Below are 105387 nucleotides of genomic sequence, written 5' to 3'. Positions count from 1 at the left end.
GCAACGAGCATTTAAGTGGCATTTGTTGAAGTGATGGTGTGCAGAGTCCTGTAATTGTAGTGAGTGTGTAGTGGTGTGTATGGAATATCAGCAGTTCAAAGGTCTGATGGCTTGTGAGTAAAAACTGTCTCTGTGTCTGGTAGTGCGGGTCTGGATGCTCCTGAGCCGCCTGCCGGACGGCAGGAGTGTGAAAAGTCTGTGGCTGGGATCCGCTGCATCTTCCTTATGCAGCATGGCTGGCAGTTCACCTCTCACCAGCCTCTGCAGAGCTTTGCGGTCCAGAGCATTACAGCTGCTGTACCAAGTGCTGATGAAACCAGTCAGAATACTTTAAATGGTGCATCGATAGAAGTTTGTAAGCATCCTGGGGTTCATTCTGAATCTTCTGAAGAAGAGCCGCTGTCTTGCTGCTTTTATGATCACGCCAACATGGTGTGACCAGCTCAGATCCTCGCCGATGTTGATGCCCAGGAATCTGAAGCAGCTGACTCTCTCCACCTCTGCTCCTTCGACGTGGATGAGGGTGTGGCCTCCTCTCTGCAGTCCCCTGTAATCCACGATGAGCTCCTTGGTTTTGCTGACGTTAAGCAGCAGGTTGTTGTCGCCGCACCATGATGTCAGGACATCTGCCAGCTGGTGGGCACATGCTTTGAAAACTCGACCTGGAATGTTGTCTGGTCCAGGAGCTTTCAGAGTGTTTACTTTCCTGAAGTATTTACACGCGACTGCCTGAGATATCTGAAGAGGGCAGCACAAAGGTCACAATACACCAACACAGTGTAACCATGTGCTTACATCAGGCTCTGCATCTCTGCACCAGTTGTAGACTAACATGGTCTTCTTGCAGCCAAGCAGGCGTAGACAGCTAACAACACTAGGTTTGCACAAGTCATTCACAAGCATCACTCCAACAGGATTAAAACTTTATTTTTTAAAAACAATATTTTACTGTAAAGTTGATGTTCAGTCATTTAAGAAGACAACATGATCAGATTTCTTGTTATGCTATTCTATCCAAGTTTATCAGGGACATTTTACCTTTTTAATGCTGCAATGTCTGAAATGTTGTGTCATTGCGTTTTTAGCTTGTGATGCCTTGTAGGACCTGGTGTCCTGAGTGTGATCACGTATTTATGAGCAAAAGGCACACGGGAACAACAGCTGTTGTTGCTTTCTACACATGCTATTGTTTTTGTAACCTTGAGATGTTTCAGCGTGTCGCAACATTAAGAGACATTTTTTTGTTTTGCAAAGCTACCATCTGTGACCATTACACCGTGGTGCATGCAAATAATATTTTAATGATGTCTTGTGAAACTTGTACCTTCATATTTCATGTTTTTTACATGTTAGCGGTGCATGCCGTGGCTGTAGACCCAATTTAATTGTTTATACATTAGTTAAAAAAATAGAAAAATAACACCTCTCATGTCATTCTTGGCTGGTGTAGTCAAAGAAACGGGGCAGTGAGAGAGTCACACATGGCCGTTTTATATTTAATTTTGACTGCAGGTGGGAAGCAAGGTCACGTCATGTATGAGCATATTTACAGTAGTTTCCTCGCTGCCTGCCTCACTAGTTTTCGTAGATATCTGCAGTTTCTGAGTAAATGCCGCTGTGGAGCCAAATTCCCAAAAAAATGTTGAGACTCTGTTTAACAGTACAGATGTAAATGGGAACCTCGGGAATCTTTTCTTCGGAGGAACTCTGCCTCTTTGAAAATCCAGCTGAAAACAGCTGGTGGAATAAATGCGCTGCATCCAGTAACACTTGCTTTTCTAGTCTTTTGTTCCTATTTATTTATTTTTTGCTTTTTTGGGATGCGTTGCTGCCAACAAATTCAAACTGAGTTCATATTTTTCTTTTCATGAAATAGTAAAGCGTCTCAGTTCACTCATCTGATGTTTTCTTTGTGCTATTGTGAATAAAACATGTTTGAGATTTCCGCTTTTCTGCCCATCAGTCTTATTCCTTTGTCCTCTCAAAAACTGAAAGCACAAACACGCACGTCGGTGATAGCAAACAGGTTAAATGTTTGACACCCACATAAAAGTATTTACTTATATGTCCATTAACTTCATGCTACGTGTGGTTGGTTTATGTTGACCAATGAAATACGTTGCTGAGAGAGAGGAGGGTGAGGAGAGCAATTGAGGATGTGCAAATGAGGAAGGTTAAAAGACTTCTTCAATAATCTGAGGGGTAGGGTCAAGATTTGGAACAAATACCATGAAAGCGTGGATCCATCTTGGTTTGTATGGGTATTTCAGGGTTCTGGTGGTGGTGTTATGGTTTGGGGATCATTTTGGGGACTTTGGGCTTTTTTTTTAAAGCCAAATGTTGATTAAGCTGCCACAGCCTCCTTGAGAATTGTTGCAGGCCATGTCCATCCCTTCAAGACCACAGTATTCCCATCTTCTTCCAGCAGGATAACACGCCATGTCACAAAGCCCAACTGGTCTAAAACATCGTAAACTTAAACTTGAACATAACGATGAGTCAAATGACCATCACGGTCAGCAGATCACTGTCTAATAGAGCATCTTTGGGATGTGGCTAAACAGGAAAGTCACATCATGGATGTGCGGCCAACAAATTTGCTGCAGATTTGATGTTGTTGTGTCAATATGGACCAGAATCTCTGATGAATGTTTCCAGCATCTTGTATCTATGCAATGAAGAACTGATGCAGTTCTGATGGCAAAAAGAGGTTCAACCCACTATTAGCTATGTGTAAGTAATGAAGTAACTGATGTCCGACCCTGTTCTCCAGGCAGAGAAAGAGCATGGACAGCCACTCATACCTTCAAGCAAAGACTTATAAAAATGGACTGTCGTCTGTGGCACAATACATGGTTTAGTGGGGTAAAAAAGTTCTTTGTCATTGTCACCTCAGTGTTTTGAAATCAGCTGAGCAGGGCTGGATCTGACAGATAAACAGACACTGTGTGCTCATACAGTATTCACATGCCCAGCCTAAAACCTTTATACACTTGTTTTTGCAGCAACTCCCCCTGCTGGCCAGTAGAACAAAGTGCAGGTTTACAACTCCATTGCAATGGCCTCACTTTTTAAAGATTTCACGCAAATGCGTCAGTTTATTTAAAGCCTATTTTTGTTTGCTATGACTTCACAGCAGCCAAAAAGGGAAAAATAGGTTGATCATTAAAAAAATGATAAAAAAAACCCAAACTCAGTGTCTGAAGCCTCATATAAGCTTTAGAAAGAGCGTTATTGTTCTGCCCTTCTTCACTTACATCATGAGATCCTGTTTCAGTGCTCATACAGGAACCTGACTATTGTTTTAAGAATGAGCTGAAAAACTGAGCTTCTGTACTTATCCTCGGGGAGTATCTCCCCCTGCAACCTCCAGTTTAATCTACAATGGGTAGGTTTTTTTTGTTTCCGTCTTTCAGGAACAAAAACATGTTAATGATTCAGGTTAATACCTGCTCACTGAAAATACACACATCCAGATGCTGAGACAAGCTGCTCATTTCTGTTTGAGCAACTATTACAAGAAAGGCTGAGCGGGTTCCACATTATCACATCCAAAACACAGATCAACACACATGTTTCCCTCCCCCAAACAAATCCATGTTTTTAATCTCTCTCAAAAAGTCTCTAAAGCTCAAAAGTTGTGTTGGAAGCCCCCATTTCCCCTGGAGCTACTTTGGACTTCACCTTCCTTCCTTCCTTTTCAAGGAAGAGCATTTCCCTCTCAAGGTGATATTTCCATTTGGTTGTGTTAAATGCCAAGTCAAAATAGCGCTGCACGGAGTTGACAGTGTGACGTCGAAGTTTGTAATTATTTTATTATATGTTCAGATGTTTACAGTTCTTGGAGTACTTACATCACTTCTCTCTTTACAAAGTTTGAAAGTTTTGTACAAAGACAGAAAACTCTTAATGCCACACATCAAAGATCTTTTATACAGCTTAACTTTAGTAAGAAAATGCCATCCAAAACATGTCTGCCAGCAGAGTTCATGCAAGTGAATATTTAGACGGACAAGGTGAAAGTTCTTTTCACATGCACCAACAATGGTAAAACAGAGAAGTATACGTAGGCTGTCGCAGTCACCCAGCACTAAAGCCCAGCAGTGTGCTCTCATCCCGACGTGTTTTCCACAGTTTGGGGCTTTTTTTGCTACCAAAACCTTGCATCCTAGTTAATTCCTGCACAGGTGACTCCGGATGGCAGTCAAATTTTCATTTGTACAAATAAGGTTCATGTTGTGACAAGATTACACTTGTTTTTCTTTCCATTTTATGAGTTACAGCAGATATCCAGGGAAAAGTCAGCTCTTGTTACCACTAGAACATCTTCCAGATTAATCAGCCTCCTCTGGTCTTCTCTTTCCAACGGGAATGCAAAGCCTCCCCTTATCTTCCTCTGCCTCAGCATGAGGATATCAATCCCACTCACATTTCTGGGTCCACGGTCGGGCAGCTTTTCTGAAGCAAATTCCGAAGATTTACTGCATTTCTTTATCCTGTCCACAGCACGCTCAATCAGCGTGGATCTGCACTGTCCCACAGAGTTACTTATTAGCAGGTGAAATTCCTTTTTATGCAAACACGGACACAGGTGTTCACCAGTGCAGCAGAGGTGCCCCACAGCACACGTCAAACCTGCAACAGGTATGAAACTTTCAACCGAAAAAAGGCAAGTGAAACTAAATGTTTTCAACCTGCTGTTAAGTTACTATGTATATGTTCCTTCAAGTCCATCTGCACTGCGAGCATTCCTCTGAACATGTGTGATTAGGAGATTTCCTGAGGAATTGTGTTTTCAGATACAAGGATGATGTGTTCAGTGGATTCTGGCTCCGCTTTGTACAGATCTCCAGGGATGGACTGAAAAACACAGCAGTGTAAAAATGAGTATTTATGAGGACAGAAAGAGCATTTGACTAGACTTTTTTTTTCAAGTATATACCTTAGAATCTCTGTTTCCAGTCATCATCATTTCCTTGAATATTGTTGAAGGATCAGGTATCCTGGGACAAAAGATTTCCCTGTTCCTGCAACACACACACACAAAACCCCAACACATCATGTTTAGGCATGACTCTGACACTGGAAATACCTTGGAAGTACCTTGTGGTGTGAAATCATGTTACACAACGTCATATGGAAAATTTAAACCATCATTCAAATACTTTTCAGGGAAGTAGTACAGATACCTGCAAGTTCTTTCATTGATTTCAAGAACCAAAAGTGAGAACTAGGTTTCTTTGGTTTTTATTCCAGTATTTTAGCCAGGTAAGATAACACCAACTGAGATTCAAAGCAGAGTCGTTTTTATGTCTTGAAGTGAACCAATTCACCTTCTCCAAGAAAACAGCAGCAGAAAAGGAAGATGGTGGAGTTCGTGTAAAAAACAGGGACTCTTTGAAGGTCTAGTGTTATTTCTGTGTGTCTGCATGTTTGCTGTTTTATCAACATTTATTATAAATCTGGATTTCTTACAGGACAGTGTCTATAGGAGTATATAGTCTTTATTTTTGTCATTAATTCTTATCAAGAAAAATATTATATTTTTATTTAAGTTTTTAACTAATTATTAAAGATCTTAAATCTTATCTGAAAACATGTTGCACCTTTTACATGATTCACTGGCATTCAGTCAGGACAAACAACACACCCAGAGCATGTCAGGTGAACTGTAAAAAGCAGACCTCTCCTCAAACGTGCATGTTTGGACCCATCCTTTACACCACTGCCATCTTGAGGCCACCAGTGGATATGGTCTCTGGAAGCACAATTAACACTGAAGCCACTGAAATCTGGACTGGTAGGTGTTCAGCAGCTTGCAGTTGGTTAGTTTTTTGTACATGTGCATTGTGGGTAAATCTTTGGTGTTTGTTGGAAGACTGACAAAACATTAGCGTGCTAGCTAAGCTGTTGCTGGCTCTGCTTTCACTGCTCTGAGATCAGTTACCAGAAATAAGAGTTGTAGAAATAAGAGTTAGCGCTCTCATTTATCATTGTAAGAGAAGAGGTTTTTTTCTTAGTGACCACTTTGGCCGACATGCGTGATGTAAGAAACGTTTAAATTTAATAAAGTTAAGCAAGCTGACCAGGTGATGGTTCTACCGTGCCGGTAGAACCATCACCTGGTCAGCTTGCTTAACTTTATTACTTTTAACTTTTTATACCAGGGGGTTTCTCAGAGATATTGAAAGTGCCTTTCAGTATCTCTGAGAAACCCCCTGGTTGACCTAACGTACAATTAACCCAGCTATTTTACTAATACACAACCTTCATTTTTCATTAATTATTTAATCCCACATATTTTCTTAAATCAAGTTAGACCATGCTCAGGTCTTTCATTTCAGCTCTGATTCTTTTTGAATAGATGAATATTAAAATACATGCTAAAATCATGATGAAAACCTATGATTTGATAGGATATGAGGCATTAGTGTAGATTAAACAGAACATGTATATGAAAGAAAGTGTTTAGAATAAGTCCAACCTTAAACATCTGCAGCAATAATATTAATTCATTTAGCACTGATGGGAAACATATTTCTGCAAAGTAAATCCTTTGATTTTTGATACTTTATGTGCAATTTTACAGTAATACAGTTTCATGTGAAGTATTCTTTTGCTACTTTTGCTAAAGCAGCAGTTTTAAACAGTCCTTCACTCCTCATTACAAGCTAGTGCTAAATAGTTAGAAACTATAGTAGTAATAAAATATTCAAATTCTATAGCCAGGATGAGGGCAGAAAGAGGCTGTCACAGCAGTATGTTTTGTAACTTCAGACGTTCACACAGATACGATATGAAGCTCCAGTATTAGATAAATATTATTTCCAACTATGGATCATGCACAGCTAGTCGAGTAGGTCCATGAATACAAATCCACAGCTGGAAAATGGCAGAGTAGGTCATATTTTTACCTATTTTATCGATGCAGCTCTACCTGACACACCAGTCTGTTGTGCTGGGAGAATCACTTTAGGTCTCAGTATAACCAGCTGATATTAGCTACTTGCCTATCTATTAGCATTGGCATTAATAGCGGCCAGTAAATGACACATGGGAAAAACACCCCACAACCATGCCATGATGTTACAGAGTTTCTTCACCAGAGGGCACTCTGAATCTTCCCTCTTGGCAACACATCACAAACACAACAACCAGCTTATCCAGAGTCATGTAGAGCACAAAAGAGTAAATAAGTGACTACATAAATGTAAAAGAAATCTATTTATGTTTTGACAACAAACAGAATATCTGATTTTTAAAATACCAAACATGAATATCAGTTTTAAAGATCCTGCATAGGCCAGGCTCTAGTCTGAACCTTTATTATTTTACCCTGCACATAGATCACGCCACAGACTCAATAAAGTTATGATATAAAAATGTGTGAAAGCTTTTCTTAGAGTAAATAAACTAAGCTGCTAAGTCATATGAGTTCATAGCACTATGGGAGGTTATAGTGCTTTCACTTCTGCTGTGTCTGTGTGTATAAAGGCACAGTCTGGCAGGAGAGGGTGAGAGGTTTTTAATCATTTGGGCCTATGACTAAGCCTTCTGCTATTTGCTACGTGTTTGCTGCAGGCCACACCTACCTGCCTGTGGCTACAGGTGGGGCAGTTTTGTCAACCTTTCCACTCAGAGGCATCGTCATTCTGTTTACTGATTAAACACTAGTCCTCAAGAGTCCTCAAGAGTAGCCACTCGCCATGGTCTATCAATTCTATTATCTTCTTTTCTTATAAAATCAAATTACACCAAAGTCACATCAGGAGATATTTTCACTACATGAAAAGCAAAGAGAAACTCAGCCCTCTCCCCGGGGCAAACATTTACTGACAGTGAGGAGGGGAAAAAAACTTTTACAAGAAGAAACCTCCTCAGGTAGCTTCCATGCTAGTGTTTATTTGGTTAACTATTGCTTGACAGACGCAGTAGGAGAAGCTTCTTTTGACATTAGTCTTTTAATGTCTCTCTGAGTGCAATGAGGCTACTGCACAAATCATTCTTGACACTGACTAAATCAACTCAACAATACTGTATGCTGTGCAAAACCATTGTTTAAAACATGGATTTTGCAAAATCTGCACTTGCACACAAACATTCACTTTTGAAATCATTCTGGCACATACCTCTGGAAGCAGTAGCAGGACAGAATGACGGAGACAGAAAGAATAATTGGGACGACGATGGCGATCACAGTCAGCATCTCATCTGGAGACCTATTCTCCCCTGGAGTGAACAAGAGAGACTTCCTGGTAAAGCTTTTAGGAGATTTTCAACATTTTTGCACATTGTGTTGCACATAATATTGTGTATCACAGTGGTTTGCTAGTGTCTAATTTCTAATTGATGATCCAAATTCAGTGCTCCAAAGTTTACAAACAATACTTTTTGTAAATTCATTTTAAAATGTGCCATTAGACATGATGGAGAACAGCTAAAAAGCAAGGCTGTATAGAGCTTTCATTAACTAACAGATAGCTCAATCACCCATCACATGAATGCTGGGATTTTCTGCTTCTAGCCGTGTTCCTGTTGTACAACATAGCTCGAATTAGTGAGCCAGCACCTGCAAAACTATTTTTTTTTGTAGCACGGTACACTGCAACATCAGACACAGGCATTTTAGTTATTTATTTGTTTTATGGAGTGTGTAAGATTAATGTGTGATCCTTAAAATATACTGTTTAGTATACGACAGTGTTGCTTTGATTCCTTGTGTCCAAGTGACTGTGAGTTATTTTCTTGTAAACGAAGTTCCTGATGATGATGAGTCATTATTAAAATGACCCGACTTCACCCACCCACAGAACTTTATACACTAATTGGTGCATTTCCGATTGCAGCCTCACGCTGATTTGGCCTACATTACAATATCTGCACCAACATGTAGTTTGACACAAAATTTAAAGATGAAGTGAAACTTGAATCATTGAATCAATATGCTGTCAGTGATGTGATTAGTACATGATAAAAACACGAACATACAACTCTGTGTGCACATCATGGGATCTCATGATAATGTAGATATAATTATTTAAATATACTCATATTAATAATTAGTAATACTGGTTAGACAGTTACCGTGAGTTATGACTTCACTGAGGTCACTGGACAAAGGGATGCAGTATTGATCAGTCTGCACACTGTATTGGAATTTGTATTGGCAGTTTTTGTTATAGAGGATTTTCAGAGGTGGCTCTTTAGTGTGGAGAGTCTGAAAAATAAGAAGCACACAAAACCAATGTTGCACTTTGTCAGTATGGAACAACTGTAGCATTGACATAATATCTGGATTTAAGACAGACAAATGTGAAAATAATTTTTTTTCTGATATTTGATAGAAATGTTCAGCTATGAGATTATTCCAGCGTCTCATAAAACACTTAAGCAGAACGTCACAATGTGAGAACTTACTCTGACTTTATTGCACTCGGTGATGCAGACACTATAGTTTAATCCACATTTTCCAACAGCCGGACCTCGATCTTCCCATGTCAGGTCGAGATAGCCTTTATCTTCTGCGATGTTCATCTTTGGTAAAGGTATCACTGAGGAAATAACAAAACACTTGTTAAAAAAAAAAAAAAAAACGTTAACATTTCATATTCATTTTCACAGCTTGGAATGACATTAACAATAAAAAAATTAAAAATAACACCAACCAAATTTAGGTTTGAGGGTGTTGCGTCCAGTTTCAGTCTCCACGAGCACATAGATGCCAAAGTTAAGATTATTCACGTTTAGATAACAAACATACTTTTCATGGCTGGTGGACCCATCACATGCTCTGATTTTATCATGTTCCTCTGAAGTCCTGTAATAACAGAATGAGGAGTTAACAAGAGAAGTGAAAAACATAAAAAGCTTTTTCACTTCAGCCAGTGACTCATGTGATTCCTTCAAAGTTCCCAGATTAATATTCAGATGAAATGTTAAATAATTCAAATCGGCACAAGATTCTGACGAAGCCACAAGCAGGTTTTAACAAAATACTGCTGTCCAATATTTGTCACTCTGTAGCATCCATACACAGAGTACTGCTACAGAAATGTATTGCAGTAGTTCATTTTCACAGAACCCCTGACTAATGATGTGCTGATTCACGGCACTAATCCTATATTTTTTCTTTAGATAAAATTTCGCTCCACACAGAGACTGCGTTACATTTCTTTTGTTGTTTGCAGCTTTTATGCTCACCTGTAGCTGATGTTCAGCTTGACTGACTCATTGACTGGTTTCCAGAAACACTTTGTTCTGTGAGACTCAAGTGAACATCTGAAGTCCGTCACCAATTCAGCTGTAAGTACAACAAAAGAATTAAGTCACACACATAGATATATATTTTAAAAAAAATTATTCTAGAAGGACTTAAGTTATTATATATCAGCATTTCAGCTTTCTGGTACTTACTGCGGCGCTTTGAAGATTTAATGGTTTTGATCACAGGTCTGCTTTCCTTCCAGTGACTACACACAGGATCTAGAACAGCTTGAATGCTGATATTCCAGTGATCAGAGTGCTCATCTTCTGTGAAGTACTTCACTGTGAAATGATTAACTAGGCTTCGGGGCAATGGCTGGAAAAAAAAAAAATATATATTTAGTGAAATTTAAATAATTCTTAGTTCTCCAGCACTCTGTCTGATATCCACTTTAAGGGCACTTTATTTTCATAAATAGAAAACATTTTTTTAGATAAATGACGCTTTTTGTGTTTTTTTTAACTTAACTTTAGGGTTATTTACAGCGCTGTATTGTTCAATATAAATGATGTTTTATTTATTTATTTATTTTAACTTATCAGGTCAATAAATTCACCATTGTGAAAAACTAGAATTTGATTAATATTTTGTTTGTTTTCATATTATCATTAAACATGTTTGGACTAATTTGCCATACGTTTGATGATAGTAGGTCTATGGTACATGAAAAAAATGCCAGATAGGTCAAGTGGATATTCTTTATAGATTTGAAAACTGTCATTACACATGGAAAAAACAGTTATTAATAAGAACTAATACCAAATACAGGTTAAAACTTTGTTTCACAAATCTAATGTCAGCCTGTCTCACTGCTGGCTTTCAGTTCAATATTACCTCAACTGACTGCGGTAGTTCATATCTGGATACTGCATATTTGACTGTACAGTTTTTCGGGAGATTGTCTGGCTTCTTCCAGGACCAGGACACGGTCACTTGAAATTGGTCATCCCACCTATATGTCACATCTGTTGGTTCGGGAAGTTGATAATCTGCAGGTATAAGAAGAGCCGTTACTCCCAGCTTTGCATAAATGATCAATGCTGCTCAGAAACGATCGTGGTGGGCTACCACCGAAGCCAGAAATGACATTTCCCACGAACTCTTTCACAACACTCGCTGCAGTCTGCAATTAGTTCCTTGTGACACTCATTGTGACACTGATGTGTTTTGTAATACCTCGGACTGAAGCTGAAGATTGTAAAGCTGTAACTGTTGTCATCATTATACATCATTATATATATCATTTTTTGTGCTTCTGTTATGCAATAATGGTAGTTGATTGGCAGTAATTTGGCAAAGTCATCTCCAAAAACAGATGATCAGATTTATTACCAGCAAACTCACAGAAAATGTCATTGCACCTAGGAATACCTAGGAAAAATGAAATCATTTAATTGCGCCAAATCAGGGAAATATCCAGCATGAAAATCACCTGACTGTACATGAACTGGAGGACATTCCTCACATTCCCCCTCCACCTCTGTTTTTACTATTAGATTGGTTGGAAATGCTCTTGAATCATATGCAAAATGTCCTCGGCACCACCCACACATGGAGTGTTAGGGTGTAGTAAAATGCGCTGATATCCACACTGGGCATGGAAAAGGACAGCAGTGATTCCTAGTAGTTTTTAAACACATGATTATAAATATGAATGTGTCATTTTAAATTCATTTGTCATAAAAATGAATGCGTCTTTAGATTTATCTTACAATCACACAATAAAGTGCAGCTGCTCGGCGTTGAAAATGTGACGCTGACGTTTTCTTCGGATTACAGTATATGTGCACAGGCTTTTTATGCAAAGTGACACAACATAATGGGGGATATCATATCTTAGACAGATGTCCTGGAATCAAAAATAATGGGGGAGATGATTTAATTTAAATGCTATGAGACATCCTTTTAAATTTTGCCTCAGCTCTGTCATTGTTACACTTTCACTTGCGCAGGTTACCCCGCAACTGGTTGCGCTGCGCACCTGTAAAGTGAAAGACAGCCTCTTTAAGCGCAAACTAACCGTTAAGGTGCACTTGGTAAAATCGAGGGAGACTGAGTGAAGTCATAAGAATAAGAAATATACTCTGAATTTATACTCAAACAGAAAGACATCAGCGAATGTGTTCCAAAGAGCTCTCTGAATTAGCCAGATCCTTGGAGATAACTACCCTAACACATTAACACATTTTGTTACTGGGGATTAGAATTAACAACGCAAAACCACCGAGGTCAAGTTTAATGTGCTTTCCAATTCGTTTATTCATAGCAATAATTCATTACATGCCAATAATAACAACAATAATAATAATAGTAATAATACCACTTAGTGTAATAGGGTCAAGACCCTTAAAGTAACACTTCACCAAGTGTTATTAGTGCAGCGGAAAGGAAATGCTCCTTGAAGAGGAAGAAACCTCAGGGTGGGATTCCCGGATAAGGTGAGAGGAAAGCGGAGACAGAAATAACTATAAATAAATAAAAATAAAAATACGCACTTACATTTAAAATTTAAATATTATCTGACTTATGCGTTAATTTATTATTTTTTACAAGGGCAAAAACACACAAACTACAACCACAAAAGTGCTTTAATTTAATTGGCAAATAAATAGCAAGTTGTTAGAGAGCTCGAGACGCTCGGTTAACGAATAACGCGCGTGCGTCTAAAACATGCTAATTAAAGTCTGGTTTGACGGGCTGGGTACGCTCACCGACAGGTTCCCTTTAACCGAACAATTTTTAGATGTAGACTATTATTAAAACTGGGATAACAACTAATGAGTGTTTTACCTGCTTTACAGTTGAAAGTCATGGTGGTCGCGCAGAGAAAGATGAAAAACTGCTGAGCGACAGTCATGTTGCCTCCAAGCGTCCGGACTTTATTCCTGGAAGCGTTTCAGGAGCTCGTTTGATTCCCTCTAGGAATCAAAGTAGAAAATAAATGTATATATATCTATGTAAAAGGAAAAAATACCGGCGACAGACCGTCTAGGTTAAAAGAAAAAAGGTTGTTTTTTTTCTAAAAAGTGAATGGAAACCGGGAAACGAGAAAACGAAGCCAAAACTCCAGCTACACCTTAACTGTCTCCGTGCCCACTGAACCTTACCGGGAAGGTCGGGGCGGAGTTGTTTCGAGTGGGAGGAAACTGTAATGACAACGAAGCTACGACATGTCACGGAGTGAAAATGCGTCAGCCTCGGTTGCCAAACGCTGTCGGAAACGGGAATCCAGCGTCCATACAACAAATCGTTTTGGGGAATAAAGGAAGCTGCTCCCGTCGCTCTCTTAATGGGGGCAACATTACGCATGCGTGTGATCTTAAGTGCGATATATCAAACCGCAAGTGTCCATCCATTCCTCCAGGAAGTCGTCAGGCCCTAAATGAGTCTGTGAATCATTAAGCTTATTATGTGGTAATGGCTTTATGCTGCAACAAACAATATAGAGTGGGCCAAACTGATAACACGGGTGCAGGAAAGGCCAAGAAAAACATAGATAGTTGTGTTAGACTTCAGATTTATTCGGTTATGGGTCAAGCTCAAAGCCTCCGTGGATGATATTAGACTAAATTAATGCTACAGTAATTGCGGTTGTAAAGAAAACTGCTGAAAACTTTGTGGTGGATTTCGCCTGTTTCAACATGCAGAAAGCAGCCGGTGGTTGAAAGAGGAACAAGCAAACCCCAGCGAGGGTTTCCAAAGAGCGCATGAAGCCTGAAAAACCAAAACCTGTGAGCGAGCTGCTGCTGCGACACTTCATGTGTGGTGTGAGACGTGATAGTATAATCCAGTCATAAACCCTGTTTCTCACTAGGACAAGCAGAATCGAGTGTGCAGACAAAAGCCATAAATTTTTTTGTTTGCACGCTGTACTTGCAGTGATTTGTGAATAATTTTATCATCTACGTCTTCATGCATTTGGAAAGTTTTATCATGATCGTCTCATGTAGGATTTGTTCCAGGCCTCATTTCATGATGGCTCAAGTGTTTTGAACAATGAGGCTTGCTGACAGGCAGTGTCACACCTAACAACTTTTGTTTTTTAACTTATGAAGCGAGGCTGGTATATATATGAGGAATGTGCTTTGGTACTGTCTTGGTGAAATATGTTTTCTCTTAAAAAAAATGTTGCTGACATTAAATGAGCAACAATCAAATTTCTCATTTCATCGTTTGATTCAGTTACTGACAATTCTTTTTTTAAAAGCCTTTTAAATAATATCCAGATAACTGGGTTTTGCTTGTACTTACACTGGACACAGCCTGTATACGCTCCTCCTGTGCTTTCCCAGCTGTGATGGAAATGAAAATGTTTTGGGAGACTGTTTATGTTGGCTTTAAAAGGCCAGTGCGGTGTCCTCAGCCACATCTGCGGAGAAAGAATGTATGAGCGATACTAAAAAAGCCCCACAGAGATCTTTTCAACTACTGTCTTTAAGTTCAAACATCATTTTAGGCAAACGCAATGAGTATTTCCCCCCCACAGGTTTTATTGAAAAAGGGATTTTACAAAGGAAGTTTGACAAGCAGCTTCACCTCAGTAAACAATGCAATAAAAATGACAAACAGAAATCTCTGCTAGGACGGATTCTGGACCAACAAGAGTCCAAAAAAGTGGCTAAATAATACACCATACATACAATACATATAAACATACATGGATACAGAGTTTATTTTACAGCATGTTGACAAATTATGTACATCTGCTTAAATATTATTTATCTGTCTGCTAATTTCAGTGTAGCACTTGTGAAATACTGTGAATAACCAGCATGTGAGGCTTCTTATTACTCAAGATAAAGGAGTCTTTTCAGAAGACAGAGCACAAAGGCACTGGATCCAAAATCAGGTCTTTAATAACTCAATGCACTGAAGTAAATCTCATCACAACGCTGTCATCGCTTTGTCAATTTCTCATTTCAAATGTCCAAAAATAATAATATTTCAATGATTGTTTTCAAGCTGTAATAGAATTAGCAATCTATATTATGCATTCACGCGCGCACAGTCCAGAACACTGTTACTCCAAAGGGATTTTGTTTTGTCTTAACAATGCACTTGACAACTTTTAAACTACACAAGCCACTCCTGTCAGATTTATTCCAACCCTGAGCTCTGTCTTGTCTTCACTGTGACTTTGGAGCAATCACAAGAGGCCTGCCATTGAATAAACAAGGTAGTAACTTTGCCCTGATGCTCTATAAGCTGTTGCTCTTTAGTTGTGACTTATCTGTTTATCACCTTCTCCTCAGTCGTCAGGAATGCGCTGCTAGCACATAAACATCGACCCTTTGCCAGACAGAGTCTCGAAATGCTTTCGGTTAGTGCCTTTTATAAAAGAGTTGAACTAGTTGAGCCGGTATGGTAGCACGAAACCTCTCGCCACAAACACTGAGACGCAATCTAAAGGTGCTACTGTCTTTAAAAAGGTGACTCAAGTTGTAAAAGTTGGGACGGAGCGCAGTGTCCTGCATAGATCTAAAGGGCGGCATTGCAAATAGAAAATAGAAAAACTGTTTAACCAGCAGTCAGTCTGGCAGTTTGCTGTAAAGGTGGGGGGGGGAAAAAGTGCAATGCAGCTGAGCGTAACACCTAAACCTGACATGCAGACACGTAAATGGTGATGCTGTAATACATTCTCAGAATTACTGCTGCTGTGGTTTGAGGACTAAATCTGAGTGCTGTGCCGCAAGCTGTTACCCCCACCGTCCACTGCACATCCAGCAAAGATGCCGTTGATAGCCAAATGGCATCTTCACCAGGGGGAATGTTTTGGCATGCATAGCTGGGCAGATTTGCACTGACAAATTCCCTGTTATAAACCAATCCAGGTCCTCAAGGGAGAAGTGCAAGGATATACAGAAGTGTGGGTGGCCGCAAGAGACGGAGGGTGGTGTGCAGGAGGTCAACCGAGGTCAGTGGACGTCCCGCTGATGGCACGGAACACATGGAGGGAGTTCTGTAGTAGCGATCGCATCATATCCTCCGGGTATATCTGGGGTCAAAGCAAAACAAAAGCACAATCAGTGTCAGACACACACTTTGAGTACTGTGAGTTGGTGTTCTTCACATGCAAGCTGAGTGCACACTAAAGCTGGACTTTATAGTACTGCACAGTGGCCTACACCACAGTGGGTGATGGTGCACCTGCATCGCCCTGCCCTCACCAGAGACTAAGATCAGAATTTTGGCCATAATCTTCAACAGTGGGGTACTTTTTGTCAAATGCAGAATATTTCAGAATGTACTGAGTCAAAGCGCAGACTGTGGGAGATGTGAAAATGGCATAAGTCTGCACTGGCAGAATAATGGCTTAATGGCACTGTGAGCAAGCTAGATACATTTACAGGATAAAACATTGTGTTTAACGGATGCATTATTCTATGGTTGATCAATAAACTGTGTTTATGAAGCATATTAATTCCAAGCAGCAAAAACACAGTTTTTGTGTACTGTGTTGCCACAAAGTGCAGATAGTTTTCTGAGAAGGTCATGCAAGGCAAGGCAAGGCATTTCATTTATATGGAACCAAACACTACAGTCATTCAAGGTGCTTTACAAGAAAAATGAAAAACAAAAATAACAGGATTTTTAAAAAAAGAAGACAGAAATAATATAAATAAAAACGACAATGGTAACAATGATGGAACAGCTACTCGGTTAGTTGAAAGCAATAGTGAATAAAGCTGGTTTAGCTTCTTTTAATTTCAATGGATACAGTTGGAGAAGTCCTGACCTCAGTGGGCAGCTGGTTCCAGCTTTGGGCATCACACTGGCTAAATCACCCCATTTAGTTTAAGCTCTGTGACCACTAGGTGACCAGATCTTGGAGAAGCCTACCACATCTGTATCTTAGACATCTTAGGCATACATTTAACAACCAGTAAAAAATTATTTTTATTTTTTATTTAAAATAAAAAACTTTAAATTGAATTTTGTATTTTAATGGAAGCAATGCAGGGAGCTGAGAATTGGAGTGATATCCACTCTCTTCCTGGATTTTGTTAAAATTCTAGCAGCACAATTCTAGGCTAACTGTAAATGTCTTGTAGTCTTTTTAGCCAGGCCAATAAAGTCAACTCTATAAGAAATAAAGGCATGAATGAGCTTCTGTAGATCTTGCTGAGGACATAATCTCTCAGTTTAGCTACTTTTGTGAGATGCCAAAAAGCTGATTTAGTTACAGCCCCAATACGCTCAGTGAATCTAAGGTTCTCTTCCATGATTTTTTCCCACACGTTGCAATCGTGTATCCTTGTGTCCAAATAGGATAATCTCTGTTTTGTTTTCACTTTTTCAAGGCACAAACATAGATAGCCAAATAAATCTGAGTATCATCTGCATAGCAATGATAGGCTGACTTGTATTCCTGAATGATGTCACACAAAGGAAGCATATACAGATTAAACAAAAGTGGCTCAAGAACGGACCCTTGTGGGACTCCACGCAGTATTTTATGCAACTGAGAAGTATTAATAAAGACAAAATAATCTATATAAATAAATAATAATTATACCTTCAAGGTATGAACTAAATCATTTAAGGATTGTTCCTGTGGGACCAACTGAATGTTATAATCTAATAGTATGTTATGATGCACAGTGTCAAATGCTGCACTAAGCTCTAACAGTACCAGGGTAGTTAGTCTGCCTGAATCCATATAAAAGCAGTTTCTGTGAAACTGATGAAAGCCTGATTGAAAGACATCAGGACAACAATTAATAATCATCAAGAAATTACTAATTTGATTTAAAAATACTTTCTGAATATTTTTAGCATAATAATAATCTCTTTTTTCAGCTGGGGTTTTACACCAGCAGTCTTTAATGACACAAGGAAAATAACAGGGTGGATGGAACCATTCAGAGTGTTCAAGAGCTTAGGGTCTATGCTGCTGTGGTACTGTAAATCAAGCTTGACTTAAAACCGCAGCAAAGACATTGTTTTCTTTTAAAATGAAGCATGTAAAATATATATATAATTAATTATAAACAAATAGCATGAAACGACCTGCGGTTGTGCTCACAGAAGCCCCACCCACCTGCTGTTGAAACTTTATGTTTGAGAGTCTTGCAATAAGAAGAAAGTAGGTTTAAAGTGAGAGTGCTTCACCAAGGCGCATGAGAAAAATAAGGATTTTTTTTGGCCTGTCCCGTTTGCTACTTTTACAATCAGAATTATTATGTGAAGGCCAAGAAAGATGCCCAATGGTGTTTTTCTCAAGTGGATCATTATGGCTTAAGGGTTCTTTTGTCTTGTGTCTTAATCCTGTCCAAAAACAGCAGATGGCTGCCCCTCCCTGAGCCTGGTTCTGCTGGAGGTTTGTTCCTGTTAAAAGGAGGTTTTTCCTTCCCACTGTCGCCAAGTGCTTGCCCAAACTTGAATTGTGATTTCAGGTAAAGCTGCTTTAATAGAATCCAAGAATGTAAATGAGCACAATAGGTTCCCTTTGAAAAATTTGACATACGGTGACATATATATTTATAATCTAAAAAATATTCATATAAAAATAATAGAATAATATTAACTAAGAGGCCCTGTAATAAGTCAAAAACATCATCCGTCATTCCAATGAAAACTAAACACTGGAAAGGGTGATGTCACTAAAATCTGCACTCTTAGTGAAAAAGGTTATGAAGAATAATGTCTTATCGACTTAAAATGCATGTCACTTTATTTATTTTATTAAAGATAAAATGCAACAACATAAAAATTACTTTAGCTAGCAGATATTCATCCAGGCAGTGTCAGAGCTTTCATAAATCAGAGGAAGGTCGTCGACAGCTTGGCATTACTATGATCTATTTGAGCCTCCCCATATGGAAAAGAAATAGAAAAAACTTATGAAATACTTGCATAAGATGTGGCCTACTTCATATAGTGAATCATATAAGGCTTATATGATTTACTCATGAAAGTGGCCACTTTCATATATTGTTTTAGTAAGTATCCAAAACATACAAGTTTCATTTATATAATTTTTCAAGGGATCTTACATCTGTTTTCACTCTTGTATGCTTTTCATACAAGTTTCGCACAAGACAGATACAAACTTTATAAGATATAGCTATCTATCTTTTCCATATGGGTCAACAAGCTATGTCGAGGAATATTTACAAAAAAGGTGCAACAGTAAAGCAAACAAAAGCAAATATTTCTTTATTCCACAGATGATTCAGCAGTCAGTGAGGCTGCACAGCATCCTCCGGGTGTTCCCCAGCTGTCGATGACCCCGCAACAACAGCACCTCGCCTCAAATCAACAGGATCAAAACTTTGACCATTCAGTGCAAAACTATATTTGTTTTATTCTAACAAGGAGAGAAGCCTTCCTACTAAAAACACACCCATGTGACATAAGACACAAGGTGACAGATGGCAGCCAAGTGGATGGTATGTTTGCCTGTAGTCTAGTTTGCTTGGGAATAATTCAGATGGCAGAAGATCCCTTTTTTTAAATTGGGATTCTGTTTTTACATATGCGGACACGCAAATAGTCAAACCTTAACCAGGACACCAGTGTGACTGTAAACAGGATTTGATTAAAGATGTCTCTCATTTGCATGGTTTTCAGCGCCATCAGTAGTGCTACTGATGACAGTGTGTCCCAGTGTGATCTGACAAGTTTGTCAAAGGAGGAAGTAACTGTGTGCAAAATGTGTCTCGTCTGCCAAACCACTTTTAACCTCTGAATGCATTATAAAGATCTTTCCAGCTGAATGCATTTTATTTGACATTAAACAAGCATTTGTCGGATCCATTCCTTTTAATCCCGTTTTATTTCTAATTAGGACCTGACTATTAACCACCCAGGTATCGATTGCTGCTGGAATGTTTTTGGGGATCCAGATAAATGTATTTAGATTACTTTTAGATTTAACCATAAGGTGTCTGGAAGAAATTAACCGCAAAAGTGCACAGTCATCATTAATGTTAATCAAACACATACTTAAAAAAAAAACAAAATCACACACAGTCGCACATTACCTTGGGTTTTTTCCTTAAAGCTTAAGGCCAGCATAATGGAGAGAAAAAGTCAGACCAGTTAGTTTGGTTGCATCAAAAATCGGCAGGCACAAAAACAAATGAAAATGTGGCCTAACAATACCAACGGGATGTGTGGCAGCTGTGCAGCAATACATCATGACTTATCATTTACGGGAAGAGACGTCAAACTAATGCACAAATGCGATGAGCAACACCGACCAGTTTTTTCATGCATAAAAACTCATTTATCGCTGTTACAGTTGCAACACAGACGTGTTTCACAAGAGCCGACTCATTTGGTTTTTTTAAGCCGAACATTTTTTGGTTTAGCCTAAATTCTACTGTCAAGGATTTTGAAGACCGTGCAACTAGAAGGCAAAGGACACAAGCAGTGTTCTGTAACGCTGGGAATAATTTTTTCTAGGAACTGTTTCTTCCCACTGTCACTCATCACATCTCACTTCCAGTTTGGTTGTGCCCAGTGGTGAAAATGAGGAATCAAAAGTCTGCTTCTGAAAACCGCTCTGTGAGTTATGTAACCGAAAGGGTCAAATAATCTCAACATACGCTTTCACAAAATCAGGCCTGTGTTCATGAAACTTAACTTGGCTCACGTTGAATGATAAGCGCACCAGCATTCCCGTTTATATCGAGCATGAAGCACAGTTTTTCATTGTTGACCCTGACTAGGGTAACTCTGAATATCAGCCTAAAAACAGGCAGCTCGTTTGCCGGTGTGGACATTTGCCCAGCTTTTCAGATATCCACTCTCCACACCGGTGCAAAATCCAGCACACAGGCATTGCAACAGGAAGTGACTTTTACACATGAATCTTTCAGTGTGTGTCCAGCATATAAAGGTTTAGACTCTAAGACAGACTCTTTCTGAAGTGAATTGGGATCGGTCCCTGGAAGTCCTGTTCTGACCTTTTACAGCTGCGTGGTTTCATCCTGCACCTGACAGCTGTCCAGCAACGACCCAGAAACAACCCACTGCACAAAGTCACTTTTGGACATACAATTTTGCTCTACTGAAGGGGTTGTTTTATAACGGCAGGCGTCTATTATACTTCTAGTGTTGATGTCCATACAACCTCCGTGTTCGGGGTATTTATAGTCCAAACATGGTCGTTGTGAACGCCTTTTAAATGTCAAACTTAGACTCATTTTCGATATCGTTTTCGTAATGCTTCCACATGTATAGACTCTGTATTCCCATGTTTCCAGATGGGCTGTTAAACTAAACAACAGTGAGCAGCTGCTCCGGGGAGCAGAAATGTCCTGAGCTTCTCACAGACAGTTTGCAAAACGTGCACATCGACAAAGACTGTGGAGCAGATAGTCCAGTTCATACAAACACACTCGCACGAACTTCTCGGACTTTCCATCACAACTCCTCCCAGTGCTACTTCCGATCACACACTCACTTCCTCTGACAAGACTCTTTACAATAAGACAGGATACCAACCTCACTAAAATAAAAACAAACTATATATAATGCAAATGCACTTTTGAACTTGTTAAACACATTGTACTCCTATTGAAATGAATTCCAACATTGTTCTAAATACTTTAACCATTATTATTTTATATTTTAACATATATTTCAAAGTTTTTAATATTAAAAAAAATAATGAATCCCAGTTTTAAACTGGTTACAAACAAGTAAGTTGATGAATTAAAATAAATAAACCAGTTAAAGCAGGAAAATTAAAAACCACAATAACAAAAAAACCAACCCACATGTACTGAATAAATCAGTAGGCTAACGCATAATAAATTGTGTTTGTTTATAAATAATCCATGTTGTAAATGTAAATAAAAAGATTTTACATTTAACAATCATGTAAATTCCCTAACCCTGTCATAGACGTCCACATGATGTCCCAAAAAATTTCCGAGTCCAACGTTCAAATGTTGAACGTCATATTGACGTCCAAGTTGGGTCACGGCAGGATGTCCAATTTTCTGACCTTGGACGTCGTGTAGATGTCCAGAATTGGTCATGGACCGACTGACCTGATACAGACATGATCTGTACGTCTTTCCGACCTCCATTATTTAATGGGAAGGTTCAAAAGGCTCATGAGTGCCTTTGCTGCCTATGTCATCATGGGACTGTTTACCATGATTTTGAAAATGAACATCAAATGGTGGTGCGGCGCCCTGATGCATCGCAGGGAAAACATTTAGTACAAAGGCCTGACATTTTCATAAATGCCATTGTGCACACATTGTTGTATCTGGATATGATACAACAATCTCACTTACCAAATGGGAATTTGTTCTGCTTCCCAAAAGTGATATTCAAGTTTCAAGATAGTGGTTTTAAGTCGGTTTAAAAACGGTAGACCAGAGCGTGTCAACAAAGTGCTTCTGTAGGCAGTCAGAACAGGACTATCAGGGCAGGATCCAAATGTGGCAATAGAGCTGGAAGCGGTGCATTTCTGAACCATTTAATGACCTTAAAAGGTTGCAGCCAAATTTAAATTTGGTACTTTTGTCTTCAAACCTTATTATGAGTGTGGTCATTTTGATTGCACCTGTGTGCACCGCAAGCGGAAAAATAAATTTTTAGTGAACTACATTTTGATTTGCCTTGCAGGAACCTCTCTGCCACACACCTCTTCAAAGCGGAACAAAATATAAAGGTTAAATTAATGCACTGTGGGATTTTCCCACTCCTAACACAGACAAATGACGTATGAGTTGCGCTCGGGGAAATAAAATTACCTGCTCGTGGATGATGTCCGACAGCTCTTTTACCATTTCTTTGAAATTGGTTTTCAGGCCCTCGTGATACTCAAACTGGTCCTCTTTGATCAGACGCTCGTTTATGTCCAGCGCCATGCTGCAAGCCTCGACAAAACGTCTGGAATCAGAAGAAAGACATTATGTCAACAAGTTAAAGTGAGGGTAAGCCAATAAGCCCCTTACGATTTTTTCTACTCATAAAGCAGACATATACCTGAAAACATCCTTGAGCTCTTTTACTTTCTTGTTGCCGGATTGGTTGGATTTACTGTCATCCAGGAATGCTCTGGCATACGCCATGGGGCCTGCGTTCACCTGCAGAAAAACATGCCTCAAAATGTAAGGCATTCTTCTTCTTCACTGATCAGTGCACGCAGATAACAACTGGTACATGCCACTCACTTTCTCAGCAGCCCCCCAGCACGGTTTCACCACTATAGCTTCTTACTAACAACTCATGAATTTTCTGTCAGTCTGTTCATCAATCTTTCATCCAAGCGTCAAACGTGGTGGGTGGATTGCAGGGAATACAAGTGATTTTATGACTGTCTGCAAGTGATGTGTAAGGAACGTCTGTATTTTCTAACTACAAACAGCAATAAAACAGCTCTGTACTCGTTTTTTACGGGGACTTATTTAATAATAAAAAATACACACAGTTAACACTTGGCACTCTGCCCAAGTGAGTCATAAAATAAACACACAACAACAAACACATTTCACTGATTATCATCTGAACGCACTTTCTCGTAAAGTGCTAACGCAAAGTTACTCGTCAAATTTGGTGAAGCAGATTCTTACAAGATACCAGGAAGGTTGCACTCAAAAAAAAACTATTTACACCCAAAATGTTGACTTAATCTGATTACATGTAACATTAGCAATGGAATCAGGTAAATGAAATTTACTTCATCAGTATATCTCCAGTTTATGTCAAGCATACATTAAGAAAAAGTATCATTAAGAAAAATCATTAAGAAAAGCAGCAGGGCTGCGCAATTAATCGAATTTTAATCTCAATCGTGATTTTGGCTTCCCGGAATTAAACGAACACGATCGAGCGATATTGATAATGTGTGCACCACCGACAGAAGGCGAAGCGAAAGCAAATCGAGTGCTCCCTCAATCGCCACCTGAAACATACTCGCATGAACACTGTGTTCCTTCCACTGTGTAGCGTTAACGTTATCCTGAACCATCTGGAGGAGGAATGCAACAAACTTCAAATGCTTAGAAGTTCTTTGATGTTCCACAAGAACAAATCATAAGCAAAGAGTGCTACAGGACTGTGTCTGCACTACAAAGCACCTCAGCTCATTCAACCGCCTGGAAGTATATGGCAGACTAAGGATGCACGAAGAAAAGAGAAGCAGCGTGGAGGTCGCTAACGTTAACTGTCCGACATCGAGCCTGTGGCCATGTGGCCAAAGATAACTGTCCACCAATCACAGCGAGGAACAGAAGTTTCAGGAATTGTCAGCTTACTGGAAAAAAGAGACGTTACCCTCACGGGCAGAAACAACTGAAATGCCACATGTTACAGGGCAAATAGAGAGCTATGAATTTCAGTCCCATCCATCACGCAGGTACAGTGAATGATGTACTTGTTTTTAGGAGGTGCACTCAGGTCGGGTGGATGAACACCTTATTTGCCCCGCATAAGAGCTTTAAAGAAGACCACAACAACAAAACCTGTTGTAAACATTCGAGCTGGACAAATGGTACATCAAAACAGCAGCCGCTTCACGAGCACATCTGTTTGAAGTCTTACTTCAGGTGACTTTAACAGGAAGGGGAACTGGAGCAGCGCCAGCCTGTTCTCGTCATCAAAAACTGCACATTTGTAAACAGGGGATCTATTCTCAGCATAGTAGTGGGAGTGTTTTGATAGAAACTCCTACACGAAAGGAAACCGCTTTAATTCCATTAGGGAGGTTGTGGGAAGTATCCATAGATGCAAAGCAAGGCTTGACGGGACATCCAAGGTTAAAGCTGGCAGACTGCCTGACCAGGCCACACATCCTATGTGGTGTTAATAAAAAGTGTGGCCGGGTCCAGACCGCACAAGAAACGATGACACACTGTAGTTGCTCAGTAATTACATTTGCAATGTAAACGTGATTTCTAAGAAGCTTTCAAAAGTCCTGCGTGTCTTCTCTGATGGCAAAGTCTGACTTCTTTAAAAATGCTAGCTGACTGTACAGACAATAAGCTTCGGGAAATGTTTGTTTAGTGTGAATGGTTTCAGGAAAAGTGTGTTAGCCTCTGGTAAAAACTGCAATATTTAATTTAATAACTAATAGTTAAACTGCAAAAGCTAAAAGGAGACTGTTGGAGGGAGTTTCTGGAATCAACCCTTTGAATTTCCTTCGGTGATCTACAAGAGTGAAAACGTGAAAGACTGCGGCACTGAGAGAAATACCTAAAGACAGTAAAACAGGGGTTTCAGACACATTGCCAGCACAGCCTTGTTCAAGGGTAATGTCCACTGGGTGATTGTAAAAAATGAGGAAAAAAACACAAAGCCAGCAAAATTATCAGATTTTCAGTTTAGCACATCTTCTGCCTGGTTATCAGTTAATCTATTCCAAGAAAGAGCTCTGAGTCATCCTTAGATTTACAGCCCTATTACGGACAGAAGTTCAGCCATGGAGCTGTTACTTTGTAACTACTGAGTCAGTGAGGATTTCCCAGGTAACTGCACGTTTTCATCCTGTGCTCTGTATGACTGAGGAGGAGGGTCAATCACCCCCCATCAGCATTTTCACTCAAGAATGACACTTATAACTCATCAACATGTAAAAGAAAGAAATAATACAAGTCAACTACAGATACAAGTCAACTACAGACAGAAAACTGAAATATCTATTTATGCGTAAATCTTGTTATCTCAACTAATCTGGAGGTACCTATGGCCAGTCAACTGAGGTTTCACCCCCTAAAGAATATATGCTTAATAAGTTATAAATACTATTTTAGTGGGAGTGTGCAAGAAATGCCATAGAACAACAACAATGGACAGTATAGCAAGTGCGGGAGAGAGTACAACAGTGCAGCGTCTAAAGCGTGGAAGTACTGACATTACTTTGAGTTTGATTCTGTAAAAAGTCACAAAAACATTAGCATCTGCTGTTCACTCTGCGTGAGAGGAAAACTTCTTTCTACAGCAAAAAATTTAACTTCAAATCTGAGCAAACAGCTAGCACGCTGAATGTGAAACCCCTGGATCCTCCCACTGACATGACCGCTGGGTCACTGGGCAAACCTCCGCCTGCCGCACTCCTGCTATACAGGTGAAAATAGATTTAAGAGCCGTTGAATCTTTGATTTTATTTTTTCTCTGCTGTGTTTTACTCGCATCTATTTGAAAGAGTGAGTATAAACACAAAACATTATTTTATTTTCTATGCTGGAATATGCAGAAAATAGGTTTAAATGTTAAAGACATTTCTTCCAGTCAGAGGCTGTTGCATATAATTTAATTTTTGCTTGATGCAATGTGCATAAAGTTAAAAGATTAAAACTAATAAAACAAGTTTTAAAAAGAGGCTTTTTCATTTGATTCAATTTTATATGATGAATTATGCAGAAAAATAGAGCTGGGTTGAAAGGTCTATTGCTTTTTTATGTATTATGTATCATGTTTTTAAAAAGTAACTCAGCAATACTTTTGAAAATAAGTCATCAGTAAAGTAACAGGATTCCTTTCTTGGAGAAGTAATCAGCAATTGGTAGCTAATTACCATTTTCAAGTAACTTGACCAACACTGGTAATCTGTAAACTAAAACAACACAGATTTTAGAATGACCTTTCTCTAAGATTAAAGAAAATCTGTGAAATTCAAAACAATTCATCTCCCTGCCTTATGTGGTGTGTGCTTCTGATAGCTAGAGATACAAAGTGATGAGCAGCGCTGTCTTGTACTGGACCTTTTTATTAGTTAAGATGGGCTAGCGCTTATCGTTTCACTCTTCACAGAAAAACCAATGTAAAAATAATAATAAAAGTGAGTGATCAGCTGTGCAGCACATCTGAGAAAGTTTACATTTTGTTTTTTTTTTTCGCCTTTACCTGCACAGAGACGCAGCCCTGCAGTTTGAGCTGCAGCTGGATCATGTCCACTTCCTGGCTGGAGCAGAGCTTGATCAGCTCCGCCGTCCGTGCCTTCATCTCATCTATGGCCACATCTACCGGCTTAAGCTCCACCTGCTTCTCAGCCACCACCTCCACCCGCTTCTTAACATATGGGAAAGTGTTGGCAGCTAAAGACAAGAGCGCAGGCAGAACCTGTTAGGTCATGTTACGCTGCAGATACAACAAACAATGAAAGAAAAATCAACAAAAAAAGAGACAGTGACATGTTGTAGGGGTGAATTCAGGTGAATTCTTGTTGTCTGACATGCCTGAGCAGAAGTGGACATATGAACTTTTGTGTGCGCAAACAATGAGAGATACAAGCATTCAGCATACATAAACAGAAACAGATAAATAGATAAAATAAAAGGTGCTCTTCATTGCTCAGAGGAGACTAATGTCCAGCTGTCACTTGCTACAGTAACCAGCTGTTAATACAGTTCAGTATTTATTGATAATTCAGTAGGCAGACGTGCAACTACAAAAAAAAAGACCCATGTTTCTGCACACTGCTACTAGGTGTTTTTTTTGCCTTTGAAATGTGCAACGGCGGAGGAAGAATGTGTTACTAATGTGGCGTATCCACATGCAAAACTCTATGAGACGTTCTTCTCGTGTTTGCTTTCTAAACGTGTTCTATGTACTTATGAGGATGGTCCTCCTCTTGCACTGCTCCTCCACCCCGCCGTGCTTCTTCCCCGACAGCGTGTACGGCGTCTCGAACACGAAGCGGCTGATGTTGTGGCACTTCTCAAAGTCCGTCTTCTTCTCTGGCGCTTCCTTCTCCTCGAAGTGGGGCTTGACAAAGGTCACTTGGATGTAGGCAAACTTGGGGTCAAGGTCTTTGGGGTTGACCTGCAGGCAAGCAGTCAGCAAGCTAAATGAGAACGTCATCCAGGAGCAACATGAAGTCTTGTTATTAAAGAAAGAAAGATCACTAGATAACCCACTGAATTCTTCTGAAATCAAAAGCAGACAAAGAAACAGTCTTTAAAACCACCAACTGGGACTTCATTGAAACTGATCACTTTATGTTGGACAAATGATATTTTCTGAGTAAACACCCGAGTGTGGCTTCACTGCCAAATTAATTATTTCTATTTCTGCTACTTTCTGCTTTCCACAAAAACAGGAGCCTGCCAATTAAAGTATTCCAACCGTCTCCCACCCTTTCCTTCCTCCATTTATCTACTGTACCTTATTTGAGTCTTGAATTATCTTGACATTTTCTGGCCCAAACTTTTCCCCATAGAGCGTCAGCAGCCGCTGGGAGATTTCGGACAGGCCGGTCAGTTTGGGTTCTTTGTAAATGTACTCCTTCCCGTCCTCCTCCTCAAAGAAGCCCTGTTCAAAATACACATTTATATTGGAAAACATCTTAAAAAAAACTTGGCAAAACTGCTTAGGACTAAATTTTCAACTTTTTCTTCAATACAAATGTCCTTACTGATTAGTAAATGATCATAAAAGATGCAGTCACAGACCACATGGCGCATGCTGAAGGATGTCACATTGTACATGTTTGCTTTATTTTCCTCAAACTTCCTCAAATCTTGCCTATAGTCACTTTCTAACCGTTATAATTTAAGATTGTGTAGGTGACTGTTTTTACTCACAGCTTTGAATCACACAAAGCAAAGTTGAGAAACTGATTCACAGTTCTAAATAATCCTCAGTTACCTTCAACTTTGCCTCATTTATTCTTCTGAAAAAGTACTTTTTGGTTCCTCTTCCTTCAAGCCAAATGTCTGATTGGCTGATTGGCTGTCCTCACATAAATAGAAAGACTAGGCAGCAGGAGGGTGGGGCTTCTGTGCTCACAGATCGCCATATTAAAGACATCATATAAAGCCAAGAGGGAACAAACTGTCTGAAGCAGAACATTTAGCTTAGTAGTTCGCAGACCAGGGTTAAAGTCTGAATTTGAGACATTTTCCCAGAAAAGTGAACACACAATAATGTCTGACTACCCTAGAAATAAGGAGAAGCATTTCAAGGCCTAATTATCTCCCATCGAACAATTTACTTCTTTTACGTTGAAAAGCATAACGTCTTTTTCCTTACATGGACTGGCTGGAACATGACAGCTTCATTCAAATAAAAAAACACGGAACATCCTGCTTTGTATTTATATAACTGCAATGCTGAAATGTCCATCAAAGAGATTTGTACAGCTTGTAATTTCTTCCTGTTTGCTCTCCTGCACATGAGCACAGACAAATTAGCAGGCGTGCTGTTCCTGCTAACTGCCTGCTTTTGTAGTTTGAGTAAATAGATATTTGAAACCTCTGACACATGAAACAACTCTTCTTTTGCCTAATAGAGAAAAGCATAACATGGACACTTTTGAGGAAGCTCTATCTATCTAACCCAACTGGGATGGTGTCAGAACAGAAGAAATGAATATCTGATACATCATTGGCTTCCCAGCCAACGATAACATAGCTGTTAGCTTAAACATGCAAAGAAGCCAGAAGTAGCCACTAATAAACCTAACAGGCGAGAATGACCAAAAATAGCAAAGTTTCACACATAAGTCTGAGGACTCCCAGTGGGGGAAATAATTATTTGATCCCTGCCTAAATTGCAAGTTTGCTCATTTACAAAGAAATGAACAGCGGCTAATTTTTATGGTAGTTTCATTTTAAAGGAGAGAGACAGAATATCAACTAAAGAAGTGAGAAATTAATTTGGATGTCAGCATTTTATTCTACAGTCGTGTCCCTGATGTCCTTTGACACATCTTTGGTCTTGCCCAAGGTCGTGGAGAGGTTAGACTGGAAGAGACGCATTACTATGTGAGATCCGGAGCATCTGTGACTGACTGACTGACTGAATGAGTGACTACTGATTGCAACCTGCGGGCACACAGCCAATCTGCGGTGGGAGCCAGAATTCTGTGTTGCAGGGGATCAAATGTTTATGTCCTTCAGTGACATGCAAATCGATAATGTGTTTTTTTCTGTGATTTTGGTCTCTCTCCATTAACATGTAAACGCCCACAGAAACTAGAGACGACTCTTCACCTCTTTGTAAGTGAGCAAAGAGGTGACAAGACTATTAGTACTGTTATTTATATTATTTGAATCATCACCAGGCCCCGTATACACTCAACATTTACATTTCACACAGTCTTCGTGAGTGTGTGGGTGCTTTCGGAAGCTGCTTGTTGACCTCACCTGTCCATAAAAGGCCACTCTGAAATAGGTCCCGAGCAGCCTGCGGCCCGACTGGATCACCTCCATGATCTTATTGTACGCTCTGTGCAGAGTTTCGTACAGTCGGCTTAGTTTCTGGAAAAAGTAGAACAGATGCCATCAGAGCTCGCCTGTTGTTAGCGATTGTTTGTTTATCGCAGCAAGTGGGCCGTACACACAAAGCCGGCACAGGAATTTGAGTTATGCAACTCGGCAAAACACACACGAATTAAAGTCTATTTGTTTTTGTATACAGAAAAAAAAAAAAAACTGCAAACCCACGGCTCAAAGAAGCAATTCTGTATATCAAGACAAACCAAAATATTATGACAGCTCTGCCAAACATGTCGCTGCTACATCGTGTGACGCCAACCATGACCTCCCTGGGCATGGACTCTGGACACCAGTCATGGTGTCCTGTTGTATTTGGTTAGCCGCTCATCCCTGATGTAGGTTAAGTACTGGAACGTCTGTGGATCAGACTTGTTCCAGCACAGCCCCCAGTAGACTAACGGCGCCAAGAAGGCATTGCTATTTCTGAGCCGCACACACATCCAGTGCAGGAGCCAACGCACTGCACACATTGTCATTTTGACATTTGGTTCATGCTTTTCAATGCTGTTACAACATGTTGCCGCAGTGGAGCACAGTAAAGATATGACGGAACCGGTTAAGCAGGTACTTAAAAAAAAAAAGGAAAAGAGTGGGGTGAAATGCCGCGAAAGACCTCCTCCATTCAGAGCAAAGAGCTGCTAAAAGCACAAAATATAACCAGATATACTCGTGAGAGAAAGTGTAACACTGGGCGTTTTGAAAGGTCAAATTGGTATTTGACAGACTGAAATGAAGTTATGAAGCAGTAAATAATCTAACACAAACACCAGTGCCAGTGGCTCCTCGGGATTGTAATGCTGACATCTCTGATTTCAAACTCAAGATGCTTCCTGCATTTTTTAATTGTTTTTCTTGAAGTTTTTAAACACACAGGAACGTTTCGGTGAGCGCTCACAGTCCTCTACCATTCAATGCTTCAGACTGGTGCGCACTGAAGTAAAAGGAGATGTTTCATGCATCATATGACTCTTCTTCTGCACAAAATGATCCCTATTAGTGCCGCCTGCTCCAGTCAGAGACGTTATCAGATGATGATGATGATGAACTGGTGGTAAAAATCGACAGAGAAGATAAATATAACAGTGAAATGCAACACTGTTGCAAGCAAGACAAGAGGTTAACGCAGCAGGAAATTGTTAAACATGAGATTTAAAATAAATAAAAAGTTTCTTTTTGTTATAGTTATTTATGGCAGCTTTCTTAGTCACAAGGGGTCATCACAGCAGGCAGCTGCCACTTATTTTTGTGCCAGATTCCCTTCCTGCCACGACCCCGAAGAGATCTGTGTCACCTCAAACTGTGGCAAACTTGTAAATCACTGAAGCTTGGGTTTATTATCAAAGCGCTGATATTTGTTTCTGATCAGAGATTAAAGGTCACCAATAAAACAGGTATCCTTGGTATGCCTTCTAAGCAATGTTCCCTCTAAGCTGCGCACAAAAAAAATCTAACCTGAATTGAAATTAAAATTAAAACTTTAACAATGCTGTATTGCAGTGTTAGTGAGCAGTGTTGGGTAAGTTACTTTAAAATAGTAACTTAGTTACATTACTAGTTACTTCTCTCAAAAGTAACTCAGTTACTTCAAGTTACTCGTTACTTTCAAAGTAACTAGTTACTAGGGAAAGTAACTTTGGTTTTACTCAGAATTCTCTTGTTAATGTGTTGCTTCCATAACTTTGCCAGTCTTCTAGCTTGCTTACTTGCCACAAGTGCACTGTGCCACCTACCAATAGAAAGGAAAAGATAATGTGCACATTTCCACGAGAGAAATCCCACGCCTGGACCGTCATTGACTGCTGCCATGATTCTAGCCTACGTCACAGAGTCATGTGCGCCTTTTACATCCAACACAAAAACTGCAGTCGTGGTGCTTTCGATTGTACTCAGAACTCAGAAATTCTGCCTTCTGAATAGGAAGATGTAGGTAACACCAGACTGCAGATGAGCTGCATACAGGGCTGGACTGGGAAAGAAAATTGGCCCGGGCATTTTGACTAGAAACTGGCCCACCATTATAGGAAAAATCATAAAGCCTTTGAATGAAAACAAACACTGTTGTGACAGTGATGTGCACTGTTTTGATGGTATATATGCATCAATCTATCAATCGTTTGTTGTAAGATTCAGATAATTATTTTTTAAAAGCTAGACATTTTAAATGAGAATAAGAAAGAAAAGTATTTCTTTGTGCCCCCCATTCCCTGTTAATGCCCTACCTGCCCCCTTGGCCACACTTTGCTAGATCCGCACCTGCACAGTTACCAGCTGTCAGCTACCTAAAAAAGGATCCTGGGGTTATTTGTCTCTCAGAAACAGTTCATAACTTCCCTTCAACTCATTCATGTCACCTAAAAGGTAAACCTGTTTCTCCATCACCTGCTCAGCTCTGATGATCCAGTAAGGACATCTCCTGGTTTCATCTTCATGTTTCCCTCTCACCAGATAACCAAACCATATCATGACCAGCAGCTTTTTTTTTACAGCTGTGGCTCCAGCAAACATCAGCTGATACTAGAAATTAATATTAAATAAATTCTAACAGCAGCTGATCAAGCTTAAACGTGCTGCTGTGCAGCGTAAAGACAGAGAATAACTCCAGCTTTGTGTCTTTTCCATTGTAGCTGAATTACGGGACAAACTGTTCCTTTTCACCTCAATAAGAAACGCATAATATTTTCTCTGAATACCAGACGGGACGGTTGGCAACTCTAATAACTTATGAACAAAATAAGGTTCAACATCATTAACTTCATAGCACCACCCAGCTGTATAGAAACTCCGTCATGCTAGCTAGCACGCAGTACGGAAAAAGTCAGAATAACGAAAATAAACTCCACCTAAGCTTGGTTTATATCTGACCCAGAGAGAGTGCAGGTCATAACTTCTTACCTGAAGTTCAGTTCACACTTGGACCGGCGGCCGCCTCGGGTCTCTTTTCCTTCTGCGTCCCTTTTCCTTCATCCACCTGCTGCCTCCACCACTTGCTAATGTTATTGAATCTGTGGAAACTCCGCGATGCCACCACACGAAGTAACGAGTAACGACCCTATCTAAATCCCAGTAACGAGTAACGCGTTCCTGATTTTGGCATAATAACTAGTTACCGTGCTCGTTACCACAATAATAACGTAGTTACTGTAACGCGTTACTTAATAACGCGTTAGTCCCAACACTGTTAGTGAGTGACTGGCTGCTCCCATATGGGATTAGAACGATGCCACCTTATCCCATAGTCCAGCCAATAATGCCTACCGTATATACGCAGCCAATCAAGGTCGTTGACAACCTATGACAGCGTCCTTATGTATGGAACGCCAGGACTGCCATAATGAATTAATTAAATACACCATTAAATAATTAATTAAATGTGGCAATAATTAATTAAAATTGGAATTAATTAATTAAATAAATAGTTATGACACATGTAATTAATTAATTATTGACACATTTAATTAATTATTTATGCATTTCACATTTTAATTAATTATTGACACATGTAATTAATTAATTATTGACACATGTAATTAATTATTTATGTATTTCACATTTTAATTAATTATTGACACATTTCATTAATTATTGACACATTTAATTAATTATTTAATGATATATTTATTTATTTCATTTTGGCAGTCCTGACGCCTGGCTCTCGTCATGAAATAATTTTATCTGTCAGCCTCACCCATCAAACTCAGGGGGCGGGGTTAACGCTGCCCATGCAGCTTCTCTAACATTTGATTGGTTGCCGTGCAAAGTAAGTCAAAACAGGTCAATCCTAGAAAATCGATTGCTTGTGTAGACTTGGGGCAGCCAGTTATCCCAGAATGCAGATCAAATCACAAGCAGCAATGGTGGTGGTGTAGTTTTAAAATACCCCGTTTTTCTGTCACCAGCTACACTTTTAACAGTGTTTTAGCCGCGAATGTCGCGACGTATGTCTGGTCAGGTTGTCAACATAGAACATGTTTGCAAAAGTGCTCAGATGTTTTCAGAGATTTCACTAGCTCTGCTAACAGTTAGCATGCAGAGTGCACCGAGGGGGTTACGTTAACCGGTTTGTTTACATATTCCACTCTCCGTGTTCCACATGTTGCATTCGCAGATTCTCATTTTCACCGAACGATCGTCTCTTTCCGCCTGGTCTTGTGTCTCTGTGCTTCTGTAACATAAAGAACGAGCTGACATTTTTCTCACGAAACCAGCGATCAGCTCAACAGACCCTCAGTTTACCTGCATGCATCCTCCTCCTCATCTGTCAGCTGTTTAACACCTGCTGCTAATTCAAGAAACACGCCTACGTTACCTGGTGATAGTCACAGTTTAACTGGGCAGCCGGTGCTCGATATAACGCAATGTCAGCGCATTTTTCTGCACAAGATAAGTAAATATAGTGTTTTCCCCGAGCGCAGAGCTGCTGGAGCTCGTTTCCTTACAGAGCACTTTATAGGCGAACAGCTTTATCAGCGGCTGATGTCCAATCACCGGCACACAGCTTTGAAACCTCAGCTGAGTTTTAGCTCTCAGTGGTTAAACGCTGGACTTCATTCACTCAGGTTCTGTCTGTCGGGTCACGTTTACTTTGCTGTTTTATTCACAACTGAGCAAATCGGTTTGGCTGAGGTTAAAGTTACGTTTCATAACTGCATAGTTTCACAGACGTTTAATGGTTCACTGGCACATGTGTTAGACTGAACTATCATCTAAATATCATCTGTTTTTTAATAGTTATTCAACTGTATTCTAAGCACCAGCTGTCTGTTAGAATGTGATTTTTTTTCTCTCTCTGTTGGCAGAGGTATAAAAATGCGCAGGAAAATCTGACGTGCATGGCAAACTTCACCGACGATATTTAGGGAGGAATAAACACACATCAAACATAAATGAACCATTTGCCTGTCTCCATAATTGAGAGCATTTTCTCTTCTTATGTCAACTCTCTCTCTCTCTCTCTCTCTTTTTTTTTTCTTTTTTTTTGCTTTTTCGGTCATGTTATGTTTACCTGTCAAAGGCTTGTTACAAACTATGAAACACATTGTGCAGACTTCTGGATGTTAGAAGAAAACTAATACTGCTCATGAATGAGACTAAAGGCAGGAAGGTGTCCTTTAAAACTAAACATGTTAATAGGACCTCCCTGTTTATATCATAGTTTATGATATAGCACGTGTATTTCAGTAATAGCCTGCTGAGGCCACTATACGTGCTGGCCTCATATCAAATGTGAAGGCAGACTGAGTCTATGTTTGACGTTTTTTATATCTAATCTTCCTTTTCAAACATTTAAACAGCAGCGAGTCTGCAGCTGAGGGAATACAAATTCAAATTGTCGGAACAGGTTTGCTCGTTTCTTGGATTCATTTGGTGATTTATTAAATTTATAACTGTTATTCTAATCTGCTGCTGAGTCTCTTACACTTTTCTTTATGCTGTATATTTTCACGTCTCTGGAATAGTTGGCAGTTAGATAGTCAGCTGGGAAACTTTGTGTTAACTCATGGAGCTGAGGATATCGTGGATATGCTGACCTCGCTGCGTGGTGTACAGAGCGAGGTCAGCATGATTAATATTCACAATAAAAATATTAGCCGAACATCATGAAGTCTGTATGTGTTTCATAGTGTCGAACAACCTTTGTACAGTTAAAGCCAGCAGTTACTACATGACGGAAACACCAACGTTATCTCTTTTATGTGTTTATACACAGGTCACGCTGATTACTGAACAAAAACCCAAAGATCAGATGTTAAACAGATTTATTTGCTCTCTCTCCTCCTTAAACATGTTTTTAATGTTAGTTATAATTCAGAATTGGCGACTGAAACACGTAGGACACATAAGAACATCAGGAAATAAAACATCTATAAATATAACCTCAGTAAAAGAAGTCAGCGGGGGTTACTACAGCTGTGTACCGGGGCCTGCGCTTTGTCGGTGGGATTGCTTGCGAGGCGAGCGGGTCTATCCCACGCTTTGCCGTGAGACTGGGCAGACATCTCCGAAATCATCGAAACACTTTTGCAAAGAGGCTGTATCTTGACAAACCGACCAGACACATGAAGATTAAACCACTACATTCTCGGCTAAAAAAATATTAAAACGGTATTTGGTAACACACAAACAGGGTTTTTCAAAGCTCAGTTCTGTTAGCTTCCACATGCCGGTTGTTGTGTGCTAGAAACAATGGCCACCAGGCCAAAGCAATGGTTTTGACTCGATCAGCGTTAACCCCGCCCCCTGAGTTTGATGGGTGAGGCTGACAGATAAAATTATTTCATGATGAGAGCCAGGCGTCAGGACTGCCAAAATGAAATAAATAAATATATCATTAAATAATTAATTAAATGTGTCAATAATTAATGAAATGTGTCAATAATTAATTAAAATGTGAAATACATAAATAATTAATTAAATGTGTCAATAATTAATTAATTAAATGTGTCAATAATTAATTAAAATGTGAAATACATAAATAATTAATTAAATGTGTCAATAATTAATTAATTACATGTGTCATAACTATTTATTTAATTAATTAATTCCAATTTTAATTAATTATTGCCACATTTAATTAATTATTTAATGGTGTATTTAATTAATTCATTATGGCAGTCCTGGCGTTCCATACTTATGTGCCGACACCAGTGTTTTAGCTGGCAAAGCGGCGTGGCTGATGTGGAGTGAAGCGACGTTAATGACAACGTGTACAACCATTGGAGATGTGAGCAGGACAGACGGAACAATTGACGGAAAAAGTGTGGACTTTATACCAGTTTTTAAATTGTGTTGATCGGCCACGTAAAACCAGAGTTGTGATAAAAAAAATGCAATGTTTGGTTTTCTTCCTGAATACTGGTTGTTTATATTTACTGCGGGAAGAAACGGTTAAATCGGCGTTAAAAAAAAAAAAGGCTCGAAAGCACTCTCCACCTGTGAGCAAAAACAAACTCCAGAGTGATACATCTCCTGTTGTCAGGCCTGCATCAGGCTGTTGTTCTCCTTTATCTCATAGTGGACAGAAATAATTTTTTGGAGTGGCACAAATAATTTGTGTGGCATCAGATTTGATGCAGAACAGCTGATTGTTCTATAAATAGTTTGAAATGTTTATTTAAAAACGCCTTGGCTGCATTTAAAAAAATAGCTGCAAAAAACTTTGTTGCTTGCCAAACTGAGTTACTTTTTTGAAGAAGTAACTATATAATTAATTGCCCAACATTGGTCATTATTTACTGTATTTTGCAGACAGAGAGTTACAGGACACTCACACAGACTCATAATACAAGCCAGAGCTTTATATATATATATAAAAAAAGAAGTTGTGTTTTCGAAATTGGGGTTCAAGTTATTTTTGCTTCCAATAGTGTTAACATATTGGAATACTAGGTCATGAACAAGATTTTTTAAATTTTCATGGTAAGTGGGCTAAAGCAGTTAATTAAAAGTAGTCTAACATAAATGTAAATGCTCTAATTTGATTATTTTAATAAACCATGTAACTTGGATGGATTCGATGCCGGCGTGACCACAGTGCACACGTCTGACGTCGCTCACAGTGGTCAAAGGGATCGCTCAGGAGGTTTGTGTGTTCGCTCAGACACGTGAAAAATTAGAGGGAACTTTGCTTCTAAGTTCTAGCAGCTGAAATTCCTTTACAGCAGATTAGAATCACCTATAACAACATTTAGGCATTTTCTGCATCATTAAATGATTACATGCAAGTTCCAGTAACCCTGCGATGCACAGTTTGCATTGAAGTCTTGTTTGCATTGAAGTCATTTGCAGTTTTGCACAGTTTGATATCACACTTAGAACACGCTTATGAAAAGGTGTCATTTCTGGCTGATTTTAAACTGAAACTCTCCGTGGCAGGTCTTCAGAGAGCCACTTTCATGACTCCCAGAGTAACGCTCCAAATCCACTAAAGCTGCATTTGTCAAACCGAAATAATCATCAACCACAAATTCTTACAGGGTGAGAAGGTGAGAAGTGAAAATATGCACTGTGAAGGGATGAAATGACGTCCCGCTGTGCAGGTAAAGTTACTGAGAACTTCATGTGAAAGAGGACACTTCTGTAAATGCAGGCCATTTCCTGACACTCACAGGAACACAGCCTTATGCACGACGGATGCGTGTAAGGATGATGTCACGCTACCTCATATTCGTGGCGCTTCTCATAAATGGGGATAACAAGTTTGGCGATGTGTGTGATGACTTCGTAGCGCTCAGCTTTCCACAGCGCGTCCACGCAGACCTCCAGGTGTTCCACCAACACTTCCTAAACAATGGCAGAAAAAGAAATGTCCTTAAAATGTTAACACTGATTCATAAAACGGGACCCATTATGCTCATTTCCTCTTTTATTTGTGGACTCTGGTAGAGTAGCTTTGCATCATTTACAGTTTGTACTGAGCCTTGGGGCAGCCCCTCAGTTCATTCTCTGTCTGAAACAAGCCAATTAGGCTCCTCCCCCTTGGACCAAGTTTTTCCTAGATGGTTCACTCTCACAGCCAGTGTTGCATATGTAACATGACCAAATTAAAATTAAATTAAAATTTAAGTTTAGCTGCTCCTGCTAGAAGTCTTATTATTTTTAACACCTGTTTGTGAATGTTGACTCTTCCCATGACAGTAGCCTATTCAGTCTGACACGTCTTCACATCTTCGGTGCTGAAACATTTGGATCCTAAAAATGTCTTATATCTGCTCATCGTATTATTTGAAAGGTCTAATATAAGTATCCACCACTGTAACGGTGCTGAACACACTGATTAGGAAACCCCATTTGTTATAAAAACAAGAAAACTCCAAATATTTTAGAAATCTAAAACTAAAAATTATGTTGTTTTTTATTAGATTAATAAACTGAATTCACAGTTTTAACCCTTTAACCCGTAGTGGTCACTACAGCTATTCAAAGGCTGTTTTCTGGTATTTGTGTCAGTGTTGATGGTATACTCGCACATAAGCCAGTACATTGGACACTGATGTGTCACTCCTAACACGTTCTCACTCTCATAGCGTAACATTTTACGCTAGGTGACAAATCGTTGGTATATTACACTTCCGGGCACCTAATACGTCCCTATATTACGAGATCGGAAACATGAGAACCATTTGGAATGAATCTACACATGTATGTTGGTTTTACTTAAATCAGCGGGAGCATCATTCTACTGGATTTCTACCTGTAACCCGGCGTGTATCATAAGAACCTGTCACTCCATACCCAGCAACCCACTGGTCAGCCAGTGGACATGTAAAAAACTCTTTGAAACATTTTTTTCATGCCTAAAGACGAATAAAAATACTTAAGAAAAGAAATCCTGATTGAGGTCGTCATAATTCATGCATGAAAGGGTTGAATCCAAATTTGTGTTGAGCACAGTGGGTCCTCTTTAACAAACACTCTACAGTAGAGATGGCCAAACAGATTTTTGATGCTTTGCTTGAGAAACATAAATCCAAGTACAAAATTCAGTGACAAATAAGCCGTTTATTTTTGTTTCTGTTTGATTTGAGGTAAAACGACTGTTTAACTGGGTTGTCGGGTCGATCTCTATATCTTCAGAAAATCTTAAATAAGCATTTTTCCTGAACAGGTGCCACACCTCAGTGTAATAGACATCCTGCATGCCGGCGTCTTCCTTCATGGCAGCTTCCTCGTCGATGTTAAAGGTGATTTTCTTGAAAGCTGCCAAGCCGCTGGGGAACAACTCTGGTAAGCAAACAGCAAAGATGAGTGAGGAAAACAAAAAATGTTTCACATAAACCTCCACTAGAACATTTTCTACAAAACACATTTCTATTTATTTATTTATTTATTTCCCCCAGCAGGTGTGGCAGGTGTTTTTGTGACACTGAGAACTCACGAAAATCCAGATAGGTGTGACCCACAACCAAATGAAACACATGAAAGGTGGATATTCTTCGATTCCCAACATGCTGTAACTGCCTGGTGATAGTTAATCTACCTGATGGAAGGTAGCTTCAGTTCATACGTACCGCTGGACTAAAACCTAAACAAATTTTCAGAGATAAGCTTTGTCGTCTACCAACTGTTGTCAGCATATCCACCACACATTTGTTTGGCGGATTACAGAGACTTACAGCCAGTTTTGCATAAGATAAGGATAACCTAAAAAAATAACATACGGCATTGTGAGAATTTGCTTTTGCGACTCCATTGTGCTGTGGAGTGTTTGCACATTGTGACAACAGCGAGCCACAAACAAACTGCCAAGTATATCACCAGGAGGTCCACAGTAAAGGCTGCTTCACGAGTTTCTAGCAGATCAGTTACACTAGGCACACAATGCCAAGAAGGAGCAAAGTATTTCTTGTGTACAGAAGGGCGGGGGACCTTACTTTTTCTGTTCAGGTATTCCGCAACCAGCGCAGCCACGTGAACATAACACATCGCAGCCTGTGGAGACAAGAAGAGGCCATCATGAACAGAACACACTGAAAAAAAACTTTTTAACACCAGGGCACACTGTTTAAATGCAGCTGGCAATTGCTCAATAATATTTCAAGCAACATAACATCATTACACATGATTTTCGAGGCTGCATTTAATGACTTTTTTGTGTTCAGTCATTCAGGCAGATATCTACAGCCACACCTACCACTGAAACGAAACTGTCTTCTCAGACTGTGCGAAATAGCTGTAAGGCATGAAAGCCATTTTTGACTTTCTCTTATCCTTTACTGAAGCATAACCCAATATGTTTCTCCACAGGAAGAGACGTGATGTGGAATAGACAGTAGCTGAAAAGCTCAGCAGTTCTTTTCACTTCACTCATTTAATTGTACATAAAAATGTTCATCCTGTTGAAACCCATGTGGATAAACTTGACATGATTTGACGTGTAATTAGTTTTTGTGTGGCTACATGTGCAGCATTCAATTCATTATTTAAATATTTAGTAATAAACATCAAGTACAAAAAACGTATTCAGGAACACTGCACATAAATGTGTATTTAAACTGTTATAACCTGTTACTGTAATGTATGTAACAAGGCCACAATAAGCTAACACGATAATTCTACGCCTATATGTTGCAAATAAAAAGAATAGCAGCTCTACATAGAATTATTATCATGTTGACCCTCACATCAATAATAAATCAATAAATCACTGAGCTGACCTTGAACACCTCGATGTCTGCTAAACTGCATCGCTAATTTGACCGCTGTCCACACACCTACAAAGTCCAGAACACACGCACACAACGCTACCAAAAACCTCGTTGGCAGAGATAAAAACAGATCTAATGTTACAATCCCTCTGGAGTGTTTAAATTAACTGGCTCACTTTATACTGAAAAGTTTGAAAAATCCTTTGAGAAAAGTCCTTATATAAATATCAACTTTTAAATAACCAAATAAATACACACACTTGACCTGCACTTAACAGCGCATCAGCTGCACGACCCAGGGTCAAGTTCTATATCAGTCTTCACCTTTGAACTCGCTTTCCCATGATCTAATCCTGACCAAGCGTTTCCTTGTACAACATCGGGACTGGATGTATTCACGGTATTAATATGAAAATTTTCATTTGAGTTTCATTTGGCAGAGGATGCAGCATTCAGTTTTGTTTCTTAGTCACCCTGAATAACCTTTTGCTGCAGCATCACCAAAAACACAAAAACAAAAGAAAAGGGGACAAAAAGTAAGTGGACTTGTACGTTTAAAGTTTCATTTAATAACAATAAAAATACTAAATGCTGAAAATACTCAAATACATGTTGAGCTGGGCCTATAGATATTACAGTGTCCAGTTTGAAATGACAGCATCTTGGATTAACTTGAACACCACTGCAGCTGAGAAAGGAAAACATGGCCTGCAGGACTAATTCTGCAGGTCTCATTGTCTGTGTACCAGACAGCGTGAATGTGATTGATGTGCGATCAAAGATGTCTGGTCAAACAACACAACCTGCCTGTCCGCGTTATTCTCCTACAGACCGCTATCCACATGACTGTAACAATACAAAGATAATGACTAAAAAGGGAGAGACACAGACGTCAGAATCACTCACAGTCTTCCTGTTCATACCTCTGACAAATCTCCATTTTTGAGGTGCGCTCTGGCCATGCTGTCCAACCAGGTCCGCCTCAGCTCAGGGGTGCTGGCGTAGGACCGGGCCAGGCTGTACTGGAGGTCCAGCAGCATTTCAGGATCTTTTTCATGCTCTCGCATCTGGGCTGTAGCCATCAGAACTGTGCGGATCCGCTTGGTCAGACCCTTCACTTCTGAGGGGAAAGCTGTGGACTGCAGCAAACATACAGACACTGGTTAAAAAGGGAACAGATCTAGGAGGAAACAGGAGCTTCAGATGTGGCCTGCATCCTGCTGCTAGACTAAAATTAACTCCTTTAAACGTTTTAAGTGCAGCGTGGGGGATGACTTTCTAATCTTCTAAAAAAAGGCTCTTATTCTGATAGGAGCGACAGAAGACAACATGCAGGTCATCCATATTGTGTTCCAGCCTTCATTTTATGTGTGTTACTGCTTTGTTACATTACAGTTACATTACATTACAATCTTACCTATGCATATGGTTGGCTCGTTATGTAAGGTCCTACCCACAAGAAGGTGCAAGAGACGTAGGACCAGATTTACTCTGCATTAAAATACTAATATTGGGGTTTACTCAACAGCAATGCACAGAGACAATTTAGTGACTACAGGTGTGAATGCAGTAGCTTTTGCTGCTGCCTGTGCTTCCTGTGTATTTGTTTCCTTTTCAGAGCATCGTATCTGGGGAGGAAGCTATTTACAGGAATCGCACGAAAGCGTTTTTGCCAAGTTGAGCCAAAACTTGTCGGAATTTGCATCTTTGATAGTTGCCATGAAGGCCAATTTGTTTGAAATGCCGGAGGGGGGAACAACACCAGATCACCAGCTAGTCAGAGCAAATCAGAGTCATCATTTAGTCATTATTAACCAACTGTTGTATGACACTGCGTGGAGGAAGAATATCACCGAGTTATGCAAGTGGCACAGCAACGCCAGCTCATCTATTATGGACTTGTCCGTGGTAAAGCAGCATTTTTTCTGGGTGATTGTTAGAGTCCGTGTGAGGTGTGAAATGTATCCAGATGAATCCAAGTCTCCAGCAAGCTTCATGATGCTGCAGAGTCCAGTCAGTTTCTCAACAAGCTGGTTGTTTGTGACCTCTTATTTGTGCTAGATTACATTTGCCATTATTGAAACGTAAACTTTTTATTCTCATCGTCACTTTGTTCTGCTAAGTTAATCAGTAAATACTATACGCCTTAAAACACTGCGCCATACTTCACACTAGTAGTCCTAGCAGTAACTTGAATCTGTCATCTAAACCTCCTGAGCGGTATTTACTGTTTAACCAAATTACATCACTCAAGCAATGATTCAAATTCCCATGAGGAGTAATGTTTCACAAGTGTGATTGTGTGGCTGCTCTTAAGAACACAAAGAAACAACAAGGGGAGCGAAACTTGCTCCCTTCAATCGCTCATGAAAGAACAAGAGAAACGAAGCAGGAACAACTTGAAGGTTAAGTCAGGCTCGATTAACCTTCAGGTCATCGAAGATCGTCGAAGGCTAATTCACAGTCTCTTCCAAACAACTCGTGACAAAAACAGAGATACTTTGGTGGTTAATCATCCACTGCTAACTAGACTGTCTGAATCCTGATTAACAAGTTAAAAAAAAACCCAAGTCATAACATCTTTAATACTTTAATACTATAATTACTGTTTTTGAATTATAACACTAATACCTCGGGATTTCCTAATCATCACATTCTGTCCTGATAAGTGAAGTGAAGCACCGTGCTTTGTGTGTACTACAGAAAAATGGTGAATTATAGTGAAAAAATCATGAAGCAATGAGTAACGACTTGTTGTGACACTTCATTTACACGAAAAGAGCATAAAAATAAAGCTCATTCGCTGATTATTATCATCTATGAAGAAAGTGTGGATTTAGATCAATCTACAGATTGATTTTACAATACATCCACCTGGAAACTCCTCAGTGAATAATGGTAACAATGAATGTTTGTTGGTGCCAGCTGTGATTGGTTGTCTAGACTTCCACAATACCTTCATGGCCTTGTCGCTGTTTGCAAAGTTGTTGATGATGGAGAGAGACTCCTGGAAGCGTGAACTTCCGGTCAGCGCCACGTCAGAAATCAGCTGGCTTACTGCAATGATGATCTACTCGGGAAAGAAAAGCAGGGGAAGGTGGAGGGGGTGGGGCAGTGGGCACGGAGAAAGATGAAAATGAAAGGAGGAAATGCACACACGATCCAGTAAATAGTATGTGCACTAATCACTGCGAGACAATAGAAAGAGAAACTCAGCAGACCGTCTGCAATTAAACACGCTTTACATTCTTACACGCTTTACATTCTTCTCCTCCCTTACTGCACGTGAATTGCTCAGAGGAGCGTGCTTGGAGAAAAGAAAACCGAGTGCTGAACGTCAACAGTTGTCAACATTAACACTTTACCTGCAGGTGTGTGCGTAGGAAGGTTTTCCTCTTGGTGTACTCGTAGTTGTTCCTCATGAGCAGGTAGAGCAGGGCCGACGCCTCGGCCCGCAGAGAGGCCAGCTTGGAGACGCAGCACTTGAGCACCTCGCAGCACAGAGCCTCGCACAGCGTCACGCGACCCTTGAACAGCACCGAAGGGAACTGGCGGGACAACGGGTTAGTGTATTAAAGACAGATTCAGGACAGGGCTGGAGTTAGAAAATAGAGTGAGTGTGTAGGAAAGACAGCAGGAAAACGATAAATCACTTGATACACAGTGAAGATATCACATTAAAACTTTGTGTTATGGTAGATACTAATAATAAGTCCATTTAGATTTGGCTGAAAATAAAAATAAAACCACAAAAAATAACTAAAAAATAAAATAAAAAATAAAAAACTTTATATTACCCACAATTTTTTATGGATCATCTTCAAACTTCACAAAAACATAGTAGACCTCCTGGGCTAAGTACCTAGGTTGGCTAAGCATTTGACCTTCATTGTTAGCACTCAAGGTCAAAGTTCACCTTGAAAAAAATTTCAAGAAACCATATTGAGTAATAATATATCACATGAAACTGCATGGAGAGAGTTGCACGATAACTGGGTAAAGGAGATAAGAAAAGACGCTTCTCTGGTAAATAATCCTTCGACGTCATAGGTCAAAGGTCAGACATTAGGGTGCTGTTAAAAATAAGCAGGATGGCATCAGCACGTTTCAATCAAAACATCGTAAAACGTCAAATTTATTCAGGTTTTGGGGGGAAATCAAAGGTCTAGAAAACATCTGCATCATCAACCTGTGTATCAAACATGATACACTTGGCGTTAAAAGGTTATTGCAAAGTTTTGCTTGGGTTTTTTTTTGTGGTGATTTTATTGTCAGGAAGTAACAAAAAACGGACCTGTTAACATTTTAGTTCTTCTTTCACATTGTAATGACCCTGACTGGTTTAAACTAGTACATATAAATTGAACTAGTACATATAAGATGAACTAAAGGACACTATTGCAATGCCTGCCTCATGAGTCTTGTGTACCAGCTAAGTCTTGAGTCGTGTTTAGACTTGAATTAGTCTCGATGCGCTATGTTGTTACCAGTGTTTGTGTGGCCAAGAACAGCAAAGGTTTGGCTGTTAACAGGAAAACACGGCACGCTGCTGCCAGGAATTACGATTGCCGGTAAGAGTTTTAATCTAGTGCAGTTACAAATATAAACCTGTGACGAAATAAATAATAAAATGTCACAAAAACTGATATTCTGTCTCTAACTAATGAGGGGGGAAATCTGAACTGTTTATCTACATTTTTTTTATTTACTGCAAAAGAATGCTGCTGTTAAAGTCCTCGCTGCCCATATCACCTTTCTCCAGTTTTCAGGCAGTCACAATACTCACAATAGCAAAAATCCACTTCTGGAAGTGGAAAGTTCTGTTTGTCTGCTAACAAAGGCCTAATTTCTACCAAACGCAGCATAAATGAGTGGATCAAAAACAAGCAGACCGGATGAGAGCGCGGCTAATCCCTGATTAAAATAACAGTCGGCACAAGTTTCACGCATGTGTTCCACATGGAAACCGATCAAAGAAAGCCAGCTGAAGGAGAATCAATATGTTTCTGATACGAGGACGAGCTCTTCTGTTAGAAGGTGTCGTGCGTGGATAAATGTGTGCGATACCTGGATGAATCTGACCGCTCAGTTGGAGCACAAGATTGAGCCAGAGAAGGCTCCATTATTACCTCCAACATATATAAACATGATGTGCAGAAGAAAGCAAAAGATCACTGAGTTTGTAAAGACATTTCCGTTTGGAGTGTGAAAGATCCAATACTGAAAGAAGAAAGAAGAAAAACACGCGACTGTGTGTCGACTGCTGAGAACAGACAAACAGACCGTTCTCAGCTTGTCTGTGTGGTGGATTTTTAGCCACACAAAACTGCGGCTAAAACCCAGAGACACCGCTCTGCCTATGTGAAAACCATGTTTGCATATTTGCCTCTTGCAATCTATGATAAGTTCACATCAGTTAAGCAAGTAAGTTATTGTTATAACAGAAATGAAGGGGCTCACAGCTTTGGGATCATCGTTCATAGTGATAACATCTTCATCCAGCATTTAAAATAAATGAATGACGACCGCCAAAGCAAATAAAGACAAACTTTTGTTTTTTGTGTTGTGAAATTAAACACAAGCACTCAAACCTCCGCCAAGAGAGCTGACTACCAGGGCTGTGTGGACTTTTAAGGGAATAGTATTGGATTTTGTACATATTCATTTTGTTTTCTTCGTTCTTTTTAAACAGTAAAAAGCAGAAAAAACATCAAATGTAATGTGATACTTTAAATGTTTACAAAGTACTTTCCATATGTTGACACAATTTCTGACCTTGAAGACCTTTTAAAGGCTTGTTAAGCTGACCTCACTCCACACTCCTACAAAGTTTTATTTGAATTCAGTTAAATTAAGCTTTTTGAGTGTTTGCAGAGAAAATGAAACACACACACACACACAAACATACCAAACACAACCTAATAAGTCTGGCTGCAAAAATAACTGTATCAGCACTGCTCAGTTACTAAATAGACATCATGTCTCTTTAGTAGATGTCTACAGTAGCATTTAAACACCTAGTGATGGTTTTTGCTACTTTTATTCTGTGTAAACACTAAATCTCTACAAAACAAACTAGTGTAAACAGACCACTTTGTAGAAATAAAGACAGAATAGATTAAAGTACAAGTTGCAAAGACTATTTTTTGGGGGACTACTTTCAGCCGTGCATTCACACACTCCACCATTTGTGTTAATGAAGGACAACGTCTGCACTGTGGCTCGCTCGTGTGCCTTTAACAGTTTGTGCGCAAAATCTGTTGACACAGGAAACCTGGACTACAAAGAAATCAAAGAGCAGTTTATTGGTTTTAGAATCTCACAAACCACATTGTTTGACATTTTAATGAACCTGTACACACTGTAATCAATTTGCAGACGACTATTCGCCTGATCCAAGCACGAGTGTTTAAAGTGTTCATGTTCGGATAGTTACTATTTGCAGAGGCTAACCTTTAATGCTTGAACTGTAACAGGAGGAAGCACGCCAGAACAAAGTCTTCACCACTGCTGTTCTCTGATTCATCACTTAATTAACCCACATGACACTGACACTGCTGATATGATAACTCTAGGAAGAGGGTTGTTCTCTCCCTTGGGACCTACCTTTATTACCTCAGCAGCTTTTGACTGAGTTGTGCTGAAGCTCATTTCTATGCAACATAACAGTGAGAAATACTCAATTAGATACTAGGGCTGCCACGATTAGTCGACTATCAAAATCGTCGACGACTAATTTAATAGTCGACGCGTCGTTTGAAGCTTTGTAAGATCCCAAAAGACGCAGGAATAAGTAGTAGGATTTAAGAGTGTAATAACGGACTGAAACAGAAAAATGGCAGCACTGCATGTACAAGGATGCCAGCTGCCGTTAAACCCCGAAGAAGAAGAAGAAGCAACTCCTGTGTCGTAGCTGTGTCCAAAGTCAGAAACCACATCCTCCTCTGCCCGCATTTGTAGGCCGATTACGTTACAGCGACATGACGAAGGTTGTCCAAATTTGAAGACTCCGACAAATGCGCCCGACAAATGCGCCCTTCATTTCTCCAGATATGAAGGATGGGTCGGGTGTATACTTCGTGGCCCAACCTATCCCAGAATTCATAGGGTGGCCCTGCTCAGTTTCCAACATTGGCGGCACCTAGTTAGTTTTAATATTACTCTTATTATTCTTTCTGGGTCACAAAATAAAGTTTTAAGATGTTTTCAGGCGAGAATGTAGCTGTGTAAACTTCAAATATCTGCTCAGTTTATCAAGACATTTTCGGAGACGTCTGTTACCCACCAGCTCGATAGCTAGCTGGGGTTCAAGGCTCACTAGAGCCGGTGAGAACACCGGACTCCGGGCAAATCGTTTTCAAACCCACCACCGTCTTTCGCTACTCAGGTTAAACATATATAAGTCACTTGGATAACTTAAAATGTTATTGTTTGGCTTTTTTCAGTATTTTATTTGTTCCTGAGTAAATCAGTTTGTCTGAGATTAAAGTTAGTTTTTACACAGCTGAATAAACGTCAAGCAGACAGCTGATTATCAGAAGTGTGAGATGCTCAAGAATATACTCCAGTGTCCTGTTATATTTTAGATAGCAAGGAGTTTATTAAACTTCACCGAAACAATCTGCAAATTTCATTAAAATTTAATGTCTTGTCTTTATTTTTAGTGAGCACATACCTTAAACACTTAAAGCTGTAAGCTAATGATAGTTATATAAGAGCAGATGCTGCTGGTGCAATAAGCTGTACGTTTTACGTCCAGTGGATGATGATCTGATTAGTCGACTAATCGCAAAAATAATCGGTGACTAGTCGACTATCAAAATAATCGTTTGTGGCAGCCCTATTAGATACATTTCAGAGCATTTTTCTAGCCAGTGGCTGGGAATGAGGCAGAAAACACGAGAAACACTGAAAAGCCAGGTTACTTTATTGGAGCAGTGTGACCTATGGGTTTTTTTTAGCTATTAGATGGAATGAGAGAGAACGTCTGTGTGAAGGCTGGAACCAGACATCTCACTCATCTCATTGTTCACAGTGGAAAGTTTTTTAGGCAGCGGCAAAAACAAAAACAAAAATGTATATCAGCTCCGGTCATCAAAAACACAGCATGTTTACCTGCTCCAGGCATCATCTGAGTCATACTGATTTTACTACTGCAGCAACACTTCGTACGAATGTGAACACATACCTTGTTAATGAAAGCACGCAGAGCGGCGAACACGTGTCTGAGGGCAGCTTCTGACTGGCCGACTTTGAGGAAAGTCAGGTAGACGTCAAACACCTTCTTCATCAGTGCGTTGTGACCGTCGCTGTCCAGCAGCTGGTTCTGAATCACACACACACACACAAGAATAGATGCACAAAATATCAGTGCAAACTATATTCATCAATTTCCTACATCACTGTTGATGTGTGAGCAGATTTATGAGCTGAACGATGCTGATGACGTTTTAGGCGCATCTCATTCTGTTCTCATCGACTAAAAGCAAACGAGATGACAACGACTGATGGCAGCGGCTGATTTTTACTGTGTCCCATCAATTTCGGGACCCTACAATTTGGGATCCAGTGTCAGTATCGGTACTCATGCTCGCATCAGATGAAGCCATTGATAAAGTTACTGTTTCGAAAAAAACCCCACAGCTAGAGCATGAGGATACACCCAATAAAAGCTTCTATATGTGAGCCTGCTTGTAATGTGGCAATGCGAATTGCGTAGGTTGTTGGTTGCAACTTTCTTGAGAAAAACCCAGCCAGACAACAGCTGCCAACAAATAAAAAGAATGACATCTAAATATGTCCAACTTCACTCCATCCACACCAAAGGACTACTTGAGAACAACACCAGATGTTCAGTAGGCTGGCTGGGGTCCAGAACTGTCTCGAAAGCATATCTCCACTTAAGGATAATAAGCAAAAGGACCAAGTCTGGTGTTTGGGTTTGTTTTTTTGTCTTTAGGTAAGCTGCGTTAAACAACACCGAGCAGTTGAGGAAGCTGTGACGTCAAACAAAGGCAGAGCCGATAAAACAGAGAATCAAACTCTCCCAGAATGATATGAACCTGCATGAAGGATGAAAAAATTAGCTCCACAAATCCAGCAAAGACATCCATCCACTGTGAAGCATGAGGTCAAGACTAGGACTTGGGTTTAGCTTGGCACTCAGGAGTGATGGTTAAACTCGAAGGAGCTTTAAATGCTTGAATAGCCTCTCATAAATACAACGACAACAAAAAATGGGCCCAAATTCCAGGCCCCACAAGTTTGAACACATTTTTGAGGCTCAAAATGTGGTTACTGTTAGGTTATGATTCGATTTATGCTAGGGGTTAGGGTTATGCATTCATTTTTGATGGTTAGGGTAAGCCGCTAGTGAAAGCATTATGTCAATTAGATGTCCTCACTAAGACATAAAAGGCAAAAGTGTGTGTGTCCCGCTACACACAGAGTGGAGCAGGCAGAGCCACGAAAGGTTAAACAAAGATAACAGAAAACTGTTTAAAATGTGTTCATTTTTTAAATCGTTCATTTAGACAACATCAGACTCAGCACTTACTCGGGTGACTTGCAGAAATATGTAAAGAAAAGATGAGCATACATATTAAGATTTCTCTGAGTGTTATTAAGAGCTGAAAACCTCTTAAACATCACGGAGGCTGACTCAAAATTTCATAACAAGCACATCACTTATTTAAGGACTCAGTGACATTTGAATCACTTTAAAAGCTTATCTACCATCTTGGTTGGACTGTGTGTGCAGTGCTTACCTTGAAACACTGAGTGAACAGACTCAGGATGTCCAGGACGCTGAGGCAGACCTCGGTGGAGGTGTTGCCTTCAAGCAGGGCCTGATGGTGGATTTCTGCTTCTGACAGCCCTGCCCCTGAAACACAGAAACACACATGGAGACATAAAGAAATCCTGAGGTGCTGTGCATGCTAATGGTTCACATTGTGGTGTAGAACAGATTCTAATTGTAACCCTTTTATCCAGAAAATACTGATGACTGCAAAGTTATTCTTAAGTATTGTTGTGTTTGCTGATTTCCTGCTTGCTTTGAAATGGTAATTTACATACAGCTCATTAGGCAAATGCTTCATTGACTGATTTAATTGCACAAATCAACATGTAATTACATCTTGTTTAAGATACTCCTAGTAGGTACCAAATGTTATTAAAGAACATAACATCCAGCGCAAGTCCATTTTTCATTATTAGCATAGAGCCAGAGATAAGAACAACTTGTTTCTCGGTAAAGTGCAAAATAACAAGGAAAACACATGTGACACATCAGTCTATAGGGTACATGTACAATCATTTTATACACAGGTTATTACATGCAAATCTTTTGAGAATCCTGTAAACAGCAAACACTGCATTAAAGCCACAGAGAATTTTTTATAGAGGATTTTATGTTTAAGATTAAGATGCAGCAAAGAAAATCCCTGTTTGTATGCGGGTGAACGCGCCCATTTATTTTCTGCAACAGCGTTTTCCGTGGTGATTCTACACACTGTTGCATTAATCTAGCATTGCTGCAAATCCATTACGTGAAGACCAGAGAGGCCTTAGAGCTCGACATACTGCGGTCAGTGGCTCAAGATAATGTCTGTTTAGAAAGCACAGCCTGAGAGTCAGTTGGCTAGCTCTGTCTTGGAGGAGCGGCATTTCAACCCATGATGAACTGTTTCCTTTCAGTCGATTCACTCGGTACAACACATAAGTATGGGATATCGCGCCCTTGCATTTCCTGGCTGAAGAAACCTTTATTCACGCCTTTAAGGTGGATGATCTGTGACGACATACACACAGCCCCTCCTGCGCATATACCCCCTGTCATCCCTCAGTTCTTACGCTCTTCATCTCGCTGACAACACATCTTTTTTTTTTCTTTTTTTTTTTTGTGTCCCGTTTGGATCTTTAGCCAAGTGGATCATCATGGCCTTGCCATATTGGTCCATTTGATTGACCTTTATTATAATTATGAATTTATTTTATTTTCAGTTGCTACAAACGGGACAGACATGACTGGGGGATAGGACAGGGAGAGAGAATGAAAGAAAGAGAGGGAGAGAAAGAAAACCAAAGGGGAGAAGAGACGGTGAGAAGGGGGGGAAGAAAGAAAAACAAACAAACAAACAAACAAAACACCTGGATCACCTGTATGGAGAAAAAAAACAGAAGAGAAAGCAAACAACAAAGAGCAACATAATAAAAAAAACGGCACCATCACAATAAACTAGCTAGCAGTAGATAACAGTAGATACTAAATAATAAACGATATTGTGCAGCACGCAAGATAGACAGCGCACAATGTGCTTTGAGGCAGCAGCCAAGAAAGCTGTAGTCCGCGTCTGTGAACACCCATGTGTACACCTGTGTGGATCAGCACGCTTGTATTCCAAAGGTTTCTCCATGTAACGATCTGCTAGGGAGTGTGGGGAGCCACAGCCCCGTCCTCCAGGGTATGAAGCAGGTATGGAAGAGATCCAGGCCCCAGATATCCAGAGGCCCCAGAGTACAAGGACCCGAGGAGGACCACCAAAGGGGGGGGAACCATGCCACCCTCCTGGGAAGAGCTGAGTAGAGCCCCAAAGGAGAGGTCACCCCGCAGCTACGGAGCAGAGGCCAGAGGGGGTTGCAGTGGTGTGCCCGCGGGCTCTGCCGGCAGCCAGCTGTGCCAGAGAGGACCGAGCTTCAGGCCCAGAGGCCAGAGGCCTGAGGGCCCCCCACCCCTCGGAAGGAGCCCAGCCGGGCCACAGGCGCCCGGCCCCGCCAATCGGCCACCAGGAGTGAGCCGGTACATACATGAGCGCCCAGTCCCAGACGACAAGGACCACCAACACACCAACGTCTGAGGGCATCAGCCACCGGCAGGGAGTGTGGTGAGGGGAGATAGGCCTGCGTACTTTAGAGGGCCTGAGATGTACCCAGAGAGCTCGAGTCTAAGACCCAACCTGACATATAGACACAGACGAACAGGCACACGCGGACACAGACGTGCATTCCCACCCCATATGCACAACCAAATACTCGGCACTCACCCAACGTGTAGACAGACACAAATAGACACTGCACAGACAGGTTGAGTTCATTCTCCACCTCTCCTATATCTCTCCCCCCACCTGCAGAGTGAGCTCCTGTAGTGAGGTGACCACCTGCAAAGATATAACAACCTCCCCACCAGTTAGAGAGCCCCCTAGTTGGGCCGATGCACCAGAGGTCCCCTGCACTGGGGCTGAGCCCCCCTGCACCCACCTGCCCACTGCTCCGGCGACACAACAGCCAGGACCCAAGCCCCCAAGCCCAAGGCCCGGCCAGCACCCCAGACCGGGGGGCGGAGCACCCCCAGACCCCCAAGCCTCCACGCCCGTCCCGGACCCTCCCAGGGGCAGCCAGGCTACCAGGCCAGTAACCAACGTCCGCCAGCACAGACCCTCCCCCATCTCCGCTGTATGCAGCCACAAGGAAAACACCATCCAAGAGCCCCCAGAGCTCCTAACCAGGTCATGGCCACATCCCCCAGGTTAGGGGGATGTAGATGCACACGTGGATTCATGTTCTAAAAAGACCTTCTTCTGACGATTCACAGATACAATTTTCTTTGGTGATTTTCACACTTTAGCACTTGTGAAATCAGTGGTCACACGGTTGAGAAACTGCTGCTCTGCAACAGAACTGATAGTTTCTAATAGTTCTTTAAGTAGCACTTTGTAATATGGTCGGCGACTAACAGCGTAGTTCCCCTGTAATCAAATGTCATTTCAACCAATGTTATTTGAAATTACAATGTAATTACATTTACCTATAAATACCTAAAGGTAGAGGCACTAGAATAACAAGTCAGGTTTTTACAGGAAACAAAGAAATGACTATACTGTAAATAATTTTAAGTAGTGTACAATTTCATGCTAATTTTGTAGAAAAATGTAAATAATCATAAATCGTAATCTTGCCTTTTTACAGCTTTATTTAATTCATTATGCTGATGTGCATTTATTATTTATCATTCAACTGTCTTTTTATTTTACCAATATAAATGTGAGAAGGGCTGTTCTTCTTTACCAGTTTACATTTGCAGGCCTATGTGACCTTATACAATAACCCCTTCATAATACAGCCTACAACAGGGTAAGATGGGAAAATGCTGTTGTTTTTTCCACAAATTACCAAATAATAAAGAAGTATTACTTACAGACTATTAAAATTTACTTTAAATTAGTTTAACTATTTGTTTCCAGTAAAAACCTGACTGGTAGTATTAAGTATTTGCAGGAAAATCTTAATTACCTTGTAAATAAAATACATTTAAATTCCTTTTGATTACAGGGAAATTAGTGTCATACTAAGAAGTTTTCTTTTTCCTCGTCCACATGCACAGAGAAGAGCTGAACAGTTAGGTTGTTGACACACTTTTTCAACTACTCATTGCACCAGCAAATATGACACACAAATTGGAGCGTGACCAGCAAACATCCTACCAGAGCCTACACGTGGAGCTGGTGTGGTGGAAGGATTGAAGCAACAGGCAGTGATGCAGCAGCACTCACATGACAGAGGTTGAGACAGAACATTTTTTATCTTTTTAATGCCAAAATTGGAACGTGCACTTGGTTTATGATGTGATGGGAGTGTTAGTGTGCATGCTCTATTGTAGCTCCAGTTGCCTCCAGTTCCTTGCATCTGATTCTACTACTTATAGATTTTTGTGTCCTCAAATAATACCAAATAAAACAATAACAAAACTAATAATTTCACATTCATACATTTCTTAAATTAAACACTTTCATTTCAACAGAAAAGGTGAACATAAGGATAATAAGGACTGTCACTACAGACTAGGCGTGCCACATTAGGAATGTAACCGCCTCTCTCCAGATTCTCCTGTGAATCTTTCTGCAAGCCTAATCTTTAACAAACAAATCATTGGTTGTGGAATTATTGTCTTTCATATGAAATATTCCTGTGCAAACCTCAACTGTATGCAGACTCCCTCGGCTGGAACACAAATGCAATCTATATCACTTTACCCGCATGATTTCTTGACGATTAGTGCGGTGCTGGCAGAATTAACTGTTCCATTACGACTTCAATTCCTGTAAATTTCTAGGAATCTTAGATGTGAAGTGTTTTGCAACCTGACGTTTTGCATGTGAACTAGTGGGAGTGCTTACATATGTTGAGTGTGAAGGAGGCTTCCATGGTGTTGAACTGGTGTATCTTGCTCTGCATGAGGCTGGCACGGTTGCAGCGCATGGGTGGCATTGTCTGAGACTTTCCACCTGACGAGAACAGCTTCGACACACATGCCTCCTGGCTCCTATATCGATAATAACAGGAGCAAGAAGGAAGGAGGAAGAGGAATAACATAAGACCCTGTTCCTGTAACTCTCACTGAGCTGGATGTATTACGATATATAACAAATATGTTAATACCTGATAATTAATAAAAGATCGACACAAGCTGATTAATACCAAACAGAACATTTTAATACATTTAAAAAAAGAGAGGAGTAAAGGTGTATTTCATTGGAACATGACCTGGCACCTTGCTTCCTTAAAACTCAACTAAATTTATTTGGGTTTCAAATTTCAGGCGCTGACAGATAAGGTAAATATGACACACAATACAAAGGCGCAGCTTTGTTTTCCAGCCTTACCTGCCGATGTTCCTCTTTCCAATGTAACGGAACTGAGCCAGACAGACCCTGCGGAGAAAACATGAAGCACGAGGCGCCTTTTGCATCCACTTAGAATGTTGACACAAGACTGATAGAGCAGTTAAAACACACGTATAGTTTTGTTTAATATTTACATATGGCTGTTGTTTCATTAGCTACTCACTCGAGCAAACTGAGGAAGTTCATGATGTCTTGAGGGCTGATTTTGTTCCAGTAGGCCATCAGAGTGTCTGTGGGCAAAAAGACAAAGTGGACACACTTGGCTATATGGTTTTAGTCCCCCAGAGCGATCACTGTCAGAAATAGCAGAACAGGTAGCCGAGTCACGTTCTGAGTAAGTGATGTGCACTGTGGCTATAGAGCCTCACTGACCTTCTGACAAGGTCTTGGCGATGTGCAGGAAAGAGAACAGTAGGCCTTTGATTTCATATTGTCCCAGTCTGCCGATAGGAGGCATGGTGCTGCTGCTCATGGTTGAGGCGCGTCTCTGCAGCTGGAACAACACACAGAAAACGCTCGTTAACTCATTTTAAAGCACTCCTACTTCCTGTTTGGTTAGGACCAGCACTAGAGGAAAATCTTTGAGTGTCAGAGGATCTAAACGGTCGTATTTTACAGAAGGAGAATGATTTATTTAAACCCAGACCTGAGGACAGGCTCACTGATGAAACCTTTGTTACCAAAAAAAATCCTGAGCACAAACAGTATGTGAGAGGTTGCTTTCGCAATTAATATCTCTTATCAGCAAACACACAAAACAAACATGTTATTGCTTTTGATTACACAAAGCAGTGACAAGAAACAATTCTTAGAATTATGCTGATGAGGTGAATCGTGGATGTAAAAATATACAGATTTACAGATAAACCAGCAGAAAAGCTAAATTTAGAGCAAAATTGCACAAAAACCACTGAGCAGAATGTCATCAGTCCTGGAGGCGAGAAGGAGACGGAGAAAAGGAAGAACCTATTCATTTTTCACTTGTCTTTACACCTTGGCCTTAGGGGGACGATATAGCTTCAGAGTGCTTTTTCTGTTTAAACGTCATTATGTGTTTTTCTTCAATCTGTCAGGGGTTTCATCTAACTGTCATTTACAGGTCAAATCCACATGACTAGCACTTTCTCACGTTGCGACTGAATTGTAAGCACGGGCGCCTGCTCATCTGGCATCTCATAGCGAAACGCGAATGATCGCTGGTTCACATGAAGGTGGCGTTTTCCAGTACAAGCCACGTCACACGTTTCCCAAATGAGTCATGGTTGAAGAGCAGGAGAAGAGTTTATGTTGGCTCTGAGTTTACAGAGGTTTCCTGCTGAGAAGACACCGCCATTGTCCAAAAGTAACATGCAGCTGCTTTTTAACATCATTGCCAGAAAGTGAGCCGTGAAGGCTTCAGATGTAACGCCGAGGCCGTGTGTGTACGTGGCCTACACGAAGCCCACGTCCGGTGAGTAAAATGTTAAAGTGGAACAAAGCAGCGCAAAAGTTTGAGCACTTCAGAACTAATTAGAATTTCCTGATTTGGGAAGTGACAACAAACCTACCAGTGAACAAAACACTTAAACCAAAATTTGCATATCGCATGTTTCAAGGCTGCTTTGCATACGGTATGTTTAGGTTTCCCGCACAGTGTTTCAGAAGTGCTTCCGTGAGGTGACTCCAAAGGGCTCAGACTGCATTCTTAGAAGTATTTAAAAATGCATATAAAAAGTTTCAGGGCTGCAACGCAAAACCGTGATAATCAGACATTGTCAGACTTGTCTTGATGTCAACAGTTCAGCATAACTGACATTTCTGAATGACATTCCAGGTAAGGAAAAAAACAAAGAAGAACAAACCAGTGTCCAGCTTGTCGGTTTTCTGGAACTTAGAGAAACCACAAAGTTTATTTATCTAAAAATGAACTGACTGACAATCTGCCCTAAATATGTTTAACCTGTTGGGCTAAAATGAAATGTTACCTCACCTCATTGCTGTCCGGTGTTCCTGGGTCCATAAATAGAGAGCCTCTGGAGTCTTCCCTCCTCACAACGTGGCCATTCTGAGTTGGCTGACCTGCAACCAAAATAGGTTTGTTGGGGTCCAAAGACTGCAGATTTGGCTACACTCCATGTCTCGTATTCACAAAGCTTCCTAACAGTAGCTCCTAGTGGAAAATTCTTTATATTTTCCAATAAAATTAAACAAATTCATAATTCTAAATAAAAACGTATGAAACCATTCTTACGTCAGGACTCTCAGGAAATGTTTGGGCCAATATGCTATACATCATTGTACGCAGTAGTCCAGCACCGTGATGTCTGAGAACACAACCCTTGTTGTGTCACCAGGGAATAAGAAGCTAATGAACTCCTTTTCTGGAATAAACAAAGGCTTTCTACTTGAGACTACAGATGATTACATTGTTGCTTCTGCTGCTTTGATTTTCATATTTGTTTACTTTCAATCTGCCCATTTTGGCCTGTTTACGCTACCGAAATGCAAGACTACGTGGTCCCTGTTTTAAACATTTAACCCTTTTGGTCTCGAAGAATAAAAACTGTTTAGCCTCCCAATCTTCTCAGGTCAACGTGTATTTGACCTAATGAGCAGCTGCTATAACTCAGTAAAACACCCACGTTCACTGGGTTTTCGAGGATTCTGTTTGATACCGATCTTATTCATCTGATTTCAACATCATGTTGGTAGTGAATAAAATACTAGAAATGTTGTAGGATTGGCTAAGAAGTTTGATGTTTGTCTGGCCAACAGCTGCTGCTTTCAGACAGAGTGCTGCTAATGGATCAGTGGGTGTTGAAGCCATATGTTTCTATCATAATGAATAACGTAAACAGGAAGACGCCATATGTACGGTTTCTATTGTTCTCTACTCACCGTGCTCTTTCTCGATCGCTGTGCTGATCCTCCTCATGTCTGTGGATATTAGGTCATCTCTGGAGCCCTGGCCAACCACAAGATGGAGCGAGTGAAAACTGTGTTGCAAAGAGGTGAGCTGGCACATTCCGAATATTATAATCAGACCAAGAGCAGATGTTCGACATTCTATTTCCTGCAATTTGAGGAAATATTTTAACGGTGAAAACAAAAAGTAACAGTTCTGGCACCTTTGTTCGGAATGTATTGTGCCACTTTAGCTTCGTCGGAGCAATCTTTTACTGTTTAGTCACTCAGTCTGAGAATTCCTGCATTACACAGGAGGGATTCCCAGCACGTACGGTGCTTAATACATCTATTGGACCACCAATTTATTATTCTACAGCTGCCCTAAATTAACAGTAATTACCAAAATAATTGCTGTACATTTTTGTAAATGCACTGGGTTTTAACTGATCTGTATACCAGACCAGACCAGTTTTCACAAAATCCACTGCACTTGGCACCACGGTACACTATTTGGCAACAACTGAATTGAATCTAAAATAGAGAGACTGACATTAAAACTTTTATAGTCTGTAGGATCCCATGAATGTGTGCCCACTGCGGGTCAGAGTTCATGCTGCAAGATTTTGTCTTATGATCACTTCCCTGGGATCGAATAGTTGTGAAGCTCCGGCTAGTAATGCTAGTAATCCCAGTACTGGAGTGGCGTCAGCGACACTGCCCATATGGAAAAGAAATAGTAAAAACTTATATGTGATTTACTCATGAAAGTGGCCACTTTCTCATCACTTTCATATATTGTTTTAGTAAGTATCCAAAACATACAAGTTTCATTATATAATTTTTCAAGGGATCTTATATCTGTTTTCACTCTTATATGCTTTTCATACAAGTTTCACACAAGACAGATACAAACTTTATAAGATTTATATATATCTTTTCCATGTGGGTGGGGTTTGCAGTCTTCTTGAAACGTGCTCCTTCAAACTACATGACATTAAAGTCATCTGCCAAGGAAAACAAATAATAAAGCTAAAAGCTACTTTTGACTACTCTCTTATCCACAGGAGGTCACCAAAGCGGGTAGCTCTGCATGTTTGATTTGGCAGAGAGTATTTGTCCTGGGATCAAGTCGGGGATCTTTCTTCAGCTATCTTTGTAACAACCACTTTGAGTTTCAGGACATCAGAAAGATGAATACGTCTGTTTCTTTGATCCCTGGACCTTCAGTTTATATCCCCACCTCCCGTGTTTCCCTGTTAACTCTCACTCACTGTTTGGTGTTTTGATATTTTTGTTGATGTGTAGTTTTGCCTCCCCTGTCTCATTGCTGTTGATCAGTTTCAGCTGTGACTTGTTACCCTGGTGTTTCCCGTCTCCCATCAATTTTTCAAAATAGCGTTGTGTTTGAATTGCTCTGTATTTGTGTGCGGTTTGGAGTATACATTTGTTAGCACTCAAAAATGTGCACACAAATCATTGTAAACATTTGTAAATGTTAGCTTGTGTTTGTGGATTAGACCACACGCACATTTGTAAACCTTTTGAGGCTAATTTCACTCCAAAACCAAGCTTTTCAGGCCACGCTGGTCCTTGGCAGACGGTTTCAAGCCAGGTGTTAAGACTCTACCTTTGCATTCGCATTAACATTTTGAATTTTCACTCCACATCCACCAAGAGGCCTCACAATGTTGCTGAACTGAAAACAGGTCAACAGCGACAGCACAGTAGGCTGGGCCCTATTGTATAGCACAGGTAAACTAACCTTTTTAATTCATTTGTCATTTTCAGTCCTGTCAGACAGGCTAGTTTGGACACGTGCTGGAGAAAAATTCAAGATTCCTTACCTCGATTTTACATCATGTATCTGGCTTTGTTTAGTACTTCATACGACAAGTAGCTGTCATATTAAGGATTTTGCAACTAATTATTTGAAACTGGAAAACTGTAAATGAGACTTTTTGAACTGAACTGAGAAACTTATGAGGCCCTAATTATAGATGAAATCAGATTTTTATTTTGATAAACACGGTCATAAAAATAGACTGGTACATACTGTACAGTATGCTTCATGATTCCATTGAATTACAACAACCACTCCTTCTGAATAAGTCTATGCCTGACTGAAGATCTTACAGCACAACAGCCAATTCATATGTGAAACTGACTTTGAGTTACATCACAGAAATCTCCAAGAAAAGGAGCGTTGTGAGGTGACTCACGTTTAGGCCCAGCCCAGGACTGGAGATGAGAGGCTGAGCAGAAAGCTGCTTCAAGTTCTGGTAGAGCAGCTCATAAAGTGGGAGGTACAGCAAACAGATCCTGGCCTGCTGGTTCTGAAACCATAAACATTTGAAAACAAGTAAAAGGAGATGATTATTGTAGGTTAATGTTAGCTACACATAGCCCTTACCTTTCTGTGGCTGCACTCTAACTTAGGTGGTTTGCATAAGAGACAATCTTATCTAAACTAAAATAGAAAGGTATGCACAGGTGGTGACCTGTGTCACATACTTCATTTACTTTTATGGGTAAAAATGCTGAGCTCACTTGGTAGGACATTTGGCCTCTGTTGATGATTGATGTATTACACATTAAACAATATCTCCTTTATTTCTTATTCAGACTCTTCAGACTTTTGTTTCTAAGATAGGCGTTGTTTTTAATGCAGGTGTGTATTGTGTAAATGCCAAATCAAATACTTTAATCATTGGAACTCATTGTTATTTTGCATTGTTCCCAAACAGAATCGTTGAGAACAATAAATCATTGTTCTGCCCTTTTCTCCGTCCACATTCCTGCTCATCCTGCCTCTGCTAGTTCCTTTCTGTTTGCATGCTCCTAACCTTGAAAGCGGTGTAGCGATCATCCATGGCGTGTTTAATAAGAAGGTTCTTGAGGATGCCCACGGCCTGTTGCCTCACTTCGGGCGCTTGCTGCAAGGCGTCAGCCACCTCTCTCAGCAGCAGCCCCACCAGGAAGTGGTTACGGCAGTATTCCTCCGTCAAACTGAACTCCAGACTCTGCTCTGTGATTGGGCCAAATAGGAAGTGAGAGAGCATCAGGATGAGCTGAAGTGAAATTTCCTAACAGTAAATTCTGGTCTGGTAAAAATCCGTTTCCAATCTAATTGAATCGACTTCTTACAACATTTTTTTCCTTGTGAGCAATCAGTCTATAATGTAACAACGTAAGCTGCAGATGTTAAAGGGAAAGCCTAAATCCTCGACCTCAGCAGCTGTGTAACACACTCTGCTAGCACACTTTAGGCCCCTTAGGGCAGTGCTCTGAACTTGGTATGCTTCACTTCTCAAACCACAAAAAGTCTGCACGACACATTTAACTATTGTTAGTTATTAACAGGAAAAATGGGAACAAAATTTTATTGAAACAAAGGTTAGCATGATAGAATCAGCCCAGCATCATCCAGCCCTGCAAAACCCAGTAAAGGCAGCTGAAGGCTGGAAAGGACAGACTTGCGTAAAAACTGTGGACAAGCTGCAAGAGTGAATGACAAAAAAAAAACGGGAATCCCAATAAAAAGATTTTTTTGGATATGCTGGGAGTTACAACTGGGTTCCTAGAACTACTGGTGAGGTTATTCTTTTCTGTCGTCTCATCGGCCAGGAAGTGATATTCCCATATTTTCTCACACCCTTACAACACGATAGAATGACATATAAAATTAGGTTCTGAAACATACTGAAAGTAAGCATGAGTAAATAAGCGTTATTTTATTATAAACACATGCTTGAAACAATGCATTTTGATTGGATATAGGAGATTTTAGACCAGTCACGAAAGCTGAAATCAATGTTTCATAAGGGAAACAGTGATCCGGCTAATGAACTGTTTTTGTTTGTTTTTTTCCTTTAATTTCTCCTCAGACTGCATATTTTTACTAAATAACTATAAATAAAAAACATCCTGGCTTAATAGTGCACAACTTGGCCCTCAAGAGTTTTACTTCCTGGCTTTTCTCTTTTGCGGCGCCTTGCAAGATAAATGCTTCAGAGCGCTTTGCATTAAAAGCACCAAACAAGCACCGACACAAACACAGCAGATTTATACGATATGATGTGTCTTATTCAGTAGTTATAATGTTTGATAGAAGCAAGTGTGGCAAATTCAATCATTCAAAGTGCATCACTCCAAACCACTATGCAACAAACTCACGGAACACATTCATCAGGACATTAACGTTTCCACAACACACAAAGCGGAGCGGACTTGAATAATTCATCAGGAAATCTGCTGGAAATGATCTTTCGGTGTTATTCAGACAAGAGAAATAAACAAACAGACCACTAAAAAATGAGAAGTTCAACAGAAACAATGACATGGAGTTCAACAGCAGCCCTGGGTTAATATTAACACAGGCAGTGCAGCCTGGAAAACAGAAACCATCTCCAATTATCTCCTCTAATGACAGACACGGGCAGGCAGACAGAGAGACAGACGGGCGGAGGAAAGCGAGAGAGAACCACAGCTTCATGAGAGATGCTTCTGACTGGTGTTTACAACAATCAAGTGAATTAAGCATTAGGAAAAGAGGATTTGTTGATTCCCATAACAGCCCAGCTGCTCTCCTCTACAGCACGCAGGCTCGGGGCCCTGGTAGGAAAATGAAGGCAAGAGCCCGGAATTAGCATTATTCCGAGTGTGAGGGGAATGAGTGCCCTATGAGGGTGGGTGGGAGGGAAAAAAATCAGGCGGCGGTGTGGTTAGTGCAGGTGAGGACAAGGAGGAGCAGTCATGTGCAAGGTGTCAGCAAACGTGGTGGTGTCAATGGGTGCGGTGGGCTTCACCTACCTACGGGCCCAAAAAGCTCCGTCGCATACGGAATAAAATCTGACCACAAGCAAAAACACACAAACAAACAACAAAAAACAGAGAGGGGTGGAGTAAAAATAAAGACATTCGGGGTAAAACTGTAAACAATCCATGCAGCATTTCCACAGCGCGCACTCCAGTGTTTGTTTTCATGGTGTCGTGTAAAACGGGTTGTGCGATAAAGTGTTGGCAAACCTTGTTCACCAGAGATCCGACTAATGCGGATAGGTGTGATGTAATGTGTGTGTGTGTGTGTGGGTGTGTTTGTGGGCCAAACAATCAGGCGGGTTAATAGGATCAGTGTGGTGGATGCATGTCAGAAAAAGGTCAGGGGCTGGGGTCGTGTGACAGCAGGTCAGTGGATACATGTGCGGTAAAAAGTAGGCCTACACAGCGCGCTCTTACCTTGTACCCTCTGCAGCTTGGTGCGCCCGAAAGCCATGGGCAGGTTGAGAGGGATGAAGTGCTCGTGGTTACACAAGGTCATCAAGAAGTCAAACTTCATCTCGGTCAGCACCTGTGGCCAACGGGCGAGAGTGCGGTTCGCACACAAATATGCAAATTTCGGCCAAACAGAATTCTCAATGTAACATCAAAAGCTGCCCGCGGCGGGGCGTCTGCGAGAGCAACACATTTGACTAACAAATCCAAACAACATAAACAGAGAAGGCCGGGAGAAACTGTTCAACATCAGACACAGCGACAGGTGAGCATGAGACAGGGCGCGACTACACACACATCGTGGAGGCGCTCACGAAAACGCCCCAGTGCACGCTTCAGTTCACTTTAGATCTTTGTCCTTTAAGGTGGTTAATAATAAATAATGAATGCCGTGAATCTGCAAACATAAAGGTGCAACTGATGTTTAGAATGCAGCAGTGCTGATGCACGTGTTTAAGAAAATTCAATAATAAATTGCTCCAAGGGGGAAAAAATGTCCCCTTTTTGGATAAAATTTTTTAGGCTAGTTTGAGTAGTTTCACTAGTTTTTGTTTTGTTTTTTTAAACTTAAAAAAAAACTTCCTAAAAACCTAAATTTGCCTCTGACATATGCCCTCCGTACAGTAATAATTATAAAGACTCAAAGTGACACTGAAGCGAATAAAAACTCAACTAAAATTAAACATTTTCAAACAATTAAAATTAAACTGAAATAAGAAGAGCTGCCCTCAAAACTAACTAAAAACAAACATTTAAAATGAAATTTAAAATTAATTATATATAAATATATATAAAACTAATAAATATAAAACTATAATAACTCATTTTTCATGTTTCTGTAATGGTTAATCCATCAGTAATAATATTTTTAATGCGAATATAATTATTGCAATCATGCATGAATTTTTCAAACGCACAGTTTTACAAGAAAGCTGCTAAAAGAGTTTAATATTGCATTTAATTCATTTCTGATCTCAGAGAGGAAGAGTATGCCTGCACAAAGCTGAGTTCAGAAACATCCATTCAGTTTATTTCACTAACAAACAACAATATGATTTTAAGATTTGTAAACAATTTGTCCACAGGTTTGTAAAATATTTACGTTCTTGTGTTTACAACAGATGGTTTAATACGTTTATGAAATTTTGTACGTGACAGGAAACCTCTGAGCAGGAAGCGGCTTTATTAGAACTGACTCACTGAGAAGTAATAGAACCTTTATTAGAAAACATACTACATCAGCTATAATCAATAACAGTGTGTATGATTCATAAAATTACTTTTATTAACATTTTATTGAACAAATAAATTAAATATTATTGATATGTGCTATTTATTATTGAATTATTGAAGCCTTGGGTTGTCACACATGTGCTACACCTCCACTCTGACGTTGTGAGGTTGCCCAGCTCTGTGGAACACGTACCTTGGGATCTTTAGGGCTGAAATGACACATGTAGTGGTTGACCAGGCCGAAACCGAAACCTCTGTTCATGACAGTCAGGCACCTCTGAGGAGAGAAAGCAGACACGAGAAAACAAGCTGCTGAAATTCATGCAAAACGATGGAGATCTCAGACAAAACAATGCACTATTTTGTCTGAGATCAGCATTTAAAGGCGGCGCTGTCGTGTCCTGAGGCACAGCAGTAACACATAATCTTACGGAGCACAACAACACTGCTAATACAAGTTCAGGCTCGTAATACACCCTGAACTAAAATTACAGCAAACCTGTTTTGTTTTTTTAATTTTCTGTCATATATAAATAACAGTGATCCCTATTAAGGAAAGGGCCTCAAAGAGAGTACCTAAAATGGTTATCTTAGGCTTAAAGAGCTGCTTAAAGAACAAAGCCTCACCAGTTTGCCGTTGTAAACAGTCTGCTTATGAAGGGCTGCCAATCAGAAGGAGCTAAATCAGCCTGTTTAAATCAAGGGATGCCTTGAATGACTACAGCAAGGCCCAGTAAAAGGCCCTACTCTAGCAAAGTCCATGAATAAAAATAAGCAGCTGGAAATGAGCAACAGGTCTTCTTTGAGCTGGTTTCATATTTAGCCTTTGGGGTTCACACCTTGATGAAATTCGCCAGGCTCAAGTTGATGCAGCGAGCCTCCTCTGGGATTTCTGAGTGGCGGATGGTGATGTGCGGCATAATGGACAACACCAAGGACTGCAGAGCCTGGTGGAAACTCTCCGGAAAGCGCTGGGCCCGTGGCATCTAAAGAGTGGGGAGGAATAGCATGTAATGATGCATCACTTTAAAGTCAAACAGCCACCCATATTATGAAGACAGATCATTCCCAGCATATAGATAAGACTAAAAGGTTTATACTGTCTCTAACTACTTCTGTGTAGCAGCAAACAGCAGCGCAGCTCGGCCTGCTGCTGAATGTTTAGGATTTTTGGCAAAGACTCAGATGTAACACAGGCTCGCGGTATCAGAATGCCAAGTACACAATGAGTTTTCTTTGGGTGTCTGTGTTTTGTGTCATCGCATGTGGTTACGCGGACATAACAATATGTGGACTAGGTCTTATAACAACATCCAGTCCACATAAGACTTTCAGTTAAAGACTACAAACTCTTGAACTGCTCAGCGTTATTGAGCGAAAAACGCTTTTTACCAACCTTCATGCGGTTCTCCTCCTGCAGGTACTGAGCCATGGATTTTGCCATGGTTTCAAAGAAGAACCAAGAGTACTGCAGAAAAGAGCGAAAGGTTACCCATTATGCAATCTTCCTAGGACTATAATGGGAGTACATTACAAGCAGAGTGAGTCAGGGGAAACTGGAAGAGAGATAAAAGAGACATGAGAAGTGTAGTGTCCGACAAGCAGCTACATGTTGAACAAGTTTCTCTTTCGAAACTGGTGACAACTGCTGTCAGAACCCTTCGTTTCCATTCTTAGAGAGTTGCACCATCTGCTGCTTAAAGTTGGTTCTACGTGTGGACGGATGCATGAATTATCCGCGCGACTGAGTGCGCACCTTGAGCAGTTTATTGCTGGTGTTGAAATCAGCAGTTTGCTTGAGGGTGGCTGTTACAGCTGTGGCCAGCAACTCGTGAGTGGTCACTGAGTTTCCTGATGCAGGATTGTTGGTTACAAACACGTACTACGAAGAAGAGAGAGAACAGTAAAACAAAAGCACTTTAGTTTATAGACACAAGCAGAAACACAGGCAGTGTTTGCGGCAGCTTACCTTAACAAAAGAGCGCAGGTAGTGTTCCAGTCCCTCCTCGTGGCATTTGGAAACTATATGTATGATCACACTGAGGGCACAGAGCATGGAAATTCAATCTATGTCCTTTTATCAGGAGTAAAAGCAGTAAAAGTACAAAGAATTTGTTTTTTAGCTGACCGCAAAGAGTTAACAGCAATCTCGTGGGCTTCTTTGGTGGCGGCTGTGAGCACCTCAAACAGCTGCATCAGCACTGTCGGCAGGAAGGTGATGATGACATGAGTCTCCATGGCATGTAGGCACTGAGGGAAAGAGGCCAGACAAGATCACTTTTACTTCTGACTCCCAGATATTTATAAGAATCGTAATTACACGCCTCCACACAATATATATATATCACCCTGATCTTGAAAAACTGTAGCCTATTAGATATAAAATCAGCGCTCGGCATTATTTTATCTGATTAGAAATATATGTGGAAAATCTGTCTTGATCTGTAGCTGAATCTCTGTGCTTGATGTAATGAAATTCCCTGTCAGACATTGCTGACACATTTCCTTCATATTCACAGCATAGACTGTATAAAAAAGATGGGCTTAGCCGCAGTGACATTCTGTTGGTACCACTTATGCTGCCAAAACAGCAAAACTTTGACCTGCAGCAGTTTGCCTGCTGGGTCGGACCACCCGGGCCAGCCTTCATTCCCCACACATGTTAATTGCTCCCTAAAATGTTAGTCATCCCATAAAAATGTTTTCCCAAAGGAAAACCTCTCAAAAATAAGACAAATACTTCAACTGATTTCCTCTAGCATTTAAATAGTTATGATTTTTCATACAAAATTCAGTACAAAAGAGGTTAATGTCTAAAAAGATTTCGTTTTTTGGCAATATCTTTTGTCATTGTTGCATTTGGGGTTGCCATCATCCATCCATATCCCTTATTAACTTAATAAACTGTGTTATAAGCCTTTTATTGCTTTAATGGAGGCTGTTGTATAATAGCACTGAAAGGTATTTTGATTGTTGAATGACTGTGAAAGCTCATAAGTAGTCATAATGATGCATGCCCTACAAAAATGATCGATCTGTTAGTGCATTGCCGAATGACACATATAGTGGAAGTACTGTAAATGATCAATAACTGCACATGGACCAAAGCTAAAAAACTGACTGTGCACTGCCTCACAGCATCTTACCTTCAGGTATTTGATCAGTTCTGCTGGGTTGCCCTCTGATGCTGTTCTCATCAGCTGGCAGTGCTGGAAGAATTTGTGTAGGTGGAGGTCCTGCGGCGAAACAAAACAGGACATCAGTGTTCCTGAAAACCTTCATTTGTGCATAAAAAAGCAAAAGAACCAAATTGTACCTGAGGATATATCGTTGATGCTACGTGGGTCCTCACTTTAAACAGTGTCTTGGCGTTTTCCACCCACTTGATATCAGCCTGAGACCATTCGAAGAGAATAATAGACAAAACAGAGTCAATAAAGTATCTGCAAACTTTTCACATTCCCTCAAAACTCCAATAACCTTCAGGGCTAAAACATGAGGGGTCAACGTTCGCTTTAACATCGTGAGCATGACAGTGACAGAGCTGACCAGATCGTTTTCATGGCTACAATCTAACCTTCCTGGTGTCCTGACAAAGATATCCAGCAGGCAAAGTGGCAGCCACGGGCAACTGGAACTCCAACGACTGCATCCTCCCATCTTTAAGCAAAGGCATCCAGGAGTAGCCCACTGAAACACGCGAAAGCAGCCGAGCTTTAGAAGAAGGCATTTTAACAAGCTAAATAATGTGCTCACCAACATTTTAATAAAGCTTCATTAAGCCAAATTTCTCACCAAGTGACTCCACTCCGTCCCTCTTCTTGCTGCTGGCTTTGCTGCTGGATTCACAGCTGATGTGGTAAAAGGTGAAGAGGATATGATGTTTCTCATGCACGTGAACCGGCAGCTCGATCTTCACCTGCACACACAGAGGAGCAGGTCGCTCTTTTAATCTTCTTATGTCACCATCAGTTCAATCTTCACACATAAACAAGATTAGAGGCACTGATTCCAATAATGGATACCATATAGGTATTACATAGTACTGCCAAGGCAACATTTTAAAGGATGTGCCACATGCTGTGATTTCCTTGTTGTCTTTTTTGATGTTTTTTTGCTCAAATTAAGGGAGTTACATTAACCATAATGGCGTTAGTGTTTCTCTAAACCTGCAAAAATGTACTGACAGTGAGGGTTTCCTTCAGCCTCTAAATTATTAAGAGGTAAAATTAACATAAAATCAACAAAAGGCATCTAAAAATAACCATCTTGTGTATTTTCAGCTATCTGTACTTTACTTGAGTAGCTTTTTTGGACTACTTTTCATTTTTACTCCCCACATTTTTAAACAAATATCTGTAGTTTCTATTCCTTACATTTTCATAACAGACTTGTTACTTCAGCAGTATCATCTATAGAGTTGGGAGTTAAAGTGGGCGCAGGTGAGTGCAGGTGTAAGTTGTGATAGCAGTACTTCAGAATCTAGCTTGTGCTGCAGAATAGGTCATTTTAAATGCAACGCTTCTACCAGTTCAGCGAACATCAGCAAACACACAGTGTGTTACAAGCTACAGGTCCACCTGCTGGATTTCACAGGGAGAGAAGAAAGAGAGCCAGCTTCACTCAGAGATGGAGAAGGATAAGAAAGAAAGTCAGAGTTAGGTTACATCAAGTGTAGCAGAGATGCATTTGCATTTAAGCTGATGAAGATTAGATTCATGCACTGAATTCCAACTTTATACCAACTGTGTTCTGTCTGGTATAAAGTCAGGATAAACAGTTTAGTGTCAGTGTAAGGGACGGACATCTGCCACAGTGAAACTGCTGACATCTTGTTGAATTCAGTTGTTGTTTCACTGCATCTAATTACATTTACTAAAATTTGAATTTAAATTTGAATAATATGTACTAATATTATGATATTATTATATTAATATCGGTTCAGTTACCTTTGTATGAAAGTTGTTAGTAGAACTTCAAAGAGCTACTTTCTTACTGTGAGTACATTTCAGAGCCTGTACTTTGACACTTTTACTTGAGTAAAAAAGTTGAACATCAATGAAAATGATATTTTTTAGATGGCGAAAGGCTAACAGCATTGTTTTGGAGTAAATGTCACACACTAAAGATGTCAAATCACCTTCTACAGAGAACGACACATGTACTGAAGCAGAAACTGGAGCTGTTTGGAGACGTTTGGGATGCTTTTGTAGTGTAACAGTTCTCTTTTTGAGTGTTTCTGGCATGAATTTGAACACTTTGTGCATTTTCTCTCCATGAAGAAAATGAAAGGGGTTTGCTTGTGCTTTTTTATTTATGTGTTTATCCTTAAATTAATGTTTAGAATGAAATCAAAAAAACAAACAACAGCAAAAGCATTGTTTCATCTGGGAGTTGCTGCTGTGACACTGAGACACCAGAGGGCAGCAACAACAGGGAGATGGATTTTCCCTGCAACCACACATGCTGTTTTTTATTGACAGGAAATGACACAAAAAAGTTTTGATGACATGCACAGACCCACATCGTCATAAACAGCCTCTCAATGCCATGACTGAATATCACGGCTCTTACATTTATAACACCAGAACACGTGATTCATGCATCGTTCTGTTTTAAATTTACTCTTCTCGGTAAATTAGACAAAAGTCTAAAGACCAGACAAGATATATCCTTAAGATATAAAAGTTAACAAATTTTAGGTGTGAAAAACAAAATCAGAACCCTTTATATAATATCAGTAACTATAAATGTGTCCTACATGTTGCTTTTAAATGCACTTCACTATGGAACTAACAAGACTGACAGATTTAGAAGCACAAAGATCATCGTTGCCTTGCTGAAGCAGAAATTTTGGTTGATGTGACTGGAAGCTGAACAATGTGAAGGGAAATCCCACAGAGTGCACTTCTGTGTGTTCCTGCATGCATGTGGGTGCACACAGGGGGAGCTTAAGATCCTAATCCGTTTGATATCAAGGCCATATGGACCCCCTCTGCTCTACCGCTCTAACTGTACCTCTCTCGCTGAGCTGTATTTGTGTGTGTGTGCATGTGCATGCGTGCACTGACTGTCGGGTCAGTTTAGTGCGAGATCACAGCCCATTCCTGAGACAGATTTATGGGATTATCTCAGTGCTGCTGAGGAATGTCAGTACTAAAGACGGCCAATTAGGAAAAAAAAAAAAAAAAGATTTAAGGGCATAAACTAAATTTCTTTTTAAAATCAAACTCATTTCTCAGTTTTTGGAAGCACTCAACTTCCTCTAAATCTGCTAACTTGATCTAATTTAATATGAATTGAAAGGCGATGCCATAGAAGAAATAAGGTCGAGCCTGCAACATGAGCTCACCTCATCGTAGAAGTCAGGGCTCTGATTGTGGTGCAGGACGGCTGCGTAGGTGCTGCTGGTGAAGAGTGAATCTCCCGGCTTGCCGTAGATGCACTGAAAGGCAAAGAGGCACATTGGTTATTGGACTCCTTTGATTTTACGGGCACAGTGATGAGTAAGCGCTCAGGAAGCTGTGGTTACTGCCATAATTTGTACAAAAGGCGAGGGAGTGAGCAAGCCTGTATGGATCATGCATTACACTTTGAATCAGCAATGATTTAAACATAGCCTGAGAGAAACTACAAAGGACGACCTAAGATCGCAAAATGTTTGGGCTCTGACTAGACAGATGCCACAGCGCAAACCTTGCACAAAACTCACGGACTTATTTTATGTGAGCAGCAGAGCCCTTCCTCCAGGACATGATGACACAAACAAGTCAATTCAATTCAATAAATGACAACAAGAGTTGTCTCGAGGGCTGCTTCATATTGTCAGGTAAAGACCCTACAACAATAGAGGGTCTTTTATTGGGTTCTCTAATAATAGAGATCCCACCCCGTTTCCATGAGCAAGCATTTGGTAACAGTGGGAAGGAAAAACTCCCCGTTAACAGGAAGAACCCTTTGGCAGGACCAGGCTAAGGTTAAGTTGACTTTTGACCTCTGATGATCACTTTTGAGGAGGAGTCAGTGCAAGAACTCTGTGGGAAAAATTAAAAAATCGCAACAAGCTCAAGCTTGACCAGGTCAGGATGTTTCTAATGAGGGGTGACAAAGGGGAGGGAAAAAATTCCAACCTCTTGTGATGGCTTCATACTGTAATTAGGATGCTAACTATTGTTGTCATCTCTAATGAGCATGAATGTGCAGTGCTAGCCAACAGGACGGACAGAGCTACAGGAGCCAAATGCCTGAAAGCCTCCGCAGGAGACGAGCCCAGAGGATGGGAGAGGCTTCGTGAGAGAGGACAGGGTTCACAAATGCCAGAACAATCTGGAAACAAGCTGTAGGTGGAGCAGGAAAGAGGCGGGGGAAAAGATCTGAGATTCAGGAGTGCAGGTGGTGCATGGTTTGATGTGTACCTTTAGAGCCCTCACTGCAGAGGCAAAGAGGCTGATGGGAGTTACGATTGTCTGAGTCAGGATGGGGGCCGAAGGAGGTCTGGAGGAGCTGCTTCTGATATTATCTATCACAAAGGCTGGCATGTTAGCACATGAACTGTACCACACATGACTTAAAGTGTCGGCCACTGGTGCAAAAATGAGAGCACTCCAACCATGAACTCAAGGATTGAGGAGCAACTGGTCTCTCAACGATGAAATGGAAATGAATGCACTTTAAATTCCCGTCCTCTGAGAATTCCATCCTCTTCAGCCCTCACATTCCGACTCCATAAGGCTTTGAATGAATTTCCTCTCAGTCCGGCTGTGTCTTATGTAAACCCCAGGACCTTACTGAGCTTCCGCTAACTCTGATTAAATCTCCCGAGAGGTGTGCCGCCTGCTCCTGTTTGTAAACAGCTTTCTGCCTCACAGTACTTTGAGCGTTGTCTGGAACACAGTCTGACCCACGTCTGGGTCAATCTGTGTGTTTTCTAGCTGCGGTGTAATATGTCTGACTGCCCGCTGATTGAAAATTCTCAATGTTTTCGTGGTTAAACTCAGAATTTCTGTTTCTCTCCCTCAAGAAACGTGAAAAGAAAAACAATCTGCAGCGCTTTGATGACTATTTCCGACCACAAATATTTGAAATGTGTGGCCAGAGAGAAAAAGAGTGACCATTCATTATCTTCTGTTGCCAGCTATAATAACTGGTTGCTGCGAGAGCTTCCCTTCTCCTCCTGGGCCCCTCAGCTGCAATCTCAAGTCCACTTTGTAAAAAGCAATAAAAGGAAAAGTTTATCATATCTGAGGCCCCTGTCACTGATCGAATCTCTCCCAGGACATTCCACTGCAGTGTTATTGTTTCTCAAACAATAATCCGGGCTTCTGGTGCGCCTCTTCAACAATCTTCACTTTTTTTGTATTGGTCTTCCTCTATTTGTTTCCTTGTGTCCTTTTTATCGTTATGTTGACTGTAGCATTTCAAAACCTTTCCTATGTTCTTCTCTCCATTAGCTTTGCTGAGCTATGTAGAGAGCCAGGATATCACCCTAAGCCTGTCTTTTGACAAAACTATGAGACACAGATGTGAGTCACTCTCTCTTCCATACATTATTCCTTGTCTATAAACTCTCCTTTTCAAGCTCTAGAAGTAATAAGGCAAAAACAGATATTCCATATAAGACAAGAAAAATGATGTACAGAATAATGTCAAAAAAAAGCTTCAGGGTCTGTAAAACTGAAGCCGATGCATTCTTTCTGGCAGCCAGCAGAGGGGCGATTCCTGGCTGCAAAGAAGTGTATATTAGGGTGGGTTTAGATTATCGATTTTCTGATTAAAATCGATTTTAGCTTGAATAACACGATATCGATTCATTAAAATCCTGAATCGATTTTTAAATATAAATTTATTTTGCCCAAAACGACAGAATCTCAGGTTAAACCTCACAAAATTTCGACAACCACCAAACACCAAATGAGAGCAGGTACACGGATTCTGCACAACACATCAGAATCAGTGAGATGTCAGGTTTCTCACCCGACGGCACGTACGCAGAGATGCCATCGGGGCTAAAAGCCAAAAGCTCACAGATTCTGATGCGTTGGCGGGTCCGTGCTTTGTGTTTACGTCCTTTTTTTGCACTAGACTCTGAAGCTGCAGTTTTGTCTGTCTCCAAACAAAATTGACTGAACCAGCAGCAAAAGAAGATCCAAACTACGCTTCACATTTCGCTTCTCATAAACATCCTCATGAATTCCCTCTTACTTTTGCTGCTTTGCTTCCACCACGATATAATGAAACTTCCTGCACAACTCTCTCTCTCTCTCTCTCTCTGTACTTTAAGAACACTTTCGCATCTAAAAATCTCTGTTTTCTGCATCATTCGCTTGCTTATTACGCACCAGTCTACCGTTATGTACAGCGCTGTCGGCCACTTAATTTAACTGACTTCTGACAACAAAGCCTCATTTCTGCTGTTCACTGAAGAAAATTAAACTTCTTAAAATGATGCCAAATTGCAAAACACTTAGCTGTGCCTCTAATAAAACCTCTGTAACTCTTTAACCTCTGTAACAGGCCAGGAAAATCTCTGACATGTTTTTCTGTGTTTTGTCCTCAGCTACTTTGACATAAAGGCATCTGCTGTGATGCTCACACCTTTGATAAAGTCTCACAAGTGTCAGCTTTCTTTTTATAGACATAAAAATATGGATATGTACTGATAAATGATCAGAATTATAATATTTCTGACAGTCTGAGGCAAAATTTCCCCGATTCAAATCGAATCTGATCACATTGAATCGGGACCTTGTGAATCTGAATCAAAATAAGTGACGATACCGAGCCCTAGTGCATATAAACGTCTCTGAAAAAACGGACCTCCGTTGATCTTTGAGCTCACAAACAACTTTCCTGATGAGTTTATGGTCTCAGCCGCTAGCTTGAAATCTTATTTCATACAGCACAATGTTCATTTTGTAAACAACAGTCTCCACAAAGGTAAAAAAGATGGCAAAACAGGGTTTGAATTAGAGTGGGCCTACCTTGTAAGTAATTCACTTCAGTTTTGTTTATATACAACAACAAATCACAAGAAAAGTTGCCTCAAAGCATTCTGTATTATAAAGACGCTTCAATGAAAGAGTGAAACCCCCAACAATCAAACGACCCCCCCGTGAGTGAGCGTTTGGCAAAAGTGGGAACAAAAACTCCAGTTTAACAGGAAGAAACTTCCAGCAGAACCAGTCTCAGGGAGGGGCAGCTATCTGCCGTGACCCCAGCTGACCCTATTAGGCTTATAAATTATTAGTGTGCAGCGTCCTTTCATTCATCCACAAGATATGCAAATTACTCATCACATCCAGTTTTACAACAGCCAGGTGGCAACTGTAACAATACTCTGAGGCTTCACAGCAGCTCTTTGCTAGCAACGGCTGACGTCACAGTGGCTGCTTCTCTGTCCTATATATGGCTGCCAGCGGTGATTTAATGTTGCACTTGGTTAATGCATTTCTGACCATCTGCTATATATAACAGAAACAGTGGGAACACCAAGGTCATATAGGTGCAGTACTTCTCAAACACACTGGACAGATTGCATGAACATGTAGCGATGAGTCCGCTCCAACCCCCAGCCACTGCTACACATCTGGTTATAAATTCATACATCAATATATCATGTCAATGATAGTCTGAAGACAATCACAGTTTATTGGTAAACCTGAAAAATGTTTGACCTTTACCATAACAGCATCTAGAAAAAGTCACATGTTGCAGTACACACTGACCTTTAGAGGAGCAGCACCTTCCTCATCAGAATCTCGGAACTGGATGCAGATGGCAATGTTTCTAGCCTGCAACGGAGGAAAGGTGACATTAGTCAGCCAAGCAGACGATCGGTAAGAACGACTGTGTCTCTGAGCTCAGTCAGTCACGCACGCTTCGTTCTCAGTATGCACCAGTAACACACAAACGGGCAATATTTAAAATGTACCAGCACCATCACCCATCACATCTTTTTCATCCTAACTCACGCACCTTAGTGAAGGTCTTCTGGTTGTCATATTTGAGCTGCAGGGGGTAGACATACAGCTGGTTCTTGTAAGTGGTGAAGGGGTAGTTGTACTTGGCTTCCTCGGGGAGGAATTCCTCGATCTCCACCGACACCCGCTCACAGCCGTCCTCGAAGGGCTTGACGGGAATGTAAGAGGACGTCACCGTGTCTGGGGCACAGAGCACACGTCGAGTCAGAGGACCAAACCTCCACTGCTGTGTCCCTGCCTCTCGTGTCATGTCAGTTAACGTCATTTCTGAGCTACAAAACAAACCCTTCACTGTGCAAACCCAGACATGAAACCTGACGCTGCCTACACGCCGTGTCACATGCTCTCTGTGGGAATCATTGCATCTGATAATACGGATGATCTAAAAATTTAACTTCTCAAAAGTTCTCAGATTTAACAAAATTTTAATTCAGGAATATTTGATTCTGTTGTTCTTCAAAGAACATGCTAACAAGGCTTTTACAAGGCAGCATCCAGCATGCTAATAGCCCAGTCTGATCGCTCTTAGTGGAAATCTGAAGGAACAGAGTGTCTGCTCCAACCTGTGCTTGTGCGATTTTTGCTTTAGCGTCCCACCCTGCGGCTGTTTCAGCAGATCTACGGAGACCGACGTACACACTGGCTTAATAGTTCAGGCTTTATGGATCAGAAAGTGGCTAAATAATCATTTATGTCTCTTATTGAACATCACTGGGATATACTAGGCTGATCAGAGGCAGTGACCACTGCCTATCTGCAGGCTACATTCATTCAGGAATGGAGATCATTTCCTCAACATCAGACCCAGACACTCGACAGACAGGTAGCTGCTTGCATCCCGCGCAGAGATGGCCAATGTAAAATCATTTAATGGAATTGTTGGGTTTTATGCAGTGAACACCACAAATCTGCTTACTTGAGAAATCAGGCGGGACACACTCGATGGTGACGTTCAGCTGTCCAGGGATGATCTGAAGTTTGCTTTTCTCTGGTCTGACAGGGAAAAGGAGATTCAGTACAAGATCAGTGTCCTTTTAAGGGTTAAGTGTGCTTTAGATGTGATGACCTCCTTAATGACAATCCTGGGTGAGTAGTACTTCCTCTTAGGCAATGGCATGTGAAATATAGACCTAAAGGCATAAGTGTACCCCTGGATGATGGTTTTGTGCCACAGTAACTAAGCGCTAGCTTAAATAGCAGAGGAGTGGTGTTGACTCACTTCCTGATGTCGGCCAGCAGCTTGATGAGGTCATCGGTCGAGATTTTGCTGCTGTCTTGGCGATAGAGAGGAGAAAACTTCCCATCCATATCCAGGCTGCCCTGAGCGTCTTTGAACACCTGCCTGCAACCACAACACACATGGTTCATTACAGTTCTCGCCTCATATGTGCAACCAAATACCAACATTTCAGTATAAAGTATAAAGTATGAAGTATAAAGGAATGTTTTGCTTTCACTGTTTAAAAACACTTGTTTTCTTCATGTGTTCTATTAAAGAGTTACTTGCTCCTGTACACAGACTCCCCTGCTTCCCTGTGTTTCTATATTTTTGTTGCTGTTGTTCTTCTTCCAGATTATAGTTTAGAACAGTTGTATGAAAGGGGCTTTTTGTCTTTGTGTGATCTCTACTGGATATTTGGATATATGTCAGCGGGTTCTAACATTTTTGAATGACGCCTGAAGTCCCTTAATCATTTTTCACACCATTTAGAAAAAGGTGTGACTTCTGTGCTGGCCTGGAGTATTTTTTATAGCTCACAGCATTACCAGTTACATGTGAAAGCCTCCACTAGGCCTGGAGGCTTGGGGTGTGGATGAGGGTGGAGATGGGGGTGGGGATGAGGGTGGAGATGGGGGTGGGGCGTGAGGCTTGTAAAATCTGTCACAGATTCTAATTTCACGTCAAGACCGGACAGTTCCTGGAAGTTTTCTGTGCTGCTTTTCATTAGCTGCACTTCCAACAGCAGCTAATAAAAAGCAGAACTGTCTGCTCTTCATTATGAATGTTGAATTCCATAACTGGGATAACGTAATATAATGTTAATCAATATAATCCAGATCAAACTAGATCAGCAAGCAAGTAAATGTTCTTTTACACGAACTTTATTTAACCTCAAAGTTGAGAAATTCCTAAACTTTTGGGGTCCAAAAAGTAAATATTATCTTATTTTCTCCCTCTATGACAAATAGATGAGGCTTTACACCTAATTGTATGATGTTATTATGCTCATGCCTTTGCACATGTTCACATGAGATCACTCCGAGTTGAATCAAAACAGATTATTTACAAGATTATGAGGTTTGACTCATGAATTATTTCTGTCTTACTTGGCAGCCCAAGCAAACGGCATCCTGTACTGGCCCAAGCGTTGGCACGTCTGCTTGGCAGCTTTGAGCACCTTCTGAGCAGTCTGAGGAGACACAGGAAAGACATCATCAAGTCAACACCGGAGCGGTTTCCACCGTCTCCTCCACGAGGTCAAAATCAATGGCAGCGTACCTTAGTGATGTCAGAGGTTTTCATGTATGGCTCAGCGCAGTGGGTGATGCCATTCTGTAACACCTTCTCCACACGGGCCACCAGGAAGATATCTGCATGGGGGTTAGTCACTGAAAAGATACCCTGCAAAAGAGAGGGAGAAATGAAGCAATCAAGACATGTGGTTGGGATTTGATTTGGCAGCTTTCGAGGGTCTTTTCTTAGAACGCTCTTCCGAGAAATCTGCTACTGTGAATGGAGAGGAGAGATGCCGAGTTCTATGGAGAGAAACTCTGACTACAGACGTGGCCAAAGTTTCAAATGATACGCCAACCTATCAGACTGCTCAACACGTTCTCACTCCCAAAGTCTGTTCACGGCTCTGTATGATCTCAGTGAAAACAGATATCCCTAACGTGGTCATGCCAGGAACACAGTTGTGGGCACAGAAGCTTGAACGGTTGCTGACTTCCTGTTTGGAAGGGTCATCCAATCAAGTGGTGTGTGTGAGAGAGGTAAAAGGAATTTAAAGGTGTGGAATAAAGCGCTGTATGAATGTGTGATAGTGTAAAAGTCACTCTTAAATTCATCACCTGCTTCTGTGTGAGATCGATTCAGGGGAAATGGTTGATGCTAAAGCTGTACAGGAAAACCACATGGTGCTCACACGTCTATTTAAGGGCCGATGAGATGCGTCTGCATTTAAGCTTCCAAGTTCAAGTAAAGCAAACAAAGGCGACAGTAACTACAATCAGACTAAGCTATGCTGCTCGCACTGGTATGACTAATAAAAACTTCAATAGAAATTTCTGGAAATAGAAAAAAAGCATAAGTGACAAAACTGAATGACAGTACCAAGGAAGCAGCTGATTCAGATGCAGACATAACAATCTGGACATTACTAACACTTATCTTTAAGGAGGCTAGCATGCTGCCAGTCACAGACACACACACAGAGCAGGGTTACTCTCCAGGCCATAAGCCTATCCATCCTCTGTCCTCATTCACAGCCCTTAAAACCACACACAGCTGCTTTTGCTTTCAGTTTTTGACGTTATTTGCTCCTCACCGCTCATCGTCGACCAGTTCTTACAGTGTGGTTAAAAAAAAGCTTGTAAATGCTCCATTTGGGCATTAAACTTTCCTCATAGTTCATAAACAGTGTCACATCCTTTTTGTGCAAAGATAAACCATCTCACTGCTGAAAATGCTGAAACTCAAATGGGTAAGATTTGTGACTTGCGTAATAAAGAGGGTCCAGAGGTTGTGGCGTCCTCCTGAGAGCTACTGCAGAGATGAGAGGTGAAGCCTGTGTCCTTGGAACACACCCAATGCACCTAAATTAAACTGCGGTCTGCAGACCTATAATAGCACACTAATCACAGAGGCAGGAGCCGCTCTGTTTGTATGCATATATTTGTGTGTACATGTGTGTTCTGCTGGTGCTGCACAGATGTTTCTGGCAGAGAAGTCCAAAAATGAAACTTTTTCATGCCTGTAGCTTTAAGGCGGCCCTGCTGCTGGTTTGCTGGCTGCAGAAATCCTGCGTTTGTCACTCTCTGCCCTGATTCATCCCCTCGTCTCTGAGCTTTTTCCTGCTTTTTGCTGCGCTGTTCATCAACTCGTTTCTCCCGTCATGGAAATGGAAAGTGAGCTTGTTTTATAACCGCTGCTGGTTTATACCAGGCACCGGCCTTGTTTAGTGACTTCATCGCTGCAACGGGCCAAGCGGCAAGAGGTAAAGAACAGGCCGTGTGTGCGCTGAACTCACAGCACCTGCAAATGTTTGCAGAAGGGCCTGAGCCAAGAGTAACGCTCACACATGCACATTATTTCTCCCCAAATAAACTCTAGACTTAAAATACTGCAAAACAAAGTGACAGGACATAAAGCTTACATCCCGAGGCCTGAGCTCACATCAGGAAGCAAAGTGATTCTGAAATCACTTGCAAATGTTCGCCGAATGAGCCGAACGGGATCCTTTCACAGTTCTTTAGGTCTGGTTGGGGACCAAAGGCTGGCTTGTGACACACTCAGCATGACAGTGGAGAAATGAATGAAAAAACAAAAAAGATCATGCACTGGCCAAAACAGCTAACTCACTGCACACACAGTGTCAGCAGTCCTGACTGAGGCCAGGACTGTGCTGGGCCAGCTGCAACCAATATGGCAAAGCTGAACCTATGTGACAGAACCAGATGAGAGCTCAACAGTGTGTAGACATTTTAAAGACTAAGCATGACAGAGGGCCGCCTCCAACCATCAACTTGGCTTAGAAAAGTGCAGAAAGTGATAAAAACAATGCAAGACAAATGATTTCTATAAATTCTAGCTCATAAAACCATCATTTTCTTGCGTTTGAGTCAGTCTCTCATTACTTTTTAGTTTCTGCATGCTTCTACCTGCTCTGTCGAAGGAGAGAGTTACTCAAAGACACGTTTTCCCTCTTCTCGTAAGAACGATCGACTCTTCGTGTTTCAACATGTTAGTTTTTTAGGGTTTTTTCAGCTTTCAGGGTTTTTTCATATATTTCCTGTTATGGATTTCACATAATGACATCGCCATCTTTATAAATACCGTATTTTCACAACCATAAGGCGCACTTAAAAGTCTTAGATTTTCTTCAAAAAGTACGGCGCGCCCTATAGCGCAGTGCGCCCTGTGTGTTGTAAGGAGGACGTAGTAGAGAACACCATGAGAACGCTAAAGGGTGAAGTGTGTGCGTTGACTTTATTGCACATACCTGTATAAAAGAACAGGTATGTGCGTTATGCAGGACATCGTTGTTTTAACAACCCTGAAAATGGCAAAGAGACACGCTTACGAAGCACAGTTTAAACTGAAGGCCATCAGCTACGCGGAGGAACATGGAAATCGAGCAGCGGCGAGAGAATTTAAGATTAATGAATCGATGGTTCGCAAGTGGAGGAAGCTGGAAAACAAGCTCCGGCAGGTCAAGAAGACGCAGCTGAGTTTCCGCGGACATAAGGCGATCATCGAGCAAAGAACGAGCGGGAGAAGCGTTTCGACGGTCACCATTCGGCTAAAAGCAGTTTCACTTTCACTTTTTATGAAACGGTGCCATTTTTCCATCCGGACCAGGACTACGGTAGCGCAGCAACTTCCAGCGGATTATAAGGAAAAGCTGGCCATCTTCCGCTCCTACTGCAGCAAACACATCGGCGACAAACACATCCAGCGATGGATGACCGATGGAGACCACAGTTTAACCAAGAGTGGAAACCAGCGCCGGGCGAGTTACGCCACAATTTGCCAATGGATTGTAGATGCTTGGGCTAACATGTCTGCTGGCACTGTTGTTCGAGCTTTCGCGAAAGCCGGCATCATTTCCGAGGAGCCGCACGGCACGGAAAGTGACTCTGACAGTGAAGAAAGTGAACCTGGCATGTTTGATGAAGATTTAGCGCAGCTGTTCAATTCAGACACAGAGGATGAGGACTTCGATGGGTTTGATGATAAAAATGTGAGTACCAAACTTTGTTTTGCTCCTGCTTTATTTTTAAATACGCACACTTGTATGCTTGTGTGTTGTTGATGATGACGATTATTGGTAATAAAAATGTGAGTAAGGTACCGAACTCAGGTTTGCTCCCGCTTTATTTTTAAATACGCATACGGTACTTGTATGCGCCCTATGATCCAGTGCGCCTTATGTGTGTGTTAAATACAGTAATGGCACACATAACTGAGACTGCGCCTTTTAGCACAGTGCGTCTTATGGTCGTGAAAATACGGTAAGGACAGCAGCTTAAGTTCAGATTGTTTTACTCTTCGATCTGTGTGATGTCCTACGGTCATTAGGGAAGCCCCACCCAAATAAATTAACACTCATTTTCAGTGTATTCTATATATAAGCTAACTGACCATAGGTCACGTAAAACCAGAAGCAGAGTTCAGTCTCAGTTTCACATCAACTAAACCTGTAACGCAGCAGGATGACAAACATGCTGGATCTCTTTTTAATAATCCAGCTCCAGCACCAAAGTTTTGCAAAGAGCACAAAATATTTTGTTTTCCACACAGCAAGATCTGTATGACCCAGTGTGACTCAGCTTTCACACCCAGGTCTGACTGTGTGACTCAGCTGCAGTCACTTTCTCTATCAGACACCTGTCTACATGCTATTATAGTTCCTACCTGAGTGGGGAAGCGCAGCAGAGCCTCTGACACCCTCTGAAGCAGCGGCAGGCCGTTTCCTTTCCCTGAGTCTCCGTTCACGAGGACTCCTCCCTGTCCCCCGTCCTTCACTCCACCACCACCGTCCGAGTCAGATGAAGGAGATGCTTGAGCGGAGGTGTCGGTGAGCATCTCCCTGACAGATGGTGGATTGAGCTCAACGTGGAAGTCGGCCGAGATTTTGCAGCTCTTGGAGACATCGAAGAGAGCGAGGCTGATGAAGAACGGTTCCACCTGCGAGTCAGAGGGACGGTTACAGGCTGCAGTCCAGCACGTACCTTTATTACTTTACAACATTTCACTTTAGGACAAAATCTCAGAAATCAGGTCATATGACTCTTTAGTTTTAGCATGAATTAAGCAATAATGCACACTCTTCCCACCAGTAATGCAGCCTGCTAACATCAGCTAGCAACCTTTTGCCCAAATATGGTCACTTCTGGGTCCAACCAACATGCAAAGTTTTACTAAATACAACATGAGAGTCGTATGTGTGAGCTCAAGAATATATTTATAATTATTATAATAGGATTCAATGGACAGGTTTAATCTGTTTAATCTGAAATAATCAAAATTCTAGATTCAGACAAAATATTTATGGATAAATGTCTAAAAATATTTGTATTCTCTCAGTGTGTCATCCTCAAGCACAAGCAAAAAGTTTTCTATTTTGGAAACCTGCAATTCCTGCACGATGGACAAAATCGCTCCATCCAGTGAACTTTAAAGCTGTCTGAGACCGCCGAGGGAAAGAAGGGATGGAAGAAGAGGAGGGAACGAGAGCGTGTGCTGCTTCCAAACCACAAATGAGTCAGATGATTTCTCCTGCCAGCCTTTCTAATGCATCAGCAAGCAGGAAAAGGAGGAGGGGGAGAAGTTGGTCTAGCTCTGTGTTTTATATCTAAAGCGATCTAAAGCCCTGACAAAGGCCGAGCTCACATATGCTCAAAAATGCTACCTCACGCTACTGAAAGCTCCTCATCCGGCACACATTAAACATTTCTGCATGACCCTCCATGCCTCAGGCTTAAATAAAGAAAGATTTGTTTTAGTGCTAATGCAACAATATCGAGTTGCGTTATCCTAGTTTGGCTACTTCCGTTGCTTCCAGCCAGACTGACATGAATTATGAAGGTGTATTATGTGGGGCAGCACTACAGAGGGAGAGGCTGGCGGAAAATCTGCAGTGTGAAGAGGAAAGCTATGTACTGCAGTTAAGAAATGTATCCTCAGGTTCAGGATGTAATTCACTGTCAAAGCCATAGATTTCAACCTGGCGACATACCTTTAGAAGGAGTAGTGATGTACTCTGTTGAACATAAGTCTTAATCTATAACGAGCCATTATGCTACCTCACAGTCTCAGCACGAAGAGATAATACCTGGTTTCAACTCTCTTCAGCTCTTGATGCTTTAAAGAGCAGGTAGATGGAGCGACTGTGCTCAAAGCCATCCTATTTAAAACTGCGGCCATGATTCATCTTTTTTTACCTGTTTAATGTAACAGTAGCACAAGTAGCAAACCACAGAACAGCTGTGTTGTGGAACAAAGGTGATGACATACATTGGTAAGGACACCGTCGCCCTTCTCATTCACGCAGCCCTGCAGACTGAAGGTGAGGTCGTGGCAGCTGACCACTATACGTCGACCAAAACGCTCCTCGAAGGGCTTCACGTCTGGCTCGATCCCAGAGAAGTCCAGCCTCTGGATATCAGGGAGGAGGAGAGTGAGAAAGCAGGAGAGGGGAGAGAGTGATCCCGCGGAGAGGAGGGAGGATGAGCGTGAGGAGTTGGAAGGGGGAGGAGAGATCAAACAGGGTGAATCAATAGTGAAATAAATAAATCATAGGAAAGCTAAGCATTTTAAAGGAATAACCTTTTGTACCTGTGTCTCAGGATCCAGAGAGGAGAGCTTCAGCCTGCCTTCGTTCCTGTTCATCTTACTGAGCTGGTCTGTCTCCCTGGTGTACTGCAGACAGACAGCAGCGATGTAAGCGAGCTAAAAATCCATCAGGTGTTTCTTTCTTCTCTTTTTTTAACTGCAGAATTTTTTCCCCCATGAATTTATTTATCTATACAAACAAATGGTGTAAATTTGAAAACCTACATCGCCTCGTTCTCGAGGTATCGAGTTCACAAAGTTGCGCTGGAGTGATGACAACAATACCCCAATCACCCTTTCAGGCTGAGGGATAAACCACACAACAAAACAACATGAAGAAACTGTTTCCACAACAAACAGCATTCCCATCTGTTTCTGTTCGATCCACATCCCCGCCAAAACTCTAAATTAAAATATTCAATGCCTTCATGGGCCCTGGCCTCCTCAGGACTCCCCGAGTTAAGAGTTATCATAACGAACTGCTTAACACTTGAAGCAGACATAAACAGGAAGTTATCAACTGATGATATGTTTTAGAGATAAAAGACAAAGTCTGGCTTTTTTTTTTTACATAAATATCCAAAATATGTATATTACTCTCACATTTTAAGAAAAAAATCTGTAACTATCTCTGATACCTTTTGTGAACTCTTCTAACACATTAAACAGTAGCACTTCAGCCGCTGCGTTCCTTCTCTTTTATTTGCACACTTTATTGCAACAGATTTTTATAGCTTATTTGCATGGACTTCATTTATGAATGAGGCAGGAACTGCAGGTAGAAGAGCAGCCCTTACTGTAATGGTCTGGTACAGTGTACTCAGTGAGCTGCTTGTAAACTTACACAAACAGAAAAAGACAGGAAGGTTGATATGTAGTCAAGGGACAAAAGGGGGAAAACAAAGGGTGTCCAATGGAGCACAATCAAAGCCTCAGGTTTAGGTAAGAGCCCTCAGAGTCCATTTCTCTCCCCTCTCTTCCTCGTGTTCGCGCCTCTGTTCTCACTGTCTGCTCAGCCTGCAGACAAACTCGACCTTGTTTTTACGTGCACAGAGAAAAGCTTTGCTGCAGTGGCCCAAAGCAAACAGAGTGGAACAGCAGCAACAGAGGGCTTTGTTGCTGCTGTGTAGTTTGGGGTTTATAGACACATCAGAGCGTCTCATTAAAATCATCTCATATGCTTTCTTATTATGTCATTTACTAAAGCGCCACAGTGTGATTTAACAAACCACTGATCTGTATTCAGGATTATGCATCTGTAGCTGTAGCCCACAGGTGGCTGTGAGTCAGACTGTTCTCCTTTGATTTTTGCAGATATCTGCAGCATCACAAAGAACACATGCAAAAACGAGATGTACATTTAGTTGAATTTAATGCCTTAAAGTTTGCACACTTCTTTTTTTGTTGTTGTTTTATGTTATGCTAAAGGTTGATAGGGTGACAAACCCCCTTTAGTTTCTAATGGAGGACTTCACCCTTATATTTTAACACATGCACGGCTGTTTGCAGAGAGCAGCTCTGTGTAGAATTTGCTGATGGTTACTGAAAAGACCCGTCTGGGTCTGTGTTCATAAATTAGCGCGGTGTTAATAGCCACAGAACTTTCCACTCCCTTCAGCACATTTCTGCAGCTTCACACTAATTTGACCCACTTGGTAAGTCTGGCCCAACTAACGCAGCTTCATTAATCATCTATCATTCCTTCATACCTTGATGAGTTCAGTGTGCAAGCTCCTCCCCGAGTTCTCCAGCATGCTCTCGCCTTTACCTTGGCTGGCCGTGTCATCATCTGAGAGGAAAAGGACAATAACCAGACATCAGTACATGTAATCCACATGAATGCCTGTTCACCAAGAACCATGCACACTACAAGTCCCTATAAAGCTTCCCTCCCTTAATGCTAATACTTCTTTTGTTCTCCTCTTATCTAGTTTCCTCAGTTTTCTTTCTTTCCACACCATTCAGTAATATCAGAATCAGAATACTTTATTAATCCCTAAGGAAATTATATTATGCCAAGTTTTTGGCTAATAGCTCTTTTGATATCATCTTGGTTCAAAACTAGTATTTTATGCCTGTCATCGTGTTATCTTTGGCACTTCTCGTAGATTTAACAAAACAAATGGGAATACATTTGTTGTTTTTGCAACAAAGTGCCTAAAGATACAATTTTAAAATGTTTATTTCCCTCTGTCTGCTCTATGTAGACACATTTACTTATCCTAAGTGTCTTTTTTATGGTTGATCGATTCACACGTCCGTGTAAATGACTTAACAAAAAAAATACTCCTCTGACAATGTTCAGGATTGAGTCCAAGAAAGACTTTGAAGGACCTTCAGAAAGTCTTGAGAACCATTATTCAAGTCCACTTGAATAGAAGTGAGCGGTGGCTCAAGGTTGTTGCACTGTCCTGTATACACAAACTCCATTGTTCCTCAGTTAGCTGATATACTAGCATGTTATTGTCTCAGGGGCTACAGGTGAAGGAGTCCGCCTGCTAATTGCATATGTGTGACTGTAACGTGGAAACCAATGGAAAAAAACATGATAGGCCCGTGGTTAGAATCAGTGTTTAAAGTAAACTGACTATGAAACTATAGAAACCTTTAAATAAGACTATAAGTACTATGTTGACTGAAAGATAATGTGGACATGTAACTGCTCAAAGTTTGGTAGAACAGCTCACCAAGGACACAGTCCAGCGACTCAGCACCGTTCCTCCTGTCCTGGCCAGCCTCTGTGCTGCTCTGCAGAGCCTGTTTCAGTGTGGCCACCCATTCCTCCATCTCTGCCTCACTGTCTGCAGCCAGGAAGTGGCTATAGCGGTCTTGCATCTTAAGCTCAAAGCCATTCCGCCGCATCTTGGGACTCTGAGGAAGAAACATCATATTTGACTGATTTTTGACTAACAGGTGGAAACTGATGAGAATTACAGGATCTTTGGTACAACTAAATAAGCCGTTAAAAGCACAGCGTAGGGAATCAAATGTAATCAGAAGAATCTCAACTTAAATTCAGAAACAAACTGAGAGTCAATGCTATTCGGCCATGACCAAACAAAACCTGATTTCCATGCTAAACTCAAGCTTCCTCATTAAATCCATGAGCCAGAATGAACTCCCTCACTCCCTCCATTCATATTCTGAGCGTGCTCATTAAACTGAAAGCTGTCAGCTCTGCCTGAGGAGCAATCAAGGTACTAGGCTGTGCCATGAGCCAGCAACAGCTCTTCATAATCTGCTAGAAGCTGACGTTTCTGCCCAAGTCACTGGAATGCAGCAGATCTGCCCAATTAAAGCAGCCAAAAGCCCCCAAGGGAAAGTAAGACACAGAAACACGCTGAATTTCACGAGGGTGGGAGCTCGTGCCAAGTTCTGAAACCTCGCAGAGAGCGCACGAGGGAAATAAACACAGTGAGTTTAATTAAGCACACCAACATGGTCACAACAGAGAAAACAGCTTTATCCACTGCTGCTGGGTTCTTAATTGTACTGAGTCTACCTGGATGACATCTATACAGGAGTCCAGGTAGATGGATCCTTTGGTTTCCTTGCAGTTTTTCTCATCCTTATAAGAGTTGAGGATGTAGGAGCCATCGGGGAGCTGAGACAAGTAGAAGTACCTCCTCTTGAACACCTGCAATCCAGAGCACATCTCATATGACTCATCTGACAACTCATGACAGCAGAAATATGACACTATGACATGTGACTTCAAGCTCATGTGCTGCCTTCCTAATGTAGTTAAAATTCCAGAATGAGGGCAAATACACTGGATACTGCAAGTTATACAGCTGTGTCTTTCAGCAACAGCCTTTTGTTGTTACTGTCCCAACTTTGGAGATGAGTTGCTGTTATCAAATTCCAAATTAGCAAATATTATTCTTAAAATGGTACAGTTTATCAGTTCCAACAGTTTATATACTTTCACTATCTGAGACCATATCTTCATTTAGGTTAGACAGCATTTCTAGTAGATAATGGCAGACAGCTTGTACACAAATTAAGGATGCGGTTTGGGGAAAGCCTCAGAGTATTTCTCATGTATTAATGAGAAGTGAATGAATTGAAAAAGAGAGGGAGGGGCACGAAAAAAGAGAACAAACAGGGGTTGTATGTAGAGAGAGAACTGGAAGGGGCATGCATTGAAGCGTGGTCCCAGTCCTTAAATTCATATAAATTATCTCCAACTCTGCGTTCCTTTGTTCATAAATGACAGATTCATGTGCAAATCATTACAGTCTGTTTTTATTTACATTTTACATACCACCCCAACATTTTCAGAGTTGGGTTTGTATGTTTCTCATGGCGCTACGTCTCATATGTTGCATGCTGAACTTATTTGCACGATCCTGGACATTCAAAACATTCTCAGTTCAATTCAGTTTAACTTTATCCATATACAGTGGGGCAAAAAAGTATTTAGTCAGCCACCGATTGTGCAAGTTCCCCCACTTAAAATGATGACAGAGGTCAGTAATTTGCACCAGAGGTACACTTCAACTGTGAGAGACCGAATGTGAAAAAAAAATCCATGAATTCACATGGTAGGATTTGTAAAGAATTTATTCGTAAATCAGGGTGGAAAAAAAGTATTTGGTCACCTCAAACAAGGGAAATCTCTGGCTCTCACAGACCTGTAACGTCTTCTGTAAGAAGCTTTTCTGTCCCCCACTCGTTACCTGTATGAATGGCACCTGTTTGAACTCATCATCTGTATAAAAGACACCTGTCCACAGCCTCAAACAGTCAGACTCCAAACTCCGCCATGGCCAAGACCAAAGAGCTTTCGAAGGACACCAGGAAAAGTATTGTAGACCTGCACCAGACTGGGAAGAGTGAATCTACAATAGGCAAGCAGCTTGGTGTGAAAAAATCAACTGTGGGAGCAATCATCAGAAAATGGAAGACATACAAGACCACTGATAATCTCCCTCGATCTGGGGCTCCACGCAAGATCTCATCCCGTGGGGTCAAAATGATCATGAGAACGGTGAGCAAAGATCCCAGAACCACACGGGGGGGACCTGGTGAATGACCTGCAGAGAGCTGGGACCAAAGTAACAAAGGTCACCATCAGTAACACACTACGACGGCAGGGAATCAAATCCCGCAGTGCCAGACGTGTTCCGCTGCTGAAGCCAGTGCATGTCCAGGCCCGTCTGAAGTTTGCCAGAGAGCACATGGATGATACAGCAGAGGATTGGGAGAATGTCATGTGGTCAGATGAAACCAAAGTAGAACTTTTTGGTATAAACTCAACTCGTCGTGTTTGGAGGAAGAAGAATACTGAGTTGCATCCCAAGAACACCATACCTACTGTGAAGCATGGGGGTGGAAACATCATGCTATGGGGCTGTTTTTCTGCCAAGGGGACAGGACGACTGATCCGTGTTAAGGACAGAATGAATGGGGCAATGTATCGTGAGATTTTGAGCCAAAACCTCCTTCCATCAGTGAGAACTTTGAAGATGAAACGAGGCTGGGTCTTCCAACATGACAATGATCCAAAACACACCGCCCGGGCAACAAAGGAGTGGCTCCGTAAGAAGCATTTGAAAGTCCTGGAGTGGCCTAGCCAGTCTCCAGACCTCAACCCCATAGAAAATCTGTGGCGGGAGTTGAAAGTCCGTGTTGCTCGGCGACAGCCCCAAAACATCACTGCTCTCGAGAAGACCTGCATGGAGGAATGGGCCAAAATACCAGCTACTGTGTGTGCAAACCTGGTAAAGACCTATAGTAAACGTTTGACCTCTGTTATTGCCAACAAAGGTTATGTTACAAAGTATTGAGTTGTATTTTTGTTATTGACCAAATACTTATTTTCCACCCTGATTTACGAATAAATTCTTTACAAATCCTACCATGTGGATTCATGGATTTTTTTTTTCACATTCTGTCTCTCACAGTTGAAGTGTACCTCTGGTGCAAATTACTGACCCCTGTCATCATTTTAGGTGGGGGAACTTGCACAATCGGTGGCTGACTAAATACTTTTTTGCCCCACTGTAGCACTGGTTCACAGTAGCAGCAATTTCACTGGGAAAGTAAAATGATGTGGGCTGATTATTCAGGACTGTGAAAGTGAGGGTTTATGCTGGGTGGGACGGTGTTACAGGATAAAGTCACGTACATCGATGCAGCTTTAACGGTGTATCATTTTTCCAGCATTACAAATTGCAGCTGCAGCTACGCTCCTATTCTGACCTCTACATGTTTGTGTTGTTTCACTTGTTGCTGTTATGCTGTGATAACAGACAGGAGGTCTGGTGCTGACTCACCCTCATGGAGACAGACAGGCTGCTATTGATGTTGGCTTTCTGAAGCCAGCCCTGCTTCAAGATGCCTCCCCTCTGGGAGCACAGCGATGCCGAGTCCTGACACACAAACACAAACACTTGGCAATCAGCAAAGACGGATTTCATTACTGCGGTCAACTCACGTTAATATCGTTGTTTGTAGTATTTTCTGCCATGAAGAAACAATTATTTTTTCCTGTGGTTGTGAGAACTGTTTGTTAATTAGAGCAGAGCTGTATTAACTTTGTCAGTGAGAAAGCATGAACATAAATCAGTGTATGGGGAGAATTTCTTTGGGATCCCATGAAGCAGTTCATCATAATTCAGGCTTTGTCCTGTCAGTGTAACATCTCCATCTCAACCAGTAAATATCATGGGACTGTTCATCACCACCACAGAAAACAAATCTGTTAATGATCACGCTCATACACACAAACGCACACACACATAATGGTAATGCATCGGGCCACTCGAAGGAATACAACATGCAGAAATCATAACACAGAGCAAGAAGGGTTCTTGTACCTTCTCTGACACACAGCTCTCGTTGTCCTCCTGACAGCTGCGACTCAAGTCTATACCTGCTATTATCATCTACTGACTGAGTGCTATTAACCCATAAACTGGCAGGTCTGTAAAAAGGTGCTACTATTCTTATCATCTTATCAAAACATGGATGCACAAAGATGCAGAGATAAAATAACAGAAGCCTGAGCTACCCTCCCTGTGCAGCCAGCAGAGCAGCAGCATTTACTTGCCTTCAGTTAAATTTCCTCTGTCTAAGTTTATCTGCATCCGGCCTGAGGGTAGCAGGGGGAGGAGGGTTGATGAGAGCTATTTATAGAAACTATAAGGGTTCTGGTTTCACTGGCCTGCAGTCAGTCTAAGAAGGGGTCGAACGACAAGCCGGAACATGCAAGACACGGGTAATACCTGCTTCGCTGAGCAGAAGGCTTTGAAATTCTAAGCAAGATTTATAGAAGAGCACTAAAAGCTGTGCACGTGCACGCGACACAATGTGTCCATAAAGGGCCCAGTGAGTCAATAGCCTATCATTCCTCCTCCCTGTAGGGAACGACGTCTGTGATCTAACCACGCTCAGGCCGCTCTACTCACCTCGTCTTTGGCGTCTTCATCGATTTCAAACACATGAGCTGGCAGTTTGTCCGTCTTCAGGCCTTTGCTTTAAAAACACAAAACAGAGGGTGAATGGATGAAGCTGGCCTTCTCCCCCTCTGCTGACAGCTACGTCACATATCTGGGTTCTTTATGTCTTCCTTGTTTGTAACGCTAGATCAGATTACAGCCTCCTTCATGTATTTTTTATGTTCAAAAATACTTCTCAAAATTCATGGTTGCAGTGATAAAGTCATTTCCTCAGTAAGATTTATCACCATGGAAATAAATTCTTTACATCTGGACTGCACCTGCTGTGTGGAGGAACATCTGGCTGAACATCAGAGCTGCACTAACACATTGATCCAGCTGAGGAAATCCGCTGCATGTTACACATCTGGCTGTTTTACCTTATTTTAGCCTGTATGTTTTCCCATATATCCAAACTACATTTTCAGTTTATTCCACTCATTTCTGTCTCATGTTCCTTACCTCGGCAACATGCGGAAGTCTCCAGAATAAGCCTCGTATTTGTAGTTGATTACGTGCCAGTCAGTGTTGTACATCTTAATGCACTGCAGAACACAGAGAGCTGGATTAGCAGTGGATACGTTCAAATGGAAAAAGCGAGCCATACCAGCAAGCAGACCTTTTTTTAATGACTGTAAATCACGGAGGAGGATTTTGGGGTGACGAATCAACTTCGATCATTTTTCATGAACTCAAAATACAAGTCTGCAAAGCATCAGACACTTTTAAGTGGACTTTTTGTGTTTTTAATTCAGCATAGAACTGCAAGCAAAAAGTCTCCTGCAAGTCATCTGAATGGATCTTTGTTCAATAAATGCTGAGCAAGCCCAGGGTCTGTTTTAACTGCCCCTATGACAGTTGTTTCCGTGCTACATCGCAGTCATGACGGCTGGCAGATGAACACAGATTTAAAGCCTGGTAGAGCAGCAGTGTATGACTGCATCGTGCCAGAGAAGTCTGTTTTTCATTGCTAATACAATATTTCATCAGCGTAGCTCGTGTTTACGACTGGACGGTGAGTACTCCCGTTTCTTTATGAGCTCCCAAGGAACACGTCAGGGTCAGTATCATGCAGGCTGGTGTGAAATCATCAAGACACAGCCTGTTTTGTTGATCATTTTTACTCGTATTCTTTACTGAGCAGACTGTATTTAATGACTATATGATAATATAATGCAAAATAACTGTGGTACCTCTTTGGCAAACAGACTCCTAGCCTCCCGCTCGGCATTCTGGGGCACAGAGGGAACAACGGTCCTCCTCTGCCGGGAGATCTGAGACTCCTGTACGCATGCAAACACAAAATGAGCCACATGTGGATTCACATGCATGGTGCATGATGGAGATATTTCTCATAACATCAAACACGGGAAAAGAGAATGAGAGAAAACAGAAGACAAATATACAAAGAAACAAATTCTCTCAGTACGAAGGAGAAGAGTCGACACAAACAGATGCACCACTAGAACAAAACCACATGTGTCTGAAGCAACAGCAATAAATACCTGACTGGACCGTATGTGAGAGCTGGACTCAGCCGTGAATAACTGGGCCTAGTGTTTTGAGGATGTTCAGTGATTAATGATGGGAAAACGTCCTTTGGAAAGTAATAGTTCACAGCTCTTTGACTCGGACAGACTGAAAAAGCAGCTGATTTTGGCTGTTTACTGTGGAAATTTCAGCGCAGGTGCTTTGAGCGTAACATATTTGTAAAAGATCCATAAATCACAGGCCGTAGACGGAGCCAAAGACAGAGGCAACATATGTGACGGGTTAAGCCCTGCACTAGTTTATATTGCAAATGAGCACTTCCTTTAACTTTAACCTTCTGGGAGAATACTAGTGTAACTCTTGAAATAACAGGAATGACTTGAGATTCAAAAAATTTACTTTAAAAAGTAACTATGTTCAAATCGTTACTTTTTAAAGTGTTACAATGGTAATTAATGTCATATAGTCCTTGGATTTTTGCTATTTTAACGGTGTAACGTGGTTTTGGGGCCCAAAACAGGGTTCAAGTTTAGCTAGCAATGGGCCACCTGTGATAATAAGAAATAAACTGATAAGGATACTAAACTAAGAGCATAATAACAACTAAGCACCTGACAATATTGTAGATCTAAAGCTTATATTCCATGTAGCACAATAAACAGAACTGTTGCAGATTACAGAAGAAATCTATACAAAATAACAGTTTACACCTGTTATAAAAAATAGCTGACACATGGTTATTCTGATGGCGTGGACTCACCGAGACATCATCCACAGGGCAGAGCAGCAGGTCTCTGTGGGGGTCACTGTGGATCTGAGCCTTTCTCTGAAACACCACAGCCTCATAGTCGAGCGGTTCAATGATCTTTGGCTGCTCCTGAAGGGGGAGGAAGGAAAGGACACCAACACATGTCATTTCAAATAAACTTTTTTTCTTTTTCTTTTCATTTTGATCTCATGCACCAATTATGTTTGTCTTTTCTGTGGTTCTGGTGGGCCCTGCACACCCCTGCTGTTTGAAAGCAGCTAATGAGTGTTCACCTCTGGAACTCCTCACCACCCATGCTTCAGCAGAGCCACAAGAGATTAAAGACACAACCACAAAGTTCAGAGGGCTGTCACAGTGCAGGAAAACAGCTGCTGGGAGAAATGTGGGCTGATGGGGGGGAAATAAAGCAAAAGATGACCAAAAAGGAAGAAACTGAAGATAAAGTCTCAGGTAAGGACTGAAAGGGTAGCAAAGGCAACAACTTCATCGATTCATGAAGTCTGATAAAGCTTGACAGAGACATAATGAAACTAAAAAAAAGCAAGTTCAACCAAATACCACAACAAACTATCACGACTTCCTGTTTTAAGTTTCATAGAGAAGTAGATGACAACAAATGGGCCTTTCCACGGTGTCTTAAAGAGGCATGCAGCCTCTGTTCACTGTAGCTTTCCACAACTGGGTCAGAATGTGATCTCACATATAAATCTAGCCCACTTGGAAGGATTGAAAATTAATTCCAACAAAGTTCCATTTTAAGCTCAAGTTAAGCAGAGAGAAAAGTGATGAAAAGCTTAGCCCGACAAGGCTCTGGCTCAGCGACACCACGCTGCTTGGAGGCAATCAGACTGTATGGATTTGATCAGCGTCTGTGCCCCATTAGTGAGCCGCTGCTACATAGTCTGATACACGCTTAGTGGGCAGACGCAGTGAGGAATCTAAGGAGCCGAGGTTGTAAAGAGCTGACTGAGCTTTGCAGCTGGAAGAGACTGACTGAGCGATTTTCCACCTTGTACTCTGTCATATTTCCATTCATGTAGCTGAGATTAGAGCTTTGTGCTTCTATTGCAACAGAAAGGCAGTAGTTTGGCTCCTGCTTGCCCCCCTCTCTCTTCACTTTAGGTTAAGCCTATCATTAGGATTGTTTACCTGTGCAATTATTCCGGCTGGATCCAAGCTCTCACATAGGCCTTTTGGAAATATCCAGCTTTATGATCAAATATAGCATTCACCCCTTTGATTGCATGAAAAGAGCCTTAAAACATATTTTGCTCACTTTGAAAAAATATATATGTCTTCAGCAACATCTCATATATTGCTATACACTCCCTATTTAGGCTGTATTTTTACAGTGTGTGAAAAAGTAAAGTTGAAGCTCAAAACCAAAATGCCAGCTGTTTTTTTGTATCGTTTCCTCAAATTTCTTCCTGACATATTGGATATTTTGGGGCATATTACAATTTTCGAAAGTGCGCTGGATTTAGACAAGTGCAGGCTTCTTCAGTTTAGTTAAGTAAAAAGTGTGGGACCACTTTGCACTTTGTTTATTTTTTGTTTTTTTAAAGAAAAGTGAAAAGGCAAAAAATAAGAGCTCTGCTTGTTTGCTTGTTCAAAGAGCTGAGCTCAGAAAATCCATCCAAATGTGTTCACAGATTTGCAGACTAGCTCTAACTAGAACAGAGGGGAAAGTGGGAGACCCCGAGGTAAGACTTGTAATAGATGACTCCAGGCTCAAATGATAACTTTATTAACTTTATTTTTAAAGAAACTAAAGATGATGCTCCAGACAAACAACTAGCTACATCCACTTTGGACAGGCTCCTGTTATACATGAGCGCTACTGAGACTCTATCACTGCAGCCAGCGTCACAAATCATCTGATCCAGCTCTCCTAACACTTCCACGCTCTTACTTTAGAATCAGATCTTAAACTTTGAACGTTTGTTTCAAACTGCTGCTGAAAACACATTTTTACAGGTTTGCTTTACCTTAATCTTTTCCCCTTGTTTTGGGCCACAGTTTACACCTATTTATGAATGAATCTGTTACCCTACAGCTGATTGTGTGTCTGTATGCTGGAACATGTATTCTAATCTTTAACATTTGGCTTTTATTGATACCATGAAGCACTTTGTAATTCTGTGTTTTCAAATTTGCTGTACAAATAAAGTTGTACAGAAATAATTTCAGATGTGCTAACACAGTCAGTTTGAGTTTTAACATGGTAATTATTGCCATTTTGATCAATTTTATTTCATTTTAAACCAAAACAAATGCTTTTCGTTTTCTCCAAAACCCTAAATCTTCAAATCAGGGTGCATGTTTCAGGAGTGCATGTCAGCTTCTTGAATATGGTGGCATCTGTGCATGAGCCATAAATGAAGAGAAAGTTCTCCCTTTTGTAAGTAACCAGTAATTTAGCCTGTGAAAGAAGTGTGGTACATGTACATGTTCCTCCACAATTTTCCACCAGAGCCTGACTTTCTTGGCAGTCCACACAAACCCTGTGTCTCGCATTTTTTAAACCACTAATTTAAATAAAAACTTCCTGACCCTAATGGTACTTGTGCTATGTGGATTTAAGTATTTTCCTATTTATGCTGCTACGTAGCATCTGTGCTATCATTTTACATGCAGACCCGGCGGCAGCAAAACAACACCTACAAGTCTGGTAAAACCATTACATATGGCTGTGCACCGCCCCTGCACCCAACACAGCAGCTCTGCTTCCTGTCATGTGCAACAAGCCTGAACCGCAGCGCTACAAGTCAGAGGTGACAGGCTCGGCAGCACGCACTGCCTCCACTGCAACGGTGATCACGTTACAGACAGAAGGAAGGAGTAAGAGGAAGCAAGTTGTGAAGGAGCAAGTTCTGCTTTTACTGAAGAAGCTTTGCAGCCACAGGCGGTGTCACTGATTGAGAAACAGAGAGGCACAAAGAGAGCTGAAAACAATCAAAGGGATGTAGCGCAACACTTGGGTGTAGCTTGAAAGCAGTCGAGGCTCTTTAAACTGTTGCCACCTCCAATTAGGACACACACTCACTTCTCTCAGCTATCAGTGAGCTACATTCACTGAGTACAAAGCACAACTCCCAGCCCGCCTCCATAGGACTACAATGATGACGATGATGTTGGGCAGCATGCATTTCCAGATGTCTGGTGTCCCATTATGGTTCTGCAGATGTAAGGCACTCGCGACTCCAACGTGACCGAGTGGATTTCATTACTTTTAAGAGGGGAGCTTACACAGTATATACACACACTGACATTAGAGTCACATACAGCATAAAGCAGCTCCACTGTCCCACAGCTGACCCCACTAAGTACTCCAATCTGTGTGTAAGTGAGACGCACAGGCATACGTCTGCTTAATCTTTCTCTTACTTCCTGTCTCTTTAAAAAAACAAACAAACAACGACTTGATCTTTAATCTTTACTTAATCTAGAAAAAAGCATATCTGTTCTTAGTTACACCTGTCTCTGTTCTCTGTTTTCTCCGTAATGTCATGGGTTACAGGATATCTATAGAATTTATTAATAAATGAATCTATTTATTTATAGATTTCTGTATCGATTGTCTACAGAATATCTGACAACAATCCATGGAAACAAGATGCACTCAGGCATCTTGTTTTATTTAGATACCCTGATTATGACAAAGCTATATTTAAAATACCAATATGACTCATATCACATGCCAGTACCAATTCTTTTGTTTTTTGTACAGTATTTCCCACACATAAAAACTTGCTAACGATTAAACTTGGAATTAGGAACAACTTTTAGGGATCTTTTCCTCCTTTTTTAGCCATCCACAATCGATTTATTTTGAAAGTTTAGTCACTGCCAATCAGCTAGGCCCGACTCTTCCCACTTTGTGTTTTCACTTATGACTGGTTCTCCAGTCTGACGGCTTTTGCGGCAGTGCTCGGTATCATTTAGCCACTTTCCCACAGAGTCTATCACCCTGCAGTCAAATGGAGGCTAATTGCCAGCTGGCAATAGAATTCCTTCTTTTGCTCCAGAGATCTGCTGGGAGCTGGCGTGCTGCTCTAACCTGCAGTCCTTGGAGAGCTAGCGGATATGCAGCAATGCTCCTATTGGGACTACCATCAGATGCACTCCAAGACCCTTAGAATGGGATCCATCTGAAGGATGATGCTCAGCTATTAATTTTCAATTTGACCAATCAAATATCTCTTTTTACGAGGGGGAAAAAAAATTCCATTTATAAAATAGATTTTAAAAAAATCTCTTCACTCTTCAACAGATTAAATGGCCACTGTCTTTGGAAAATGCTACCTTATTTGTAGAAACAATGACATGAGTCATCAACCCCCATATCTGCCAAACCGACATTCAGCCAATATATCGATGGCTTCCTGTGCCACTAGTCCAAAATCCAAAGATATTTCATTTTCACATTTAAAAAGCTGGATTCCAACATTGTTATAGCTACTTCCCACTTCCTTTATTTCCCCAGTGGGGCACTACAGCAGATGGATCCTTATATTGGACTTATTTTTTCATCCATTGCAACCAACACGTGGGACACACTACCTTCTGACCCCCTGAGGCTGGGTTTATGACTCCTCCTGGTCTCAAACCAGGGGACTTTTGCATGAAAGGCAAATGTGTGAACCACAGACACACCACAGATCCCAGCAACTCCCAGTGGCTGTTTTCTGAAATTATAAATCACTGTGTACTTGTTATCAGATTACCTGAGAACACACAGCAGGACTCACGTTTATCAAGTCAGATTAAATAACGCCAGAGACACCGGCACAACACAGAGCGGTAATCACACGGTTTCAATTTTAGGATTGGTACGTTATCATTGTCCAATTGGTTCAAAGCAATTTAATATAATAGAAAACAAAACACACACACAGATGTGGATTTGATAGCAGGACTTTCTAGGAACAGCAGGAAGCCCAATAACCACTAACACATCTCTAATGGGAATTTCCATGGAACACAGTTGGCTCAAGGCCAGACAAAAACCCACATGTTCTCCATTGTGTAGTTTCCTTTTAGTTTTTCTATGTTTTATGTCATATATAACACTGTGCAAAAATCTTTGGCTTCCAAGGATCCAGATTCTGTTGCATCTTTTAAACTGGTCTCGACCGATAGTTCTCTGAGCTTTCTGAAGATCCTTAAAGTCTTGATTTGGACCCTGGGTGCTTTTTGTTTGTTTGCTTCGTTAACCCAGATAACGCTGGCATATGAATCATTCAAGCATAAAACAGGTACCTAATCAGGGGATGTCTGCACAGACAGCTTAGCAAAGAGCCAATTTTAATGTTGGTAATTACAGCCTGTCGCAAAAACATAGAATTTGTTCCCATTTCTTTTGTTGAATCTATGAAAAATATCAAAGATAACACAAACATAAAACTGTAGTTTTTGTATGTCCATTCCAACAAAAGCCTATTAGCCAAAAACGTGGTATATTTCAACATAGTTTGCAGTATGTCCTTAAAAAAATGAAGGAAAGTGGACAAATGGAGGATAAGCGAAAAAGTATCAGGACTAAAAAGTTTTTTACACCAGACGACCAGTATCTGAAAGTCATGTCCTTAAGAAACAGGAAGTCCTATGTCCTGTTTAGGACCTGAGAGACACATCTGGGCCTTCAGTTGATTCATCCAGTGTTCGCTGAAACATCATCAGCAATGATCTCAATAGAAGAGGGACTGTCATGAAGCCACTCTTAGAGAAGGGAAATGGGGAGAAAAGGCTGGAGTACGTCAAATTACACAAGGCTCAAAATCAAACAAGCTGTGAAAACAGATCTTCTAAAGAGATGAGAAAAAGTCAGACGGCTTCAAGAGAAAAGTCCAATAGTGAGTTTTTACAGCCATGTGTAAAACTCAGCAGAGGCTCTTATGAGGGTTTGGGACTGCATTTCACTCACTGGTGTTTGGGATCTCGTCGAAATTGATGAATTTATGAAGGCAGAAAAGAACTATTAGATTTTAATCCACCATGCAATACCATCTCACAAAATAACTCTAAAGTCATGGATGTACCAATACCCAGACCTCAACATGACTGATGCAGTGTTTCGACACTTCGACAGCGACCGATAACCACAGCAGAGCTCCGAATGTTCTTCAAGACGGTTGGAGAATTATTCCTACTTAAAGAATTTACTACTACTTTAGGAACAAACTGTTTTTGCCTTATGCACTCTAGAGAAGAGATCAAAACAACTTGCTTCAGATAGTGAGGGGCTTCCCCAAGGCCCAGCAGAAATACTGATTACTTGAAATGAATTACAGAAATCTAATCTAGCAAGAATAAAAATATGGAGCCTGTAATGAGTATCATAGCCCAACTTTAAGTTTTATTCAACATTCTCCTTAGAAACTGATAAGATAGTTATTTTTTTCCTGTTGGGGCCCAGGAGTAGAGTCCTCTTCCTATAAGACCAACTCTCCTGAGACTAAGCTAAGAATGAATCCGCAGACACAGTCACAGAGGATGCATTGGTCACAGCATGCCCAAGGGAATCCCCATGTGAAATTAGCACAGGCCATGCACCCTCCACAAAACAGCATTTGTTCTCAGCTGCAGCCCAACCTTAAAACAGGAAACAGTAGACATACACACAGCCACACAACACTCTCACCTCTGTAAAAAGAAAAACAATCAGTGCCTTATCACAGGGTTTTTAAACTTGGAAACGCCTTACATCACACAACTCAAGATGAGCATCATGAGACTGATCTCAAGGGGAACAAGAGTTTATCTCTTATCCAAACTAACCTAGAACTAAAAGGAAAAAGATGCAAGAAGCCGCAGTCACACAAACACAAAGCGGATGAGTTGGCAGATGCATTTTGTTAAAAGAAAAAGAAAACAAGTCATTATTAGGCAAGTGTTAATGCTGCGCTGACATCACTGTGGTTTAACTTCAAGACAAATGTCACGCCTTCGATTTACTGTTATGAAAATCCTTCCCCTGACACACAAATGCTGCATCAGCAGGATACTAAACGCTGTTCATTTCAAGCCACTGCGCCTAATCCCAATGACAGCCACCAGCATCGACATTCATTCAAAGAACACCTTCTGCTTTGCACAACCATCGAGACAAATGTGATAAAAAAAGCAATTACGGAGACAGGCTTCTCTATGCACAATGTGAGCAATTTCCAGCAGAAACAGAGAGGCGAGCACTCACAGCCAGACACACACACACTGCTCCAAGGCAAGGACAGGGAAGCCATGCTGCTGCAGCTGTCCAACTGGCACTGCTCTTCATCCGCCAGCACACAAAAGGAGCCGCACAGAGCTGAGAAAGCGTGTGTGCTGGAGGACGCTGTCATTTTATTTATTTATTTCAAATAAAGGCCGTTTAGAAAAACCAAGCCACCACGTGGAGTGGATTTAAAGCACATACCTGCTCCCACAGTGACCCTGGTTTATAAGCCTTTGCACAGGTTGCAGCAGTGGCAGTTATGCAGACATACCAGGGCTTTACAGAAAGATGTAATAATGAGGACACGGACGGAGCGCGAAAACTCACAAAACAGACATAAAAGTCCAGGAAGAAGAGCAGCCACCTAGAAAGGAGGACTAGTCCGTATAGGCTTATCCTCCCCGAGGAGGGCAGAGTGGAGGGGGTCGGCTATGAGTTACATTATCCCTGGTGGCTAAAATGACCGGTTCACAGCCAGCCTTTAAAAAGCTCCGCTCACCACAAGGTCCACGGTGGTCCTCACAGCCTCCGACACGCTCTGTCTGACTTCCGCGGCCGTCCCGGGTTTGCTCAGCCTCTTTGTGAATTTTCGCACCTCAGACATTTCGCTCAGCTTTTAGATAAATAAAAATCCTCTTCCTCTTCTTCTTCGGATATGAGCATGCCGCGGTACCGGACGGAGCGGCGGGCAGCGCTGTTTCCTGACAGCCAGATGTGAGACGGTGCTGGAGGTGAACCAGCCAGCGGTTCACGTCGCGAGGCGGGGCCGTTGCTGCTGGTGGTGCTGCCACCGCTGCTGCTGATGATGTTGGAAGGAGACCAAAGAGGGGCTGACAGCGTGAGATGCTTCACTCGGACCCACTTCCGTTTCTCCCGCCCCGGCGGAGAGCAGATTCAAAGATCGTCAGTGTGAGATGATAACACGGTCCACATACAAGGACTGCAAACACAGGTCGCATTTGGAGAGTTTATTACATTTTTAGCGTCACAGGTGGGCTTTTTAGGTATTACTTATTCTTGAAAAAAAAAAGCCTGAAATTTACATTACTAGGATAAGCGACAAAAAGAAGTAGAAGTCCATAAATAAAATATCACAAAAACGAGATTTAATAAGTGATGTACAGAAAGGCACATTAACAATCAAGACTTCCAAAAACAAAAAACAAAACAAAATCAGTTTCAAAATATATGAGAAGCTTAAAGCTGTGTTTTGTTGTTTTAACTATTTATTGTGGAAATTAGAAATCGCAGTGATTTATTGGTCATTAAAACGTATTCTGAATTTTCAAATTGATAATTATTCGTCTCATAAGTCAGCTCTACCAGCTATCTGTGCAACAATTTTCTTTTGAATCTTATAGAGGAGTTTGTTTTTGTTAATGATGTTTATCAAGACACACAAAAAGAACAAAAAAAGCGGTGCTCAGAAAAGGAAGGAAGGAGAGAAGAGATCAGGATGACTTTAGACTTTAGTGGTGTTATCAAGGGCTGTACTGAGTGCAAAGCTGAACAGATGAAATTCTGAGAGATGATTATAGAAGACTGAAACATAACCATTTCCCCTTCATCCAAATATAAACACACACACACAGAATGTGGTATAACGTGGGGGCAAGGGCCCAGAAAAATATCCTCCCCTGGCCCATCACAGAGTTGTTACGCCCATGGTTTGATGTCTGTATACGTTATGTTTCTGGTCACATCCACCCACTTAACAAGGGTACAGCGCCACAGCAAATTGTCTGTTTGTTTCTTTGTTTCTTTGAAAATTTGAACTTTGTGATGTTTAATCTTTAGTTTTTATTGTATATCCAACATACTGTCAGTGTGTCATCTATCTATCTATCTATCTATCTATCTATCTATCTATCTATCTATCTATCTATCTATCTGTTGATCAAACCTTTTGTTTCAGAGGGGCAGCCAATGGGAAGAAATTTGGTTTAAATGGAGGAGGAAGGGAGTTAAGAAGGGGTTGTGACGAGGTCAGGAATAAAACAAACAAGGACTATTTTGAACTGTGCAAAACTGCTCTATAAGAGTTAAAGAATGCCGGGAATAAATTAAGTATGTGTCCCCTTTATATATATTTATTAGAGCGCATCTTGTGACATCTGAAGTATTAGTACGCAGGAATTTGGCTCATTTGATGTCTTGGATTATAAAACATTGTTCCGAAGATGTGAAACAGGTTGTTTATCAGTTACCGAATCTCATCCTTCAGGTGCGATAGCTGGCTCCAGGTAAAGCTAATAGTACACTGCCACCCTGTGGACTATTCCACAAACTGCAGCAAACGAAGTGCCACCTGTAGTCTGCAGCGGTTCAGTTTTATGTTTGAATGTTCAGTTTAGCAGTGAGGGAGGCCGCTTGTTTCAGTTACAGTCTCCCTTTACTTTTTATTATAATATAAGGTAACTTTGTCAGGCATCGTTTAAGAGGTACAAAGCTATTTATGAGAGCAGCTGACTCACACTCATGTTAATGTCCCACTGCATGCACTTCAGTTTTCTTGTCCTGACAAAGTTTATATTTCATTTAGGATCAAGTGTTGACACATGAGCACCAGCCTGTATGAAAGGATGCTGTGTGCCTGTCAGGACCTGCAGTGAGAGAAGCCGTCAGCTCAAAGAAACAACAATATGAACACAGGCTGTTAGTAAGTTTAATAAATGAATTGAAAATTTATATTACATAGTTACATAAACTGTTAAAGGAAGACTTTTATCTTCAGACAACGTTGGACTGAGGCACTGAATAGATGCTTCACTCATGCTCTTCCACCTACAACTGACATGCACACTTTTCAGTGTCCATAAAGATGTATGAATTTCCACTAATAATAATAACAATAATGTCAATATTAGAAAGCAATCCAAAATGTTAATGTAGCCACATGAAAGATATTATAAGTTTATTGTAACAGTGCTTATCTTATTCAAATGAATAGCTTTATTAATCTCTGCATTACTCATAAACATGTGGAGGTCATGCAAACATTTTGTCCAGCAAATGTTTTGGAGTCAACTTAATGCGGATCTGGAATTTTTTGAAGGACTCTTTATGACTGCAGGGTGATTAAAAATAAATAAATGCAATTTTGCATCTTCTTGGCACAAATTCATATTCATGCCCTCATCATGATGATCTCAGCAAAGTATCAATAATTAAGCCAGATGAATCAATGGACTCAGCTCGTAGATGATGTCAAAGGACGTTGCAGCTCTGGCAGAGGGAAGAAGAATCAGACTGTTTCTGTTTTGAA

General features: G+C 41.0%; 2 protein-coding genes across 5 annotated transcripts; both read right to left on the bottom strand.

Moving 5' to 3' along the window:
• Nucleotides 1–4072: 4072 nt before the first annotated feature.
• On the bottom strand, nt 4073–14612 carry LOC146636900 (interleukin-13 receptor subunit alpha-1-like). 2 transcript variants are annotated; one of them, XM_085349734.1, is made up of 11 exons: nt 14516–14612; nt 13055–13182; nt 11099–11253; nt 10414–10579; nt 10201–10300; nt 9666–9817; nt 9418–9551; nt 9085–9217; nt 8130–8229; nt 4943–5027; nt 4073–4860 (listed from the first exon to the last, which is right to left on the bottom strand). In XM_085349734.1, exons 2-11 carry the CDS (start codon nt 13119–13121, stop codon nt 4768–4770), a joined length of 1185 nt encoding a protein of 394 aa, XP_085205860.1. In that variant the 5' UTR covers nt 13122–13182; nt 14516–14612; the 3' UTR covers nt 4073–4767. The 2 variants fall into 2 exon arrangements, with proteins under 2 accessions (XP_085205860.1, XP_085205859.1); XM_085349733.1 differs by lacking the exon at nt 14516–14612 and having other exon boundaries at nt 13055–13346.
• Nucleotides 14613–14745: 133 nt separating this feature from the next.
• Nucleotides 14746–102924, bottom strand: dock11 (dedicator of cytokinesis 11). Of its 3 annotated transcripts, XM_085349731.1 has the most exons (55): nt 102622–102924; nt 94898–95014; nt 93840–93929; nt 93109–93191; nt 92617–92683; nt 91483–91578; nt 88704–88838; nt 87889–88072; nt 86911–86990; nt 85205–85288; nt 84884–85024; nt 83282–83554; nt 79145–79267; nt 78973–79055; nt 77864–77986; nt 77561–77637; nt 76640–76824; nt 76390–76455; nt 72018–72110; nt 69461–69584; nt 69243–69355; nt 68982–69059; nt 68812–68901; nt 67794–67915; nt 67635–67704; nt 67422–67547; nt 67062–67133; nt 66505–66651; nt 65859–65942; nt 64397–64508; nt 63971–64009; nt 62005–62186; nt 61381–61494; nt 59153–59219; nt 58245–58333; nt 56648–56768; nt 56439–56505; nt 56255–56302; nt 55769–55914; nt 51362–51477; nt 49783–49920; nt 44960–45142; nt 44551–44664; nt 42518–42733; nt 40821–40878; nt 40064–40170; nt 38608–38730; nt 30319–30432; nt 28337–28483; nt 27784–27994; nt 27077–27267; nt 23219–23319; nt 22984–23122; nt 20251–20270; nt 16200–16259 (listed from the first exon to the last, which is right to left on the bottom strand). In XM_085349731.1, the coding sequence occupies exons 1-54, from the start codon at nt 102724–102726 to the stop codon at nt 20265–20267; spliced, it is 6180 nt and encodes a 2059-aa protein (XP_085205857.1). In that variant the 5' UTR covers nt 102727–102924; the 3' UTR covers nt 16200–16259; nt 20251–20264. The 3 variants fall into 3 exon arrangements, with proteins under 3 accessions (XP_085205856.1, XP_085205858.1, XP_085205857.1); XM_085349730.1 differs by lacking the exon at nt 20251–20270 and having other exon boundaries at nt 14746–16259; XM_085349732.1 differs by lacking the exons at nt 20251–20270; nt 63971–64009 and having other exon boundaries at nt 14746–16259.
• Nucleotides 102925–105387: the final 2463 nt, after the last annotated feature.

Source organism: Diplotaxodon limnothrissa, linkage group LG3 (assembly GCF_057381915.1).
Source record: "Diplotaxodon limnothrissa isolate DT_005_m linkage group LG3, D_limnothrissa_male_GT1.1, whole genome shotgun sequence".
Lineage (NCBI taxonomy): Eukaryota > Metazoa > Chordata > Actinopteri > Cichliformes > Cichlidae > Diplotaxodon > Diplotaxodon limnothrissa.
This window is presented reverse-complemented; position numbering and strand designations above follow the sequence as displayed.

Coding starts and splice junctions, on each gene's coding strand:
- LOC146636900 (XM_085349734.1), bottom strand. CDS start 13,121: ATGACTGTCGCTCAGCAGTTTTTCATCTTTCTCTGCGCGACCACCATG. Junction 9,552..9,665: donor CACCCTCAAACCTAAATTTG/GTTGGTGTTATT, acceptor TTATTTCCTCAG/TGATACCTTTACCAAAGATG. Junction 4,861..4,942: donor CTGGAAACAGAGATTCTAAG/GTATATACTTGA, acceptor TGTGTTTTTCAG/TCCATCCCTGGAGATCTGTA.
- dock11 (XM_085349730.1), bottom strand. CDS start 102,726: ATGTCTGAGGTGCGAAAATTCACAAAGAGGCTGAGCAAACCCGGGACG. Junction 62,187..63,970: donor GGAGCTTTTTGGGCCCGTAG/GTAGGTGAAGCC, acceptor GCCCAATCACAG/AGCAGAGTCTGGAGTTCAGT. Junction 45,143..49,782: donor TGCGTGCTTTCATTAACAAG/GTATGTGTTCAC, acceptor TTGTCCCGCCAG/TTCCCTTCGGTGCTGTTCAA.